The sequence below is a fragment of the Brachionichthys hirsutus genome, chromosome 8, assembly GCF_040956055.1.
Source record: "Brachionichthys hirsutus isolate HB-005 chromosome 8, CSIRO-AGI_Bhir_v1, whole genome shotgun sequence".
In the NCBI taxonomy this organism is placed as follows: Eukaryota; Metazoa; Chordata; class Actinopteri; order Lophiiformes; family Brachionichthyidae; genus Brachionichthys; species Brachionichthys hirsutus.
In genome coordinates, this window is record NC_090904.1 from 15,077,903 (window position 1) to 15,202,058 (window position 124,156).

The 124,156-nt window shown below is 45.5% G+C and overlaps 7 protein-coding genes and 1 long non-coding RNA gene across 10 annotated transcripts; 3 read left to right on the forward strand and 5 right to left on the reverse strand.

Annotated features, from left to right (window-relative positions):
• Positions 1-6,736: 6,736 nt before the first annotated feature.
• Positions 6,737-13,264, reverse strand: LOC137898169 (fidgetin-like protein 2). The gene is made up of 2 exons (XM_068742168.1): positions 13,240-13,264; positions 6,737-7,899 (listed from the first exon to the last, which is right to left on the reverse strand). Exons 1-2 carry the CDS (start codon positions 13,262-13,264, stop codon positions 6,737-6,739), a joined length of 1,188 nt encoding a protein of 395 aa, XP_068598269.1.
• Positions 13,265-28,002: 14,738 nt separating this feature from the next.
• slc4a8 (solute carrier family 4 member 8) lies at positions 28,003-47,781 on the reverse strand. The gene is made up of 27 exons (XM_068742169.1): positions 47,743-47,781; positions 43,054-43,135; positions 42,103-42,255; positions 41,410-41,545; positions 40,849-41,009; positions 40,455-40,631; positions 40,207-40,295; positions 39,773-39,930; positions 39,607-39,694; positions 39,375-39,521; positions 39,196-39,296; positions 38,891-39,065; positions 38,633-38,766; positions 38,302-38,547; positions 37,948-38,053; positions 37,517-37,678; positions 37,326-37,439; positions 37,053-37,214; positions 36,725-36,976; positions 36,573-36,641; positions 36,063-36,236; positions 35,850-35,981; positions 35,655-35,752; positions 35,364-35,469; positions 29,818-29,978; positions 29,635-29,718; positions 28,003-28,993 (listed from the first exon to the last, which is right to left on the reverse strand). The coding sequence occupies exons 1-27, from the start codon at positions 47,779-47,781 to the stop codon at positions 28,003-28,005; spliced, it is 4,497 nt and encodes a 1,498-aa protein (XP_068598270.1).
• Positions 47,782-51,158: 3,377 nt separating this feature from the next.
• ttll3 (tubulin tyrosine ligase-like family, member 3) lies at positions 51,159-55,421 on the forward strand. Its single transcript, XM_068742542.1, has 12 exons — positions 51,159-51,174; positions 51,266-51,384; positions 51,480-51,639; positions 51,800-51,855; positions 51,975-52,103; positions 52,206-52,320; positions 52,446-52,526; positions 52,644-52,824; positions 53,310-53,458; positions 53,748-53,991; positions 54,142-54,577; positions 54,696-55,421. The coding sequence occupies exons 1-12, from the start codon at positions 51,159-51,161 to the stop codon at positions 55,419-55,421; spliced, it is 2,412 nt and encodes an 803-aa protein (XP_068598643.1).
• A 1,658-nt stretch (positions 55,422-57,079) lies between these two features.
• LOC137898423 (class E basic helix-loop-helix protein 40-like) lies at positions 57,080-60,205 on the reverse strand. Its single transcript, XM_068742458.1, has 5 exons — positions 60,157-60,205; positions 60,014-60,077; positions 59,612-59,719; positions 59,187-59,310; positions 57,080-58,999 (listed from the first exon to the last, which is right to left on the reverse strand). Exons 1-5 carry the CDS (start codon positions 60,195-60,197, stop codon positions 58,101-58,103), a joined length of 1,236 nt encoding a protein of 411 aa, XP_068598559.1. The 5' UTR covers positions 60,198-60,205; the 3' UTR covers positions 57,080-58,100.
• A 425-nt stretch (positions 60,206-60,630) lies between these two features.
• On the forward strand, positions 60,631-67,827 carry LOC137898219 (uncharacterized). 3 transcript variants are annotated; one of them, XR_011105595.1, is made up of 3 exons: positions 60,631-60,834; positions 65,877-66,021; positions 67,386-67,827. It is a non-coding gene; the product is annotated as an uncharacterized lncRNA (long non-coding RNA). The 3 variants fall into 3 exon arrangements; XR_011105596.1 differs by lacking the exon at positions 67,386-67,827 and adding an exon at positions 66,142-66,623; XR_011105597.1 differs by lacking the exon at positions 60,631-60,834 and adding an exon at positions 65,641-65,687.
• On the reverse strand, positions 61,755-104,562 carry LOC137898213 (inositol 1,4,5-trisphosphate-gated calcium channel ITPR1-like). The gene is made up of 59 exons (XM_068742224.1): positions 104,471-104,562; positions 102,204-102,274; positions 97,672-97,781; positions 97,112-97,198; positions 96,006-96,164; positions 95,437-95,535; positions 94,953-95,036; positions 94,343-94,489; positions 94,109-94,204; positions 93,953-93,997; positions 93,189-93,343; positions 92,780-92,879; positions 92,351-92,511; positions 92,113-92,254; positions 91,852-92,010; positions 91,348-91,520; positions 91,056-91,175; positions 90,525-90,719; positions 90,187-90,438; positions 89,967-90,108; positions 89,737-89,890; positions 89,454-89,644; positions 89,235-89,367; positions 89,089-89,143; positions 88,841-89,006; positions 88,542-88,715; positions 88,383-88,457; positions 88,159-88,296; positions 87,937-88,062; positions 87,652-87,852; positions 87,317-87,568; positions 86,836-86,961; positions 86,622-86,750; positions 85,329-85,449; positions 84,756-84,940; positions 84,526-84,674; positions 84,332-84,443; positions 83,656-83,691; positions 80,029-80,076; positions 78,850-78,982; positions 77,414-77,601; positions 74,120-74,303; positions 73,713-73,966; positions 73,083-73,283; positions 72,894-73,004; positions 72,444-72,539; positions 72,209-72,352; positions 71,421-71,528; positions 71,149-71,341; positions 70,099-70,221; positions 68,450-68,625; positions 68,079-68,243; positions 67,554-67,743; positions 67,376-67,468; positions 66,618-66,757; positions 65,819-65,984; positions 64,889-65,049; positions 64,201-64,362; positions 61,755-63,679 (listed from the first exon to the last, which is right to left on the reverse strand). Exons 1-59 carry the CDS (start codon positions 104,560-104,562, stop codon positions 63,593-63,595), a joined length of 8,235 nt encoding a protein of 2,744 aa, XP_068598325.1. The 3' UTR covers positions 61,755-63,592.
• A 1,673-nt stretch (positions 104,563-106,235) lies between these two features.
• On the forward strand, positions 106,236-110,295 carry LOC137898217 (formylglycine-generating enzyme-like). Its single transcript, XM_068742227.1, has 9 exons — positions 106,236-106,429; positions 106,837-107,010; positions 107,112-107,186; positions 107,773-107,855; positions 108,302-108,424; positions 108,510-108,624; positions 108,789-108,902; positions 108,984-109,043; positions 109,690-110,295. Exons 1-9 carry the CDS (start codon positions 106,244-106,246, stop codon positions 109,786-109,788), a joined length of 1,029 nt encoding a protein of 342 aa, XP_068598328.1. The 5' UTR covers positions 106,236-106,243; the 3' UTR covers positions 109,789-110,295.
• A 1,094-nt stretch (positions 110,296-111,389) lies between these two features.
• Positions 111,390-112,916, reverse strand: LOC137898214 (leucine-rich repeat neuronal protein 1-like). The gene has a single exon (XM_068742225.1). It carries the CDS (start codon positions 112,914-112,916, stop codon positions 111,390-111,392), a length of 1,527 nt encoding a protein of 508 aa, XP_068598326.1.
• Between the last annotated feature and the right edge of the window lie 11,240 nt (positions 112,917-124,156).

Consider the following 124,156-nt stretch of genomic DNA (forward strand, 5'->3'; position numbering starts at 1 on the left):
TTCCTGTTGTGTTGTGATGTCACTTCCTGTTTATGAATAACTCCCTCATCCGTTCTCAACTTCTATGGTCCAGTTGCTGCATGAGATCTCCAAATCAGTGTGGGTGTTAACTTGAACCAAATAAAACTCTGAATGATGAGCATATAGGCTGCTGCCATCCATTTTCTCAAAGATCACCGTGGACACACAGAAGAGTTAGCTCAGAAGCAAATCCCTGCAAAACAGTGAGACACACAAACGTCCATCGGGAAAAGTAAATCAATCAATAAATACAGCTCGATCTATTATCCATACAGCTGCAAATACAAAGAACGGATGGAAACTATAAATATTGTAATATACAATTTTATTTTGCAGGCATATGTAGTTTTTCTGTAAATGCAGAACTACTTAAAAAAAAACTACAGCTCTTAATTGAAGGCTAAATATTAATCTTAAACACAACAGCTTCCAGCTGACCCCCCATGTCTCACTTGTCAGGCTGTGTGACACAAATGTGTTAGATGGAGAAGTGTGTGTGTGTATGTATATATATATATATATAACCACAAATCATGCTTCTGTGGATCGTTCTGAGAATATTCAACACTCTGGCCTGCCCAGCTCTTGTGCTTCCTGGGCTCTGGCGTACAATGCATGGATGGAGCCTGCACTGATGGGGGGGGGATTGCACTACCAGCATTCCCCTTGTACACACGTGAAGATGTCTTGCCCCTAGTTTCCTCTATTGTGCACACACACACACTCACAGCTGTCTTTGTGTGACACATTTTTGCCCGTCTCACGTCCAACCCTACTCCACTTCCCCTTTAACGCGGTGCTGCAGTTTGGAGTCGATCTGTAATTTCGCTGTCACCCCCTCTGTGATAGATCTAATGATTTAAGGATTTAGCTGTCTTAACTGTCTTTACGTTTGATTATGGTGCAATATCTCTTAACGGCATGTGCCTTTATTGCTTCGTATTTAGTCTGTGAATAAAATCAGCAGTGAGGAGCTCAAAGTCCACAGGAGTGAATCCAAACAGAGCACGATGTATCGCGTTCAAGGATTAAAACTGAAAACTCACCGCGTAGATTAGACTGGACTAACATCACATAGACTCACGTAGAAGTGCTCTGTGTGTGTGTGTGTGTGTGTGTGTGTGTGCTGCTTCCTGGCTCTTGGGTTGGTATGAGAGCTGCTTGCCTTCTGTTTTGCACATCCGTTTATTTCCAAATGTTGTTTTACTGAGCAGTATATGAGGCCCTTATTTTGTAGCATGACTGAGATATTTGTTTTCTTTCCTGAAAACAGGCTAACTGGAAAAAGCAACCGTTGACTGTCATTTATCTCTTTCCACTAATACAGTCAGAGAGACGGCGTGTGGCGCAAAAACACTTGGAGCAATTCACTGGGAATTGGTGAAACTATAACTTCATTTGAGCACGAACCTATTTCCAAACAATAAAGCAGCCTTCCAGTTACACTTCTGGCTGATGTCGTTTTTTGAGTATAACACTTTGTCATGCAGAACGTGTTCCACCATCACCTGGCGGTGGAGGCTGTAGCTGTTAACAGGGGAATGCAACTGCTCTGAGATTTTCTACTGTTGCACTTTGACTCTGAAGGAAGGAGGACGGGAAGGAAATAATCCCTAATCATTACTAAAATCTAATTTACAAACAAGGAAGAGGAGCCTAAAGAGTTGAGATGTTTCGGGCTGAGTGATATTATTTGTGTCGATGCGGTTGAATTTGGAACAGCATTGAAATGATCAGACGAGTATCGCGTGTGTACAGTATATGCATCTCTCTCTCTCTCGCCCTCCCGTGTGTGAGTGTTTGTATAAGGTGGCACACTAAATAAGAGAAGGAGCGTTGAGGGAGGGGGCAAGCGGAGACAGCACTGCAGTGCAGATAGATGAACGCAGTGGCCTGGGCTGAGTCAGCAGCATGTTCCCAATAGACTGTACAGGGCGCTGTACAGCACCTCCTCATCCAAGGAGCAGAGGGAGAGTGGGCTACAGCAGGAGGGAAAACTACACAAGAACAAAGAGCGGAGGCACGTACACTGCAAACATTTCTATGCCACTTGTACCTGTAGTAGTGCACGACTCAGTTATTCTGTTATTCACGACTAGTGTTCTAATTTAGACAATCATCAAATATTTGAACTGTTTATTTTATGTCATTCAAAGGACTATGTGAGTAGGAATTTTCAATATTTTTTTTTCTTCAGTTTCTTAATGTGTGAGATTCCAAAGGATGGGCAATCCCAACACACAGCAACACGGTGGCGAGGTGGGTAGTGCTGTTTCCTGACAACATTGAGGCTCACTGGTTCAAATCCAGCCTGTGCCCTTTTTGTGAGGAGTTTGCATGTTCTCCCCGTGCCTGCGTGGGTTCTCTCTGGGTTCTCTGAAAACATGCAACTTAGGTCCAGGTCATTATTGTAAACGAGAAGTAGTTCTCGATTAAATAAATAAACACACATGTATATGATACTTGTGCTACATTCATACTTTGATATGTTTCTCCCCCAGGATGCCTCCCCTCCTTGCATCTAAATGACTAGCAGTCCTTGGTTGCAGTGGGGGGGGATAAGGAATAAGTAGAACATCTATGTGTAGGAGACAAAAAGGAAATGTTGCATGAATATGTGTGGAGAGAAAAAAGACTGCATAATGATAAACTATAACACAACAGGTTGCATGCCTGAGAACAAGAGCCTGACACCATTGTCTTGAGGTCAGATGACAGCATTCTGCTTCTTATTTTTGCGTCACCTCCGATGAATAATTAAATGATTGAGTTAAATTCATTTTCAGTGGAATAGAAGATGCGACAGTGACATTTATTTGATGCCCTCTATGCAACAACTGACCTAAATATAATGACGCATAGCCCTCTGTCCTTCGGTCTGGGGGTTGTTTTTCATCAGTTTAAGTGTCTGCAGGGATGCCAGACTTTCTCTGAGAAGAAGACGCAGTGGAGCCCAAACCTCCACCAAGACCCATCAGTCCCTCTCTGTTAAATTACAGCCTAATCTAAGTTCCAAAATAGGCATGCTCCATGAAAGTGGTTGCTAAAAATAGTGTCTGCACCTCCTTGTTCATTCACGTGTAATTCATTAAAAGGATGAAAAGGCCCAGTCTCACAAAGGTAAATGAATCAAAGACATTAATTCAACTCATTCTGTATCCACGCCCAAGTTTAAGGTTTTCTACCAATCACACACATTTTAACCCAGTTTCATGGTAATCTGTCGGGTTGTTGGTTTTAATGGACAAGATAAGAAATGTACGTTAAGTGGACTCTAATAATATGACGTCTTTCTTGTCCGACTCACCATTTAAAGCTCTTCACAACAGCACAGCGCTGCAACGAAAGGCGCCACCTGCTCATCAGCAGCCTCTCATGGAAAGCCGGCGCTTCCAGGTTTTTCCCTAAAACAAACTGACATGATTGCATAAACCGGTGATGGGAGAACAGGTGGACAAGATCAACCTCTGAGCTAAAGCCACCCATGTTCTAAAGCACATGTGTCAAACCTGTCCAGTGGAGGGCCGAGACACTCCAGGATTTCTTTCCAACCATCTCTCCAGCAGCTGATCTCACTAATGAGTTCCTTCTCTCAAATCAGAGGTGTTGATAATTACAATCACCTGCTTTATTGGCCGGCTGGAAGGAAAACATGGAGTGTCTCGGCCCTCCACCGGACGGGTTCGACACCCCTGATTTACAGTCTCCCCTGTTTTCATACTCCGGGGTAATTCCCAATACGAGCCTGTAGGTGTCGCTGTTATACTTGGTAACCCACTCACATGCAGCAACGGTTGTTTGTGCGATTTTCATGGCTTTGTTCAGAGGTGTTGTTTCATTTCTTTCATAAACATCATCTGATTTTCCCTTTGTCCCGAACACACCTGAAAAAGATAAATTAACTTAACGAAGCTGTTGACTGAGATGTTAACCTGATTTGAAAAGTAGAAATAAAATGCTCAATTTTACAAAATAACAATGTGCTGAAAAAGCAAGTCATTGGATAATCCTTAAATGTACTTTTCAATTATTAATGATTTCTAAGAAAGTATTGTATGTTAAATAACTAATTAATATGATTAAAATTCATGCCTAAAAAAGTTTGTCAACATTTCTGTGTGACTTTAAAAGCAGGTGTGGCTTTTTACTGCCTAATTCATCTAATTAAGCATGTTAATTAAGTGGAAAAGAATCATTTGGATATAATTATCACTAAACAGCATGATTCCCTCTGGAAACATAACAGCCCTGCTGAAAGGAAAGTCCCTTTTACTTAAATTAATGAATTTCACAAACACAAAAAAAAGACTAGGAAGTTTGGTATGACGTCTTCATTTCAATTACACAACAGCATAGTGAGGTAGACTATAACAGGTCAACAATTAGAAACATTGCTCCATAAAACTGATGTGTGAACGACATGAAATACACATTTCCATGTACAATGTCTTGAAAATGAGGTAGAAATGGCTACACAGAATGTACAAGGTACAAAAAGAGTTCACTGAAATATAATTTCCATCAGTGAGGACCCTCAGCCCCCCTTCAATGAATCAGCGCAACACCAACAAGGGGCTGTCGTCTGCTGCAATATGTGTGTTAAAGTCAATCACATTACTGTGCACTGAAGAGCATTTAATTGTTGCAGCTAAGCGCGTAAATCTTTTCAAAAATCTGGTAAGAGTACATTGTTCATCAACACTTTTTCATTTTTTTTGTGAAAAAAGCATAGGAAGATTTTCCCCCCCACATAACCCAATTACGTGCTGTTTTGTGAACGTGCTTGTATTTCCAAAAGAGGCATTAAAATATTTTTCATCACTTTGAATTGCAGACTAAATCTGAAGCTGCACTTTGCCTTGAGTTTTATCATCATAAGAAATCCACTTGCTTTCGAGGTCAGGTTATTTAAAGCCACCGGAAGGCCTTCATTTGAAAGGTATGGCACAACATATAGAGGAGCATAAAGCAACAGCAAATGGTCAATATTTAACCCCTTCCTTCTTCGTGATGTCATAGCTCGAATCAAGCTGACTGACCAGTGACAGAGTCCCGTGATTATAGAGTACTGGTGTGAGAAATGGAAACTTAGAAACATTAAGACATTTAATAAACATATAGCGCTGTAGAAAGTGTTCCTTTGTCAGGTCAAAAGCTGTTTACCAGTGCTTAGTTTTGACAGTTTGTTAACATAACCGTTTCCCCACTAACTACACTAACACTGAACAGTCATTCATTTCTCCACAAAAAAAAAACTATAAATGAGCTATACAGGAAGAAAATATGTTTCATATATCTAAAACATCAAAGATGTACATATGGCATGTAGTGCCCTTTAAAAAAAAAAATCTGAATTACATTCAACATTTCAGGCCTCAGTATAAGAACGTCAAGTTTAATTTTCCACAAGTAAGCACACGTGTGTGTGTGTGTGTGTGTGTGTGTGTTCAGTATCGAAGGCCTTGTGATTTCTCTTCCCTGAAGTGTTCAGAGTGTGTGTGTTGCTCTTAATGAAAACCATGGCTCATTCCATAAAGCTCCCTACAAACACCCTGAGGTCACAACATACATTCGTATTTTATCCATCTGAGGTAACAATATTCTTCCTGAGTATTCAAAAACACAAATATAAATCATCCGTTTGAGACGCAAAAGTAAAGACAATGCATAAAGTAAATCCGAGCGGCCGAGCCGGCGCTCTTGATCAAAGATGTTGAGGCACTGTCTCAAACGCGAACATCGTCCACTGCGACTTTGGTGCCTCGTTCCGAGCTGTGCATCCATGCAGGAACAACAAACTGGCAAACACGGCGCTTTGCTGTGAGACAGTCTTGAAAGCAGGCAGGCCTAAACATACCTGTTTGGGATTCTTTTCTTTTTTTGGTTGTTCTCTAGATTTGTATTGTCAGTACTTCTTAAAATATTAACAAGGCATAAACTGGATTAGATTCTTCGCAGATTGCTTTGAAAATGCACCAGTCAGTTTCCGGATCTGCTGAAAACCTTGAGCAAGCGCTCTTTGAAGATGTTTTGCATACACTGTGTGTGCGCTGCTAAAATTCTAACTTTCTATAAAACGTGTATACTTCCCCTCTCCTTTTTAATAAAATGATTTACGGATCAAAGTCATGTATACAATGAAACGGACTGACAAGCAGCTCGGAGTTCTTCAGCGATCCAGAACACGCTAAGGACAAGAAGCAGGACTCCAAGAGAGGAGGAGGTAAAGAACATGACGTCATAGCGTTCGGGAAACAGAAAATAATCTTTTGGGAACAAGTGAAAGTGTGTAAAGTGTGGGTTGAGCAGAAACATTCATTTCTCAAGGCCGTGAGAGTCGGCTGTGTAAAGCAGTGATTGTGCTGAAGTAGCGTGGCAATCTCACATTTCAGTTATTGCTCTCTTTTTGGTCAGTAGAGAGGAAATAAATAGGATCCTGAGAGAAACAGACACTCGTACATTTAGAGTGTCTGAAAGCTATCTATGCAGAGAATGCCTTCACCTTAGCCCTTTGACTTGCCTTATCCTTACAGGGCAGAAAGCACCCGTGAACCTGAATAATGAAAATGTGGAAGGTGCACAAGGAAATCTCAGTCCTGTCTGTGCCCGCTTGTCTTGTCTTGTCTTGTCTTGTCTTGTGAAATAACCCTTAAATGGACAGACCCGTGTGTCATCACTCGAGTGAGAGGATCCTCTCAAATGCCGATCAGGGTGGTCAGCGCCCTCCGCTCACGTCCTCCGATCGCGTGTGCGACGGCGGGATCTTCATGGACATTCTCTGCTGCTGAGGAAAGTTGTGCTCGCCTGACACGCTCTCTCCTGCTAGCCCTGATGGTGGACTATAGTCCCTCCCACCATAAGGGGGCGACATCAGGGGCTTTAAAGGTTTGAAGGCCTGTTCTTCTGTGGTTGACGTGCTCATATTGTAGCCATTGCTGTGCCCGCTGCCGTGGCCTTTTCCGTGGCTGTTTCCATTGCTATTGCCAAACTTTCTGTAGCGGGACTCCTCCACTTCTGGTCCGTCCTGTCCTTCCTCTGTCATCTCAAAGGCCTTGCGTTTTAGTGTCACCCCAGCCTCTGAGCTCCCCCCCAGGCTGTGAGATGGGTAGCTGTAACTGGCCCCAATCATGGTGGGCCGGGGAGCCAGCAGAGTCGGGGCACTTATCCCAGAGGGCAGGTAGGAGGCACTGGGATGGCTGTATCCAGAGGACAGGCTGGTTTGGGGGTAGCACCCTGGAGGGTAATTGTAGACAGGAGTGCTGGCGCTGTAGCTGGGCACTAGAGTGGGCGCAGCCTGCAAAGAGTGCAGTGTCGCAGGGGGAAGTGCTGCGCTAGGCTGAGGGCAGTATCCTGATGACAAGTAGGCGCTGTTGTAGGCAGGAGGGTATTCCTGAGATGAGGGGGCGCCGCACGAGCCGGTGCCGCTGTAGCCTGGCTCAGAAGCTAAGTTACTACTCACTACTGTCACACTTCCTGTTGCTGGGATTCCCACAGATGCTGGGCCGACTTTGGTGCTGGCTAACGCCTCTAGTCCGGGGTAACACTCCATGCCTTGCCCCAGACCCCACGGCTCCGATTCAGATTTGAGGAAAGCTCCAGGCTCTGAGTAGGCTCCTGCATTAGGACGCTCATAAGGAAGCTCCAGACCTGAGTACTTCTCAGCGTAGCGTTTGAGCAGAGAAGAAGCAGTAAGAGCTGATATATCATCACTGGCCCACGGGTAACCCACCGGGGCAAAGCCACGGCGGGCAGACGCAGCATAGGGGTCGTGTTTGTGGGCAGACGACGGTGAGGTTGTAGAGGTGACATCAAGGTGCTGCTCAGGCCACTGAGATAAGGGGGCGGCGTGCTCCGGAGACCAGTGCATCTTCGACAGTCCTGACGGAAAACAGCAAAGCAGAATTAACCCACATTGATAAATCACATTTAAGTCCACATGCACACCACTTTTGAAGTGTTTTTACCTCTGAAAAATCACAAGCGAGGTAAGAGCGCTACCTCATTAATGGTGCGTCTGCCCTCGTGAGCGTCTTTTCTGTCCGACTCTTTTCAACAATCATGTCTATCTGCCCAGTTCTGGTCTTTCTGTGATGACGGTCACACACCAAGCCCCCAGCTTGGTCTCCACGGCGATAAGCCTCTATCAGCTTGTGCACTGCCCTATGCCTTTGCCTCTCTTACATTGGGACCATTGTTGGCTCTCTGTGACTCTCTTAGTCTGCAAAACCACCCCCACTGGGCGTATGATCTAATTTGACCCAAACTGCTGGGGGGGGGGTTCTTCTTTTCATCATACTACACAGAGATTGGAACGATACAACTATCAACACTATTGTAATTGTACCAAATGATTGAGCAGTCAAAGAAGTCAAAGTTCCGTGCGCCATGTGTGATTATATATGCACATTTACACAGAGTAATCTGCTGGCTTAGTGGTTGTGCGCGTTTCCCTGGCTTTACAGGCCTTGTCGTTTTGAACAGGTATTAGGCTGGCATTCCAGGCATTGCAGAGTATTATTAAGCTGTCTTGACCCCAGGATTGGGCCAAAGGGGCTTCCCTAGAACAGCGCTGGACAGAAGACAAAGCCATGAAGGATCAAATGTTTGTTAAAATCACCTCCAGTCTGCTTGAAGGGCACGTACTGTTTGTACTTTAATTCATGCATATACTGAACTCTTATTTTTGGATAAGATAAATATATTTTGTATTCCTAAACAACCATTTATTTTCATTCTTGGGACATCTGGCAATAATTCCTAAAATTGAAGACAACTACAATGAGAGGCAACAATTGTTCAGAAAGCAAATAATTAAATATAAAGATATTCAATATGCAGTGATGAATGAAAACAAGAAAACGAAAAACATCTAGTTGCATTTATATATTTGCAATTCATCTGTGATTAAACTATTTACCTGAATGAATTTAATGTTCTCATTAAAATTACAGCATTAGCAGGAAATAATGGCGATTTATTCATCATCACAGACGCCCCCCACACACATCTGTCTATATGTGGATTATACCATATTACATTGCATGTCCACTAAACCCACCAGACGGGCCCGAAACGGTCCACGTGTTGATCCCTAAATTAAATGATCCTCCTTACTAGTAATCCTCCTCATCCAATCCAAGGATCCCTGTGCTCTGAACCAGCGCAAGCTCAAGACAAATCCATATGCTCATGGGAATTTGGACCAGTCATAGTACATATCCTGCTCACATCCTTCAATCCCTTCCTGATCCTTGTAGTGCACAGCATGATGTTTTGGATATATGCCATGGAGAAGGGGAACATCCTTAAGGGTCGCCTTGAAATGACCCTTGCACTGAAAAGTCCATTCAGAAAAACACTAAATATTAAAAGCATCACAATCATGACCCAGATATAGGATGTATATTTTGTTAGACAACAGAAAATGTTTTTGTTTTTTTTGCAGAACAATTTAGCTGCAGCTCCTTGTAAACTACACATTTTTTAGCATCCCTCGTGTTTTATGGTAGTTTTAGTTAAAATATTCTGTTGAGTACGAGCGGCTGTAACCAGTTTTCTAATGCTGTACTATTCCCTAAATTGAAACTCTATGTGTCTTATGTTAAACAGTTTAGTAATCACAATGTGAACAAATTCAGTCATTCATTGGTATTGGGAGGAAGCCGGAGAGAACCCCTGCACACGTGGAGAAACCCCGAACAGGAAGGTGTAATTGTAACTGAGCAGTTAATATCTATATATGTTTTAGCAGTTTTACTCAAATTGTGTAAAAACCAATGAGTCAGAGGTAAGAAGGGACCAGGAAGCCAAGCCTGTGGAGTGAAATGCAGCTCATGCAGCCTACATACGTGGAAGAAACACCACAATCACCTGCCCTGTAGCCATCATGGCACGGCATTCTCTTCCACACAGCATTTTTGAGATGGGACTTGCGCTCCTTTATTCCTCCCTGACGTTCAGTGTGAAAGCAATGAGGATGCCACGCCTGGTTTTGATTGTCCTGTCTCTGTGGCAGCCGTGGAGGCAGCAACAGCACGGAATCACACGCCTATGTGACCATGAGGTGGACGGCCAGGATGGAGCTGTGAGGTTGTGGTGCGTTTTACCAGGTCATTTCAACAACTGCGTTTTGTAATATCCTTGTAATATTTTGATAGAATCAGCATCAGCTCCTGCCTTGGCATGGACTTTACTTTGTTCTCAATCATTTTGATGTGCAGGGATCTGTCTGTCGGACGTTAAATCATTTAGTTGTGTTGTGTTGTGAGTCCGTTCTTCACAAAGTGCTGCTTTCAAGCTGCCGATTTTCACTGTTGACACGTGCAACCACATTCTGGAACATTTCCTTCCCCCACCCTTTCACGTGGGCCACAACAATTCCAGAATATACGAGTCGAGGCACACTTGAACAGATGGAAGTAATGCAATACTTCTGCAATCCGACTGCCACAACACTCAACAGAGGGACAGGATGAGACAACACCACATGTAGGCCTGCATGTAAGACTGTCCCACCAAAAACAAATACTCTTCTTTGATTTGACCAGAACAGGAACTGAGGAAAAAATTGCTCTCCCTTTTGAATGCTCTACTCATTATGTACAGATCAAACAAACTTGTGTTTTACCCAGTAACCATCACTTCTTAATGATTCTATACTTAAACTCTGGAAATTTCCCAAATGAAGAAAAGAAAAGCCAATTATGTGAGTCATGAATGTTTGCTCTGTGGCAAGCTTGACTCGGGCTCCACTGCGTGACGGTCAGTGTGAGTAATTAGGGGTTGATTAGATGAAAGTGTGTGCGTGGGGGAAGGGAAGAGACTGGCTTGGGATTTTGGGGTGGAGCATCAGGAGCGGCTGGTTAGCTGCATGGAGCTGAAAGGTCCTGTTGGTGCTTTTACTCCCCTCAAAATAAACAAAGACTTACATTTCCAATCAGAAATGCACATACCAAGCTGCACACACGCATACACACGCAGCTGGCCAGCAGGCAGAGAGGAACGGGATCGTCCATTGGATGAGTCAGGCAGCTGGAATGCCAGGAATCTAACCTGAGATCTATTTACAAAGCACACATCCTCTCCATACAGCCGGCGCACACTGTCCACTCCCAGACCGGAGCAAGAGAAGGCATGTTTCCTTACAGTGCTGGCACATTAGCCAATCAGCTGTTTGTATTAGCAAAGCGTTAATTCACACCATTATTATGAGATCAATATAGAACGCACGGGAGCAGAGCAGAGGGATGTGGCTGTAGACTAGAGCATGACTGCACACACATCAGCTCTGTTTTCTCTGCTTAGTGAGTAAATGAGGGCTGGATTGTTATGTCAGCAGCAACCATAGTCGAGAATCCAGAGCGTGAAGCCAGTGAGAGGGAGGATCTGCTAGGATGAAAAAGCCCCCCCTCCGCTTTCTTTCCCCTTCCCCCTTATTCTCCAGGCCTGCACAGTCAACCAAACCAGCATACGCATATCAGCTGCAGCTCCACAGCCGAGGCAAGTTTTACATGCTTCTAACCTGCAAGTCAGTCCTTTCTTTGGAATGTCTTGAATCAGAATAATCAGACGCCTCCAGATCACATCTCCAGAATCTGCTGGAGCTTACTCAGAGGAATAATTGTGATCATCTGTCATTTTTTATTTTTGGTTAATTCTCCTCTTGGATCCTGGGCCTCCCTCCTTCTCCTCGGTGCTATAGTAAAAGCGAGACCTTGTGTCCAGGCCTGTGTGGTCAGTTCTCCCCTCCCCCGCTCCTATTGCTCATGCACACACATGGTGGAGGCTGGCCTGGCCCCTCTCGTCTTATTGTGTCCACTCATATATCAGGCTGCAGCTGACCAGTCTCTCCCGGCGTCCTCTACATCTGCCCTTCACTTTGCGTCTGTGTTCTTTAACGCCGCCGCCGCCAGCTCAGCTTTAAGCTACGCTGTTTCACAAGCTTTGGCTTGGCTAACCCCATTGCCAGGGAGAAGTCACATGTGTGTGACGTTTATTTGTCTCGCTGCACAGGCTTAATGAGGCCTAATGGCACCAGGTTCCTAACGACCCGGCTTTATTTCAGAGCTGCGTCACCGTGGTGACTGACAACTAAAATAGTGTTAATGCTCATTAGTGTGTGTCGGACTATCATCATCATCATCATCATCATCATCATGGACAGGGTCCATAATGAGGTGTCAGCGGTTATGAGAGTACAATTACCTTCTTCTTGTGAATGTGTGTTTGCAGATTAAATGGTTGTGTGTGTGTGTGAGAGAGAGAGAGATTCAAAACACTCTCGGTGGTAAAGATAAATGTTAAACCAGGGTTGTTTGTAGCAAAAGTTCCTGTGGAAAGAAATGTAACGGGAATGTGACATTTGCATGTTAGTAAAATTTAACTCTGCTTTTTTCCTGTTGTCCACAGTTTGTGTATCTGTGCAGTTCTTGAGTATAATAATAATAAAAAATAGGAATAAAACCTCTGTTGCATTATCCTAATCATGTTAGCATTGTAATCCTGTTAAAGCTTGGCCTAATCAATAGTCCAGTCAATCGATACAAGGATATACATCGGCCTGGATAGCAACCTCTAATGATTAGAACATACAAGCGAGGACTATTCTGTGATGTGTCTGAGAGATTTATTTTACTTAAACTTCACTTACTAATGGATAAAAAAAATATTATGCTAATACTAATAAACTACACCTGCACAAAGGAAATGGTGTTTCAATGCAAAACACTGCAAGGGCAATTAGATATATGCTCTTATACACTTAAACATGAGCTATTCTCCAAACATATTACAAATACAGCAACATATGAATGAAGAAAAAGCGATTGGCTCCTCCACTGTACCCCTTCATGCTCCTGCTGCTCCTTACAGAGAGGAGGTTCCCCGCTGCTGTCTACAAATGATTGTCGTGCTATATTCACACTGTCTGAACACTTTCTGTGACATTCCTCAATGAAAGCCTGGAGACTCAGCTGTTAAAGCCATTAGGATATCTGCCTACCCAAAATGACTTCTCAGACCCCCCCACCCCCCAGCCCCCCAGCCCCACGCTTCCCTCCACTGAGCCACAGGAGATGAGTTCTGGACAAAAGAGGGGCAAAACCAAGGAGGTTGTACAGGAAATAAAAAAACTGAACCCCATCTAGGCCAAACAGATGCCGGCTTGGGCCTCAGCGTAAACCACAATAACCCATGCATGTGTTAAATATAAAAGCTTACTGTATGGGATGACAGGACTGAACATTCTGCAGCCCTGGCCCCAGGTGAACGGAAGAGGACCAGGTCCACTCGGTGCTAGTAGGGGCCCAGCGGCATGCTGTGGGGCCTCCCTAGGCTGCTGCTGGCTCGGCTAGTGGCTGGCCTCTCGGACCCCTCCATGGTTCATTTCAGACATCAGCACCGCTCCGACGCGCTGCCACCTGAAGAGCCAAAAGATCTGGTGAACACGGAGACATTTTCTGATATAATTTGAAGTACTGGAACTGGAATGTTGCTGAAGCATTGCAGAAATGTTCCAGTTATTGCATATTAAATTCAATATTTGCACTGGAAAAGACCCGTGCAAAGGTGACTGTAGAGTAAACGGCATTTGTTGATGTGTTTCTCTTGCTCTTCCTTTCGCTCTCATCGAGTGTGTTATTGTGTATTCACACACATGCACACGTGTGCAAATGACTGATCAGGAAACTGTTTGAGTGCCAAATTCCCTGACAGCGACGGCACCTTTAAAATCTGACCATGAAACCACACAGCCAGAGGGGGCAGGTTTCTAATATTTTAAAGCCATCCATGTTTCAGTGCAAACAGCAGTGGCCAGAACAGCAAAGGGAACTTTGCCCTCCGTGCAGAGCCGGGAGGCGGTCCTGTGTTACATGGAGAAAATGAGTTGAGCTTTGGAAATCTGCAGCCAGTCTGGTTTGACATATAGAGGACAAAGTCACAAGAAATACCATAAAAATGTGTAATTAGAGGAAACAAAGGCATGTCTAATTGATTATGGGAATGGATGACAGTTTGAATGAAGGCTGGGAACACTGGAAATGACAGGGGTGTGCAAGAAGCCGCAGAAACACGGTCATTACTGCTGAAGGGGAATTTTATAACAAGTCAGGAAAATGCTTTACTGACCTGATCATTCCTGGGATTCACAGACGAGTCCAACTCAGAGAGTAATCCAGTACTCCCCCCCCCCCCCCCAAAAAAAAAAAAGTATCAGGGGATCCGAGGTGGATGCGTGTGTGACTGTGTGAGGCTTGTACTGTCCTCTAGGACCCTATCCCCCTGTCCTTCCTCCCTCACTCGCCCTCCAGCTCCCTTCTCCCTCCCCCTTTCTCCCTCCCTCTGCTAGTGACAGAGCAGCACATACATCCCTTCCCCCAAATACGCCACCCCTCCCCCTCGTTCTCCCTCCCTTTTGTTAAAACTATTTCAGCAGGAAGGGAGAGAGAGGCAAAAAAACTGACCAATCATGCAGCGTCAGAGGGTAAGTGTGTGTGTGTGAGTGTGTGTGTGAATTTCTGCACATGTGATTCTATGCATGATCTTATACGTGTGCGTGTGCTTTATTTATTGGAGGCCATCAGTGTGATGGATGAGATTGTGCGACACACGCTGCTGAAAAATAGTGAATTTTCTCCTTCACCGATCACGCGAGAAGTTCAGTTATTGTCAATGACTTCTATTGATCTGGTACATTGATCCCAGTTTTGTTGAGAGGGTGGAGTTGAACCAGCCATGTCAATATTACCTAATTCCTTAGGTGCCCCACCTCCCCCTACACACACACACACACACACACACACCGTAGCCTGCACATATGCATGTGCAGCAGCAAATGACTTCCACATTGGCCCTAAACATTTAACCCAAGATGTGTGTGAATATCACCTATAAGTGATCATAACATAACATAACTGGGCCTTTTTCTCCTTCCAGGAGCTCATTGCATTCTTCTTCTCCACATTTTGCTGGAACCTCTCACACAGACTCACAGCTGCGGTTCTGCATTTAGGGTTCCGGAGTAGGAGGGACGAGCTGCACTCCTCATGTTACCCTGCTGTAAACACTCACGGCCCTGCAGGACACACATCATGTGCTTTCACTGCTCCAAACACCAGGCCTTGTCCCCCCCCCCCCACACACACGCATGCACACACACACAAACACAGCTCTCTTGCAAGAAGCCGTTATTTCAGAGCTTTAAATTGTGGCTAATCGTATCTGTGCAGTTTGAGGCTTGACACAAGACCTTTGATCCGGTGACTCACTGGATTACTGACTAGTGCGGCGCTCAGATCTTCTCCTTCACCTGCTTTGCTGCCAAACCGTGTAAAAACTCGTGCTGGGGGGGGGGGGGGGGCTGGCTGTAGCTGGGGAGACAATGCATCTAAACACATTTGCTGCGAGGACTGTTCTTTTCATCATACATGAGCTTTGGTGTTTGATGCTCCCAGATGCTGTCCCTTGTAACGTTGGGCCCGCCTCCACATGTAGGTGGGCGGTCCTAATCGGGGTCACGGGGGGACTGTCAGACACACAAATGGATAAGCGTGTGCGTTTCAGTAGGCATGGCTGACAGCAGACAGAAATTCCCTTAAGCTCAACTCATAGAAGCGATGCAAATGCACACAGGAAAACTGAATGACACACACAACTGGAAGCTCGAACCGTGGGTCCCTTTGGCCCCGTGGGTCACACGATAACAGCCCACTCTAATTCTGTCTCAACGGATGAGCAGTGGTCCGCCGCTCAGTTCAACGGCCTTGGTAATGGTAATTGCTTGTGTGTGTGTGTGTGTGTGTGTGTGTGTGTGTGTGTGTGTGCGTGGGGGTGGACGGAAAGAGGAAATGGGTTAAAAAATAAGAAAATAATTCCATATGTCTAAAAACTAAAAAAAGATAGCCAAGCATGTTAGAGAGAAGATGAGTACATCCTTTAGTCAAAAAAGATTTACGACTTTGACCTTTGACCTAATATTTGACCTTTGACCCAATATGAAAATTAATAATTAATAAAAAATTAATAAAAACAATTTAATAAATTAATAATGACCTTTGGCCTCGTATAAAATATTAATTAATTACTTAATCAAATTAATTAATAATTAATTAATAATTATTACTATATGATTTTTTTTTAACTTTTTGGTCAGTAAGGAGGGTAGGGTGCAATCCCCCATGCCCCCTTCCCTTCCCCCTGACACTCCACTCCTCCTCCTCCGGATTGTTCCTTTATGAAGCAGAGTAGAGAAAAGTAGAACAGAGCATTATTTTATTAACATAATAGTAACCCGGGAGAAACCCGGGAGAAACATATTCCTCTCAGATCGTCCTTGCACTGAGTTAGAGAGAGCGAGAGCAAGCCGTTATAGTATCTTTCCACGCCTCCTCCGCGGTCCTTCCTGAGCTACGCAGCTGCGGATGGGGGAGATGAGACAAAAAAACAGACCTACCCTTCCGTGGACACAGATGTGTATTAGCAGCAGTAAAAAAAAAAAAGCCCAATATAACCACATAGAGATTATAGCAGTTGTAAAATCATCAGTCGAGCGGTTTGCTCTGTAGGCAAATTGGTGGGGATCCAGGGTGGGGGGGGGTGCATCTTTGATGTGGTTAACGATCAGCCTCTCGAAGCATTTCATGATCACAGGCGTAAGTGCAACAGGCCTGTGATCATTCAGGCTGTCGATGGCCGACTTCTTGGGGACCGGGATGACGGTGGCAGATTTCAGGCAGGGGGGAGGGGGGGGGGCGATGGACTGTGATAGGGAGCGTTTGAAGATGGTGGTGAAGACCCCGGTCAGCTGATCAGCACAGGCTCTGAGTACCTTCCCAGGTACTCCGTCCGGCCCTGCAGCCTTCCTGGGGTTTACCGTCCTCAGCACACGCCTAACTTCCTGTTCCTGAAGTATCAGCGTGCTGCGGTAGGAGGGGGGGGGGGGGGGGGGACAAAGAAATGATTTAATTCCTCTGCCAGCAAGGCGTCCCCGTTCACAGTCACCTGGTTGCTGTTCTTGTAGTTGGTGAACATAAACCGACATCAGGGAGCGTAAAGCTCCACCAAGACAGCTCAGCTTCTCAGTGACGTCGTTGCACTGAAGTCCAACAGGATCATGATCGGGGGACAGTTAGTCCAGATTAACAGTCAGGAACTTCAGATCAATCTGGATCACTACGATGGATTCATCAGATCTAGAATATGATGTAATAATATGTTATGATGATGTCACTGACTCAGTTTGTTCCACTCATTATAGACATTATCCATCAAATTATACACCAGATAAAATCCTGAATTTTGTCCACTATTCTAAAATGGGTTATTGATACCTCAAGGAGCGTGTTGACACATTACACAAACTGTGTCGACGCTGTGTTGGTTACTCAACAGCGACCTCCGCTGGAGATCTAAAATCATTGCGGGTAAACAAGACGGAAGAACTTGCATGCCGTAAACCCAACATTAGCCTGTGAAATAATATTTAATCTTTATTCCATTGCTAGTCTCTCACTTAAACTATGATCATCTTTGTGTAATATCATTTTCTCCACTTGTTTGCTGAGTGAAGTTCTTCATGTTCACATTTAGCTTGTTTGTGTAAATGCTCAAGAGCTGGCATGTAAATTATAGTAAATTTGTATGTAATAAAATTCAGAGTTAAAATGTCCATGTGGGATTTTGTTAACCAAAGTGTTCAATCATATGAAATAACACTAAAAATGGATTCATTCACACATTTCCGAGAGCGATCCATGAGTGGGAGCAAAGCGAGGATCCAAACAACGTAATCTCCATCCAACTAACCCGCAGCATGTATTTGTGACGACTGATAAAGTGCGTGTTTCATCCGTTGAACTTGAGCTGAACTCATTTGACTACGCCTGAAAGTGTGAAAATGAAAACCATGAAGAAGCTGCAGAGCAGACTTCCAGTGAAAAGCTTGCACTCTTATTGATTGGACCTCAATCCAAGCGTCAATTTCACTAATAGCAGTCAGAGAGCAAAGATACTTGAGGTATGAAACCGATCCTTCTGAAACAGAAAGCACACACATTTCAAAACGGACATCCATTAAAAACAGGGCTCATAATGACGGCGTTCATTTCAAAGCATGGTTCTGGATATTCTTACATGCGTTCGATACCGACGTCCTGTTTTTCACGCAATCAAGCTCTGGCTGATAAACATGTAACTCTGGAACGTCAGTGTTCAGTCCGGATAGCAGAAACCATCCAGTAGTTAAAAGGCATCACGTGAGAGTCAAAGTAGGTAGTGATTACAGCTGACGTACTCTCCAGGGAATTTCACCAGCAACCCATCCTGAAACTGAGCCTCGCTGGAATCCAGTCTTGACCGTTGCCATCTTCCTCCTGTTGTTCGTTGTCTGGGCCCATAACCTGCTGCGTTTCGGTTTGTAGCTTCTTCCTCTCCCGTGTTTACGGAGGAATAAAAAGGCTTTTTGTCTGTATAACTTTATTGTTGCTCACTTCGTTGCTATGGGAACATCATGCACATCCATAGAGTATGTCAAGCAAGAGAGAGAACTCCCGCCAGAACCACTCTACTTCTGCCTACAGACAGCCGTAAAAAGAAGGAAACGGAAAGTTCACCAAACAGTCGCAAAATAAAAGTCCATTGGCATACATGTAATTTCTAGTAAACAATTACACTTAATAATAAACAAAACTGAAATGAGAATGAGATCACATATTCCAACAGCGCAGATACAACATTCATTTCAATCAAGTTCTCTTTTAATATACTCTTGATACTTTGTTTTCCTTGTTTTTCCTCAATTTCACCCCCAGAATGAAAAGCTATTTGAAGCTATTGCTCCTTAGTGTAGAAATCTAATAACTCCAATGCCGGAGCTTTCATAAATTCATCAATGTGAGCCATAGTTATTTTCTCCAGCCCCAGAGAAATGTCCAACAAAACACTGCGTGCAAGCAATCAGGCAAAAGAGGCATAAAATCCCCTTATCTGGATCTGGGTCAGCCGGCCCCAGGACCCGGAGGCGTGCAGGTTGGATCACAGCCGGCCCTTCTCACCCTGAACACGGACTGTTTGACCCTCTCCTCTCAGGCAGGAGGCGAGTTTGTGAATCCTTTCAATGACGATGGCGAATAAATCAATTCTGCTTCTGAAGTGTGCTAAACAGAGGAGCACCTTCAAGGTGTTTTGTGCTGTTAGAAACCGGGAAACGGTGGTCTTCCTGAGCTGCTCCTGTGCTCCGTGTTTCTCCCCGTGACGCCAGCCTGCCCGCCCACTTTCAGGTTCTTTGTGTTCTCCAGTTGTGTGACTTTGATTTAGAATTTTTCTAACTTCAGCCTGCCGACCTTGGTCCCTTTTTTGTTTTATTACTGACGACCAGCCCGTCCCTTTTCATTGTTTTTTGTTATTTCCATATTAAATAAACTGCAGACTGATTCTCTCGCCTCCGTCTCTGCATTTTGAGTTTCACACCGTTTGAGTTCCAGTACGTCACCGGCACTTTGGGCTTGAGTATATTGTTAAGTGGCACGCGTCATGAAAAGGTTGCTGACCCCTGTGCTATTGTGTAGACAGTGTATCCAAATATTTGCAATGAATTCTGTTACTGTGCAAAAATACTAGTGATACAAATGAGGGATTATCTGATCGGAAATCGAGCCCGATCACGAGCTTGCGGACTCTGTCGGTTAAAACGGTGAGTCCCGATCAGGACTTGGATGGACATATGTGTGTATGTATGTATATAATATGGATAGTCATTTTCATTACTTTTATTACTCAGCTCTGGATTTACGCGGTAGAATAGAACAGAAACCGGCCTGACATCACTTCCTGTGACACTATTGGTTAAATGCTGTCAAAACACGGAAGCAGCTTGAAGCTTTTGTTGTTTTTGCATGTCTGCACTGCTGTAATTGTGTTGTTCTGGTTGAGGGCCCTCTTGAACACGAGATGGGGCTTTATCCTTTCAAATAAATGAATCAAAACACGTGAGCAGCTTGAAGCTAGTCGTGCGAGTGTCTGCGGTGTGGAAGTATTCTGAAGTGGATAACAAAAACCTTGCGATTGAGGTGCTGTTCATTCTCAGGATAGGCTACAATAAACATTGCTTCTGCCTATTCCTTTTTTTGGTTGTAATGTATATTTAGTTTTGTTTAAGTTGTATTATTGTTTTTGCCTTAATCTGACAACCAAAATAAAACTCATCATCACTTGGCATCAAATGAGGCTGCATGTGGCCCCTGACCTGAAATGAGTTTGACGCCCCTGCTCCAGCTCAGAGGTGTGCACGGCCTCCTCATGCCTGTCTGCATTCCCCATGTCTGGGCATGCTCTTAATGAGATGACGGATCTTCTCCCAGATCTGAATCAGAGCATCCGCCAGATCAAGGACCGTCTGTGGCGGCAGCGGTTGCTACGATACACGGTGTTGCAGAGGTACTCGACTGGATTCAGATCCGGGGAATGGGTGGGCCAGCCAATCGTATCACTGCCTTCATCATTCAGGAAATACTGACATGGTCCAGCCACATGAGGCCCCCAGTGGCTCTGAAGATGTCATCCCGGCATCTAACAGCAGTCGGCGCTCCAAGGATATGCCTCCCCAGACTGACCCACCACCAAACTGGTCAAATTTGTAGGCGGCATGATCTTCCAAATCTTTTAACCCTTCACAAATTGCTGATGGCTGTAGCAGCCAGGATTTTGGGATTGATGTGAAAAGGCTCAAGATTTAAGTTTTATTTTTTTCAAGGTATTGGACAACTGTCACCAAGTCATAGTACATCACACCTGGCAAGGACAGAACTGGACACGGCAACCAACATCGGCAGTGGTGTGTAAGATGACTCTAGTGGTGAAGACGAAGAGGAGGACGAAGGCAGAACCCAGAACTGTTTTTCTCTATTATTGGTCAGTAGATTCCAAGTATTGACGGATTGACCTTCTGAGCATCTTTTCTTACGTCTTCGTTCATACCGAGCAGATGAGGTAAGCTTGCAAGCTGATATAAGAGCTACTCCTTGTTTTAAAGATTGAGAACATGTTTCTTCATTTTCATCGTCATTTTTATTTACATTCATTACAAGCATTACCAATGGTGGCACCTGAGGTTGTATAAAATCAGACACATGTGTTGTAAAACACAGAAACACTTGCACATTGATAGAGGCATTCATGCATTCATTTTCTGAATTTGAATTATATGTTGGATTAACTATGGCCGAAGATGATGAGAAGAGGAAAGTCAGGCTCTGCTGTTATCTGCTCGGTGAGACTGGATACGTTAATGGGTGACACAGCGCAATAGGACTGGAAATTCAAGGACATTGTGAAAAAGTTTGATTGATCCTGCAGTCCGACAGTGAACGAGATGGTGGAGCGGTACGAGTCCTTCACGAGGAATCAAGTTACCAATGAATCAATTGATATGTAACTGCACTCAAGCGGCTTGCAAAAACATGCAACTTTGGGACTTTGAGAGACTCACTCATTCGTGACAGAATCGTATTTGGGATTAAGGTGCGAGAGAGACTTGTACTCAACTTCGCAGAGCTGCAGAATTGTCATGTGAAAATTGCAAAGCCATTGCAGGCCACTCGTGGCTTTTATAGGGTGAGGGGTGTCCTGGAACAGGAGGAGAGTGAGACCTGGGAGCCGAGGAACGGCGGCAGCGGCGCCGGGCAAGGGACGAGGTGGGAACAGAGGAACTGGTGACGGAGGAGGAACGGCGGCAGCAGTAGCAGTGCCGGAAGCAGGAGGGTGAGAGCTGGGGACAGAGGAGTATCTCCAGAGTACAAAGTTCAACTCGGCAGGCGGCCAGAGATACTCTGCCCTCTGTGTCAAAGTACCGTTTTAGTCCTCTGGCGTGATAATTGCAACTACCGCTGTTTGCTAGCCGACGTTTAATGAACAAATGACTGCCTGGAGTGCGCGCATCTCCGTAGCGGCTTTGCCGTTTGGAGGACAAGGTGACCTTTATATTATTTTAATTAGAGTTCCTAGCACTCTTTAAAGAGCTAGGTGACCCACGCCCGGGCGAGGGAAGCCCAGAACCAATTGTTGAACTCGTCACCCAATGGTCAACTCTCCAAAATCTCCCTCCAGCCTTCGGTAGGTTCCATCCGCCTTTCAGACTGCCTGCCTCCTCACCCAGAACGTCTGCAGGCCGGAGTTCCTGCCGTAAGCTCCAGTGTGCTATTTCTTCAAACAGAGCCTCACCGCTGGTCGTGTGAAAAGCTTGATGGGCGGGGGCTCTGCCTTACACAGCTCCGGAACAGGCTTCTGAAAGGGAAGGAAGAGAGGTGAGTCCCAGAACAGGAAGCTCCTTCCATCAGTTTAAAAGTGTTCAGCATACCTCATCGCAGCAGGCGGCTTGTTGTGTCTCCATCTTAGCAGCCTTTGTTGTTGAGCTCTCAGACGGAGAAGACACCCCCGCTTCCTCACTGACCTTCCTCTTTTTTGCTGAGGGAACAGATTCGGAAGGAAGGCGTCTCTTTGCTGCCCGTGGAATCCCGGGTGTTGTGGGTTCTCCGCTGGCAGAGGGAGCTGGCTGGCACCAGCCGTTAGCCACATCGCTCTTCTGTTCATAAAAAAGGAAACTTGTCTTTATTATTTCATTTAATCTTTTAACAATTAAAAATAAATTGCTTGCTGGTCATTTTTCTTTTTTTACATTTTACACCACTAATAATTAAGACATTTGGTTCACATGAGAAATGATTTAAATCTATTTTCTCACCGCCTCAGCTTTGCTTCTTTTGGCTGGGCTCTCAGAGGCTGCTGTTCGCTTCCTCTTGGAGGCCGGCTGACTGGAGGGGACTGCTCGACAACATGCCACTGCCTGGCTGACGCTGCGCTCGGCGAAGACTGTGAAGAGGTGGTTCTTTCCATCTTTGCCTTCCATCCAGATCCGATCTGGCCTCTTGGAAATGCATACGGCAGAGACATGCATTCCCTCTTCCAACACGCCAGTACTCTGCGCCTTGCTGTAGACTGGAACGGCACAAAATAACAGAGCGATTCATAAAGTCAGCCATGTTTGAATTGATCTAAATTGAAGGAGAGAGAAAAGGCAAACGCACCATTGTCAGTGAAGCCCTTGATGTTGTCTCTCACATTGACGGAGACCGATTTGAAGTTGCGCAGATCAAAGAGCAGCCCAATCATCCACGTTGTGCGCCGTCCACCTCTGACACAGAAGAAACAACAACACAGAACCACCAAGACAAGTTTCATGACTTTTTACTGCACAGTTAAAGATAGATCATTATTAAGCATTATTTTTAAGAGAAATTGCAGTGGAAATTCAAACACAAAAATGTAATGGTGTCCTTACTGAGCAGCGGCTTCAGTTGTGGATTTGGTGCTCACATGCGCCCGGGAAATGAACGCATGCGTCTCCAGATCCTTGACCAGCAGTCTGATCTGTGACTCCACCAGGCTAACCCTGAAAAAGGGAGCAAAACCGTTTCCAGAAAGAGGAAAACAGACGCGTGTTCCAGTTCACCTGAGACGTCTGGCTGTTCCTACTCACCAGTCAAGATGCTGCCTTTCTGTAGCCACCGATGCCGTGAGCGGAACGCACTGCCTTCACACAAAAACACAGAACAATGTTTGAGCATGTTGCTCATATCATCTCGCTGCATGAATCGCACACCCTGTTACCGATAGCCAGTTACAGGGAATTAGGATCACACATCCTCGAGAAGGAAATAAAGCACCACATCTCCAGCTCCACTTTCTTTACAGCAGTAAATCTTTGGAAAAGCTTTGACGAGGAGCAAACAATTCACAATGGCAAAGATAATGATTCCATTTTACAAATCGATACATTTTCGACTTCTTTCTGGATGTGACAATTCTAGTTGAATACATACTTGTACTTTCCAAGGAAGTCTGGCTCTTCAAACAGCTTGGACCACTCTGCCTTATTCTGATCGATCTCCTGACAGATTTCATGACCTGTGAACGAGGGACAGGAAAGCTCAAAGTCTGATTCAAGCAACTCCCAGCTTTGTTTCCAAACTAGAAACTACTAGACACACATCCACTGATCCCCAATGCAGGCAGCACTGTGAGTATATGTTGGATGTAGTGAGCGAGTGAATGAATAATGCACAATGTGAAGCGTCTTTGAGTGTCCAGAAAAGCGCTATATAAGACCAGCGCATTATTATTATTATTATTATTATTATTATTATGTCATCTGAGACACTACACACCCCGAATGATCTCCTCTGTGATGATGTGGAAGGAGGAGAGAGACACGTTGGTGCTGCTGTTCTGCTGTGGGTAGACTGGGGTGATGATGGGCATGAGGTGGAGGCTGTCAGGTCGATGAAGCTGAAAGATCACAAGAAAACATACTTGGTTTAACTGTGCTACAGAGATCCCCAATCACAGACTGAAAATGTAGATTTCATAGGAGTTAGTAGTAGTAGTAGTAGTATTAGTAGTAGTATAGTAGCCGTATAGTTGTAACTTAAATCCTGGTAAAACGCTGCTGGCTGGTTCCTTACCCTGGGTTCCCAAAATGGGAGGCCATACCCGAGGTCCTCGACTCGCTGCAGACGGACAGTGTAAGCTTGATGACAGGGACGTATGCTGTTGTGATGGCCTGAAGACACAAAGATGGTTAGTTAGATGATTGTTACTATCTTGTAGGATGTACACGTACATAAACTGTGTATATGGCTAACCCGTGCGTCGGTGACCTCCTTCTGTGCTTTAAGCGTTTCAAAGAAGGAGGTAAAAAAATCACCCCTCTCCAGAAATGAGGGTCCCACGCACACAACATCGATATCAGCGCCTGTCAAAACAGCACAGGTTCATATTAGAGGAGCGTCTCCATCACGCAAAGCTCCGGCAGTCCTGACACTCGGTCAAGAATAGTAAAACTCACCTTTTGAGTCGACGCCGAGACCAGAGGAGCCAAACGGAAGGACCTTTCCTCCAACGTTGTCCATCACTATATCTGGTACATTCTAAAATTAAAAAGTAAACAAATAAAATGTTATCTTTGTAATAACATGTTTTAAGCACCACAGCTGGTTAGCTTTGAAACAACATGGCGTATATAAAAAGATGTCCTACCATGTCAATGCATTTCTGCTTCAGCCACTCCTTAAACAGCTTCTCGAGCTTTGTGGTGATATCCTCTCTGCAAATGAAACACGGGGCATTTTCACATTTGTCTGCTCCTTAACAAGCATGCAATGGTCCCTCCACTTGTGCTTTAGCACTTTTATTAACTTCACTCATTAAGTTCTTGATTAACTGATTACAACTCAGGCCTGCAGGGGGCGCCACAAAAAGGGGGAAATACCTTAAATATAATTATATTAGAACTAGTTATTAAGTTATTCTTAAAATGGAAAAGCTCACATTGACTCAAATGTAATGTATGTTTCGGACGTGGAGGTATGGATTTTTTTGGACGAGAATACTCGTTTAGGTACTGAATTAGTTAATTAGTTAATATAGATCCAGACAGACACACACGTACACACACAATAATACAATAAATGATATACAGTATTGTCATATAAAATGTGGTTTTATTATGAGATTAACTTCCAGACAGACAGTAGCACTAATGCAAATCCATGAACCCTCCCTGCACTGTATGACCCCTTCCCACACGCCTACAAATAACTCTGTATTATAATACAGTAACAAATGTAGGAGCCAAACTGGTGAATATGTAGCACAGCACAGCACAAAGTAGACACAACGCCAACGACTCACGCCGACGCCAACTGGATGTGCGACGCTGGAATGCACGTAGGTGCAGCTCTTTGTGTTTTCTGAACGCAGATCTCATTCAATATGTACCGTACTGGTACTGTATTTTATATGTGTTGTAATATGTATTTTAATTTTGAAAAAAATACTATTTTATTTAACTTAGGCCAGAAAATGCTTATTTTATCAATACAATTATGGAAATATAAACATTTGTACACATACAGCAGAATCCCGCAATAAAATCCATGATATAGGAAAACATAGTGTATGTTTTGCAAGAAAATGCACAATAAAGTGAATCTGCCGAAAGTGAACCGCGGATATAGCGGGGGGACCGTATGTATTTTTAACGGTGTGAACAAATATCCTGAAGACTTCCCTTCTGACATTTTGATGATGATGATTTTCATTTTGGTTGTCAGATTAAGACAAAAAAATTAATAAATACAACTTAAACAAAACTAAATATACATTACAACCAAAAAAGAAATAGGCAGAAGCAATGCTTATTTTGACAACTAAACATCTGCTGGAATAATCAAGAAAAAGAACAATACATAAATATTTCAACCGGTAAATCATACCTGTGCTTCAGCACTGATTTGCTCTCAAAAACATCGAAGCCCTTCAGCGTTTCAAACAGCAAACCGGTCCGGGTCAGCTCGGCCTCCTTCGGCAGATCCTCGCTGATCGGAGGGGTGAGTCCGTAAATCTTGGGGGGCTGTTGGACAGCTGGAGCCTGAATCTTAGTTGCTCTGAAAATTAACAAGATTACCTTGATACCTGTATGTGGCAATGCTCCAATTTTGTGTTTAAAAAAAAACATCCAATCAACACCAAGAAAAGCATGAACAAAAGCAATAACACTTAATACTCACCGAAGCGAAGTCATAATCACTTTATTGAAAGCCGAAAAAAATATGCTCTCTGAAAACCTTTTTCTTTGACGAGTTATATATATACCCTGCTTTGAAGCGCTACACTTCAAAGCAAGTCATTTGAACCAAGACGATTGGCCAATACCTGCTTTGATCTATCTATCTATCTGTTATGTCAATCTGCGATTAGAGTGGGTTAATTGATTTTCAGCACCACCCCCATCTTTTTTACTTTGATTTTTTCATTCCTTGAGTTTCAATAGAAAACACATTGGTAGCTGTGAGGTGGGACTTATGTTATACGGGCTATACAGCAGGAAATTGATATGATAAATAGTATCAATCATCGGCGGTGCGGGTTTAGACCATTTTTGACTGAGAGTGTTTTTTGGGGGGACTGAAGCAGGGATGGATTAAAAATATGGATTACCCATGTTGAATGTGTTTTAAAAAACGAAATTAAAAAAATGCTTTATTTCTAGGAAAATGGACCCCCGCTGGTTTATGTAAAGTGTATGTGTCCTGCTCGGTTAAAAACTCTTCTACATCCGCTTTCTTGACACGTTGACTCGCCTCATCTCGCACACCGCGGAGCAATCTCTTCACCCCGCCAAAACTCCCGGGATGAGATGGGGAATAGTATATATTTTTCAGGAGCCGTTTCTCCATCGAAGGTAATTTTTATTAATCCACACCCCACGTCTTTACACCAGTCTCCTCCGGGTCGAATGATATAAAACGATCCTCATTTTTTATTTACTCTGAGTAGCAAGAAGAAAACAACCATACACATGAGTAAGATATCATGTTTTATTAAAAAAAACATCACACAAGAAAAGAACTATACGTTGATTACAATGACTCTAAATGCTGAGTATAGAACATTAGGGTGTTTAATAAAAAAGCCATCATGCATATATATATCTTATAAGAAAAAACAAGAAAGATCTAGAACTACACGTTGATTACATTTCATTTACAATGACTCTAAATGTTGAATATAGAACATTTGGGTCAACGTTTTCGTACAGAGCATAATGCAGTCTCTCCACTTCTTGTAAAATATCCATCGCCATTTTTTGAATTTTTACACGATGAACGATGACATTGACAAACATAGCATAAACCGTGAGCACGTGAGCCGGTGTGATTTCAGCGTCACCCCATTTCTGTATAACTTCTCGAAAGATATCAGACACTCGATGCTCGTTTAATCCCAGCAATTGCTCTTGCATCTCTTTCCAGGAAGGCTTCGTCTCCACAGAGTAGACGATTTGATCCAAAAGTTCTATCAGGCGATTCATGACAAAGACGTTATGGATAAATCCTGTCAGACGTGTCACACAGTTCCCCATGATGATGATCAGATGTTTTTCCAAAATGTAGAAACTTTCTGAAGATGGGCAGTCTTCACCTTGTTATAGGAAGTCTCGTAAATAGAGTCGATGCGTTCCGAGAGGTTGTCGGCTTCAGATATTTTGACCAGTAGAATCTTTGCCACGGTTTCTACGCATTTGTCGTCTATCTTTATTCCACACAGACGGAGGAGCAGTTGGATGGCTTGAAGAGAACGGCGTGAGTAAACGGTCTTGAGCACGGTCAGCGACTTGGCTTGGATGTAATCTCCCGGTGGATCAAGACAAGGATGATGGTTCTGGCTCGGATGGTTGATTTTGCACCCGTTGCAGCTCTCTTCTTGATAACCCTCGATAATTAGATTCAACACGTGAAGGATACCAGTTTTTATAGTGTCGAACACAACGGGGGTCAGCCATACGTCGACTTGCTCCATCTTCATCGCATACGTCTGGTAGATGGCCTTGCGTCTTCCTCTGCCCGTAAGCGGCAATTCTGCCACCACATACGGACGGTCTTCTTCAGATACAAGATCCTCCAACGCCGGTGTTCCTGTCCCGCTGAAATAGATTGGAGTGTCTTCGTAAACCAGACCGTCTGGACCATCGGTAAATAACTCGTCCGAAGGCTTATGGATATATCCCACAATCCTGGCACGCTTAGTCGTTGGTGCCGCCGGGTCAGAGTTCTTCTCAGCCTGCATGATGAAATATATATTCCGAGTGTGTTTGGGCAGATGCTCTCTTGCGTCTTCCGATAGCCGTGTGTGGAAGGCGGGTTGAATCAGAAAAATATAGAAAGTCAGAAGGTGGGCGGGGAGAAGGGGGATGTACTCGCAGAGCTGGTAGGCGTGGTTTAGAAAGTCAGAAGGGGGATGTACTCGCAGAGCTGGTAGGCGTGGTTTAGAAAGTAAGGCTCTGTTTAACTTCCAAAGTTTCTTTCCATTCACGACAACGTAGAAAGAGGTTGGAGATTTCTTGGCTTTTTTCCCTCGTTGCCTGCAACCACGAAGACAGGGGTATGGATAGCAGCTTCAGGAAGACCCCGCAATCCGAGAAGAAGGATTCGAGCGTGAAGGTCTCTCGATCTTCTTTTTTCTGAAAACTGACATGTGTAGGGTTTTACCAAACCCTCTTCCGGTTCTTGTTCTCCGTAGTGGGTGCGTATTCAATGAGGAGAATGTGGGTTAAGATTAAGACATTTATATAATTAACAGATCAGTACAAGTTAGTTCAGATATCAGCGCTGAGATTCCAACACAGCTCTCGTGCACGCGCTTCATTGGAATGAAGATGCTTCCTTCTTCGTCCTCACGTCATTCTGTCCCCTGAAGGCGGGACTTTGCCCCAGCCAATCTAAGCCCATGTTCATCTGTGTTGTGTGATGTCACTGTTGTGATGCGTTCAATTGAAATCAGTCATTACAATAACGAACTAAACGTGGTGCGTCCCTGTTGTTCTGTCGGCATGTAAACACGTTGTGGAATCCCATCTAATATGGAAATTCCCTACACACGCATGAACCATTGACCGCTAGCCGTGTGCTTAGATATCCAAATAGCATTGTACAGGGTAGCTACTGTGTTGGAGGACAGCTTTGCACGCTTGGAGCTGGAAGCCATACGCGATGATCCACCTACGTCGACTCCTTCTCCGTCTTCTTCCCCTTCTCCTTCTCTTTCTCCTTCTCTTTCTCCTTCTTCACCCGCTCGCCGATCCAGATACTCTTGGGTCAAAACCAAGTCAGCGAGCTCAAACCGCTGAGACCGATGTTATCCGTTGAATCATCCGTCTGGTAGAGCATCAGTTCTCCGGTCTCGTACCGAAAGATGTACCCCCATCCTCCAGTGACGCCGTGAGGGCCCAGAGACCATTCTCCTTTTAAATCATGAGGCGGCTCTCTCTGGGTTCGACGCAGAAATCTCGTGGTCTTCCGCGGGGCTTCCAACGCGTTGCTCGGCTGCTGACATACGGTCACTGGGGTCTCGCGAATAGGCACAACCGGAAACGACATCCTCAAAATCTTGTTGCCTTCTGAGTCAGGATCCGCTCGGCTTTATACTTTTTTAGCCACGCTTACTCCTCCCCTTAAAATTGCTTACTCCTCCCATCCATTAAAAAAATAAAAAATAAAATAATTAGAGTACTATTATTTTATACGATGTTAATTAATTATTTATTAATTAATTAATAATTAATTAAAATTTTATACGAGGCCAAAGGTCATTATTGATTTATTAATTTTTTATTGTTTTTTTTATTAATTATTAATTTTCATATAATTAATTTGTTATTAATTATTAATTTTCATATTGGGTCAAAGGTCAAATATTAGGTTAAAGGTCAAAGTCGTAAATCTTTTTTGACTAAAGGATGTACTCATCTTCTCTCTCATGTTCACACGCACAGAGAATATGACGAGGGGTGAAACAAAACAGGAACAGGAAATGTGTGTGTTGTCTTCCAGCGGCCAGGCGGCGTCAGTACCGGTACTAGATGTGTATTTATCGGACTGTGGTGAAGTTCTCATCGTCGAACCGATGCTTAATATTTTGTGTGCATCCAGAGCATGAGCAGACGACACCCACCAACCCGCTGAGAACCATCAGCAGCCATGTGGGTCATCAGGTGCTACTAAAGAGAACGGTTCTGCGTGACGGCTTGAACTGAGGATTACAGATGCAGACTCTGTTTTTAGATGAACGGAAGGACGGACAAACAAGAATGACACTTGAACGTATTTCCGGTTGGCACTTTTTCACTAGCACTAGTCTTCACTAGAGAACATAGGATTTCTTTGTCTCATATTGGAGACATTAGGGCCCTTGTAAAGCCACTGATTGGTTCTATGGTGGGAATGATGACTCAGTAATGCAGTAATACACAAATAGACAGGCTGAAAGTACCTTGAGAATAAATATAACCAGCTGGTTACAGCCCTGATTCACTCAATTCCATTCCATTTTCTAACCGCTTATTCCGTTATCGGGTCGCGGGCCAAGCTGGAGCCAATCCTCAGCAGTCAATGGGCGAGAGGCAGGGGACACCCTGGACAAGCCGCCAGTTCATCGCAGGGCAACACAGAGACAGACAATCAGCCACACACACACTCACACCTACGGGCAATTTAGCGTCACCAATCGGCCTAGGCTGCATGTCTTTGGAGGCGGGAGGAAGCCGGAGAACCCGGAGAGAACCCACGCAGACACGGGGAGAACATGCAAACTCCTCACAGGATGGCCACAAGCCGGAGACGAACCCACGACCATCTCGCTGTGAGGCAACAGTGCTTACCACTGCGCCACCGAGCCGCCCTGATTCACTCAATGAGGTAAAAACAGCCCAAAAATGTTTTGTCTACTTTCCTTTCTCTACCTGATGTCCCAGCCAAAGGTTCATCCTATTGGCTGAGGCCAGAGCCCGCCAGCTGTTTCTGGTTAGGGACCGTTCGGGAGTCGGGATCACATAACAGCCTGAAGGCACACATAGATATACACATCCAGAATGCAGTGCATCGCTCATAGGCCTTCCCAGCAGCTTCTCCTCTGCAGCCGGATCACATCCAGATGTGACCACTGTGTTCTCACCTCAACAACGGGGGGCGTGGCATAAGGAGGTTGGGAGGACATTTAGACACCTCATGTGGGAATGGTGTTTATCTTTCTCCCAGTGATGTAACATCCTGAAATTTGAATATTTTGGGGACCACGTCCTCGTATGGCGTTATGTATTCCAAGTAAACTGTGACTATGCTGCCCCCTGGTGGTTGACGGCACTAAGTCTATTAAATCACACTAAAGTCAAACCAACGCGCAGTCAAATCAAAACGACACTATAATGCAATAACAAAACAAAAATTTTTTTTTTTCAAATGTAGGTTTTTATTTTAAAGTTTACATAGTCAAAAATTAAAATACAGCTACATATACACTACCGTTCCAAAGTTTGGGGTCACCCAGACAACGGAAGTTCAGTTTCTAAACACCGATGTAGATGTTGCACCAACGACCAGACATCTGCAGCTAGAACAGTCATTTCCTACATTAGCAATGAATAGAGGGTATTTCTGATTAGTTTAAAGGAATCATTGGAAAAAAACTCTGTTTTAATTTCAAAAATAAGGACATTTCTACATGACCCCAAACCTTTGAACGGTAGTGTAAATCGTACAGAATCATAAAGGAGACAAGGCGTTGTCTTTCTATGGCTCGACACTTAAGTTTACTGCAGTACTATAAGTATTCTTCCTGCTTTCTAACACAATGCTCTTCATCTTTCACCCTCTCCTCGAAGACCGACCTTTAAACAGAAACGTTTAGGCTTCTTATTTATCAGAAAGATGGAGCACAATTGCACATTTTTCACTTTTATCTGCATGCACATAAAAATAAAGCAAGGATTCAGGTGGGAGAGAAACTGAAATATGGCCTTCTTGTCTTGCTGTATTTTTATGCAACAATTAAATTATACAGTTGCATGAACTTTGCCTCATTCACGGATTTTAAAAGATATTTTTGTGTAAGTAGACTAAAGTAAAAAATGACAGTACAACAGCAAGTGGTTGTGTATTACATGACACACACACACACACACACACACACACAAAACACATATATATTCACATCCATTGAAATACAGCCATTCGTGCTCACATGTGTATGCAGTAACCTTACATTATACATTGGTATTGTTACATGTTGATGGACGCAACGGAAACAAGACCGCAAGGGCTTTTTTGAAATGCTCCTCTTAGACAGGATGTTTGATTTTATTTGTACTGTAATACATGCTACTGCTTGACTGTACTTGTACTCTAACATTCTATCTAATAAATATATTCAACATCATCATCAGAAGGCGTTTAACTGTATGTTTACCTTACATATTACATTAATGAGGTGAAAGTCTAGGGTAAGACACGTGACGCTCATCAAAATGCCTGCAGCAAATGCTAAGTTATGATTCTCTTAAATTATATTATGAAAAACTCACTTTTACCATCTTTCTACGCTACTATTTTGGTGGTTTTTGGTCACTATCAACCCAAACACAGCTGAATTTACCCGTCCAGTCAACCTGCTTAGTTTCTGTGGTTCTGTTATCAAGTATTGATTTCTGGCAGAAATCTTGTAGCTATTGACGTCACAAGTGAAACAAACACACGCGTGCGTGCGTCCCTGTGTCTGACTCAGGAGGAATACTGTATATTAAATATATTAGAATTAGGATGGCTGGTATCTCTCAATTAATAGACAAAGTACTATAAATTGATTAAATTGAAATAGAGTAAATCTGTTAAGTAACTTAAAAGTAAAGATTGATTTTCAAATAAAAAGTAAAATATATAAATAACTTCTTGAAGAACACAATACTGTCCCTCATAAAAATGTAAATAAAAATCACTTGACTTTATACGTGATCAAATCTATTCAGCCCGTTTCGGCCGGTGTGTTGCTACAGCCCACCTGGTCCGGTATCAAGAGAGTTTGGCTTTAAATCTGTTTCTCTGTGTAACTGCCTTCACTGATGAAAACTCCCAACCTGCACTAGTTACACAACATTTTAATATTCACGATCATAAGATTCAGCTGTGGCCGATGAGAAATGCTTAGTCTCAGATTAAGACTGAATATATTCATATTTCTAGTATTCACATCTGCAACATGGGTCTTTTTTATAAATCATCAAGTATGTATTGATCAGTTATTGATTCATGAACACTTAGAGGCTCTCTAATTTGTCCACCAAAAACAGATAGTCATGTCATAGCTTGCAGCTGCTTGCAAACTTTTACCGGGCCACGATAGAGAGCATCCTGTGTCTCAGTGCGACCGTGTGGTACGGCAGCTGCACGGCGCAGGACAGGAAGGACCTATCCCGGGTGGTGAGGACAGCTCAGGGGATTGTGGGTCACCGTTTGCCTGATTTGGACTCTGTTTACACCTCCAGAGTCCAGAGGAGGGCCAGACGCATCGCCACAGACCCCACCCACCCGGGCCACAGACTGTTTGTCCCACCCACAGACCCCACCCACCCGGGCCACAGACTGTTTGTCCCGCCCCCATCAGGGAGGCGGTTCAGGACAATAAGAAGCAGCACAGCGAGGCTCAGGAACAGCTTCTTCCCCCGGGCTGTGAAAGCAGTCGTTCCCTTGTAGTGATCTGGGACGCTTTATGTTGCTGCTGTTGCTATTTTGCACTACTGCCTGTGATTCTCACTCTCTCTGTGTGTATATATATTGTTTCTTAAGAGAGAGAATTTAGTTTAGTTTATGTTATGATGTGTGCCTTAAGCCGTGGGCCTTCTCACGATTTTATTATGCTCGCATAATGATAATAAAGTATCTTGAATCTTGAATCTTGAATAGTTTGACAACTTCCTTTTGTCTCCCATCAGAACTCTTTGCCCCTTGTCTGGAATGGTTATAAATATTTCACCAGTAGAACAGGACCCTGATAAATTAAGAGGTGTAATAAGTTAAATGTGTGTTGAATTATTGCTTGACAGAAAACGCCATCCACCGCCTACCTGGATTAGTCAAAGAGAATCTCCCTCCTCATCTCCCTGACAGCAGCCCCTGATCTCCTCACACAAAGTGCTGTGCAGGACTCCTCACCAGCTCATCTGAGGTAAAGGAATAAGACACTGAAACTAAACCACGGCAAAGATTCTGTAAGAAAAAGCCCCGTCCTACACAATCATTAGCGCACAAATAAACATCGATAAAGAAAAAGATCCGATGCCTCTTCAACTGTCTTCTAACATTTATAGTTTTCAGTTTCATCATCATAAAATCCCTCGCCCTAAAAAAAGACTGTTTGTGTTTCTAAACCTGCGTTGTTTAAATCTAAAATCAGATTAAGAGTTTCTGTGCTGAGGCTGAGTTTATGACTTTATGGCTAATTCTTTTAATGGCTTTCACGCAAACCTTTTGGTTTTGGAGACAGATTCGTGACACCACATCCCCGATTGAAAGACTAAATGTAATAATATATATATATATGTATACACAAACACACACATACAGTATATGTCTGTGTTTTGTGGAAGAACTAAGTGTCCGAAACTTTTAGGAATAACAGATCCTTTCTCTAAGTACTGTAGAAGATGGAGGTCCAAATAAAGTTCAGCATCCAGTGGTCCAGATGTGCGTGGATGTGGAGTTGCCGGGCGTCCTTTACTCATCTATGAAGGGAATCTCTTCAATCCTGCAGATTAAAAACACACATGCACAAAATGTCACAGAGCACAGTTTAACGGCTGTACATTTGCAGTTACACCTTGGAGCAAGGATTTTTGAGCGAGCACGGTGTGAAGCAGTAATATTCCCAGATGACACGGGTAAGGAAAAAACAGGGTGTGGCCTTGCCTTCTTAACAGCCACAGGACGAGTGTCCTTTTGATTGGAGTAGAGGGATTTCCACACAGTAGTTTTAGACATTTCATCAGATATATTGATATCTGAGGGGTCACACCTGAGGAGCACGCACAGGAAGAGGAGGATGACAGCAGGAAGCAGACAAGGGAAAAGGTGGAGGGTAATCTGTGTCACAGGGTGTCAGCGCGTCAGTCACCACATCCAAACAAACAAACAAGAAGGATGATGAAACATTTCTCTCACAATCTTGCCTTTCATCATCCGATGTACACCTGAACTCACCTGGGATCATGCGCCTTTGGAGTTTGAACATGTCTGCTGCTCTCCATGGGAGTCTCAACGGTATCTTCCCTCTTTTCACTGAGCATAATCTGTGATTCCTAAAAGGGACGCGACCCCACCCCAGATTCATTCAGTCAATACATTCTCAGGTTTATTCCTATCAATCTTTATATTTCAAGAATCCATCTGAGCTACCTCTTCTAACTTTTTGGAGGCATCATCAAGATTTTTTTTCTTCCACTCAGGTATTATGTCGTCCAGGTAATTTAGCTCACGCTTAGAGAAGCCCAGGTCCAGCAGCTTGCGGATAAAAACCAGAGCCAGAACCTGCCGGCAACAGAAAAATAAAAGTCTGTAAACAGAAGCCCAATGAGGGGGGGGGGGGGACGCCGGCTGTGGTCAACTCACCATCATGGGAAAGACGATGGCGGCGGGTGACGCCTTAATGACCCAGAGCAGCACTAGACAGGTGAGCTGTGTGACGGTGAACAGGTGCACCTTCCTCAGGGGCACGTGGCGCAAATAGATGAAATCTGGCTGGTGCTTTGCTGGCATGCCAAACAGCTTCACACGATCAAAGAACTGGGAACACGACAAAGATGAAAGCAGGTGGCGCCGAAGATAGCGGCAGATGGTAACGAGAGAGATCCACTAATGAGAGCAGAGCAGAGGATGAATGCGCCGACACAAAGGGAGCTAATGGGAAGGAGACTTTTAGTTCGATTGGTTGAACAATTAACCGTCAGGCGTCATTGATTTGCAACATAATGAATAAAATCAGGAAGCAGCCAAAAACAAAATGGCTGATTGGAATAAGTTTCATTTGGATGATTCCCAGCACAAGTAAGTAACATGAATGGAATCATATCATCTTGACAGGGGGGGGGGGTCTGTGTTATATGTCAGATTACACATTACCTGGATGCCTTTCAATGAAGAGACTCCCATATATAGGAAAACGCCATACAGCACCGGCATCGGAATGAACTGGAGAAGACAACACACACCAGCGAGCATTGGGTATGATTTCCCCAGCTGGGGGGGGGGGGGCAGCAGTTCTTCTAACTAACCTGCAGGGCTCCAGTCATGAATACAGAGCAGCCCATGAGGAGGAAGATGACCAGCCCAGTGAGCCTCTGCTCTCTGATTCCCAGGAAGCGCGGCTGCTCTCCTGGAGCCGAGCTCTCCGACTCCAGCTTCAGGCTGTTGACGTGAGAGATCGACAGGACGGTGGCCGCCACGAACCACGGCAAGCCCATGACGGAGCACACCGCCAGCATGATCCCGACCATCAGCAGGTCCAGGTGGTACCCGCAGCCCTTCTGCATAGCAGAGCCGCATCAGGAAGCAGCAGCGCAGAAACGCAGGATCGCACAGTGACCGTTTGATTTTCCTTACGAGGAGTTTATGCTCTTTGCGGTTGACGATGACAGCAGTTATCTGTTGGTCCATGAAGATAAGGATTGTGCAAAGAAGAGCAGGAATAGATGCAGCCAGGATGGTCCACCACGGGTTGCGTCCTATTGGATTGATCATCCAGCCTCGGTCGTCTCTGGTCGGCTGCAGGATCCCGTTGAAGAGGAGCGAGATCGTGATTCAACCATAACATTGTTGAATTTTTAATCATCATCCATGCTATTATTGATTATATTATTGTTATCATGTCTTTACCTTAAATTTGCTCGGAACCATCAATTTCTGGGAGGGGACACCAATGGCGTAGTCGAGCAGGACCATTACGGCGATGGTGAGGAACACCGCGAAGTCGCTGATGGTGGAGCGCACCTGGGTCACAGTCATTTTAATCAGTGGTTAATGTGGCATGCTGTACAGCTGAACGAACATTCACAGTGATCGATTACCTTGGTGGGGAAATAACGGCTCGTTTTGAACTGTTTGAGGAAGGTAGACAGAAAGAAAGTCGAAAAGAACAAGATGATGGACCAGAAGAGAACATCCGGGGTGTAGGGGCCATGGTGGCCACATGCCGGCCCAACAAAGTGGCCATGCAGACTGACACACTCCTGGAGAGATTGGCAGTGGAATCAAGAAGAAAACTTTATTGTCTTCATCATGTGGCTGAGCAAACACAGAGCGAACACACCGGATGAGACGACACAGCGATGAAAACGAATGCCCTCGTCAGTGTTTGCAAAGGTCCTTCAGAGACGTAAGGGGGTTGTTAAATATTAACAAAAGCAAACATGCTGGACGAAAATGGATCCATGATGGGGTTCTATCATGGGAAACGTTATTACAGCCACCAGAGAGTGTTTCCACGTAGTTTCATTACCTTTACAGTAAGGTTGCTCCACGGTAGAGCGGAGGACGTGATGTTTCTCTCACTCCACAGCTCCAAGGTTGTATTATTAGGCTTATCAGGCATTGCACACCGACAGCTACACACACATGCACAGCGAGAGAGAGAGCGAGAGAGAGAGAAGGATGGGATCACATTCTTTTATCAATCAAATTAGAACGGCTATAAAGGGAACTGCATGCAAAGGTGTGATCGGCCAGCTTTGAGATGAAAGCAGGACTGAGGAGGCAACAAAGAGTTAGAGATGCTGACAGAGAGAAAGAATGGCGTCTGTGTATTAATAGAAAAACCAAGCTCAGAAAACAGAAGCAAAGGTGTGCTGCTCACTACGCCAGCGTGAGTCTGTCCAGGTCGCTGTGGCCGTTGAAAGGGTAGACCTCTCCCAGGTGAACGAGCTTCTCCAGGGCTTCGTAGATGAAGATGAGGCAGATCAGGGCGGCAAAGGCCTCCTCTGTGAAACGAGTGATGTAGCACACCAGAGCGCTAGCATCTGTTGCGACCAGCAGCAAACACAGCAGGGCTGTCCACAGGCCGATGCACGCCCTCAGCGACAAATAGGACAGGTCGTAGTCCCTGTGGAGTGAGGTCGGGGGGGGGGGGGGGGTTAACAGCAGGGTGGCTCCGCTAAGAGTGCCAGAGACACTGTTCTGATACGTACTTGCAGAACTTATAGAGGATTTTCTCAAACACCAGCACGGGCCCCGTGCTGCCCAGAATGGTGAGCGGCTGGCCAGCGAACACGGAGTACACGACGCCAGTCATAGACGCACCGAGCAACGACTCGATGGCGCTCTGGAGCGCAGGGCGGAGGGAAACACAGGCAGGCGTGTCACGTGATCAGTGTCTCAGCTGCAGCCAGAATGTTCTCATCACACAGCGGCGTGCGCAGAGTGTGTGAGTGTGGTTATGCTCTTACGATGCGTCCCTCTGTTGCCTCCCCTAGCAACCCCCCAAAGGTGATGACAGGAGACATGCAGGCGCAATAGAGGAACAGGAAGGAGGCCACGCACTGGAGGTTGATGCCGTCCTTATAGTCACTCAGATAGAACGGAGCTTTCCTCTTGATGTCAAGGATCAGACCACCAAACAGCCTGAACGCAGCGACAACGAATGAACCGTTAAAGGATCATTGGAGCTGGGGGGGGGGGGGGGGTGGAACAGCTTGCTTGTTCCCATATCCATTGTGGATATTTCTGTCGCTCTGGCCATAAGTCAGCTTACCTTCCAGTTCTCTGCAGCTCTGGCCCGTGGCGCTCGGCATGTAGCTCCTCCTCCACCTGGCAGGCTGTGCCATTAGGGACTCCAGGCATTTTCCTCTTCTCCTGCAGGCACCCAGGAACAGTCCAGGATCAGTGGCAAATGAAAGGAAGTGAAACCTCTACGTCACTGTGGCTCTGTACCTGAGAGGGGACACTTTTGGGGGGCTCAATGCGGATGGATGGGTCCCACTCCCCGGGTGGCAGGACTGTCACCTGGTCCAGGAACTCGTCAATCCCAGCCAGCAGGTCACTTCTGTCCTTTGCTTTGTAGGCTACACCATGGAAGATCTGTTGAAGGGAGAGAACAGAGAGAGGAAGCTCAACAGCCGACCGTTTCAGATGTATTCAGCGACAGTGAACCTTTAGTTCTTACTTCATCCGTCATGATTGTTGCCATCGAGCGTCCGATCTCGTGGTATTGCTGAGCCTTTCCGCCAGGACCCAGGAGAATGAAGAGGAACCTGATATTTGTCAGGAGAATGGAACAATTTGATTTCACAGCCACGGTGGAGGTATTTTCCGAGAGCGGCGCCGTCTACCTGGTGGGTATGGGGACCTCGGTGAGTCCGCTGAGGAGCACAGCAGGGGAGAGGCGCACGAAAGCCACGATGGGCCGCTCCACGAAGTCGAGCTCCCCGACCAACACGTTGGAGGCCTCGGCACCCTCCGGGATCTTCTTCATGAAGTGCATGTCCACCTGGAGAGAAAACATAATGTCTGAATATGAAATGCTGCACAGCGAGAGGGATTGTTCTCATTCGGAATGTTGTCCTCACAGAATCCCCTCAACCCAAAAAACCCAAATGTACTGAGAAATTGCTCACAGTTACTCTGCAGCAAATCCACCTTCTCCACTTCGCCCTGCCCTTTGCATCGCCCTCCCCAACACCAGCCACTCTAATCCTCTACATCAATTCCTTGTAACTGTAAATTGCTCACAGTTATGAGGGGGAAAGAACTTCTTCTCATTTACCTTGCTGAGGTCCACCTGAGAGCTATTCTGACCGCCGCCATTTCTCGGTGGTTCTGCAGCTGGAGGAGGCTGAGGAGAAATGGCTGACCCTGCCAGACAGTAAGGGCGTGGGGGTGTGAGTGCATGAGAGACGGCACTGGAGTCAGCGCACGTACTTATCGGCCGTGTTTCTTCTGTGACGGCTTCATTCACGGTGCGTTCTTATATTCTACTGCACATTTCTAAATGTGTGCAGAATGCGTGCCCACCTGCCAGATGAGGCTCGGACTGTTTGCGTGTTCCCTCGGCGATGGAGCGCACGATGGGGATCAGGTTCTTCTTCTTCTCGTTCTGGTGGTGGTGTCTCTTCAGCAGAGCCTCGCGCACCTTCACCCTCACGCTGTCGTCCAGCTCGTGGGAAGCCTCCTGGTGGTCCAGCACCATGTCTGAAGCACATTCACGCAGTTTCATTAAACTATAGAGCATTCCTTTAAATATAAATGACTTCATTTTTCCTTTATTTGCAGTTGCTAAAATGTAAAGTCTCCTCAAATACCTGTTTATATGCAGGATAAAGACACTGCAGCCCCTTCATGCCTTGTTTTTCTCAGGATGATGCTTTAACCGCCGAGATTATTTAGATACGTTGTGGAAAATTCTCACCTGCTATCTCTTCAATGCTGTCAGCGCGCATGTCAAGCAACACGCTTCCATTGATGATGCAACTCCGGAGCTCAAACAGGCTGTGGAGGGAAAGAGTAGCAACGTAGGGTTTGCTCCACCTCTCCCCTCCATCCTCGACATCCTCTTCAAACTTCAGCCATCTGTGAGACGAAGGCAGGAAACAGATCAAACATTTCAAGAGGACTTTTGTGCTTGAAACGGAAACAGACGACTCCCCTCCCTTCCCTCGCCATCTCCGAATGCTGCTGCTAAAAATACAAATGGATCACTTTCTGTTTCCATCAGCCACAACTACTGAGCAGCCCGGGCAGGGCTGGACATTTAGTCATTCACCTGTGTCATAGAATTGTCAGGCTGCCTTTTTTCTTTTACATCCAGTTTCGTGCTATCAGGAGTGAGATATTTTCTTGATCACTCCTCCCATTGTAGCGAAGAACGAATAAACCGAAACCTGTCCGCCGGGTTTCCGGTTCATCCCTCCTGGTAGCAGTGGATCAGTTAAACCTAGCCTAGCCTTGCTGCCAAAGAGAAGATCCTGACCTGGCTGTTTCCTTCCACTCAGCATCTTTGCCCTCCTTCACACAGATCTCATCAAGCTCAGTGAACAGCTCATGGGCCACGTGCTCAGCATCCTCCTCTGTGCCCAGAATGAACTGGACCCGCTGGGAGGGTGTGTCTGGTGAAGTGAAAGGAGAGGTTAAACATAGTTTACGACAAACTTAGACACGTAATTTGTAGAAACAGACAATCATTCACACACACTCAGACTTATGGGCAATTTAGTGTAACCAATTCACCCAATTTGCATGTTTTTGGTGGTGGGAGGAAGCCGGAGAACCCGGAGAGAACCCACGCAGAACACACGGGGAGAACGTGCAAACTCCTCACAGGAAGTTGGATTTGAACCTGCGACCTTCCTGCTGTGAGGTAATAGCGCTACCCACTGTGCCACCTTGCCGCTCACACACAAATCTAGTTCTGCACATGCACAAACACATGCAGGATGCTGCCTCGTTCCTGTTCTTTGCTAGCTAATTAGCGGGCTGGTCAATATAAGCCTGGAGTGATGTCTCTGTTTGAAAGCATTGATCTCTTCCGCTGTGTAAGTATGCAAACACGTTCTGCGCTGACCGATGACCCACGTCTATCATTTACTCTCCAACAGATCAATGACTTGATGAGCTGGAAAATATTCCATCTTTAGCACACATACTTGTAATCTGTGAGTCTTACCGTGGCTGGAAGCCGCCGTTTCGCTTTCCTCGCTTTGTTGTGTTGCAAGACTTCCTGCCCTTTTGTCTCTCTTGCGATGCCGGGAGCCGTGAGGCTTGTGGTGACGGTGGCTTTGCCTCGGCATCCGAACCCCGACAAACAGAGTTCTATGGCCTGAAAGGGAGGCCAGAGAATGTATGGAAAATTCTAGAGAGTAACTGCAGCGCATAGGTACCACATCATTGGAATGTAATCCTATATTCATTTATTTAATTAGGTTGAGTGTTCTTCAGATTATCTCCGGACCTTTGTGAATGATGGAATTTTAATCATTCATGCAACTTAATCAGTTCTTCAGTTCTGGGCTGTACTTTTGCCTGCACACAGAGTTGTAGTTGAAAGATGCAGCACAACAGCCCCAGTATTTTTGAAATGTAGTCAACATTTTTAAAGGAAATTTTCAAATTTCAACATTTTGCATTTGTGTAATTTTCAATCCCATGTGGATTATCAATAATTTATAAATCATTGCAGACAGTTTTCATTTATAGTTGCCAGCGTGCCCCAGATGTTTTGGAAATGAGTTTATAAGATTTTGATGTGCGCTTCTATTTTGGTAAAATGAAAGTAAATAAATTCAAGCGTGTAACAATGTTAAATGTTTGAAGAAAACAATTCCAGTAAAAACTGTCTGGGTAATTTCTGCGTAAAGTCAAAAGAAGATATCGTATTGGAGGGAAAAGAAAGTTCCCTTGAATAACTGTCAGCCTTTAATTCTTGGAATAACACATTATTTGAATAAATAATAAGAAAAAAAATTCATTTGTCTCTCCAGTGTCTTACAATATTCTTAAGTCAATTAAATGCTGTTTAATTATCACAGCAAAGGACAAATGTGTGTAACAGGATTTTATTCCATAACGATACAGCACTAATATGAAAGGAGAATGTGGACTTTGGTGCGTCACTCACCTTCTAGCTCCTCCTTCTCATAATGAATGTTAAGCACCGAGCTGGTCCCTCCCTGGTCTACGACCACCTCCTCCTCTGGCCTCTGCCGGTCACACAGGACAACAAACACACAATGGGGATGTCACCATAGTTTGTGGCATTAAATGCAGGTTATACATTTCATTACAATGCCCTCTGTCTCCAGCAGCCATATTCATCTTTGCAGAACACCTTTCAGCCTTTCAAGATCAGTGTGTGAAAGGAAGTCCGAAATGTCAGCATGCTCAGAATCATCCCGCTAAACACAATCCACTGACAGCATAACAACCAGCATAACAACCAGCATCACATTTCAGACGGTCTATTCTCAGACCGTCTGAGCACGGACGAACGGAGGGAGAGGCAGGCACTCGCACACTTCCTCTTGAACACACACGTACACACAAACACACACATATGCCAGAGGTGAATGGAATATAAATCAGATGGAGAATGTGCTAAATTCTGTTTAATCCGGCACTCTGAATTTGTCCAAATTCTATGATTAAACTACATTGTATTATAATTAAACCTCATTCATTTGACCTTTTCCCTGTAATGCTTCCTGTAAAAGGTTTCTACATGTCGTTGACGTTAGTTCACACAAACACTCCATCCATCTGTTCCTGGCCCGGCTCCTCTGTCAAAGTTCAGAACCCATTGTGGCCCGCGGTGAAAAGGTTTCCCCCCCCCAACGAAAGATGACACTTTACCGATGAATTGTCAGGTTTAATGTCAGTAAACCATCGATTACACCGTAAAAGCTGGGGACATACACAAAGGCAACGTGTAAGCAACATTCCAACAAAAATTAACCTTCAGCTTGGTGACAACTTTTAAATAAATGTACATCAAAGTAACACAAACACCATCAAATGTGCTTTCCTTACACAACAAACACACCCTGTGCCTTTATCAAGGTGGCAGCTAAACACAAATGCATCTTAGCTCCGTGAACCGTGCCAACATTTTCTTTACCGTCTTTTTTCGATTTTCCGTCAAGCTAGTTGCTCGCGCGCACAAAATGTAACAGGAAGTAGTTGTTTTCGAAATAAAAGCATCAATATATGCAACCGGAAGTAGTTCTTTTTCTAAATAAAAGCATCAATATATGCAACAGGAAGTCACTCATCTGCGTAGGACTAAAGGCAATAACAGCCGAATAAGCTTCTCTTTCTTTGTGTCCAGCACTGCTATAAATACTCAGAGGATGACAAATCTGGAAATCGATTCTAAAACATGCAGTAACCCTATCATCTTTTTAGGAAATTATTCAGCGCTGACTGACTGATTTTGGGTATTTGTAACCTTTACTGCAGCATTTATAATTATGAGTACACGTGTGTCATTAAAATTGTGGTTGCATTCAGTAGGAAACACACAAGCTTAGAAAGTGTCTGAGGAAATTTCTCTGGAGTCATTCAGCCTCAAATAAAAGATCTATGTACTAGTATAAAACACTATCCTGTGCACGCACGCACATACACACTGACACGCACAGAGTTACCAGTGGTGCAGCTGTAGCTGATGAATCAGCTCCTTTATGCATGTGGAGGCCAGAGGCAGTCAGCTCCATTAGATATGGAGCTTTACCAAACAGTCAAACATAAAACATGAGAAAATGGACGAGAGGGAGGGAGACCAGTCTAAACGCTCTCTGTCCCAGAGAGGACACCAGTCCATCAAATCATCAATTAGTTTGAATCCATTCAGTGTGTACAAACAGGAATCATTCCCTGGCCCATTCAATAACTGACTACAGAATGGGGGACTTAGTGCTTCAGAGAATGCCACAAAAGACAGAAAATCTGGGTGAGACGACATTACGCGATTGTAGGACAAATCCAACGTGGTGATTTTCCTTCTCCTGAGTCCACGCTGCCCACAGCCGGTAGTCCTCCTGCATGCATGGTCACAGTTCACTAAGAGCAGCTTCTTAATGGCGAAGTCATGCTGGTATGTATTTTCTCAACAGGTTAATGGTTCCCTGTCATTCACAACTCACCTCCCTTGTGCCACATTCAATGATTTCACTAATTAAAAGCTCACACAGCCTCTAAAGTTTTGTTTGCTCTGTCGGTGAGCACCCTCCATGCACAAAGCATGATTTACCACCAAAGAAGAAGAAGAAGAGGAACCCTCAACTCTGACAATGGCCCTTGATTAACCTTCACTTCTCCAGCCTGCCAGATGCAGTTTATTAAAAAATAAGATGATTCAGATCAACTGGGCATCTTCCAGATTTAGTCCTAAAGCTCGGCATCTGAAATCAAAGAAGAAATATTGTGTGACTTCACTGGAAGATTCATATTAATGCTTCTCTTCAGCACATTTATGTATTTGTTGACCTACTTTCTATTTTGGCATGCCAGCATGCAAAAAACAAAAATAGAGGGACGCTATCACTCGTCTATGTCTGAGAACGGGACAAAGTGAAGACGGATTGTTGGACTGAGCAGAACAGAGCAGAACAGAGCAGAGCACTCTCTCCGTGTCCTACTTTTGATGCTGATAAACCTCTCATTGATGCCGACGATGACTGAAGGCAGATACAAAGGTTCTCAGAATCCTTTTTATTTGGGAGTCATAGGTTGTTGTTTTTTTTTTGCCCGAGTACGCATAATAAGAAGAGAATTAATCCTGCATTCTTAGAACCCAGACAGCGTTATCAGTCATGCTGAAAGCCGAACATCTTATGTAACAACAACCTTTGTGATAATCAGAAGGTGTTGTCAAAGTTCATTATAGTGAAAAACAATGAACTTGTTGTAACCCTGAACAAATAGAGCAGCAATGATTCACATCCCAGCCTCCTGAGTTAGAGCGGCGATCAATGTGCTGCACCAAAATGCCTTTTCACTCCATCAGGACAGAGAGCTGAGCCGACTGGAATGGCGTCTGCTGGTTGTCATGGGGAGGCTTGAAATCCAGTGGGATAACTGGATTAAGAAATCGTGTAGACTTCTTAAAAGACAGCAGATGAAATGATATTCGTGTGATCATATTAGAGCAAAGTGGATCCATCATTCATCAGCACACTGTGGGCTTTAAATATTTGAAGATGTCTGTCGCTCCGGAACCAAAATGACCTTTCTCTCTTATTGAACATTTCCCTTAAATCATTTTTCCATTAATCCTCCAGCATCTACTTTTGTCTGTCCACACAAACAACACCTCCGCTCCTCTGTCTAAGTGGACGCCCCCCCCCTCCTCGGGGCACCTTGAACTGACAGCAGGGACACAGATCATGACTCAGACAACTCGCCTGTCACTTTCAGATTGGGCTCCATCTCGCAGAGCTGGGATGCAACAGCTGCTGGCTACAGCAAAAGCTAACGAATGAAGTAACAATAACAATCAATAATATTGGGGTTTCCAACATTAAAATGTTTGTATTTTTTCCTGACCTCATTCTGGATCAGCCAGATGAAATTCGGTGTTAAGATAGAGGTCCACACCGTACATGACTGTGTCAAATTCCATAAACATCGGTCAATAATCAACCGAGATATTGAGGAACAAATTTGGAAGCTCTATTAACAACGATGTTGCCGAAAATGTCAAACTGATCCATAATGCAGGATCTCGTATGGATCGTCACCAAAATGGAATAATCTGTTCCAACATTCCCGACACAATGAGGATCTAGATTTGGAGTGGAACGAAGTTCTTGCTATTTTAATTACTGCACTTATTGCAGGTTATTTTCCTGAGATGTTTTCCAGCTTGATTCTTCTGCTGTAAACCTTTACATTAAATAAGACAGGAATTTAATTGTTATAGTTTTTATTCAATGTTCAAATAAAAGTTAGCAAAGACGGGGCTTTTCCAGCAATTTTATATTTTATTACTTGACGGATTTTCATGAATTAATATTAATATTAATCGGAATTGATGAACGTGTAATTTAACTCATTATTGTTGTGTATGTATAGCTAATACTAAAACATGAGCTATTTCTAGTGCTGTTTACAAATCAGCTCATAAATGAATTAGGCATGCGTATTGTGTTTCTGCAATGCAGAGACAAATATAATTCTCAGATAACTGTCTAAACATCAGAGACGTCTCAGCTCTCCTCTGGTCCTCCTCCAGCCCTCTCCTCTGCCCTCAGACCGGATATCATGATAAACCGCATGAGTCCATGACCTGTATGGAGGACCTGACCCTGGAACTGAAATCAAACTAAATCCAAACAGCATCGCAACAACAGCTTTATGTTGTTCAATGGTCCACTCTGTCCCAAATGTCCCCTCCTTCAGCTCTGTCTCATCAGCTGGCCATCACCCTGGTGATGGACACATCAGCGGGACAACAAGCATCAGCGCCGTGCGTAAGGATGGCGTCAAGGTCATTTCAGACTGGAAATGAGACGACGCCAACGCGAGGGCTGCCTGAGAGCCGTCCCGTCGCTGCGGGTTCAGAACAAGCATTTCACGGTTTAATTACGTTTACCATAATAATCTGCTGCAGCTACGTGTTGTGGCCGCGCTCGCGCGCGCGCGTGGGTGTTCGGGGATCAAACATAATACTTCTTCGGTGTATTATAACACATCATTGTGTAGAGAAACGGACCGAACAGAACTTCTTGAGGGTTTAAACGGTGTAAAAGCCGCAGCGCGCACGGATCAAAGTGCGCGCCGTGCAGAACACATCCAACGCGCACTCTACCTGGTAGCTCAGCATGCTCTCCGGGTCGGTGACGGGCATCCTGCGCGCCTTTTGACGGGGTGTGAAGGTGACGCGCCTCCCGGCGGTCTCCCGGCGGTGCGTCAGGTCGTTCGGGTGAAGCAGTCACGGCAGGACGGCAGCAGCCGCCTCGGTCTCTGCAGACATGCTGAGTTTGAACCGAACATCGTCCCCGAGGTAATAAGAATACATTTGACCCCCCCTCCCGCCCCGTGTTGTGATGATTCCCCGGCTTGGCTTCTAACTCCCCCCACCCTCCCTCCTACCCTCCTGCCCCCCTCCCTGGCTGTGGGAGCAGGATGCAGCGCGCATCGCTGCAGCCTCAGCCAATCAGGGCGAAGAGGATGGCGACGGCGCTGAGACGCAGTGCTGCTGCCAGAGACGGCTTCACGCAACACACGCAAGGGTTTCAGGGGCACCCGAGCGACGTCCCGACGTCACACACTGCGACCCGCAAGTTGTTCGCTCCTGGCTTTCTGTTAGTGTATTTATTTTAATGAGATCGAAAATTGATGACATGGAGACGCAGACTTGAGCCGCGTCACATGGAGCAGTGAGCAGAGGATGGAGAGAACAAGGATGGAGAGAACAAGGATGGAGAGAGCAAGGATGGAGAGAGCAAGGATGGAGAGAGCAAGGATGGAGAGAACAAGGATGGAGAGAACAAGGATGGAGAGAACAAGGATGGAGAGAGCAAGGATGGAGAGAGCAAGGATGGAGAGAACAAGGATGGAGAGAACAAGGATGGAGAGAGCAAGGATGGAGAGAGCAAGGATGGAGAGAGCAAGGGTGGAGAGAACAAGGATGGAGAGAGCAAGGATGGAGAGAGCAAGGATGGAGAGAACAAGGATGGAGAGAACAAGAATGGAGAGAACAAGGATGGAGAGAGCAAGGATGGAGAGAGCAAGGATGGAGATTGGAGACTGATCCCGTAACGTGCGGTTAGAACATCTCCAAGACTTGGGTGTCTCCGCGTGGGCAGTCAGTGCACTACACGTGCGTGCGTCATAATGCATGCATGCGGTATAAATAACCCACACACACACACACACACGCACACACACACACGCACACACACACACACTGATGGACATTGTCTGGATTTAGATCGGTAAGTAAATCCATTAACTCAGGGTTCATCCTGTAATGAGATACAGTACGCCCAAACGCGTAACACTTCTCGTGCATGTGCCACACACACACACACACACACACACACACACACACACACGTGTCAGATTACTGAGCCACTTTCTTGTGCGCGTGACTAAAGGTGCAAACAGTAGATTTGTTTTCCACGGCGTCCTGTTTCTCCAAGGTGAGGCTGTCATGGCAACTATAAACAGCCAAAGGGAGGGGAGGTGAGTGCTGCAGGTTTGTGTATAAAATCCACAAGTTTCTGTCTGAGATCTATTTTAGGAACCGTTTATGTAACAGTGTAACCGCTTTCTATAGAAATAGATCCACGCTCGTTTCTTGTGGGTACAGCCTGTACTGGACATCTATCTATCTATCTATCTATCTATCTATCTATCTATCTATCTATCTATCTATCTAGCTAGCTATCTATCTATCTATTGTCTATCTATCTATCTATTTATCTATCTATCTATCTATCTATCTATCTATCTATCTATCTGTACTATCTATCTATCTATCTATCTATCTATCTATCTATCTATCTATCTATTGTCTATCTATCTATCTATCTAGCTAGCTATCTATCTATCTATTGTCTATCTATCTATCTATCTAGCTATCTATCTATCTATCTATTGTCTATCTATCTATCTATTTATCTATCTATTGTCTATCTATCTATCTATTTATCTATCTATTGTCTATCTATCTATCTATCTATCTATCTATCTATCTATCTATCTATCTATCTATTGTCTATCTATCTATCTATCTATCTATCTATCTATCTATCTATCTATCTATCTATCTATCTATCTATCTATCTATCTATCTATTGTCTATCTATCTATCTATCTATCTATCTATCTATCTATCTATCTATCTATCTATCTATCTATCTATCTATCTATTGTCTATCTATCTATCTATCTATCTATCTATCTATCTATTGTCCATCTATCTATTGTCTATCTATCTATCTATTGTCTATCTATCTATCTATCTATCTATCTATCTATCTATCTATCTATCTATCTGTCTATCTATCTATCTATTGTCTATCTATCTATCTATCTATCTATCTATCTATCTATCTGTCTATCTATCTATCTATCTATTGTCTATCTATCTATCTATCTATCTATCTATCTATCTATCTATCTATCTATCTATTGTCTATCGATCTATCTATCTATCTATCTATTGTCCATCTATCTATCTATTGTCTATCTATCTGTCTATCTATCTATCTATCTATTGTCTATCTATCTATCTATCTGACAGTTTTTATTTTTTATTTTTGAACATTCCACACTGCAGCAGTCTTACCCTGAATAGCACACATCATGAGACGACACCTACCAGAATGTCTGGAGGAGGAGGAATGGAGCACATGCTGAGAAGAACACTCGACCTGCAGTGACGGCGTTGACTCTGTGATGCTCTGGGGCTGCTTTGCTTCCTCGGGCGCTGGAAACTCGCAGTGAGTGAACCTTTGGGGAAGAATGATCTAATCAGAACCGGTGAATCCATAACCCATATGTGAGGGAACTGAAGCTCGGGTGTCAATCAATATTCCAAAAAGTCAATAATCCCAAGTTTTTCTACTAAGACTTGCTGTTAGAAGAAGTCCTGGAACAAACTATAGTCAGATTTTGTTCCCCAGAGCATCCTTGGTGTGATTGAAGAGGGTGAGTTGCAGCAATTGCACCGTACAGAATATTAGAATACAGAATATAGCAAACCTTCCCATGAAGAATGAAACTCCTAAAGAACACTGCCAGTCTATAGGTTGGTGTCTGGCTCTATAAAGTACTAGAAACTCTTTTTAAGCAGGGGTGGAAATATTTTTAGTGTGCAGTTTGTGTTATACTCTGGAAATACACTGTAAAATCTGTTGTTTTATTTGGTTATTGCAAAGAGGTGATAAATAGTGTACAGTATTTCACCAATAACAGTCGTACGACAGCAGTGAAGTGTGCAGTAGGAGTAACCGGGGAGTTTAGTGTAGAGGTGGGATTGGTTTGCTGTGGTGACCCCTCCCGGGACAGAGCAAAAGAAGAAGAACCATTTGACCAATAAACCCAGTAAACAATTGGGGTGTAATAATTTTGCTTCCCTCTCGACCTAGAGTTAACCTGTATAATTATGAAAAACAATGGAATGATGAACACTAAAGCTTTATAACACATTTATGCTCCCAGGGAACTAACCATTGTACGCAGATCAGCTGAGGAGCAAGCTACTTCTAAAAAAGCATGCAACAAATATCATGTAAGTCAACATATATGTGCACATAATCTTACAAAGACACCTGGCTGTCCAGATTTTAATATGCTATCATTATTTGAGCCCTTTGTCTCAGTGTTGCAATCCACAGTGCCTCCAGTGGAGGGGAGGTTACATCGCAGCGTGTCAATCCTGCCAGTGATCAAACCAGACAGAATAAAAGCAGCTAAAACGCTGGTGGAGAGAGCAGTGAAGGTGATTAATACAAGCTTCACCTCTTCATATGACCCCACTATCCCAATAAGGTATGTGCTGTTTGATTGTGCCATCTCTCCTCTTCTTGTTATCAGTTGAGGAAAGTGTTTTCAGTTCATGGACCCTACCCTGTGATCCGCGCTGCCTTATGGGCCAGGGGGTGGGTGGAACGTCCTTTGCCTCAACCTGCCCAGAGAATACTTCATTGCCATTGTGATGAGGAGGAAGATGGTGACGATCGTGATGTCACATTTGGTAATTAGTCATATTATTTGTAATTTGTTGTTTATGGTTAAGCAGAATGGGTTTGTATCAAAGTAACTGGAGCATTAGTTTAATGGAGAAATAATACATTGTGTACAGAACACACACACACACACACACACACACACTTGCTGTGCTTGTCTCAATACAGAGAGAGCGGACGAAGGCCGGAAAGCGAAGAACCTTGATGACATGTATGACCTCACGGTGAGATAAAGAGGACCAACATGACACTGAGTGAATGGACTGTTATCCTTATCGTCTTTAATGCCATGTATTCCAGCTCGGCCAGTTCAATAACTGAGCTTTTCCCAAACTCTCCCTAGTCCCGCCTGGTTCGAAATGAAATGACACATTTCTACTGGACGACACGTCGGGATGAAGTCGACTGCCGCTCCTTACGGCACGATCAAATGGCCAATCACTATGCGAAGGCTGGAACATTCACCACTAAGGTCTCATCCCTACAGAGTTTATAATGACTGATCACCTAAATGCAAGTTGCTCAGCTCTGCCTGGGCATCGGCCGTATAGCCTCTGTGCGTATTTCATTTCAGGTGGGGCTCTGTGTCAATATGCGCAACCTCCAGTGGTTTGATGCAGCAGATCCGGACACTTTCTTTCCGAGATGCTACAGGCTTGGGGTGGAGGATGAAAAACAAGCATTCATAGGTCTGCCACGTGGCTCTACATGCTGTAGCTATATCAAAAATATTCTGACGTGTTCACATTTATTTAAGTGATCTCAAACACGTGCCCTTTCTCTCCTTATGTTTATTTCCCAAACAACAATGAAGAGGATTTCAGGAGGACGGCGTGCACCAGCCTGCTGCAGCATGTGGTCGAGATAAATGGATGGAGGAGAAATGGAGCAGAGGGTGAACACAAAAAAGCCCCAAAAAACCCACATCTCTGACAATCATCCTCCAGGCCATGATTTAAAGCGACTGACGGGATGCAGCAGACCCCATGCTGTTAATCTTGTTTCTCTCTAGGGCTGGAGAACGTGGAGCTTCCATTCGTTGGCCCAGGAATAATCGACATGGCTTTACAAGTGTGTCAGCAGTTCCTCAGTGCTTCGGAGCACAGTGACATTGACGCCGTTGCAGAAACACCCCCCTCAGTGAAGGAACAGCAGTGGGCAGGTTTCCTGCAAGACTACTACAAGGTTGTGCAGTGAGTATGCTTTCTAGGACCTTTCTGGGTTCCCAACAGTAGTCCTCCTTAGATCATACTGAATACCCAGGTTACCTTTCAAATCCACATACAGTATTTGCTCAAAAACTCACCATCATGACTGTGTTAAAAATAAATAAATGCCTTGATGTCAAAGTTGGAGAAATTATAACCTAGTTCAATTTGCATTTGCAAACACTACATGCTCCATTTAGCAAACCACCAGCGTTGCTTATGTCTTGAACTATAATCTTGGAATAGGTCCCAATGCTATCTGATTCTTGAAACTCAATATTAATATGAAAGAAATATGCTAAAATGTAAAGGATCGGTGTAAATCCAGAAGAAGGATCCACAATTGTATTTTTTCTCACTTAACTTTATTTTTTACGTCCATTATTGAAAATAGGGTTCTATTATATTGCCTGGTTTACGTTTCAGGAGCAATAGCTATGATGAATGATAATCTGTGTGACTTTGTACAGTGAAGCTGCATGGATCAGGGGCAGCGGTGTGTTTGTGGAGCGCTGCCAGGCCATGTTAGTGAGATTGCAGGTGGTTTGCCCTCAGCTGGATACAGACGGACTGAATAACATCTGGATCATCAAACCAGGGGCCAAGTCCAGAGGAAGAGGTGACCCTTTTATCTGTAATGATGATGAAACAGTTGTTCCATAAATCAGAATCTTTAACTTCATCCCCATCCTCATCCCCTAAATGTTCAACAAAACATTGTTTTAAAATGTGTTCCTTAGTTACTTTGTTGTGTGTTGTTTTCTTTTGATTTGAACAATAGAATAATGCACCTTCTGAAGGAACGTTAGTCTGGTATTTACTGTGAGAGGCATCATCTCCTCTCATTGAAGGGGCTGCGATCAATAATGCCGTTGTGATTTGTTGTGGGACTTTGTTTACCGGCTCAGGGATCGTGTGCATGGATCGCCTGGATGAGATCGTGGCACTGGTGGATACTGACAGGTCTCTGACCAAGGAGGGTAAGTGGGTGATTCAAAAGTACCTGGAACGTCCTCTGTTGCTCCACGGGACCAAGTTTGACCTCCGTCAGTGGTTCCTCGTCACGGACTGGAACCCCCTGACCATCTGGTTCTACGGAGAGTGCTACCTGCGGTTCTCCACCAAGCCCTACTCAACAAAAACTCTGGACAGGTCAGAGAGGGGGGTCAGTCATAAGAGAAAAAGAGAGATGCATTTCCCACTAACTTATATTGCATCTTGTTTGTTGTACTCACAAGTTTGATTCCAAACATTCTACCTCTACCCCTTCTACCACCTTACCTCCTCCGTCCTGTTCTTTAGCTCAATCCACCTGTGCAACAACTCCATCCAAAAGCACTTTCAGCCGGCTCGCGATCGGCATCCAGGAATTCCAGCTGACAATATGTGGTCCTGCTCTCAGTTCCGGACCTTTTTGAGGCAGCAGGGCCGTGGGGCAGAGTGGGACTCGGTAGTGGTCCCGGGCATGCAGCAGGCATTGATCCGGGCTCTGCTGACAGCGCAGGACCTGGTCGAGCCCCGCAAGGCAAGTTTTGAGCTTTACGGAGCTGACTTTATGTTGGGCAGAGAGCTGAGGCCTTGGCTCCTGGAGATCAATGCCAGTCCGACGATGAGCTGCTCCACCGCTGTGACTGCTCGCCTCTGCCCCGCTGTGCAGCTGGACACCCTGAGGGTGGTTCTCGACCGCCGGACTGATCCCAGTGCTCACACAGGAGGCTTCCATCTCATCTATAAGCAGGTTGGAACATCCTCACATATCATGCAGAAAGACAGTAGCTGCTCATTGGGAGATTAAAGGGAACCATGGATACATACCAAATGCATTCACCTGTGTTTCTACTTGATTGTCCTCCCAGGCTGCAGTTGAAGTTCCTCAGTACATGGGACTGAGCCTGCTAGTGGAGGGAGCCTCCCTAAGACGATCCAGACCTCCACATAGACAAGCTGTTTTTGCCAACCTACCTGTCACCATCCCTGCAGACCAGCCATCATCAGGCGAGCCTGAAACAACACAGAAACCATCAGGCCAGATGGCCTCAGTCTCTGCTTTGCATTGTCCAGGCAAGGAGAAGAGGCAGCTGCCATCAATGCCAACGTCTCCTAAGAGAGGAACAACAGAAATTCACAATTCATCTCGTGTTTACAAGTCTCGCTACAGTCTGGCACCGGACCAGCCTTTGGTCGTACAGACTGACCCTCAGAGGAAGGCTCAATGCTTGGGTGTTGGCTCCAACGGGGCATCTGTAGTCCCATGGAGCCTTTCCTTTTCCCTCAGCTCTCCTCACACCATGTCTGGTTGTAAAAGTCAAACGAGGCCAGATCACGGGCTACGCATTTCCAGAACCTTCCTGTCCCGTACAGCTGTTGATCCTCGGCAAAGGGCTTCGACCCAGATAGTTCCGTCACTCAGAGTTCCCCTTCCTGCTTTGGACGGCTTCAGCTTGCGACCAAATATCGTGGCTGGATCTGCTGCAAACATGTCGCCTCAAACCTGCAGCCCCAGGCGACAGTCGCTCCTCTGCACGAGAAGACAAAACCGACTCAGAGTCAGAGGAGTGTGCAAAGAGGAACATACGCTTTAATGGTATCCAAGGACAATGGTAGAACAGAGAGTGTCAATCAAGTTCTGCTGGCTTTGTTGCATAATTTTGTATTTTAATCAGGTAAAGGTTGATGAGCAACATGCTGCCTTTTCATTAAAGTGTCAAATAGATATGAGTTGTTGTCTCTGTCCAATCATCAGGAGTTAATTGTTGCACATTTCTTTGATAAATTATTTTATGATTGTCACAAATACAATCGCAGTGAAACAAACATAATTCAAATATATGATATGTTGTGGTACAATGATCACAGGTTATACAGTATATTAACGTCAGCATCAGGATGCAGGTATTTTAAATTCCCAGCAGGGGGCACTAAAAGCAAAATGATCTTGCTCTGTAAATTTACACAGGCCATTTATCACTTCTGTCATCCTAAAAAATAATTTCTGGTAAGTATTTGAGAACAATGGAAGAGTACTAATTTGTTGTCCAAGCTTATGAAAAGGTCCATCACATCCTGAAAAATAGACATTTCCTGAATGATAGAGGCAATAATACCCTTTTAAAGTTTAAGAAGCGTACCCTTTATTTTTTAAGGAACAATTTTAATCTGGGCTGCAAAACTTAAAACAATATCTGAATTTGCTTTGCTTCAAATGGTCAGATGGATAAAACTGACATGCCATGCATGCAGTAAAAGTATAAACAGTTTAGTCAATTGGCCTGCAGCTTCCAACTATTGATATCATTTCATTATAGAAAATAGATCAACTCCACGACATGATGGTTAATTCTCTCTAAAATCAGCTTGCAAATGGAATCTCATAACAGCAATACGATTTGGAAACAAATGAAAATCAATTTAAACTTAATCAGGTTAGGAGGAACTGATTACATCTAAGTCACACTGACTTTGGACGGGCTGGGCCAGCATACCAATGTAAAAATGCTGATACCTGCAGAATTGGACTAGATGTGAAAAATACCCCCCCCCCCCCCCCCCAGCAGAATTAAATGTTGTAGATCATCAGAATAACTTTGATTTGTGAAAGAAACAACATTGTGAGTGACCACATTTGTAGAAAAATGAATTAAATAAAGGTTAAAAAGATAATTGTGGAAAAGGTCATAATCTACCGAAACCGAATGGTTGTGCAGCACTTGGCAGTAACTACTGCAGTGATAACTGGTCATGAGTCTTTAACGTCGTTGTGGAGGAATTCTGTTCCACTTTTGTTTGCAATTGTTTTACTTCGTCCACATTGGAGGGATTTTGAGCAGGAACTGCTTGTTAAAGATCACGTTAAAACATCTCAATAAGATTTAATATTTCCTTTAAAGTCTCAGAGATCATCAAGATAATTTTTGGCGAAGGCGTGACGAGCCTTTGTGCTCGTTTTGCTGACCAGTGGTTCCACCTTGGAACTCTCCCGTGGAGAGTTTGTGCCATTTGTTCAGTTCTTTAGATGTTGTTCTAGGTTCCATGTGGCCACATGGATGAATAGTCCATGTCATTTCGGTAGGCTTTCCTGGTAGGTATTCATGAACCCAGACGGTTCAGCAGCAGGAGAGCCACCAGTGTTCTTGGTGGGAGTGCTGTGTGCTAGAGGAGAGCTAAAACTGCACAGAATGAATTTCATAGGAAGACCTTTTTGCACACATTCTTCTCAATCACAGACAAAAGTGATTTTCCATGGGAAACAATATTTTATTTATACACTTATATCATGTATATCGACATGTATAGACAAAAATATGTACATCAAACATCTTTCATGTAGGTCCCAAAATATAACATCTTAAGTACCTCTTTCTATAGAAAACTAGTCTTGTGGTAAAACGTATACATTCACTTCTCCTCCACACCTTTGACTCCAGTATGCAAACGGTAGAGAATAAACATCTGAGATTTAGAGCTTTTCACAAGGCAACAGCAAGAACAAACGCCAGGTTTGACTCAAGCACAAACGGACGTTGAGTATGCAGACCAGGTCCAGCACAGTGCTACAGTATGTACACAGTCTCTGAGTACACGACAGACAAGTGCCCACATTTGCACGCCATCGATCTCTTTGGATGGACAGAGTGCAAGAACAGGTATCAAAAATAGAAATGTACACAAAGTCTATGAGCAATAATTACAGGAAAAGCCATCTAAAGCAAGACTTCCCGTTCGGCGTGGGCGTGTGGCGGCCCATCCCGTCATCCATGCACCGCGTACCTTTACCCGGGTCAGTACATGCACGAGGAAACCCTGTTCTGGTGTCAGTCATCCTCGTGTCCGATTCAAAGGGTGCTTTCAGTGATAATAGCGGCGGTGATGTAAAGGGCGTAGGCGACAAATGCTTAAATATTACCACCAACATTTGAATCAAGACTTTGTAAAGTACAAAGACGGCATATGTCTCCATGACAACGACTACAGGTGAGATGCTTCAGTGTCACCGGGGTCTACATGTTTAACAGCAGCATCTAAAAAAACAAAAAAACATTTTTCTTTACATTCAACCAAGTGTGTGTAGGACTTTAAATGATACATGCAGTAGAAATCACTGAGCATTGAACATTCATCCAGAGCTGAGCGGCTGCCAGATGAGATGGATATTTCTCCTGCCACCATCTCCTCTGGATCAGATGAGAGTGAACAGTATTCAGGATGGACGGTGGAAAAGCGCAGTCATGTTCTCACTACTGTCCAGGAGCAGGATCATCGCTTCAGTCTTTGGTTTCCACGTTGAGGGGCGGTACCTGCTTTAATGCCTGAAGTAGGGCAGGAGAGTCCATGGGGGTCGGAGAGATGACTGGAGCCGGAGAGCCTCGCCTGGGAGACAGCATGAGCTGAGGTTGGCTGGGCGAGGAGCCTCCCATGCCTGGGTAGAGCATGGGCATCGCTCCGGGGTACCAGCACTTCTCCAGCATCGGCAGGTAGGCCGCAGCAGAAGGCGGGATGACGTAGAACGGCATACAGAAGGGATGAGGAGGAGCTGGGCGGTTGGGGGATACGCTCATGTAACTACCGTAACCACTAGAGGGCGATGATGATGACTCTCCACCCGAGAGCAGCTCATCCTCAGACGATTCCACCCGGGATCGTTTGTGGCGCAACTCTTCTTCCTCCTGTTTAATGCTGGAGCTCTGCCTCTCGCCCAGCAGTCGCTTCAGGCGGGTCTCTTGACCGCAGTAGTCTGGACGTCCCTGAGAGGCCCCAGACTCCGCCTTCTCCAGCTCTCCTCCGTAGCCACTGTCTGTATCTGTATCGCTGCCACTCTGCTCACTGCTGGTCGGCGCGTACGCCCTCTGGATGACGGGCACGCAGTTCCTTCCGTAGCCTTTGCTGCCGGGTTTAGGGGGTAAACTGGTGGGGGTCTCCTTGTGAGGTTGGTGTTGGCGGTAGGCCGCGATCTCCTCGGGGTGAGAGCTGAGCGGGGTGCGAGGTCGCACCGGGCTTTGCAGCACCTCTGAAGCCAATTTATGAAGGTGATTGATCACGTGGGAAGGTGTGAAGTCTTCATCGGCCTCATGATTGGCTAGATACTGAAGAATCTCCCTGGTGCACACATGGAACCCAGAACGGAACATCTCCTCAGACTTCTCCTGGCTGACGGGAGGCGGATCTGTAAACGCAACGAGAAACAGAATATCAGAAATTCTGCAATACGATAGGCTGTCCAAGGCAGGCGTGGATTTCCTTACAGTTCCGCACTCAGCTTAGTCATTTGCTTTCTTTTTAGCAAACCTGTCATATACATATATATATATATATATGTATCTGCGTATCTGCATCAGTGCTCTGCCTCTTACCGATCTGCACGCCATTCTGCAGCGCGAGGATCTTCTGCTGCTGCTGCTCCAGAAGGCAGGTGAGCGTTTTCACATGCTTGAGAGTCAGCTCTAAAACCACAGCCTTCTCCAGATGGCCCAGAGTCTGTGGGGAACACACAGCGTCAGCACGCCCTCGCACGCTGCATAACACGCCACCGGTATGCATGCATGCGACATCACCAGAAGCAACCACGAAAAAGAACCAATGAGAAAGGGCGTGGAGAATTAGAACCTGTAAACCCGATCGACTCAGTGGAGTTTTTTTGGGGTGCGTTTCTTGAACTGACTACGGAAAGGATAAATTTCCAATGGACGCAAAGCAGGTGACGCAATACCCCCGAGCAGCCACCGGACGGCGCAAGGCTGCAGAACGCAGCCGAGCTCATCAACCGGCGCGCACTTACCGTGAGTTTCAGGTGCTCGGGCAATAAATCTTTCAGCTGCGCGATGCACTCGTTGATCCGGTCGCGCCTTTTCTTTTCGATGAGCCTGTGCGGCAGCTTGTAGGTTTCCTGCGCGGACAGACAGACAGACAGACAGTCAGACGCGGCTGCGGCTCCTCACAGACAGACAGACAGACAGACGCGGCTGCGGCTCCTCACAGACAGACAGACAGTCAGACGCGGCTGCGGCTCCTCACAGACAGACAGACAGACAGACGCGGCTGCGGCTCCTCACAGACAGACAGACAGACAGACGCGGCTGCGGCTCCTCACAGACAGACAGACAGACAGGAGCTGCGTCATCGATCAAAGATTCTTTATGAAAGCTTATAGAAGTTGGCAGGAAGCAGAATCAGCACCGACCTTGCTCTCTTCTCCTCTCTTCAACCCGCGCCGGGGCTTATAAACGTACATCGGGAAATCCATCCTATAATAATAATAATAATAAATACAACAACCAGATAATAAGAGATCAGAATGATCAATAACGACTGTTATAAACTCACCCCTGCACGTCCGGCGGGTGCGCGCTCGGGATTCGCTCCATTCTTTTAACTCCCGTTAACGTCGAGGTGCTTTTTTATTTTCTGTTTTTCCGCTGCAGTCACAAATAAAAACGCTTTTACTGACGCGTGATTTAAAATGTCTGTCGAACAGAAGTCTTTCGCTCCTGCGGTCTGACCGTGGGTCTGAGATCCACGCCGCTGCCCTGTCGGTGGCGCGTCGGGAACGTGGGGGAGGACCGGGAGACGACTTAAATAAACCCAGTGACTCCCCCCCGCTCGGCCGGACCCAGCGCCGTCACATGAGGCTCACGTGTTCCACGGCGCTGTCTCCTCGGCGGGAGGGACGGCCCACCTTTCACCGATACGCAGCCTGAGTGGACGACGGAGGCCGACGTCACGGCGAGGGGCGGGGCCCGCCGGATCCCGTGGACCACCACGCTGAAGCGTGTGGAAACAACCACCGCTGGTGAAACGTGCTGACGGGGAACCGGCGCGGCGGCTCCCCGGGACGGACGCACAAGGGGATTAAAACATAGCAGCCGTGGAAATACCCTGAAGAGGGGGGGGGGGGGGATAATACACAGCTATAATATCAAGCTGGTATAATCTCCATGTCTGCACCAAACAGGTGAAGTTGGGTCAGGACTCAGGACGGGATGAACACACGCGCGCCTGCAGGTGCGTGTTGTCAGGAGGCCGTGCCAGCCGTCACGTTGATCGGCTCATGGCCTCGGGAGCCCGCTGAGCGCTCAGGGCATGTTATCCGGCAGCCGGCTGCAGGCTGAATGCTGCGTGCTGCATGCTGCATGCTGAATGCTGCATGCTGCGTGCTGCGTGCTGCATGCTGAATGCTGCAGGCTGCATGCTGAATGCTGCAGGCTGCGTGCTGCATGCTGCATGCTGAATGCTGCAGGCTGCATGCTGAATGCTGCAGGCTGCGTGCTGCATGCTGCATGCTGAATGCTGCAGGCTGCAAACGCATGTTGCACCGTTCTGCACTGCAGCGCTTATTGCTATCAAACGTTTCCCTTGATGTAGAATATTATTTATTCACCTTCAGAAAAGATGAAAACGAGTTCACGTAGAGCTTAAAAATCACACTAGCATAATTACATTTTTTTTTATTGTCACATATAAAATAAAAGTAGCTTGTGTCCCAACAATAGTTGGTCACAATCACTATAAGAACTATTACAGCTCTATGACAACTCCATAGAGATGGAAACACGTACAGCTCTAATATGCTTTAGAGCTGTACGTGATGTTGATCATTTTTGTTGTTTGTTTGCATTTGTTCCCCCCCCCCATTTAAAGCCCGTGCATTGAGGATTTTCTTATGATAGATGAATAAATGTGCCTCTTGGGAGATTTCTTTTATGAGCTATTTGGGCTGACTGACTAATTTCAAGTTCATTTTATTCATTTTTATAGTCTCGCAAAGATATGTGAGGCTACACAGATTATTCAATAAAGCTGTAAATCTTCATACACTTCCATAATACATTTTGAAGATACACTGAAAGTCAGAGCTTAATTTTCAGTTTGATTTCAATAACTTAAATAACAGAAAAATGATTTAGGTGATGTAGTTAGGGGGAGATTGTGATTTGATTATTCATCATGAAAGTAGCAGCAGCTCCAGGACATTCCTCGATAAATGGATTTTCAATGCGTTGAGAAAAGTAGACTCTGTAGAAACAATCGAAGGTCTTGAAAGCTATGAAGGACCAAATCCAACAAGTTGAGCTGAAGTCGTGTCACGAGTTTAGAGGAGAAGGTATGTGATGATTAGACACTGAAGACAACACACGGCACTACGATCCAGCTGTACGTGAATAACAAAATACCCCTCGAAGACAATCTAAGGAAATACAAGACAGTTCCGAGGTGGGCATTTTTAAAATTCTGACAAGGATGCTTTTATTTTTGTCTACTTTTGAACAATATTGTGGAAAAACAACTTTTATCCATTCATATTTCGATACAACCAAATTCTTCTGTGGTTGCTAAGACCCAAAAAGAACAAATAAAATCTAAATATGTGTTGCCCCGGCATGCGGTCAAAGTACTAATGCATTTATCATGCAATGTGTTTGTAAGATAAGGACGCTTCCTTCCGGGTGAAGATTAATAAATAATCTGAAGTCAAATGCACACGGTTAGTTGTCTGTGAGGCCATTCGGTGATGGGACAGCAGGATTGCAGACAAACCCGTCACCATTCGCCCAGATATACTTCAAGAGAAAAGCCAACATCTTCACAAGTTCTGTTCACACATATTTAAAAACCCACCACACTTGTTTATTCCCAGAATGGGACACAAACCACATATTTATTAGAAACGTTCAGTTTGGTCAGACAGCACTACAAAATGTCATGTATTTACCCCCCCCCCCAAATCATACACACATTCATTCACTTGTGGATGTTTTACAGTGACAAACCGAAATGTAACAATAATTTAAGTGTTACACAAAATATCAGTGCTTTAGGACTAAATAAATGAAAGGTTACATATTTAAGCGCAGACAAAAATATTAAATCTAATTTAAAAATTCTCCCAGAATCCCACAAGTTTGTTTCTACAACACGATTCACTCCTTCTGCCGTGCAGTTTCTATGTGGTTCATTTTTGAGACTGATATGAAGGAAAATGGGTCAGTATTTCTCTTGAGATCTAGTTTCAATGTACCCTTTAATCATTTTATCTCAAGTGCCCTAGAACAACGAGAACCTTTTCTTGGGTTGCAAAATATTAATTAAAGTGATAACGAATGCTTTGCCCTGAAGATTAAAAACAGCAGAAAAAAACACACAGGTTTTATAACGGCATTGAGAAACTTCGCAAACGTGAATTCCACGACCTTTTCAGGATGTTTGGAGTTGATGTTTGTTTCAAACATAAAAAAGCAAATACCAGTACCCAAAAATAGTTTTTCTTTTTTAAACTGCATATAATTAATTCTTCCTTTAGCAAAAATATTAGCAAAAATATTTACTAATGTGTCAAACCGTTTGAACAAATCAAAGCGTGACCCGAGTTTACTGGGGTCACAGCGAGGATTAAAACTTCAATACAAGGTCGTTCTAGAGGAATACTACCTCAGGAGAAAGGACGAACCTTTGGCATGGTGATAGAAAAGAGGTACGAAGCAGAAGGCATTCTGGGTAGTAAAGCTGAAGTCAAAAGACATTCTATCTCCTGAACTCACAGGGCCGGCGTCCCGGGGACCCGAGGCACTCGGTGAACACGCCACCCACACATCCACACTATCAACCACGAGTAACATACTCAGATAACTTCTACTTCACAGGCGCTCAACAGCGCAGGAGCATCCGGTGAAGCGCAGCGACATCGACCTACGTCCATGCTTTGGCAGTCTCCTATCACAGTCAGGAGTGCTCAGGCACTAGAGTTGGTGGCCGTGAAAGGCCCTCAGGCAGGCTGCTGGGGATTAACGTTCATGTGAGGAGGATGACCGAGAAGGCCGATGCGTTGCTTCTGTTTCCTCTGCTCCGTCATCTGCACAGAGAAACGCCATTAGCGTTTCCATTAGCGCTCGCCTCTGTAATCTCACCTGGCTTCAAGTAAAAGTGCACAACTGCAGATTAAAGGTAGTCTGGACTCTGGACTGGTGCGAGCAGCAATAAGAAGCGATGCTTTGTGCACGAGTCGGAGAATGTGAGCCAGCAAACAATGCAGTATTTAGAAGTATTTATGGAAGCATTGTAAAAGTTCTGTGTTGTGGTTTTGAAGTTTTGGGGGGAATTTATCATCCAAAACCAATAAAATCTTTAGTTTGTTTGATTCCATATAAACTAATCAATTTGTATTACTTGTGCAAAAGTAAGGTTATTTTATAGTATAGCTTCACACAGCATTTATACAGACATGAGTGTGATTATCTTGTTTAATGTGGTGGAGATTGTGAGTGTGCTGTAAATAACACCCTGATGGAAGAACACATCTGCAGCATCCCGTTGGATGAGGCCAAATGGGGTTGGGGGGGGGGGGGGGGCATGAGGGGAGACGCTGTCACACACCTGCTCCTTGAGCTCAGTCAGCTGTCCGGACAGGTTGGACACCAGCCTCATGGTGGACTCCAGCTTCTCCTGCAGGTTCCTGATTTCGTTCTGCTCCCCTTCTCCGTCGCTGCTCACCAGCGACATGGCTCGCATCCGGGGGAACCAGTCCAGGTTGTGTTCCTGCGATTGACATATCGACCATCGATTCGCTTTCAACCAGCTGCATTGGTGATTCTTTTACAAGGCGCCAATAAAGTTAGAATGGGAGGCTGCGAGCATTTGGGAATCGAGACATGAAGACTGAACTCTGAGTGACACCGGGACAAGAACCATCGATTTCACAGAAACCTGCTTACAAGGCATGATTGCTGCAAGAGTGACCATGAAGCTGAGTAATCTGACACTTCAGTAGCAACTCCCGTCATCGTGCCGGGATCAGCTTTATTGTTAGATTGCTGCTAATTTACCGTCTTGCTTCCCTTTTTTTTTTTTTTTTTTTTACCAAACTCTGTTAGTGTCATTAAATCGTATCAGTTGAGATAAGAGAAGACAAGCAGATTTACTTTATATTTACATTTGGCATCACTGTAAGGCTGCATGGTCTGATACTAAAGCTGACAGCTGAAGCCCCCCCCCCCCACCACCACCACCACCATCGCCCGCTATCAACTCAAGAAATGGAAACGTGTCAGTGCTTTTTATTTACCTTGATCATTTCGGCCACATAGCTCTCAGGGCCTGTGTACTCCGTAGAATCTTTGACTTTTACCAGCACAATAAAGAACAGGTAGTGCCACATGTTGTGCTCCTCTTTAATGTGCTCCTCAAACGTCACCGTCTTATTGTCGAACTTGTCCCGCTCCAGGCCTGTCGAGGGGCAAGAACAAACACCATTTACCGAGAGTTTACAGAGTTTGGAGGAGGTGAGAAAGTAGACCAGTAGCTTAGTTACATCTTTGCATTGGCGTCTCCCTCAGAATGAATCAAACAATGTGCATTACACTCAGAGGAATCAGAATCTGGGACTTGATTTTGTGTCCATTAAAGAGATATTTTTGCACCACTTTGCAGACAGTAATGGATTCCAGATGGAAGTTTAGATAAGACCAAAGTTGCATGAGCATGTTGCAGGTGATCAGCTGTCCTCATTCGTGTGCTCATTATTTAACACAATGCACAGCACGTTTAGCACGTAGGGCTCCTGCGAACCGGCTGCACGGCAACACGTACTTATTTAAAGTCCAATATATCATGCACATACACGGAAACGTGGCTGAGGCTACACAGGGACAGAGCAAAGGCAAGTCAAATGAAACATATGGTATGAAAATGAAACTTGTGTATATGAGACAGTGGGAGAATGTGTGTGTGTGTGTGAGAGAGAGAGAGAGAGAGAGAGAGAGAGAGAGAGAGAATAAGCATAAATTAAGGAGGCGAGCAGCGGCTGGAAGCTGTCATGACTCAGCCTTCTTTGGAACAGCAGCCGTGAAAAAACAGGAAGGAGGGTAACCAGCTACGTGCGCTGTTAGAGACGTACACGATAAAAATATACAGTCCTTAATCAAATAATGCCAAGAACAAGTTGACTTTTACAAGAAATCGTGTTGCGACTGACAAACGAGCTGAAAAGCCTCACCGCAGATGAAGCACGTGGTCTTCAGGACTTCTTCTTTCTTCTGCTTCTCACTCCTCAGGTCGGCAAAGGTGTCGATGATGACGCCAAAAATGAGGTTGAGGACGATGATGATGACCATGAAGAAGAAGAGCAAGTCATATATCACTCTGGCTGCGAAGAGGGGCTCCTGGGGAAGGAGGAATGAAATGTCAAGAAATGCCAAGGTACCTCTTAAAAACTTGTTCACCTCCATATCTTACGACCGCGCCATTCCACCACCCTCCCTCTCACGCCCCCTCACACCTGTCCAGGCTCTTCTCAACCTGCTCCCCCCCCTGCTACAGGTCACAGTCCTGGTGAAACCCGCTGGAGATCAACAATCACTCTAACCTGGTGATCACAGTCAGAACTAACCAAACCAATTTACTGGAAAATAACCATCTCTATAATGAATAATAATGAATAACCACAACATAAACATGCTTGCTTTTAATAATACACCCTTTAGCAGTCCTTCTATGACTGCGCGGTGAGTATGCAAAGACGATGTCCACATCCTCTTTTGAAATCATCGGCTAACCGAGCCAGAATTCAGTGGAAAGCTATTTTGAGTTTTAGTGCCCGAAGGGGGAGGCACTGCAGCTGCATGGAGACGTTGTGAAACCTCCATGAAACTCACACACACACATAAACCCCCCCCCCCCCCCCCCCCAAGTCCTGAGCACAGTGGGCTCGCAGCCAGCTCACATGAGCTGCGCAGCTGCTGCGTGGATCAGCGGCTCAACCTCGCACACGTTCACACAGTCAGCGCCGCACGTACCTCCTTGGAAGGCTTGCGCAGAACATCCCCGACACCGCCTCCACTCCTCAAGCCGTGACTCAGGACAGTGACGATGCACATGAGCAGAGAGTCGCACGCCCTCTCCATGTCTCCGTCCCCCTCGACGCTGTCCCCCAAATCTGAGCCAGAAACAGGAAGGAATACTTCAGTCCGATAATTTACCAGGCTGCAAAAAAGAAGCACATTTCCTTTCCGTGCAGTTTTGCGCCTTTTATTCAACACAAAAGTGAATCATGTAAATAAAATTCAGAAATAAACAAAAATGAAGCGGGTTTTTCTATTTTAGCCTCACATCCTGACTTGGAGCCAGACATTTAAACCTTTGTTGGGACTTCAGATTCACATGAGGCCCATGTACATTTTTGTGGCTAAACGTGACAGCCGAGGAAGCCACACAAACTAAAGTCAGAATTATCAAACCACAGCCCTCAAGGAAAACGAAAAAGAAAAGTACGACCGCCGCAAAATCCTTTCACTTGTTGTGGTCTGACAAGGTATGTCTGAGATACTTTGGATATTTCAAGTGAACTCTGAAGTTGACTGCCAGTTCGCCACGTCTCAAGAGCAAACCTTCCCATGTGTACTACAACACTTTTTTGGCTTTTCTTTTTGAATTTTCTCCTAATTTTCATATTTTGTAGCTTGTCTAGAAATGTGATAAATTCACATACTTAAATAATGTTTCTATACTGATTTAGTACCGACGTATTTATTCCACATAAAGCCCGTTGTCTCACCTTCCTGCAGGTCTCCCATGGTGCAGTTCTCACCCGTTCCTCCCTGGCACGTCCCCACAGACAGAAATTCACTGCCTAAACTGGCTCCATTTTCTAGAACACAGGAAGATTTTGTTATTCATAAATAACAGCCATGACCTGTGATCTTTTAGACTGTGTGGCAGCAGTCCGTCTTTACTCAGAGTCGTGTTGGGGACACGGTCCACCTCCAGGATGAAGTCGTCCTTGAAGAATATGTAGCCGACAATGGAGAACAGGTAGACCAGGATGAGAGCCAGCACGGCTGTGAGCACAATGGAGCGTCCATTACGAGTCACGCTCTTGATTACATTCAGCAGAGTTTCTTCTCTGTAGACGAGGTCGAACAGCTACAGAGGCAGAGCAACGGTTTAACAAACAGCGTGAACAATTAATGTAATGAATGATCAGATCAGAGTATATATAAACATGTAGTGGATTAACTCGGGGAGCATATTGTTCTTGTGCTTGTGGCAGGGTGAACCGAAGGCACCAAAACGTTCCATGATTTAAAACTGCATTCAGAGCGATTCAACGTTTCACATTTACCCAAAACCTGCCGATTTAAATCTCATCACTTTCTCAACTGCCCGCCTTAAGCCATTTCAAGTTGGTTTTTGCATGTTTCTGCAATGGTGTCACTTTCAGCACGTGTGTTTGCGCGGCGTATGTGCGCCTCCCTCACCAAAAGGCTGTAGAAAAAGACGTGGACAAACACCCCCAGGCTGCAGATGATGAGGTAGAGGAGGTGGTAGAGGAACTCAAAGTCCAGCACCATGGCTTTGTAGCCTCGTGTGAAGGTTCCTCGGTTCCCCACAAAACTGATCAGGAAGATGATTTTATTACACACCTAAAAGACAAAGCCAATATATATATGTAATAATTTATTAACCATCATTAATCATTTGAATATTGAAAAATTATTTTTTTCTTTGTCCGAGTCTGGCACAGAAAGTGATTCATGCAAAAGCATCAAAAACACAAAACTAAGAACTGGGGGCATAGCAAGACGCCTCCAGCGATTCCTTTGGGTTCATTTTAAGCCTAAAAACTCACATTGAAGGCACCCAAAAGGAAGAGGGTGGGCTCTAGGCCGACGGAGAAGATGAGACGGAGAATGGTGATGATGACGAGCACACGGATGCCCAGCGGCTGAGGCATGATGACGACTATGACCAGCATCGCCAAGACTCCCATCCACAGCAGCGCAGACAGGTGGGGATCCAGCATAACTGCAGAGGATGCGTACACACGCCACACAACCGTGTTAACACACATGCAAACTATAAAGAACACCTATTTAAAATTGTTTCACATATTCTTCCTCACATGCTGCGAATTTTAAAGGATGTGCAGAGAATGACGGTGCAGTTTGCAGGTGAAACTGAGACAGATGTGTCTGAATCAACAGGTTTTTAAATGGTTCTTACTGAAGTGTGCCTGTCAGGCAAGCCTCAGGGCTTTCATGAGTGAGACTTTGGTTATATAACACATACTTTTTTGTGCATGTGGTTCTAAGCTTGGCAGCAGCCGACCCGATGCTTCTCTGGATCCTGGGAAGAATCCAGGATTATTGTCCCAATTAGGGGTTTCAGGCTGAATCCACCACTTCTTAAAACACGGAAAAAATGAGTGTGTGTTTGGAAGCACGCTATAAGTAGTGGTGACAGACAAACCCGAGAGAGGAAAGAAGAAAGAGAAGAGATGAATCTGTTGAAATAAGACAAGGAAAAAAATCAAGGAAACGGGCAGAAGTGACGACTTTACAAAAACAGGGAGTTGTGGTGGATGAGAAAGCAGGAGGAGGACTTTTCCCCCTTTCCTCCTTTCCTCCTTTCCTCCCGTACTCCCTATTCTACCACCTTGCCTGTCTGCGTCCCCGTCGCTTCCTCTAGATTCGGCTCCCTCCCAATCCCGGCGGAGATCACATGACAGGTGCCACTTACATAACAGCCATCTCTAAAAATACCTCAGCTGAAAGATTCATGAGGAGCGAGTAGGGAGCAAAATGCAGCTCCAGTAATGTGGCTGAGATGAGGAGGCGCTTACGCCGTGGCCACGGGACACTTTATGACCGCACACAAACATCTGCTCAGCTAACAGTTGGGGAGGCAACATGTGAGCTGCTAATCACTGGGCCGTCAATTCATGTGTGAAGGCAGAGCTCACCAACTCAGACTTAGATATAGTCCTCATTCTAAAGCGCCAAGCAACGGCAGAGCTACCAGTGTGTGTGTGCGTGTGTGTGTGTGTCTGTGTGTGTGTGTGAGGCAGGATACCAAGCAGCCCAGAGCCATAAAGTGCCTGTTGAAGGAGGCCAAAGTTACGCATGCTCCAGTCTCACGAGGTGATGACTTGCACACAGTTCAGACATTATTCCCGTTGTGTACTCGTGCGTTACGCAGCAAAAGACGCACCTTGAGCCTTGTTGTGTAGTTAAACACACACACACACGCACACTGTTCATTGTTCTACTCTGGTAGGTCTCTGTTTGATTGAAGCTTGAAAATAAAATACTGCATGTTTGTAACCTCAGATGATTAAATACTTCACTGGATCATTTAAAATGATGCAGCAGGACTGTGACCAGATGTAAAATAGGCATTTTGACAAGAAAGAGCATTTGATAAAGAGACTCGAGTAACATGACGTAAGCAGGGTTGGGTCCCGGTTCTACAACCGAAACGCCGTGTGGTGCGTCTGACCTCCATGCACCCCCTCCAGTGGGTAGAAGAAGCAGACGAGCAGGTTCATGAGCACAGCGAGGTTGAAGGAAACGTTACTCCACACCGACATGTTCCTGGAGCACCAGTACAGCACCGGCTGGGCTGAGGGGCAGAGAGGGGCCGAGAGGGGCGTTGGACATCAGCAACAGGCTTTAGCCCAAATGTGTCTGTGAAACGTGAGGAAGACGTCAATTATAATATCCCAGACCCAAAGAGGCTCGATTCAAATCACTCTCGTGTGCACGACGCGACTGAGCTGTCTTTTAGATGGAGAACTCATCATAGCTCAATTATTTCATGTCATAAAGAAATACGTTTTATATAAACCACAACGGGGACAGTGATGAATTTGGTAAAGGACACGACACCACAGAAAGAATCTTCTGTCAACGTCAGTGGCAATTTAAATCACAGTGAAGCTTCTCTCACAAAATATAGAAAAGGTGCGTCCTCGGCTGTTGGAGGAAAACAGAAAGCAACGCAGGGACTTTCTCCCTTTACCTCTCTAACCTAACGTGGAAAGAAAACATCTTGTGCACAATAGCAGCAAATACGCAGGACAAGATAGTCGGTCTCCGGTCCAGATGGACGTCCGGCTTGCAGGACGTGCATCCAGCCTCCATACATGCAGGCAGCAGCCGACTGAGGTGTGAGCTAATCACTGCTAATCACTTATCTGCTCCAACGCACGTCATCGGCAGGGAAATGAGCTCACGAGATCATGATGTCCCTTGATAGCATTTGCCCGTACTTGCTCCACACTTCCTCACCACCATCTGATTACTCCCATCATCCCCGTCACCTCGTTCGTTCTTATCAACATAATTGCCAACGGCATCACTTGTGATCAATTAGTTGACGGGAAAGACAATAAATATAAAGATGAACACAGCCGATTTCCTCGTACGCTATCCCAGATATCGGGGGAAGCATTGTCAGACGTCTCTCAGCGGAGGAGTGACGCGTTTAACTCAAAGTAATGATTCCTAGTAGCCCCCCCGCCCTCTACGTGCCACAGCCACAGCACACCTCGGAGCTTCTTCTGCCAGTTCATCTCGTTGAAGAGGTCCTCGGCTCGCAGGAAGAAGTCGTTGATCTTGCTGCCTTGCTCGTCTCTCTCGGTGCTGTTGTAGATCCGCAGCTTCGACTCCGAGGTCAGGAACTCACAGATGTTGGGCACAGGGAACACTATCTCCTCCATGGTGCGGTCCTGTCGCACAATCTGAACAGAGACAACACCATGGGGCAAATACCCAGCCTCCTGCAGGTCGGCGTCTGTGACAGGGGTCGTGTGCCGTTACCTCTATCTGAGCAGTGTGTTTCTCATAGCACTCCAAGGCCTCATTTCCCTCCCCGCTGGTGCCGCCCGGTCTGAGCATCACACACAACTCCTTATTGTGACGAGCCAACTGGAAAGATGAAAAGACACAAGTGCAAAATGTCTTATAATTTAAGACGAGAAACGCACATAGAGAGCGCAGACCTCAGCCAAGCAGCTCGTTCCCCTCCTAATCAGATTTACACCGTCCACATGGTGATCTGGATCATCATGAAAAGGTTCTAGATTGTTCTTGGTATCTTTACGCACCAACCATGAAAAGTAAAAATCAGAGTTGATGTGTATTTTTAACTGATTTTTGAATCTGTAAATGGCTTTCAATGTGAATAAAATACTTTTTTACTGACTCCACTCTGGATCAGATCCACATCGGTGGGGAGAAAGAGGTCCCCCCCCCCGCCCTACATGATTGTGTCAAATTCCATAAACATCGGTCAATCATCAACCGGGGTACTGAGGAACACATTTTGACGACGCTCCATTGACTGCGATGTTAAGGAAAATGTTAAAGTGATCCATAATCCAGGATCTCTTCTGGGTCATCACCAACACTTAATCATCGGTTCCTGCTAACATTCCCAACATTTCCTCAAAATCGCGTCTAACGTTTGGAGTTATCTTGCTAACAGACAAGCAGACAAACCAACGCCGGCGATGAGATACCCCCACCTCGCTGGAGGTCATAAATAGTGGGCGTAATGCTGCAAGGCAATTAGGGAACCAACACTCTACAAAAGACAAACAGCAGACCTGGTGAGCTAAAATGTAAATGTTGTGTCCAACATTTCGGGGGGAAGCAGCATCGTGTTCGTCCTCTTCTCCGTTGTCTTCCTCTTCCTTTGTGTCCTCAAACTCCTCCTCTCCCTGCAGGTAGGCCTTCTTTATCACCTCCACCTGGACAAACACGCAAACCTTTATGCTTTGTGCATTGATGACAGGCCATATTGGACAGGTGATCGTTGCACTCGTAGCAGAATGTCTTCACCAGCTCTTTAGGCCTCATGTTGTATAGGATCCTTTCTGCGTTCTCGCTGTCATGACGGCTTTCCATGATGGCGAGCAGAAGCTTGGATGCATTGTTCTGAGAGGGAAAAAAAGAGAAGAAGAAAAAATGGAACGAGAACTCCGTGAACTCCTGAAGCTCCGTCAGCTTCTCCTCCCAAGAAAAACAGGCACGAACCGTCGCGCTCGAGGAAAATCCTCTCTGGAGCTATTTGTCTTGGCACAGAATGCCAAGCTCTTGCACTCATGGTATTTTAGGGATATTCTATCCTGCGAGAAAGGAAACTACTGTCGTTGTTGTAATACTTATTTTTGGCAATAACATAACGCCAGAATTAACAAATCAACCAATTTCAAAACTGCTGATCTCCCCGCGATTTTAGTTTCATCCTACTTACTTACATATAAATAAAACTGAATTGAATTGAATTACCTTGAGCTCCAACACCAGGTCCATCTGCTTTTTGCCCAATGGGTTGATGTCATTAAGGATCAGGGCAATAATTATGTCAATTCCATTGGACTCATGAGTGGCAATGCAGTTCTGGAAGACGCAAATACGAATGGATGAATGAGGGCATCAGAGCAGAGTCGTGAGTCTCATGTGGGACACTTCTGTCACCTGGTTCTCATGGCAGGGACCTTGGCAGTACTCCGTCAGACTCTCCAGGGTTTGGTTGATGAGGGCGACGTTCTTCTCGTTGATGTACAGGCCCAGGAGGCCGAGGCCTCCCGTGGTGCTGCCACAGATACAGTCCAAGAATTGCAGCGTCTCACACACCAGGTTGTAGTTGTTCTTGGTGTTCTGACAGCGAAGGAAGTTCTGGCAGCACAAGGAGGATTGGGTTTGGCGGGTCAGAGCCGAGCCGAGCCGAGATGTGGTTGTGATTCAAACTGATTATAAAGCAGTAACAAACGAGGAGAACCAATACAAGAACAAGACAGGGAAGAAATAGAGTCGCCACAGGGTCGACCAAATAATGAACGAACCTGCAGGATGGTGTTCGGCAAACCTTTGGGTTTTGCACGAGGCAGCAATGGGAACACAACTTTGTTTCTCTCTAAACAAACCCCACCGGCCAATGCATGAGAGACAAACGGCTTAAATAATCAAATAAATACGTGCAACAAACTTTTCGCCTCACGCTAATGAGGGTGGAGAGTCAAACGTTGATGATAAAAGATGCAGCGAAGAAGTAAGAGCATGAATAAAAGATCTGCTGTATCAGGTCAGAGGCCTGAGACGCATCACCTGGAGGTCACGGTTGTGATTCTCACAAAGCAGCTGGAGGAAGCGAAGGATGGGCTGCATGATAATGATCACGAAACTGATTTCTCCCTCGTCCTGGTTCTTGTCGCCAGCGCTGGGCTGGCCATCGGCCGAGTTGAAGTGGTCCTCTGGGTCCGCTTCACGCCGGTAGGAGTTGAAGGCCTTCTTGGTGGCAGACGAGGCCTCTAATAGTTGCTCTTTTGCATCCTCTGTTATGACCACTGCCGAGTCTCTGGCTAAAAAAAGAAAGAGTCAAAATGCAATGCAGATGAACTCGACCATCTTCTGTGGGTTAACTATCCAGGTTCTAAATTGTTTTAGCATATTTTGTTGGCAACAACTCTACTTTAATGCATTGGATCATGTTGCCGTGAGTAACAACCTCTGACCTTTTTTGCGAACAGGGACATCTCTGTCCTGACTTTCATCGTCGCGCTTCTTGCTTCCGAGATCGCTGGTATTCACCGTCACCGTGGCTTTGATCTCCAGCTGCGCCAGTTTCATACGGTCGTAAAAGACCCGAAAGAACTTCTCGGATTTCTTGTCTTCTGTCAAACGGCAAAAGAATGACCGCTGCGCACGGGGAGAGGAGGACATGAAGATCACGGATATGGATCTGGGTTTCTGCTTGATTGATCGTGCCAGTCATTCAAGCAAAATGTTCCAGTCAAAGCTGTGAGACTTGCTGCTTGTTCTAAATGTAATCTATTTCAAAAGATTCATATCTGTGTCGATAATTTAATTAGCCAAAAAATTGAAACATTCTTCACCCTGTTCTTAATGAGATTTACATCATTGATCAGTCAGTTTATTGAGATGACATAACACTGTGTAGAATCTGATTTTCAGGTTTATCAGTCACCATGAGCAAATCGGGCTTTGTGAAATCCAAGCGTTTAAATGCTGTGGTGATTGCTATGGAATGGGGTCATACGGAACAGGAACGCTTCCCAGCCTGCGAGAACACCCCGTCCCGATCTACAGGGATGTTGCTTTGATTTTGTAAGAGCTGCTATCTGCAGCAGCCTATGGAAAGGCTTCAGCCAGCAGAGGCGGCCTCGCGATAATAACAGTGTGAAAATGACATGAACGGGAGAAGCACGTCCTCACAGATAGAAAAGCTGAGACGGTGCTAAGTGGGGTCGAGAACGAGCTCGATGCGAGAGACTGACACCGAGGAGGAAAGAAGGGAGTCCATGATTGAGAAGGGGGGGGATAAGAGAAATAGGGAGGGAAGAACGGCGCGTTATAACACTGTATCTAGGCCAGCTGTTACATAACCATCCGTCTTTCCAGGTTAGATGTAAAACTGGGCGACTGGAGGAAACAAGTGGTAGCCACAAGGAAACCGTTAGGCTAAAAACACTTTGTCTCTCCGACTCCGGTGTGAAGCCGTTTATAGCCACTGGAATAATAACCTCACAGTGTAATCTGATCGATCAAGAAAGCAAACGATCGCGTATATGCAGCTTATACTCCACTGAGCAGAACCGGAGCCCAACTGCAGCAGAGGCGAATTCAGAACTAGCCGTGTGCTCGCGCCCCAAGGGGGATTCCAGGTCGTCTCCATGCCCCACCCCAGCCCTCCACGCACACACTCCGCCAACACGCCTAGGGATGAGGTGACACTGGCGTGGGGCCGAGTGGAGGGGGGGTCCTGCAGCGCAAGGTCATCTTGCAATAAACAACTTGATGACAGAAAGGAGAGTCGGGGAGAGGATTAGCGACAGCGAGTGCAAACAGAGGGGATGGCACTCGCTGCCCACCCGACGCCATTACAGACACATACACACCTATACACCAGGCATACACTTACACGCCCACTGACATTTTCTAGGCCAACTTTTCTGGCATAAGGCACATAAGCCAGTGGACACACCCATGGAAAATATTCCTCTGAAACTCTGCAACGTCCAAAGCCACACTGCCAGTTATTTTATTAGTGCAGCGCTCCTCTCAAGGAGATCCCAGATTGCATATTTACTTCAGTGCCGAGTTGAGATGATCTGCATCATGCTAACAAGGCATATTACATTTTAAAGATCGTGGGTAGATGACTTGATATATTTCACAGCGCATGAGCGATAAATGCAAGAGGGTCGCTGGCAGTGAGAACTTGAGCCTATAGCAGCAGGATGTTGCAATAACATGACATGAGAGACGGGAGATTGCTATGGTGACAGGGAGGAGAGGAGAGGAGAGGAGAGCGGTTCAGGGGCCCCTGTAGACGAGTGTTGGGTAAACACACAGCCAGTCTGTATCCATGGAGACACAACCAGAGGAGTGAAACAGAGAGGAGCAGGGCGAGGCGGGGGTGGCCGACAATAGAAAAAAACAAGGTCAGGGCGCTTTTCCTTCTCTCCTTCCGTTCAACCGCTTGGCATCAACAAAGGGATGTTATGTAAGAGCTATTTATACTCTCGCCCTCCCTCTCATGTCAGGCTGCCCAAAGCAAATGGAGCTGCCAAACTGGCATCCCCGAGCCCCCCCCCCCTTTCTTCTTTCTACAAATCAGCCTCCCCTTCTTTTTTTAACTTTCCTATCAGAATGAGAGTTTGCCTGTGTGTTGTTGTTTGTTTGGAATACTGGTAAGATGCGCCTGTAGTACATTCTTGGAGGCCGTCACATCAGCATCCATGCTACACCGCCCAGACAGTTATACATGACTGCAGCCCATCTGCGCATTCACTTTGCACGGCGTTACACAGAGAGAGAGAGAACGTGCGAGCAACTTTACATGTCGTCCTGAAATATTCCATGTGGTATGTGGGTCAAGAGTAAATAGTTAACGGTTACGTGAGAAGACATCCGAGGTCCAACAGGTGCTCTGTGAGGCATGTCAGAGAAACGTGCTACAAATGCCGACTGGCATCCCCGTGGCGTGCTTCCTCCAGAGGGGACAGAGCAGCCGGCTTTCTCTCCCGTGACCAAAGCGGTTTGTTCAGAAGCCATTTTTAGATTTACAAACTCAAACCTCATGCTGCCGACGCAAAACACATCCCACCATTTTATTCTGGATGCCAACTATAAAAGAAATGTCTGTTACACTTTAAACCTTTGAGGAAACTATCCAGAAAACAAATATTCTGGACAAAGGTGAAAATGTGTATGTTGCGTCAGAAGCCTCCCTTTTCAGGACACACTTGAGTAAGAGGAGCAACGTCTTCTCTGCAATCCCTCCGTGCTGCCCATCCCTCCACACACGCTTCCTACTGATCCAGTTCCGGAGGCCCAGCATGACCCAGTTTGGGCCGTCAAGAGAGCCGGAGAGAGACTGGAATGTTTTGAAGGCTGAGACATTCCCCATTGTTCATTCACACAGGCCTTATGTAACGCAGACGGATCATGTGACGTAGCGCTGCAGCAGCCGTGGGAAGCCAGAGCATTATCTCCACCGCAGTCGCTCAAACCTGATTATGCAAGCCCTGTGCTTATATAACACTCAGACGGACAGAGGGACGGAGGGACGGAAAGGCAGAGGGATCCACAGACATGGCAGCAGAGAGGGAGAGAGACAGATGGAGACGGAGGGGTGAGAGCGGCTCAGGAGAACAGCCATTTATATTTCTTAATCAGCTACAAGTTAGGAAAGTAGGTGAGTTACATTTTTTGGCAGTTAAATTGTCAAATTGGATGATGGAGAGTTGCTGCAGTCAGTTTTCAGACACGTGGGCTTCACTGACCTGGATGGTGGTGTTCCCACCTTCCAGCAAAGCAATAGCCAGGAGAATGCTCTCTTGGAAGACTCGATCACTGGTGGTGTTCATGATCAGGTCGATGACCAGGTCAGAGGCTCCTTCTTTATCCAGGTGGCACTGCACCTCCGCCAGGCTCATCTCCCCACGACTCAGGCCTCCGGGAACCCCCAAAGCTGCAACACACGGGCCGCATCAACACTGCATGGACGAGGCGTTGGGCCTGTGAGATCACTGTGTTCTAAAGCGCATTCACTAGTGATACAGTAATACTATAACAATAACCTACTACAATAGTGAAAATAATAATGCTACTACAATAATAATAAAACATACAACACTGACAATAAATCATGAGTTAGTTGTTAGCACCACAAATAATAAATTATTCAGTGATCAAAACTCTAAATGATTTTATTGACACAAAATGTGTATCTCCGTATTTGAAGCTGTACATTTTGTACACATTGTACACTTCACTAAGCTAAATCCAAAGTGACCTTAAACTGGGAGTTGTGTTTTGGCGACTTGAAAAGAAGCGGATTTTTCTGCAGATCAGGGAACACAAGCTTCCATGTCCTGAGCTAGTCCAGACCAAGCCAGACAAGACTGGACAAAAGCAAACACCGCCTGTGCCCCGGCTCAGGGAGCGCTTCCTCAACAGGACCCGGATCGACAGACGTCTCGTTTGCTGGCACACACTGTTCCAAATCAAGGTTTAAGAATTTGATTCTCCTGCAGTCTTAGTTATTCGTTTCTGCTCTGCCAACTTTATTGATTTGTGATTTATATTGTTGTTTCTTGTTTTTAAAATAAATTTTTTCTACTAATAAGTGCACATGGGCGGGACGGGGAACTGGTACTTCAGGGAAACTTTCTCTGTGTCGTGAATTAAGGTCTCAATTGAGTCGTCTTTAAGAAAATGACTGTTCACAGCACACACAAGTGGCACCTGAACGCCACCCAAGTACACCGTTACACCATGAGCGTTACACATCTAAACCCAGACCTCATATAGAAGGCCAAACGCTGGTCAGGGATGTATTCCGTTCATATTTTGACTGCAGATAGTAGCACAAGGATCACGTTATCAAGGAGTGATGTGACTGATGTGCTCTCCGCGCTCAAAGGGCAAAGCTCCAGAGCCGATAAACAGCTCAGGGGCAGATAGAGAAAACCCAACCTTATAGCGTCATTCAGAGAAAGAAGAGCCTTCAAAACGCACAAAACTACTCGGCAGACCGACAGGAAACGGTTTATCCCAATTATGGCCCCCTGATAGCAGTTGTAGTCTTACAGCCAGTAAAAGTCACGCTTCTCTTTGCACGGAGGCCTTTGGTTAACGCTTCACAGCAACAGCTCAGTCAGAGATGTTGAATCAGTGTTTTATTGCTTGTTAACACTCAGTGGAAATAGCATCCTACCTGATTGGTGTTTGCTCGGCCCTACCGGACTGAGGGGGCCATTGCTAAATGATGCAAGGCTGTCCCTACGCCCACCACTTCGATGGAAGTTGCCATAGTAACGATTTACCAGGATCTGTCTCAGTGCCTCGCCCTATGAGAGGAAAACAAGGGGAAGGACCTAATGACATGATGTCAGGGGAAATGTTGTGTAACATGCCTTTTAGACGCACACCAAGACAGCCAAACCCGGCAGGACCGTCACATCGCGGACTCCAAAGTTATGGAAGAACTTCAAATCCATTTTTCCTCAAATCTAAAATCCACATCTAAAAAATGTAATCCCAATTTTTATTTGCACAACAAAACTGTGCGTGCAGAAAAGGAAGCTTATGATTTAGCCAGTCACATGATCGGCGTCCTTATGGTTATCATGAGCGGAAGTCACCCAGGGGGGGGGGGGACAGTGTGAGGTCCTGGTTTTCACTTCGGCAGCCCGAGGGCCAGTCCTCCCACACTGTGACTCATCCACTGTTGAGCAGTCAGCAGCACGATTTTGCAGTTGTTATGGCAACTGCAGCAGATCCGCTACCTGACAAAGCTCCCACGGGATAGAATAAAGGGGATTTGCGTGTTTGTGTGTGATTATGTGCAAATCATCTTTGACCGTGGGTGGTCCTTGACAGACAACAGGGCTTTACGTAAGCTCCGCTGTCATAGTTATTCTCTTGGGGGTCAACATTTATTCATACAGGCGGTGTGACGAGCACTAGTCTCATCTTTTACTGGCAGAAAGTTAATGATCTGTAAGTAAGTAAGATGAGCTGTAGTTTGAAGATGTTTCTCTGGTCTCGAGAGGGAATAAAGTCTCAAAGTAAAATCTCAATCATATCCTGTCTGAATGTCATCTGAAAGTTTGACACCAATATGCTGGGACTATTACTTCAAATCAAAATGCAGATAGATTTTTATCATGCTCTGTAATGTCATCGCATTGCCATAAACAGAATTACTGAAAGAAGAGGAAGGGAAATATATTGTGCAAGTCCTTCCTTCTCTTTGCACGTGTGAAAGGGAGCAGTCGGAAATGCTAAAAAAAAAAGAAAACTGTCAAAGCAAAGGTTAGACAAAGGTTATCTCTCATCCATGATACACACAGCCATGAGCATCCAACAGGATGACAGCTAAACTGCTACCTACCCTCTCCTGGTCCTCCAACAGCTTCTCAGGCTGGTTCTGATCCAGCTGCTGGGTGCATTGAGGAGGGCGACCACCGCGGGTCAACAGATACATACACAGGATTAGTGTTTGTGCAGCAGGTTAATAACCACAACATTCAGCTGTTTTTGGGGACCATGCAAAGAACTGCCGGGTGGGAACTGCATGCATTCAGTGACGTTTCAGAGAAAGGTGAAGCACTCCGGTTGTGAAGGGACAGACAGGGGAGACAGGAGAGGACCGTTAACTCAACGTTCAAAGACGTGTCCGGTGTGACTTGATCTGCGTCATTTATCTGCACCTCTTTAATATCCCTTCCATTGCTTTTCTCATGTTGTTAATCAGCATCTTGTTCGTATCCTCTTTAACCAGAAAGTGAATCATACTGGAACAGTCTGGTAAAATGAAGACGAGGGGTTTTCACCGCAGTGCATGCAGGACGAAACACAGTAATCCAATTCAGACCATTGAGATCTGTCGGGGGGGGGGGGGGGTCCCCCCATCCTCAGTTTCTAATTTCCTTCTTGGCTCACACAAATAATAAGGACCAAGGTTAACCGCTTTGTAGCACGGCGATTCACAGGCTGCATGTGCAGTACGTAGGAAACCGGCAAAAGGAAAGGCCAAGCAGAAATTGTTATGTAAAAAGCCAGATGAGGAGGGGCAGGCGAGGGGCGATGGGGTTAGGGTTACGTAATTACTCCAAAAGGAAGCAGGCCACTAAACTAGTGACGCAGAGCTGCTTACAGTAGCCATCGGTGTCTGTGGAATGAACGAGTGGAGACAGAGAGAATAACAGGACCTACCAAGTTTAGGCTCTCTCTGTCAGTCAAGGGCATGTTGAACAGGGTGCAGCAAACACGCAGGGTAAATATGGGCCTCCAGAACAGCCTCCCTTTCTATATGTTTGTGAAATCATTTGCTGGAATGCAGGACAACACTTCCAAAAGACGGTGATTTGATGCTGCTGGTGGAGAGAACTGTCAGATAACCGAGTTCTCTCCATTCACCTCCAGCTTAGCTTTCTGTTCCCACTAAATGGTATGCAAGTTCCTGCACTTGTCTCATAGCAAAGTGAAAGAACGGGACTACTGCAGCACATTAGTAAGAGGAAAACTAAATCTGGAATTGCCACATAACGGTTCCTTAAACACAAGCAGCACTTTGTGTTTCGTTTATGTGGCAAGGCTGTCTATAAAAACCAGCACCACAAGAGATACATCAAAGAGGATGATGAGGTTTTAAGAGGTATGAGGGAATGAGATGCAGCTTGTGTACATGTGAGTAGGAGCGTGAAGCGGACATGCAGACACGACCGGACGGACGGAAGAAAGGTCAAACAGAATATACGGATTTAAATGCTTTGGGATGTACTAAATGTAAACTTTTCAGCATGCTATTTGAAGGTTCCGTGGTTTGGTTGGCTATGGGTCTTTGTGCTAGAAGCGTTGCAGGACCGTTACTATTAGTTGTGCTCCTTACTGTTTCATGGTGGAGCCAAGTTCAGCGGATAATGAATGAAGGAGCATCGTCTTCCACACATCTGTGGAAGACGATGCAACCCGAGAAGAGATTAAACGTGCACAATGACTTCCCCAGTCATAGACACCATACAGTAACCTCTCAGCCACAACGCAGAGTGCAAACCACCGGTTACACCAGCACATCTGCAGCAGCCAGCATATTCCACCGGACCGGAAACTCCCCAGGGCAAAACCTCTGATCGGTTTCATACTGCTCAGCTCAGGCAATAAGTGAGAGCACACACGCACACAAACAAACAATGTGCTTTCTATCTCGTGTTTTTGAGGGGGGGGGGGGGGGGGGGGCATGCATGAACAAACATGTCTTTGCACGCTGAAATGATTAATGTCTAAACCAGGGATGAAGGATGTGCGCTGGAGTTTACCGCTTGGCTGCTTGTTTTGTGCAGGCAGTAAACTAGACTAAGTTAAGGGAGTGTGGATTATCATTCTCACCGCAACTGACCTACTTCTACACCAGCACGGTAATACGCACGTCAACCTCTTGGTCAAAGCAACGCAGGTCAAAGATATTTTCCTTTTTAATACACCCATAGTTGTCAAAGGAAGCAACAGGAAGGTACAGGAGATAACACACACACACACACACACACACAGGTGAAGAAGGGGAGATTGAAAGTGTCCTGAACTCGTTTAGCTCTTACATACGTCTGGCATCCAAAGAGCAATGGATTTAGCTGATAATCGCCTCCCTGACATTTAGCTATCGTTTGGTATGAGCACACTGGGCAGGTCAAAATTACGTCCCAATTAAAACAAAAATGCCTAAAATGATGAAAATATAAGATACTCCCGTGTAAACTGCTGCCTGTGACCCATTTAAGCCACGTTTCCTGTTCGGCGAGCTCACGGCAGTTTCTCCGGAAACGCGCACGGTGCTGTGCTGCCTTAATCAAAAGGGCAGCAGAGGAGCCAAAACGCACGCCTGAATATCACACCTCCGCAAATACTCACAGCCAACCTCCTCTTGTTTACACAAAGTCGGCTTGTGTTTGCTGCCATGTGAATGGAGTTGAGTAAATGTGAAGGGGGGGTGCTTCTAGTACGTGGATCGAGAGAGATGCAACATTTAACCGTTGAGTAAAGCCATCAGGCCTTCACCGCCCAAGCTCGTGTGGGTAAACAACTCCACCATTTTATTGGCAATTACTGCTGAAGGTCACGCGTCGGCAAAGGGGTAGAGTTCCAGCAAGAAAAAAAACACCCTGGTTCTTATGTAACCCCAACCTAGGATGGGCAGGGAGCCAGGAACCGTGCAGCTCTAAGGCCAGGAAATGTAGGACACCCCCTCAATGCCTGCCACACACATTCATTAATACCCGAACACACACAGGGCAATACAGCGTGCACAGTCACACTGCCTCCTTCTGGTGGCTAAAGGACACGTATTCCTTTACCCTCCTGCATTAACATCCAGATATTTGTTCATTTTATTAATGTTTTATGTCTAATTAGTGTTGGTGGAGATTCTCTCTCCTCCAGGTCAACAGTAATCCCCGAAGGTCAAGCGTTCGCTTGAACAATGCATGAAACAAATTTAAACCTGAAACCGCTGCTTCAGGGATTTCCAATGAGTATAAGGCCATGGCTTCATTACACGCGGGTTTTATATCAATTGCTTGAAGGATAAATAAATGTGACAGCAGTATAAGGGTGGATTTAAAGTTTAAAAATGTCCCAAAATGACTTTCACAAATATAATGATGCCTGCAGTGGCAAGAGTTGTTACGCATAATTGCCCATGTATGGAGGGGTGGGGGGTGAACACAAGTTCAACCAGGGCAGTTTGCTCGGCACATTACTGTGGAACTTGGAATAACACAAGTCTGTAGTGCATTAGAAATCTCCCTGAACTACATCTCTCTTTCACTGTTTTCATTTCAGTTCATGGCAGTCACAGTAGGACAGAACCAGCTAACAGCTACTTGCTAACAGCATTGCCTAGACCCCCCCCACAGGTACAGCACACAGCATCTGCCACAGTGCAGTTACAAAACTACCAGTGTTACACATAAATGACAGACAACAACTACGGAATGTAAGGCATGAAGAAAAGAGAAACAACCTTAGGCATATCCATCTCATCATCAAAGGCCCTGAGCTGAAAGAGAACAGAGTTTAAAGATGGTTAGATAACAACACAGAACGACAGCACATGTCAGTGATCAATAACAAGTTGGCCTGCTGTGTCGAGACAATCGCTCAATAACTTCAGCAGCACGGATGAGATCGTATTTGTGGATATCACAGTCAGGACTTAGGACAGGTTCAGCACTGCTGGCTGCCAGGCGAACGTGACAGAGGGAAGCTAAGGCCCCTGAGGCGTCGACATTCTCTCAGCAGGTCAGTGTGATGCAGCAGACATGAAAATGCTCATTTTAGTGCTTTTGCGGAGCTTCATAGAAGTTATTTAAGTTCTTCTTAAATGGAATCCTTGAGATCTGAGTGTAATTTGAAAAGAAAGAAAACAAAAACCCACGCCCAATTTTGATCGCTCCTCACCGGCCATCCATGCCGGTTGAAAGTCAGCGGCTCCTTTGTGGTCACCAGTGACCAAATTTTAGATGGGTGGAGCCAGACATTCTCCCCGCCCCCACCTAAAGCAGCTGACCCTAACTGAATGCATTTTCTTTAACTGTATTTATGCATTTTAAACAGTAAAATATGCACATATGCACAGTTGTTGAGGTGAAGCTGAAGTTTATAACCCCGGCATTCCTCTGCTTGGAAGCTCCGCGTACCTTCTCTCCATAGCCGCGGTCTTTTGTCATCATCTCTCGCAGCGTTTGCAGAACTTTTATGCACAGCCTCTCCTCATTTTCCTCAAGTAGTTGCTTGGTATGTTTGATCAGCCTGCAAGCATTATAGTAATAATTAACACACTCACTCATGCATTCATAAAAGAAGAACTGAAGAGGGTGTTTTCAGAGCTCACTTGCAAATGAATCCTCCGCTTTCACACTTCTTGCGTGAGTCTGTGTTTTCCGGGAACAGCAGTTCGGGCCGGTGCAGCACATCAACCAGGACCGACAGCTCAGCCTGGACCAGGGGACGCAGACGGTCCTCGAGAGCCGACACGATGTCCTGCAGTCCAAACAAAAGAAGCGTCCTTAGGGCTTAGAGCATTCAAACATAGCTCAGTCCAAACGTGTGGGAATACAGTACCTGTAGCCTCTCGATGATGTTCCTATAGTCCCGTGAAGCGGCCACCCCAGAGTCTCGGCGTGCAGCATTGCGAGCTGAAAGCCTCCAACTCATGGCTGTTTTCTGGACAATGTTGTTGGATTTCACAAAGAGGTTGTTCACCTGGTTGTCCAGGTCGACGGGGATGGCTATGGCTCTGCTTCTGGCTGTCATGTGAGAACCCAAAAAAAGAGCATCAAGAAGTGCCACATGGGATATCTCAACACAGTTAGCACAGTCAAAGAAATACACAACATAACGTGTGACATCTGTGGAAATCGAAAAGAAAATAGTCAAATTCAGCTCAACTGTGTTGATTGTACGTTTAACTTCAAACTTTAACTTTAAAAAGCATTAAAACAAGAAAAAGGAAATTGTTTATCATGAAGACAGACAGAGGAGCTGACAGGGTTAAACATGGCTGCTGGATGATTGTCTCATTATCACACCTGTATGAGTAGCATAGCAGCATTTAACTGTTTAATACCACAGTTATAATCATTACCAGACTGTTTTTCAGAAGTCAGTCGAGGCACTGAAGAATCTTGACCTTACCAACATCAGACAGCACCTTGATGCAGTTCTCCACGGAGCCCTTCTGGAGCGGGATCAGCCAATTACAGTGGTAGATTCTGAACACAGCCTGCAACAGCTGGACAAACACTGGCTGCCTGGTCTGAGAACGGGACACAAACGAAAGGAGAGACGCTGTAGATGTTCCTGTTTATCTCGCAGGAAATAAAGTTTGGAAACTGGAAAAAAAAAATAAAAAAAATAAAAGAGGTGGTTTATTTCTTCCATGAGACCCATCAGTCCCTTAGCAGATATGTTCCCACTCCAAACTCAGTTAAAAGCAGTTCCATCTCAAGTAACACCCAAATGTGTGTTTCCCTAACTTTAACAAATCACAACAAAATACCTGAAATACTTTCCCCAATGGAGAGGCCTGCAGTAAAAAATCAACATGGAAGATAACAAGGTAAATGACACACATACTTTCATACACAAGAAATGTCACAGATAGCTGCTATTCCTGTTCCATACATTTGTAAACAATGACCCCCCCCCCCCCACCCAATGGGACACCATCACCATCAGCACTGCAAGGTCCAAACAGGCCGACTCCTGACCCCTCCCTCACCCCTCTCCAAGAGCTTCCAGGAAATTATTTTGGTGGGTTTTGCAGAAATTGCAAAAAAGATCAAAAAGACAATTAATTTTTTTTTATTCTTGCAAGGTTCAATAAAAATTTAAAAGGAAGTCATACATTTATTTATGACTTCCTTCCTGGGTCATTCAATCATTCGTTTCTGACACACAAACCAACAAAAATTGGATAAGGGTCAAATCAACCTGTTTGCAGCAATACACTAACCGGGTCTTAACTTTGTAATGTCCAATTAGCTTCAGAAGCATCCCGAAGCTCAGTATAATAAACACGATAAGTGGAAGGATAAGGGTGACAGTCATTCTCCTCCACCCATCCCAATTAGGAGACAAATTCAGGAAGCACTTAATGTGAAGAACACTGCAGTGAATGGTTTGATTCTGGGTCAGATGTGGCGTTTCCAATAAGGGACTTCTCTGGAGAGTCATGCCACTAGGCCACAATACCATGGAATACATAAGCGTGTACTGTATAACATGTCTCACCAGAGGCTGTGAGTGAGCTGGGATTTACACACGAGCATTAGCACATAGGAACTACTGAAACTCAAGCATCTATGGCGGCTCCATCCACCCAATTTTGTTCCATGTCACGTTCAAAACTGTCCTTTTGGATCAATCTTAACATTCATTCAGAGCATGGAAGATTCTCTGTGAGTTAGTTGATGGCTCCATAAATACCTGCAGGCTGGTGCTCTGGTCAGAGAAAGGTGAGCTGAAGAACGTGGTTACGATGCTCATAACGGTCTCAGTCACGTAGCGCTCCAGAACGGCGTCCACGTGCTTGCGGTCACTTGTATTATTGCACACCTGTAAACACAAAAGGCAAAGTGGGCTTGTTTCTTTTGTTGAGCTAAAAGTCCAAGTCGTCACAGAACTGGCCGGCGATCCTCACTCTGCAGATGTCAACCAGGAAGTTCTCAAAGAGTTTCCACATGTGGTTGGAGGTGTAGATCTCCTTCATTTCCACCTCTGTGTCCACGTAGCAGTGGTTCAAGAAGTTGATATAGGCAATCTTCACCTGAAAAAAAAGGTGTTGTAGTCTACGTCCAAAGTCAACAAAGAAATACCAGAGGTAGGAAACTATTCATTAATTAGAAGTAAAGGTGGGAGACACCATCAAATCAATAAGAAACAGATAGAGAAGAACTGAAAGGGCACTCGGTAGAGCTTACACCTCGGCTAGACCCAACTGCCCACGTTAAAGTCATTAAAACCTCATCCAAATTGCAATGTTGGAAGAAAAAAGAAAGGGGGATCAGCCCATGATCCATTGCTCAGTTACCCGCCCCCATCTTCCTAACATGTAAAAAAAAAAAGACCACATTGCCAACAGTCTGCCCTCCAGCTCAGCACGAGTCGGAGGCGTGTCCCACCTCAGGGATGCAGTCCTCGTGGGTGACCACGCGCACTATGTCGTCCAGCGGCAGCAGAGAATTACACTTGATCTCTGTGTAGACGTTCTTGCCCTCGGTGCAAACAGCCAGTAGCTCCACCAGGTGGATGTGGTACATCAGAGGGCTGTTCTCATCCATGCGGTCCCGCTCCGATCGCATCATGTGCACCAGCGTCTGGAAAGAGGCGCGGTCGTTGTAGAAGACCAAAACATCTTCCCCGGCATTCACCAGCTGTAAGAAGTCACAAATATGCGCCGTTATATCGGGGCCAAAGGCGACTGCAGCCTTTAGAGTTAGAAAGGTGGGGGCGTGACCTCCGCCATGACGATGTCCTGACACTTTTTGATGAACTTATTTTCTGCTTTGACGATCGTCTGAAGAAACTTGAGGTACTGGACGTTGCGGCCGTGCGTCTCGACGCAGTGGACAAAGTGCTGAACCACGCGCTCGTTAATTTCACTGCACAGCTGGAAGTTGTTCATGAATATATGCTGCATGGTGACGGCTTCTAGAATCTGAGCAGAAGGAGGGGAACGCCAGAAGCAAACATCAGCCTGCGGGCCAAGGTTAGCGGAGCGCTATCTGGCAGGGCTGCTCACCCCGGGGTTGAGGAAGAGGTTGATGTGCTTGTGCAGAAGGGCTTGGTTCTGCTGGTTGCCTGCACAGAAATTCTGTAGAAACTCGTGGGCGAGCTTCATGATATCCTGCATACGCAAATCTGCTCCCTGGGGGGCAAAACGGAGGCTCTGAAGGTTCGTGCATTTTTTCTTTTTACATAAGAATCCATCATGGAGCCTGGCTTCACTGGCAGCTCTCGATACCTTCTCGTAGGGGATCTGAAGGAGCTCGAGCACAACGGCGTGAGCCCCCATGTTCCTCAGTAACCTCTGCTGCTGCTTCCTGCTCTTCCTACCCGACAGGCCTTCTTGGACACACAGCTTGCTGAGTCGCAGCAGGATCTGGTGAAGAGAGCGAGAGAAACGTGAAGGGGCGGGGTCCCAGGATAAAAAGCGTCATGGCAGATCCGTCATACACGGATGGTCACCTCCTTCACCACCCTGTAGTTGTAACTACTGGTACTTTCTGCTTTCTTTGGCTTGTCCGTGTTTCCTGAATTGCTCTAAAAATAAAAATGAAGAAGAAAAGAAAGGCCTTAATGTAATGAAGACTCTTACTGATGGATGCATTGTCTTCTGTACTGCACCTGTTTAAGCTCCGCCTCAGTGGACAGGCCCTCCCCTGCATCCATGCCCTCGTCCGACCCCTGCCTCTTGTACACCCAGAGCTCAGACTTCTCTACAATAGAGCGCTGTTGGTCAAGATCTGACTTTATTTGCTTGTAATTCTCCACGTCTTGGCTGGTGACCAGTAGCTGCACCTGTGAAGATGCATGTTAGATTGTAACATGCAGAGCAGAGCAGAGCAGAGCAGAGCAGCCATTGACATGTTTGCATCGGTCCAATGTGCAGCAGGTGTGCTTGAATCCGTCATGTCATTGGCTACCTGCTTAAAGGCCTGCAAGACCTCCTGCCTCTGGCTGAAGTGCCTGAACAGCAGGTTGAGGGCTCTGGATACCAGAGGAGGATAGTCGTGCATGGTTAGGTGGAGCAAGACCCTCAGGAAGGTGCGGCCCCCGTGATCATCCAGATCCAGGGGGGTGTTCTCTTCACTGCACACACACACACACACGCAAATGAAAACTCCCTGTCTTTAATGCCTTTTGCTGTTCTTTCTTGTGAACGTAGGGTTACCTTCCACCAAATATCGCCTCTGCCTGCTCTTCTATGTGCTCAAAATCCAAAGCTCCTGGATTTTTAAAAAAACTGTTGTTAATAACCAAAAACACCCAAATCATTGGCCTCATAATTAAATAAATGAAGTCATAGGTTAACCTGACCTGGCATATTGTTGGGACCTTCCACTGCTCCCGTTATAGATAACTCACTCTGGGAATTGCTTTCATCAAACTCCCTCTTAAATATAGATAGGAGACAGGAGATCCTGTAATCCAGGCGCACATTCAGGATGAACTGCAGGGCAGGGCAGGAAATATGAGAGGCTGGACGTGACTACATGGTAGATGAAGGGACTGTGTCTGAAACGCTATGTTCCTCACCTGGAGGATCTCGATTATCTTGAGCTTGGTGTCCATGACCAGGATGTCCTGCTTCTCAGGCTCAGTCTGGGTCTTGACTGCGTCTCCATTGGCGCTGTTGTTTAACGTTGAGGGAAGGAAGCCTCCTCCTCTAAGGACTACTTGGGACATCAGCTCTCCTACACCATGAATGGACCGGATCACATTACTGCCTGGAAAGGAGGCCACACATGCACAATCATGACATCCGCTGCGACCTTTTGTGGATGTGCATTCATCCACTGAGGGAGGAGAGCGTTTATACCTTTACTCTCATCTACTTTGTCCGGCTTGTTGAAAGGGAACATGGTGCTGACATGGACACAGTCGAGAATAGCCAGTAGGATCTTGGTTAGTCTCAGCAGGTCACTGAAGTTATAGAAGCCAAAATAAATGGAGTTCCTGGCCAGATTCACCACCTGAACATGAAGATGGGTTATTTCATATGGTTGCTGCCAATTGTGCCAACACAATCATGACTGATACGAGACTGGCCTCAAAGGTGAGCTTGTTCTTCTCTTTATCAGAGAAAGGGAAGCTCTGGCACACCACGTCTCTCAGATAGTTTTCAACAAACTCCATGGTCTGAGAGAAACGCTCCTTTATTTCATCTTTAGATGTGCCATCGTTGTCATAGCTACGACGACACAACAAAAAGCTGTTCAGAAGAGAAATATCGGTAATAATAACTTTCACTCTTCTTGTATTTACGCACTCATCAATGGCGATCTCTGAAGGGATCTCAGACCAGAGTCGAGCGTATTTGACAGGCGTAACCTGCTCCTGAGGGTCGCGGTCCACGTGCATGTGCAGCATCATGCGGCAGAAAGAGGCTCGCAGATCATACGGGAGGTCCTCGTCAGACATGCAGCGCAGGATCAAGTCCACATCCAGCTGGCCAGATATCTTGTTGATTGCCAGGTACTGTCGGTCCAAGCACATCCTGGCAAACAGGTTCAGCTGGTACCTGCAATGAGGAACACGCAGCGGCAGTCGGGTGGTTTATGGACCATCAGCACCTGTAAAGAATATTCTTTGCCTGCTGACAACTACCTGTAATAACTGATGACCTCCTCGTCCACCTTCTGGCCCTCCTTGGCATCCTGGGCCAGTTCTCTGACGCTTTTACTTCGGATCTCTTGATTGTTGTCTTTCCAGAACAACCACACCTCCTCCTCGTCCTCCTCCGACTCCTCAGAGCTCTCGCCGAGCAGCGCTCCCTCGACCTCGAATCTGGAGAGCACGAGTCTGCAGAAGGAAGGATTTAATGGAAATGAAGGCGAAAACGTCTGAGATCAGGATACAGCTACCCCACAACATTTCATCATTAACAAAGAAAGACAAAGGTTCCTTCCCAGGTTACATTTATGTCAAATTATTCTACACCCAAGTCTTCGGTATTGATTGGTTGCAAGTCACAGCCTATCAAATATTGATATAAGATAAATCCCAAGAGGCAGAAACAAAAGCATCACATTTCAAATGTCTAAACATTTATTTTAACCATCCATCTGAAAATGATGCCGATAATCTGGGCCAATAACCAGTTAACGCGGCATCGATTGATAAGGTGCAACCACTCACTTCGTCTCTATCAGGATGTCGGCATTGGCCGGATCCAGCACCGCATTACAGATGAGCTCCTGCGTCACAGGAATGGACTTGTTCATCGACACACACAAGTCTGACAAGTAGTCCAGGAACCTGGACACACACAGATCCTTCACTTAAAGGCACCTCAGGCATCCGTGATATGTCAGCTTGCATAAAGCAGAACATCCCTCACATTGATCTATTCATGTCATTTTGCACTGATGCAGCGTTAGAGCAAAGGGGAATTGAACCTGAAACTAAAGACGCGTGTGCGTAAACAAACCTGGGCTCGCGGTTCTTTCGGACCAGGCTAACAAATGTGTCAATCTCTGCGGCGGTGATGTGCTTCTCCAGCAGCTTGCGGTTGTTATGGAGCAGAGCCGTGATCGTGTCCTCAGCCAGGACATCGTAGCCGATCTGTTTCTGCATGAAGCGAAACTGCTTGGCAATATACTCCTGCAAGGAAGACAAAAAACAAAACCTGCATTCAACATTCAGGAGAAGCATATTTATCTCTAATAAATGCACTTTAACGTGATCAACAGCAATAAACAAAAAGGTAATGCTGTGTTCGACATTATGAGACAAGTTCATATCAGTCTGTGTATTCAAAGCAGAAAATGTAGCAAGGGGACATTCCATTATGTGTTTTGGATTGAAAGATAAAAGGCTCCTTCCTTTGACAGTCAGATTTAATCGAGGCGATTTTAAATGTGCCCGTACCGCGAGCTCCAGCAGCACACATGTTCACACTGACGTTACAAAGACCAGAGGGCACACGCTGCACCTGATTCTTGCGGTAATCTTGCTGAGAGTGACGCAACACCCGGTAGCACAGTCGGCAGATGTGCCTGAAGGGGGCATGGCGCTGGTCGGCGAGCTCCTCCAGTCGCAGCATGGGCCCGTCCCCGCTGTCCATGAAAGGAGCCTGCAGCAGCTTGAAGATCTGAATGCACAGATAACACTGTGACGTGGAACCGTGATGCTTTGTGGCGGAGAGAGGAGCGCTTCTTCAAAAGAGGTTACTTTCACTGCATCAAGGCGGTACCTGCTTGAGAATATTCTGCTCTCGCATGAGTTTCTGTCGCTCCCTGTTGGGTTTGTTGACCATGATCTCAAGAACGTCCTGTCCGTTGTTGGGAATGTCCACCACAAAGAACACCAGGTCCTCCAGAAGCTTGGTGACTGCCCTGATTGTAAATGCAGAAAAAAGGCAAAGCAAGGACTAGTGGCGACCATGCGTCATGAGAGAAGCTCCTCGTGTGGATCTCCCGTGCAGTGCCTACCTCCTCTCATTCTGCGTGATGGTGCCTTTCTCCAGCTTTCCAGCGATGGAGGCCAGAACTTTACTGGCGTCATTAGCAAAGTCAAGGTCCCTGACTTCCGCCGGGGAGACGGGCACAATGGCAAAAGCCTCTTTGTCCTCTTTCAGGGCAGATGTGCCAATCTTTGATCATAAAAAAATATATATATATATATATATTGATAAAGCAATATGAGATATTAGGAGTATTCTGGATTTTTTGGGGCCGACCCGTTTCAATCCTCAGGATAAATACAAATGAAATGAAAGCTCGGCGTAGAAACTGACAACATCCGTCCTCTTTCTCATGAACTCAGAAAGAATTTCAACGCGGTACCGCAGGGTGATAAAAGCCGTCGCAGTTTCTTGGTGACACATTAACAAGCATTAGTGGAATTAAAGCGACACTCACACGAAGCATGACCGGCTTTTCCTCTTCTTTGTCAATGGGTTGATTGGTGCTGTGAACCCACGTGTTCGTGCACAGGTGTCTGAGGCGCACGTACGAGTTCCTGCAAAAAAAAAACACATTAAGATATTTGTGTTTTTTTATGATTCCATTGTAGTTTCAGAGCATAAAAAACTGCTAGCAGATACTGACAAAGAAGTAATTACTTGTGAAAAAAAATATTATAGCAGGTTGGGTGCCCTTGCGGTAAAACTGCAGTTTTTCACCTTTGCCACTCATACTGGGGCGAATGGGTAACTGGTGTAAATCAATTGAACCAGATGTAGACAAGGGCTGATGAGAGGATGGGAAACGCTCATCTCTCCACCAGGCCTGACTAAACGTCCCCATATTAACACTGTGGCCTTCCCACCTGGGTACCAGAGAGTCTCCCCCTCTTAGTGTGGTGGGATCCAGCTCAAATATGGAAGAGATGTCGTTTCCATCAGGCACAGAGACGAGGGTGTACATGACTTTGTCTGGGATATTTCTCAAACGTGCACGCAAGGCCTCCTGCTCCAACTCCAACTGCAGGAAAAGTTAAAACAGGACACGATTAACATGAAACTATTGACCATTTTTTGCATTAAAAATTCTGCCATATCTGTTCCAAGACCAATAGGAGCCTGGTATTTTGAGTGAAACTGTTGCTAGAGATTTTAGATTCAAGAGTGTGAATGTAAAATGAATCCCATAACCTTATCATTGTTTCCTTGAAGACAAATATGTTTTCAGTTAAAAGATGACTTTCCAAAGAAAACAAAGTTTTCATTCATTCAAATGCATTAAGGAGAAATTCTATTCAAATCATTCTGATCATTCTAATTACTGTCCAAGCATTTTAGGCGAGTAATTGTTCTTATAGTACAGAATCCTTAAATAAAATCTACTGGCTTATTCCTGGAATAGAATAATATTATACAAGAAATGTATAAAATAAAATAAAATAAAGAAATCATCAAGATACAAGCATATGTTTTTTGGGTCTATAGACAGACAAATAATGACAGCAAACATATTACATTTAATTCAAAACACAGAAAGATGTATTCTAAATGAAAGTCTGCCACCTGCTGGTGAATTAACTGTAATACAATCCTTTAACTTTAACAACATTGAAGTTGGTGCGGATCGTACTGAGGAGCGGGACTCCAGGCACTCTTCCTCATACTCTGGATTCACCTGCAGGAGCACAGATTGGTAGTAAATGATGTAGTTAGTAAATAAAAGAAAAGACGTTGCATTGTTCTCATCAATGCAACCGAGTGCCTGCCGTGTGTGTAGTTCCCTGACCTCTGCAGCCAGGTAGTGTCCAGTGGCCAGGTGCTTGAACCTGAACAAGCTGTTCCAGTAGCCGGCTCCACCGCGACAAGGATCGTGCTGCACAACCTGAAACCACAGACGACACACATCAGTCGCTTCGGGCATCAGCACAGGAGATTTATCCAACAGGTCCGGAGGCAAATTAAAAGCTTCTTCAAAAAGGCAAACAGTCCTGCAGGAAGAACCAGCTCTATTCGTCCTCACCTCTATCTCCCATAGGGCCTTGCTGCTGGTGGCAGAGGTAGCCGACTGGCGTCCAGTGGTGCGTAGAAAAACGTACTGTTTTTTTCTGTGATCATCACAAGTGAGGAACTTCTCCTGTTCCGCATGGAACAACCGCACCACATCGCCCTGGAGGGAGGAGGGCTCTGTCAAAGTATTCATCTTAAACTTAAAATGAGCAACATTTTGTTTTATGCTTCAGTTTCCACACAATGTATTTCTTGACAGTAGTTACGCTAATCTTTCTTTGATTAATAGAACTCACAAATAATCCATAATTTTATATATTATGTATATTTAAAGCATTCTGACTTTTTTAACATGGTCCCACTATTTCATACGTTTAGACCGCTGCTCTCGCTGGACATCACGAATATCTTTAAGTATATTTAGTGTTAAATCCGCTTATGTTTAGCCATTTAGCTAACAGTGATGGACAAACCAGAACCTTATATTCTGTGGTAGAGCATTCCAATGGGAACCTTTCCGTTCTATTCTAGAACGTTGCATTTTGAAACGAGAACCACCCGTTCTGTTATGCAACACTTCACTGAAGCGTTCGTGCTTTTCTGATAGCAGCTGGGACACAAACCCCTTTAAGGATGATCTCTTGGTTGTCGCCCCATTTCATGAACAAGACGATCTTCCAGCTGGTGTTGCAGTTGACCGAGTTCACCTGAAGAACAAAGAATCAGCATGATGGAGCTGTAAAGCACCGGCAGGAGCAGCAACGGAGGAAAGGGGTAGTTAGGATCTCATAAAGCAACTTATCTAAACTACTCCATTCATTACCGGTAATTAAGGAATTCATCAGTTTGCCTCATTATCCGAACTTGTCCAAGCCAGTTTGCTTCATTAAAATAACTGTAAGGCACTTCAAGCAGTCTATTGCTACAAGAGCGAAACAATCCAGACGCATTTTTAGACTTATGAATGTGCAAACTGAAAACTTCAGGATTGCCAGGATGATAATCCTGAGTTGTTTCACATCAAAGAGCTAAAAACAGGAAAAACACACAATTAGATTACACAAAAGCATCAGAGGAGTGAAGATGAGATCAGTGACTCCTTCAAACCTCATTGCATCCTGGATTATCCACGAGCTGGTGCGTGCTGGCGTGGAGCGGCTGACCCGCGTTCACTGGATTCAGCACCACTTTGTCTCCGATCACTACCTGCAGATCACGCACAGAACGGACTAAATAAAATACTCAAACGGCGAAATGAAGTCACTCAAAAGCACAATCCAAAAAGAGACTGGGATGTACTCGACATTGCACACACGCATATTCAGCATCGACTGATGTGGAAGGCCTCCAATTGACTTCTTCTGTCTGAGGCTCCCGCTCGGCCTGGTGCCACACATTCCTCAAAGCCCTTATTTTGTCACCAGCCACTACTTCCTGCCGCGGGGAGTGACGAGCCAGGTGACCAGGTTGGCACAGACGCGGTCACGTGGATGCCCCACATTGAGGATTAGAATGACGCACCTCTGACCCTCCTGCCGTTTGGCCTCATGCTACTTATTTTCTGCTGCACGCGCGTGTTTGAACATGCAAACAGGGTAACATGCTGACGTGAGTGGCGTTATTTGCTTTCCTGCAGTGCACCGCATGCCCCGAGGAGAACACGCACAGTGACTCACGCTGTCGCCGATGGAGCGCAGCTTGTAGAAGGGTTGGATGTAGAACCAGGACCCCTCATTTCCGGCGGTGTCCAGCATCACCCTCATGGCATTCTTTTCCAGCAGAGCCGGCAAGCGTTTGTTCACCGTCAGGTATTTGTTGCTCTTCAGGTGAAGGAGCTGCGTAGAAACGGGATAAAGAAAAAGAGCCGCCGCTTAGCCATAAAATGAGTACGGTTCTAGAATCTAGATCATTTGTGGCTTATTCTAAGATTTTGCCTCTGCGTCATGAAATTAATTGCTGAGTCTGCCCCGCCGGTATTCTGCTTTGGATAGATAGACGCTTATTCATATCATATAAACATGAGGAGTCTCCATGGCCGCAGGAAGTTTCAGTCCGACTCATTTCTGTTCGCTCTGTGCCAAACCTTATAGCTACAACTTTGAAACACTAGAATATGCTATTTATGCAATTACTTTTTGTCTGAGGGTAGATTTAAGCGCACGTTCAGCACGCACTCAAGTTGAGGCTCATTTCAATAGATGTTGATTAAAGCGGCTCCACTGAATTAAACTGAGACCTCATGGAAAGTCGAGTCCGACTCAATACCGAGCAGATGGCAGCGAGCTTGGAGTTACCATCCAAGCCATCCGACTCTACTTGAGTTTCTCATGTCTCACACACATCCAAGAAAAAAAAAGTTCAGTAAAATAGATATACAGAATAGAAATAGACACATAGTTAACGACAGGGGGCAACGAACAGAGAACCTTTATGCGCGTACAGGAGAAAACAAAACAACATTTACTCAAGTGATTCTGTGAATTGTGAAAAAAGAAGATGTTAACTTTTCGTTATCCCGGAGACTGTATATTCTAGATTTTCAGATTTTCATGAGCTGTCAGCCATAATTATCTCAATGAAAAAAGAGAGAGAAAGTGTCATTGTTTGATTAGAATTCAAGATGGGGAAAAAAAACTTTAAATATAAAATACTCCATCAGCAAGAAGCGCGTGTTCTGGTGTAATTCACTCAAACAGTTTGGACTAATGCAATTACAGAAAGGCGTTGTTCTGGTGTCTGGTTGCTGTGCTGTAGACAGCTCTGCGGCGCTGCAGCAACAAACCTGAATGACATTCCCGTACTGAATCACGGTTCCAAGCAGCTTTTTGTTCTCAGAGTCATTCTGCTTCTTTTCCAAGTCAGCTGCGTGCTGCGAGAAAAGAATGGCACAGAAAGATAAGACATTAAACCGCTTGCTTTGCTCAGCTTCACCCACTTCTCTGCTAAGAGGTAATCGGATATGTTAGCCGACAAACGTTTCAGCCAACATAAATGCTTCAAGAGAGAGGCTTTCATTTTAAAACTCTGGCTCAAGTCTCCATGGAAATGCAGGAGAGATTGCAATCTCCCAGTACACAGACAGCAAATTGCTTTAAATGGTATTGTAACGCAGGAAAGAGAGCGTGGAGGGCAGAAAGTTAGGAGCGAATCTCCTCTGAAAATATGCACACGCCTGAATGAAACTTTCCTTTCATATTTATTGACTTGAATCTCACCCATCTCTACCGCGAGCCTCATGCAACCCTACGTTCCCCGAAGCCTCTGAGGCCGAGGACAGCTCTACATGACGTCTGCAGGTCTGCAGTGACAGCAGGGAGGCGAGCTTGTCGTCAGCTTGCTTACATGGAGCTTGTTGAGGAGCACCGCGTCCGTGTTCCCTCCAGGCTTCGCTGCTTTCCAGAATTGCTTCTGGGCCGAGTAGCGGTTCATGGGACACAGTCTGAACAGACAGTCTGAGCAGAAAGACGCAGACGGAATTAAATGCAGACAGAGAAACCGAGTGCCGACCGACCACAGAGTTTATAGCCAGCAGGGGAACATGGGCTCACATGAAAAGAGGAGAAAACAAGAACAATACCGACAGACAGACAGACAACGAGCAGATACAGCCTAAAAGACATTCATAAAAGAGAGAACTGGCTTCTCATTAGTGAGAAAAGAAACGAGCCAAACTCCATGGAGATCAAAGGGCTTCACTCCAGGGAGGGATGGGATGCGTGGTGTGTTTGTACACATGATTAAACAAGTTACACAATGTGCTTCAATCTGAGACAAGTGACACCACACACTACCGCACGCCTGTGTACATTCTGCAGCAGCACCACTGCCTCACTATGTCTGCTGTCTGTGACAGCCGTCATCAGATCGAGTCTGGCGGTCATTTTCACCGGTCCTGGAGGACCCAGCTGGACGTCCCTTCACTTGCATGCGAGTACAGTTTTTAGTGAACCAGTTCCTCCGGGTTACCAAGCGGCATGGAGACTGTAACCGAACGGACCGTTTAACTCGCGAGTTAAAACTTTTGGCCATCAGGAACTAGTTGGTCCGAGCCCCGCCTTTCCTCTCACATCATCGCTCATCAGCTCGAAGCTCTCCATTCTGAGACGGCAAAAAGAGGGGCAGAAAGAACAATCTGCACATCCTTTCCCCCATTCTCTCTCTCTCCTGTTTCAGCAGCAGCAACATGACCAAATAAGGCCAGCCAAGAGAAGGGGAGAGGGATGACAGGGAGAGAGGCGAGGGTGGGGACTCCCCACACCCGCCATACGCCTCCCCCCCGGTTGATTTTCTACCATCCCTCCTTCTCCTGTCTAAATTCCTCTAACCATTTCACACACAACTCTATCCCTCAGAGTTAATGCTCTCTATGTCACAAATCTTCCTCCTCCTCAGAGCCCTCATCAGATATGGTTTACTTTAGTTTGTCCTAAAATTACACTTAAAAACAACAAAGAAAGGAAGTGAAAGAGAAACAAGGAAGGCAGGAAGAGAGTGAGAATGTGACACAGAGAGAGCACAGAGAGGAAAAGGAGATCCTTGGTGCTGCATATGAAATAAACGCCCACTCACTGGCACCCCGGGGGCCACACAGAGACAGACAACCATTCACACTTAGGGTACCACTTAGGTGTTTTTGGAGGTGGGAGGAAACGTACAAAACTCCAATCAGGCTGTAAATGAAAGATATACACATAGTTGTCAGCAGCTGCAACTTCCTGCATGAAGTAGGCGGGGCTTAGGTTGTTCAGATGCAGCTCGGACTAAAGCTGCTGCTCCTTTATGTCGAAAGCAGCCAGGCGGGCCGCTTCTGGAATCCATTTAGGATGCCTCATGGGCCCCTCCCTTTCGATGCATTCCAGGCATATCCAACTTGGAGGAAGACTCTGGACTGACCCAGAACTCGCTGTAGGGATTACGCATGGCTGGAACTGCTTTGTGCCATATGTATGCAATCCCTACAGCGACAAGCCACCCAACTAGTCTGCAGCCCGTCTTCACGCTGCAGAAGCCACTGGAGTTCACAACAAATATTGAGGGAAAGGAGGTTAATGAGGTTTAAATCTTTCATGCCAAACATGACAGTAGGGAAACTAAAGATGCAAATGAGATGACAAGAGCAGTAAAAGAATGACAACCCCAGATTTGTAAACTTGTAAAAGACACTATTATGATCTCAGCAATAAAAATATCAAGCTGATGGAAAAACAAACATAAAACACAAAATGATCTTATTTCTGCAGAAACAGGTAACGTTTTCATCATTTCTTAGCCTTTGCCAGCCTAGATTCTTTAGAAATACCTCATTCACCTCATGCACAAAGACAGACATCTCATCACCCCCTGAGAAACGCTGTCCCAGCTGTTTGTCAGTGCACTCCGTTCGACTCCGTCAACCATCTGAATGTGTGCAGGTAAATCGTTTGGTTGATGGTGTACTTTACATCAGGAGGAAATGATAAAACATGATGGTACCACTAAGGAGGATTATCTCTTGTCAGTTGTGTCTCTCAAAAAAGCTTGAATACCGTTTACTCTGCCAGAAAAAAACCCAAATGAGTCAATGAAGAAGAAATAAACATGCGAGTCCACACGCCATAGCGTGCTTGTGGACGTTAGAGCAAAGAAAAACCTGTTTCTTTGTATGGTTTTAATCATGTTTGCAGTACGTGAGGGCCATTGTTGCAAACTTCAAAGTCATCTGGTTTCAGGATTGTTAATGTTAATCCTGGCCCATTATATAAATGGCTGCTTCTTACCATTATTGGTATTCAATTATTAAAATATATTATATTGTATACCGGTATATTAAATATAGCTTATTAAATATTTAGTAATCTATCCTATATATAAATGTTCCTTCATTGTTTTGTTTGTTTTTCATTGTTTTTTCCCATTATTAGTATTCCAAAAGATATGCAATTTTAGTTGTATTATGGGGGTGGGATTTGATATGTTTTCTTCTTCCCACTCCTTTTCAAGCACTATATAATGTATTATTTGCTATTTTTGTGTACATGACCTTTGGTGTTTGTTTTGGACATATTTATTGGGTTTTTGTTTCTTTGGTCAAAATATGGTTTCTTGTACACGAAAAGGTATAATTTATTTTAATTTTTTTTCTGCTTGAAACAAACAAATAAACTAAACTAAACTAAGGATTGACTCAGAAAACTCGCCTGACTTTTCACAAAACTTACTGTTTTACTTAAAAAACACAGACAACGAGACGAAGAGATGAAAAAACAAATAAGCCACAAACAGATAATTGCAGAATTTGTTTAAGAGAAGAATATTCAAAGAAGATTATTTTGTCAAAACTGATGAAGGTCCTTCAGACACAAACTTCACACAACAAATTTCCACATGCTGAATGGCTAGAAACTGATTTTTCTGCGTAAAATCAATAAATAACTGTAAGGCTGGCTTTTCTGTTCGTTCTCCTGCCAGTCCTCAGTCGCCATCATCATCTTTTTCTCCTTTCTGCTAGGCACTCAAAGTAACACAAGGGCCTCTTCTGGTCATGACCAGCTGATGCGGTGAAGGAGTCAAGAAACCCCACTTTACCTGCCCTCGTAGTTTGTGTGCAAGTTGCAAAGCCACAGACACGACAGCAAAAAAGAAAAAGATCTTTGAATGTCCAGCTTTAGCCACCACTTCATTTAGCCCATGTGTGTTTTTAATCCCACAGAGATTCTGGATAAAAGGCAGGCCAAAGATTCGAACACGCATCCGAAATATTGTGCAACACGCCCCCACCCAGTGTCCTGCAGGGTTCAAATGTAGAACAGGCCTTTTTCATTATGTGCTTTGAGCTCCTCATGATGACTTTCAGAAGTTAATTGAGGGGAAAGCTAAGTGTGGGAGGGGTTTAGATTATTTTAGTCAAAGTGATTAGTGGAAGCCTTCCTGTTAGTGAGCCAACAGGCAGCTCCGTCACAACAACCATGTTTACTACCGAAAACGGTTGTACAAAAGATTAGACTTTAACTCTCTTGTCCCGTTGCTCATAAACGCACATTTCAACAGAGTCCCACTCAGTTACGGCGGGATGCTACACACAGCGCCGAAACAACAAGGGTTCCTATTCCTCCTGGAGTCGACGATTATCTCTAGGAGCAGACAGCCTTGTCCTGGGACACCAAAGACCAGAGATGAGCCATCTCACGCTTCACATTCAAGTTTTCTACTTGCTAAATACAGCATACTCTGTTGAACTGGCAGAAAGCCTCCAGCCGCTCGGTGGAGAGTGCAAAAAAAAAAAAGAGACTGCTCATAAAAGCTGCCCTGGTTGATCAATCAGATTTTACCTGCCAATGTTCAAAATGTTACATCCAGTAGTGACCCCCCCCCCCCCCCCCCCCCATAAAAAGGAGTTTAAAAAAAATGTTTTACAAGAGACACAACTCAAGCCTTAAATACATCCATGTTTTCACCAACATCAGAACTCGCCTCTCCCCGGAGATGCAAACACACAAGCTGAGAACCAAAGGTCATGAATTCAACTTCCTGTACAGAAGCTAATATTAGCAGCAGAAAAAAACCCATCAAGCCTTTTGGTTGAAAAACAGCATTTCTAGCGAGTCGTTTTCCGACATCAGAGCCGATTCAGTCCAGCTGCCTCTACCTCCACGGATGAGGCGTGCGTCAGCCCTCACAGCTATGCTAACACATGCACGGATTCAAACACGCTCACACACAGCCCTGTGGGCAGAGACACTGTGGCTGTTACCAACGAAACACAGCATAACACATTCAGCGGCGTCCCTCGAGCAAAGCCCGAAGTATAAACCAACAGCGTTCAGCTGGATGATGTCAGGCCGGAGGAGGAAGAGGGGCCGGAGGAGGAAGAGGGGCCTCCACTCAGGGCCACCTACCTCGGAACTTCTTCGGAGGATTGCTGAGGTCTCCGGCATCGGGCTGCACGACGCAGCGGTCGTCCACCAAGCTGTGGACGGAGACACATAACACTTAATTAGATATCTTTGCATTTTGTTTTGCACTTTTTGGCTTTTTGCTTGAAGTTAAATCATTTTAGAATCTTTGATGGGGTTTCTTAAACTTCCATGATTGTAAACTAAACAGATTTGATTAGTAGTTTGGTTGGAAATATATAAGTATTTCGCTGTTTTTGTGTCATCTATAGAACTAATGTTTAAAGGCAAGGAAACTCCACTAAAAAGATTTATGGTTAAAAAAATAACGAGTATTATAACTTCAAAGATTAATTAACAATACCGCAAAAATAATTTATAAACACAAAAAACAAAATGCAAATTACTAAGTGTTATTTGCATTTGAAAAGCTGGATGTAGGGAACATTTAATACTTTATATCTGCACTTGATGCAAAATTGGTATCGAGTGATTTTGAAATCAACAACACAGAAAGCATCAAAAGAATGCCAGATGTGTGAGACTCTGCCGGTCTGTTCGTAACACAAAAAAATGAAACACACAAAGTGTGGACGCAGGCCAAGTCGCACGTCCATGTCGGTGCCTTTCCTGGAGAACGTCTGCAGTCTGATTACCCCGTTGCTCGGTTCACCTCAAGGAAGGAGGGGGCAGACTTTGATAAAAATTGAGAATGTTACAAACTAATTATACCGGGACCCATGCAGGGGGTAATCTCCATTGGGGCGATGGTGCAGGTGGTCGAGAGGGTCGTCCTATGATCGAGAGGTTGGTGGTTCGATTCCCGGCTCATGCACATGTGTAAACTGTCGTGTCCTCAGGCAAGACACTTCACCCACGTTGCCTGGGCGCATGCGCAGACCACGGTTAGAAAGTGAAACTGCCGTAAACCAAATTGCCCTCCGAGGGACAAATTAATAAAAAGTACTTAGTTAGTCGTTGACGCACTTTAAAGATTTATTACCCTCGCCGAAGCGGAAGCGAGGGTATTGCAATTGGGCGCGTTTGTCTGTCTGTTTGTCTGTCCGAGCGCATAACTCAAAAACTAGTAACCCAATCGACTTGAAATTTTTACACAAGCAAGGTTCTGTCCGTGGCTCGGTCCCCCCCGAGAATGGCCTTGATCCGGATCCGGATCCAGATTCTAGAATTATTTTTACATCAGGAATTGTGCCTGTGCTGTAAACTGTCACTTTAAGAGGGAGGGACACGAATGGCATGATGGGAAAAAGAGTCCAGAAGGAGTCTTGTAGTACGTTCCGGAGCAGCAAGCTAGAGCAGGTTTGGCCCCTCTGATCCGGAAGCCCTGTTTACTGTCTCACAAGATCCAATAGTCTTTTGGAGGCGGGGTCTGCAGTCTCTGATTGTCCTTCTAGTTTTTAACATGCTTTATCTCCAGTTAGAAAATGGGAAGTGGGAATAACTGCTCTGGTGAGGATGAGCTCTCCCTGCAGGGGGTATAGATGATCTGCTGAATCGTATGGATCCCAGCCCAAACTGTCATGACAGATTTGTAAAATATGTGCCCTTGTATAAGCGCGCGTGTGTGTGTGTGTGTGTGTGTGTGTGTGTGTGTGTGTGGGAGGCAGTGGAACTCGAGAAATGCCACAAAGTCTTCAGGGTGACTCAGTCTTTGTTGTAGTTTTGCCATTTTGCGGGGGGGGGGGTTGTGGACACTGGTCACACTATGACAGCATTATCGATGCACATGAGAGCTTCATGTGATTATGTTGTGGTCTCCACCGTCCAATCACGGATGCACACTTTCTCTCGCTGTGGCTCGTGGGCGGAGCACCGCCTCCTCATACGCTGGCCTCCAAGCCCACTCCTGAGACATTCTGAACACGCGCACACACACACACACACACACACACACACACACACACACACTTCTTCCAGCACCGTGATGGTGCGATCAGTAATGCTCAAAGCACCGCTTCAAAGAACGACTTTGTTCCGCAGGAAAACAAAAAAAGGAAAATTGCACCCGATCGTTTCCCCCTTCATGTTAATCTGTCGCTAATAGATGGGAAGTGATGCAAGCAAACACACAACTGATACACACAAACACAGAATCAGAAGCAAACGGCTCCAGAAGTCCAGACTCTTTAAAATAAATAAAGCTGAAGCGTTGTCTCTGCTGGTGCGACTCCCTTCTCTGTGAATCGTGGCCAGCTTGCAGCAGCACACAAACAATGATGATGATGACGATGATGATGATGACGACGTACCCCAGGGTGCTGATGAAGCCATTGGTGGATCCCTCGGCGTAGAGGGAGCAGATATCCCCAATGTGCAGGAAGCTGGACATCTTATCCGACATGCTCGTCACGCGGTGAAGAGCTGCAGCGGAGGAGAGATAAACGCACTAATTATGATCTGGGGCAGACATGGGCAAACTAAGGCCCGGGGGCCATATACGGCCCGTTAGGCTTTATAATACGGCCCGCCAAATTTGTCCAAATAATATCACTAAATAAAATGTTATTATAAACCTCATTCATTTTACCTTTTTCCCTGTAATGCTGCCTGGAAAAGGCCAAATCCTTTCATGTGATGGCTTTGACATGTCATTTATATTAGTTCACACACACACTCCATCCATCTGTTCCTGGCCCGGCCCCTCTGTCAAATTTTAGGACCCATTGTGGCCCGCGAGTAAAAAAGTTTGCCCACCATTGATCTGGGGTGTCACGTTGGCTTCCATTTAGAGACCAACAAACAAACATCAAACAAACAAACAACAAACAAACAACAAACAAACAAACAAACATCAAACAAACAACAAACAACAAACATACAAACATCAAACAAACAACAAACAAACAACAAACAAACATCAAACAAACATCAAACACCCAGCGGGCAGCCTCTGAAAAAGCAGCACTAAAACCTGAACAATTGGATAATAGTATAAACTAAACGGTGCAACAAGATGACCTTTGATTGGACCACAGCGCACGGAGTCGTTGTTGTTTTTTCAGGCGTTTGACTAAATCTGGACGCATTTTTTTAGACGTCTTGTGGAGAAACTAACGCACGAATCAAGGCTCGTGCAGAAGCCGCGGCGGCGCTGCGTCGCTGGACGCGGATCGTTCATGATTGGGAGCTGCGGGTTTCGCACCTGCAGCAGCTCGTCGTCTGCAGGTCCACCGGGAGCTTCCGGCGTCGACTCGATCCAACGGGACGTGAACCGCGGCTCCGCTCGACCGGCCGTTCGCTGCTCCTGTTCAGCCGGCAATTAAAGCCCAATAAAGGAACGCGCGTTGTTTGTTTGCGTGTTTGTTTCTGTCATCGTGAACGCATCACAGCCGCCGGTCGTGACGTGTGAACTCCTTTTAAGGAGAGGAGCTGTGAAAGTTGTGCGCGTAACTTTACCCCCGTTAGGCGTAAAGGCTCGTGCGCGACGCGTCCTCGGGGTCGGCTAAGACATGACTGTCCCTCCTCTCCGGTCCACCGCGGCTCTGATCCGGTCCCTTTGACAGCTGCGTGGGTTCTGCGGGTCCGGCGGCACGGAGCACCCCGACTCCTCTTCTCCTCTTCTCCTCCGCTCCTCCGCCTCCTCTTCTCCTCCTCCCCCCCTCCTCCTCCTCCTCCTCCTCCTCCTCCTCCTCCTCCTCCTCCTCCTCCTCCTCCTCCTCCTCCTCCTCCTCCTCCTCCTCCTCCAAGGACAACCCTTCATGTCTCACCGCCTTCAGCGGGAAGCCTTGATTTGCGATGGAAAATGTTTTTTCCGCTTTGCTGGTTGGTTTGTTTGAATAATTGCGTCATCATCTACGTCACTGGCTCATGTTGAATTTAAACAACAAGATGTTTACAGCCCAAAAGAATGTCCCGGTTCTAAACAAAAACAAGCGTGGAGGGAAAGGGTTAACCGACCAGCTGACCGCCCACGTGACTTTGCGGAAGTGAGCGCGTCGACAACATGACGTTCTGAGACGTGTCCTGCAGCAATGCTGCGCGGATGTGCTTCGTTCGTTTTCTTTTGTTGTGTAACTAACGCGATGTGCGTTCGGGATTCGTGCGGGGCTGAGGCGGGACCCGACGGCCCGCAGGGAGCGGCGAGCTGCGGCTGCGGGAGCCCGAAGCGAGCCGCTGCTCTGGAGCCCCCGGAGGGCTGGACGGCCGCAGCGCAGCCGGCCGAGAGGCCCCCGGGGGCCCCGGGACACGAGAGGGAAGCGCTGCGCCAGGTAGGAAGACGGGATCCGGTCCTGAGACCGGATCCAGTTCAGAGGCTGCTGACTGTTATCGATCACATGAGCCTGATTTAGAATAACCTTTTATAGGTGTAACTCAAAAAGCAATCTGAAAGCGCAATAAATAAATAACCCGGTCGTGTATTTAAAAGTTCCTGGATCCAGATGTTGATCCGGATCATCGTCAAAAGGTTCTAAATTGTTCTTGGTATCTTAACACACCAACCATGAAAAGTAAAACTGAATCGGATTATTTTTTTTACTCATTTTTGAATCCATAAATGGAGTTTTCAATGTTAAAATTCAAAAAAATACATTCCTGACCTCATTCTGGATCAGAACCAGAAGACATCGTGCGTGATAGTTCACATCCTGCTAACAGAACCTCATTGTCCATGCAGATGGTGCTGATCTCTGGAGGAGAGTTCCTCATGGGAACAGATAGCCCAGGTATCCCAGCAGACGGCGAGGGCCCCCAGAGGCTGGTGCAAGTGGACTCATTCTACATGGACATCAAGGAAGTCACCAACCAGCAGTTCCAGAGCTTCGCTAACGTCTCAGGGTACATTACCGAGGTGTGGCTCCGTGCCGGAGGTTATCTGAACGTCGTGTTCGTTGCGTATCTTCTTTGCTCACAGGTTGTTGTTGTTGTTGTTTTCTCCCCTCCTGGTCTTAGGCGGAGAAATTTGGGGATTCGTTTGTATTTGAAGAACTATTGAGCCAGAGTGTCAAAGCCCAAATCACCCAAGCAGTAAGTCAGACATTTCAGAAGTTGCTCTACCTTTGCAGCTCGTTGTTTGGTGCCACACCTGTGTGAGGCATGGTCGGTGCCACGATCAGTCTCTGCCTTTTGGAGTCCTCTAGAAAGATTTCAGACGCATGGAGACCACGGAGACGGCATGGGAATTTAAAAAATGCATTTTTTTATAGTGTTGTCCTTTTGCCTTATGATAAAGTAGACATTAAAATAAAACGTCTTCAGGGTACGTGTGCACCAAGCCTTTTTCCAGAAATCTTCAAAGTACCAGTCGCACATATTTTTCGCTTCCACTGTTCACAGATTGCTTCTTAGAGCTCTGATCGCAGCAGGCCTCTCACAGACGAAAGCCAGACAGCCGGGAATTTACTGTTTCATCTCAGCTGTCATGTGCAGCCCAATCACGGCCGAGAAGGCGGCGTGCAGTCACCGTGGAAACGGCAATACTGGAAACATCCTTAACGTCTTTACATTGTTTTCACTGTAGGGGAACCAGAAGTGTGCATGTGATGACGATTGTAAAAGCACAGTATCAATTAGTGACCCCCCCCCCCCCTCCCACTGTCACTGTTTATGTCAGGTTGCTGCTGCCCCCTGGTGGCTGCCAGTCAAAGGAGCAAATTGGAGGCAGCCGTACGGTCCAGACTCCGACATCACAGAGAGGTATAAAAACTCTTCTTACTCCAAAATATGGCTTACTATTAAAGGGAAGTATATAAAGGATTTAGCACATCTTAAACTCGTGCTTTCCCTGTTAACCCAGAAGCTTTTATTTTGCATCTGAAATGAATCATCTACACAAGATTGTCTTGAAGTAATGTCCTCTCCACACTGGCCATGAAAGGGATTCCACGTCCGCTGGAGGAGAAGGGGCTCTAGATTCTAAAGTCACAGTCTGTAAAATCACATTCTCTGTGCAGAAGGCAAACAGAGCTGCAACCTCATGTTGTCGTTAACTTAGCTTAGAGAAGGGGCCAAACAAAAACCCCGGACTGTCTTCCAAACGATCAAAACCTAATTTTCTGGTTACGTCCTACAGCGAAAGCAACACGATCGGCCGAGTGCAGGCTCGGTAGTTAATTAAAGCCTTGTTGGGGGGTCTTTCGCAGGCTGGACCATCCAGTTGTTCATGTGTCCTGGGCAGATGCTGTCGCTTACTGCTCCTATTTCCATAAGAGACTTCCCACAGAGGCTGAGTGGGAGTATGCCTGCAGAGGCGGCCTTAAAGACAGGTCTGGTATTTCCTCTTTATGCGTCAGAGACCCTCATCTGGCGTATGCCGTGTTTGTTTCCTGACATACTTGCCCCTGCTTTTAGGCTTTACCCCTGGGGAAACAAGCTGAACCCTAACGGGCAACACTATGCCAACCTTTGGCAAGGGGATTTCCCCAAACATAACTCTGCAGAAGATGGCTACGTCACAACCTCGCCGGTAAGGCTCGGAGGGAAAGCTGGAGAGCTTATGCTGATACCAATGAGAGAAAGGCTTATTAAGCCAGTAAACACACACTGGTGCATCCAGCCAACGCGCTGCCACGCCCTCCACGCTGTCCAGCAGGGCATCCTAGTGGTCCTAATCCTACTCGCTCCTTACAGGCCAAGGCCTTTCCTGCCAACGGTTTCGGTCTGTTTGACATGGCGGGGAACGTGTGGGAGTGGACCTCAGATTGGTGGACTGTGCATCACACCACAGACGAGCAACAGAACCCAGTAAAATATTTATATTAGTCAGCGTTGAAGTTCCACAGGTTTGTTCCTTGCTTTGTCACCTGATCATTTTGTCTCGTTCAGATTGGCCCTCCATCAGGAACAGACAAGGTGAAGAAGGGCGGGTCATACATGTGCCACAAGGTAAAGGAGGCGATCGCCTCACTTCTGTGCTAATCAATGCTTTATTGATCCCTGCTGATCGTTGAGCATTCGAGTTAAATCTGACGCTTGACATTCTGTAGGCAGTGAGCAACAGCGAAAAGAAAACGTATTGCTAGCGGCGCAAATCTGTTTTATGGCAACTATTGAATCCAGACAATAGCTCTGACATCAGCATTCTACAATGAGCAGGGGGGGGGCAACTTATTACTCTTCAAGTGATTATTAGAAAGGGAAAATGCAGCCTTGAGTGAAGTTAAAGCTCTGCTGTGGCGAGTCTCTCACATTCTTGTTCGCTGGATGTTTTTGTTCTGGATTTAACAAACTTAAAGACGACAAGCGAACTTGTGCCAACCCATATGGTGCATTCACGCTTTCTGCAATGCCACTGGTGACCTTCTATTTTGCTTGACACCCACATTGGTTGCCATGGAAATGTAACTAATTGCATGCAAAAAAAAAAAGGTTTTGTTTTCATGTGAATAAACCATGTGAGGCGGGGCAGGACATCAATCAGGCGTGCACAAATCGACCGGGTGCAGGATGGGTGAACGCGTGGCCCAGCCGGGGTGTGGTCGCTCTGCAGGAGAGCGGAAAGGAGTTTCTAATGCTGAATATATTTCTCCAGTCCTATTGTTACAGATACAGATGTGCAGCCCGGAGCCAGAACACTCCAGACAGCTCTGCCTCTAATCTTGGTTTCCGCTGTGTGTCTCAGGATCAGTGATGCGATCTGCTTATCTTGAACACTCTTCTTCCAGATGCTTGTTAATCTCCGTGCAACTGATGAGCAATTTGAACAAGAGATATTGGAGATGTCTTGTTTTCCAGATTTATACATTTTTAAACTTCCACATTAATAATAATAATAAATAAATAAATAAATAAACAGCTGTAGAGGGTCAGGGTTCATTTTTCAAGTCATCGTGTCTGTTTGTTTGCCCTGAAATGGCTATTTTTAGTGTACTCATTTTAAATGTCACAGAAATCTTTGTAAACAGATATTTTTTGTGGAGCTGAGATCCAGATGAAGAGTTCAAATGCTTGCTTTAAAAATATTGTAAAATGGTTGTTGGGATAGGCTCCAGCTGGGCCCGGTAACGGAAGAGGCGGTCCGGAGGATGAATGAATGCATTTGAGAACACTGACAAATCTGACATTTGGGAATACAAAATATTGCTGTTGTTTTTTCTCTCTTATTTTTCTAAGCAGCTGTAATAAAATAAAATGCACAAGTGGCTTTTATCTCTCTTCATGTGATTCAAAGGGATAAACTGAAGTCTTTAGTTGATGCTAAACATTAGCGACTAACTACCTTTGCTATTAGTAAGTTTAATTAGTGACCTCAATGAGCAAAAAGAAACATGTTTTAGTTGCAGTGTGCACTAGGGGGCAGCACATGTCAAAGTATTTGTGTGTCTCTTTCCTGTGTGTATGTATGTGCTTGCATATTAAGCTGACACAGCTCTGTATGATTGGTTCTGGGTGTTGTGATGGAGTAACGCTGACTCGGTACATTTTGGACGGAGATGGACTTAAGACATGCAATTTAAAATCCATATGAAACCACGTGTTCCCAGGAAGTGAGCGTGCCTGTCGAGATGCCACGATAGCTCTAGGATTACAATAGGGTAAAGAAAATGTCTGCAAAAGAACCCAAAAACTTTATTTCACCTACATCAGCATACATATTTCATGTGGAAATAAGCTAAACAAATAACAAAATAAAGGATTGAACACACAAAGGATCAATATGTTTCCAGTCCAACTTGGTAAAAAATAAATCTAGTGTTTTAACAAGCATTTGTATTCCTAGTGTTAATTTCATATCAAGTGGCAAACAAATTCTATGTCATACAAATTAAATAATAAAGTTCAAAGGTATAGTTGATACAACGTTACTGCACAATTGCTAATATTCAGTAGACGGTTGAATAATTCTACACTCGGCTGTCAGTTTAAACCTGGAGTTTATACTCCGTTTTCTAACGGTGCACAACAGTTGACCTGTTTTACAAAAGAGAGGAGAAACACTGATTTCGAATGCAAGAAGATCGTCGGCCGCTGCTGCTGCTTTTACCAACCCAAAGGATAATGAGCCAAAAATATGCCACAATGAGGAGAGCAGAGTAACTAAGACGACAAGAAGGCAAAACGCAGCTGCTATCCTGGAGAGTTCAAATCAATTACAAGAGAGAAGAAAACGAAGGCGATGCGCGATACTAATAGAAATCCTGCCTCTGGTTAGCGACGCTCAGAATACAAAACACATTTGAATTCTGCGCTAAAATGGCAAAACATCCTGCTTTTGTTCTGCCGGAGCGGTGCTCACCACACGTAATAACTACGCGTGGTGTCGACGGGAGAGGGTTTTCCCTCTGTGCTGCCATCTTTGTCCTTCTCGCCCTCCGCCTCCCACAAGTTGATGAGCGGAGGGTACAGCTCGTTCAGGGGGATGGAGGAAGTCTTCAGCATATAGTTCTTCAGCGAGTGATGGTAGTTCTTTCTCTTCCATCTGCGAGCCAAGCAGACACCCACAGTGGCGAGACTGAGGAAGGCCAACATGGTCGCCATGACAGCCAGCACAGCCACACTCGGATGCTGGTCGGACAGGTCCAGGGCAAAGGTGGCGCCACGCGTTGTCACGTTAACACAAGACTTATGCGTCTGCAGGTGGACGTTGGAGACCGTGAGGCATATCTCGTATTCGGTGGCCGGTTGAAGGTGCGTGAGGTTGTACTCGTGGACGTCTACAGGGACGCGAGCCGTGTAGGTGATGTGCGGATTATCGATCTTCATGGTGGCCGAGGCCCACTTCAGGTTGGAAGACATGACGTTCGAATTGATCTTCCAGGAGACGAGGATCGAGCGTGACTCCGTCTGCTTGACAGAGATTTTCATCACCTGGGTGCTGTCGAGGAGGGTTCCATTTACGCGGACGGTGGCAACCCACGTGTCGGCGCCTTCGGTGTTCTGGGCCACACAAGTGTAATGGCCAGAATCCCTCACCTGAACACGAGACAGGCGCAGGGTTCCTTCTCTGCTCAGGTGGTACCGCTCAGACACCGTGTCGAGGGTGATTTTGGTCCCTAGAGGAGTCACCCAGTAGATCTCAGGCTCCGGCTCGGCCATGGCCCTGCAGTCAAGACTGACACTCGTGTCCAGCTCCAGGTCCAAGTGATTGGGAAAGGTGTTGTGGCATATGAGGGGGAGGCATTGCTCTGGAGCCTCCAGCAGCCCCAGCCCTCGAACACGCTGGCCTTTGAGTTCTGATGGTGACATGCACAGCATGGCCAGGGGCTCCATGAAGCGCACCGTGGTCCTGTTGGAACTCATCCACTGAATGACACAGTCGCAGCGCAGTGGGTTGCTGTGCAGACTGATCTCCCGCAGATTAGGCAGCACGTCCACAGTGTGCTGGTGAAGGGCAGTGAGGGCATTGTTGTTGAGCATCAAGCTCTCCAAGGAAGGCATGTCCCGAAAAGCCAACCTGTGGACGTAAGACAATTTCGGATTGTTGGTGACTTCCAGCTTCGTCAATTCTGGTAGGTTGTCCAGAGCATAGCGGTCAATCGACACCAACTCCATCATGCTGTTGACGCCCAGCTCCTTCAGGTGTAACATGTTCCGAAAATCCCCTTCCTGGATTTTGTGAACTGGATTTTTGTTTAAATCCAAAAATTTCAGATTGTGAACTTTTTGAAGGGACAGTTGAGGGATTTTCACCAATTTGTTATCATAGAAAGAAATGCTTTCAAGGTTATCCAAACCGACAAACGCATTTGCTGGAACATCAGTGAGATCCATGCCAGCCAAAACCAGACTTCTTAGTTTTCCAAGAGGCTTAAAGCTCATGTCTAGCAGGCCAAATACTGGGTTCTCGCCAATCATGAGGATCTCGAGGTTAGGTGTTTCTTCAAACCAGCGACTGTCTATGACACGGAGCCTGTTGGAGTTAAGGTGAAGGCGCAGCAAGCTGTGCAATCCTGCAAATGCACGAGGGGAGATGGAGCTTATCTGGTTGTGGTTGATGTAGAGTTCTTGGAGGTTTGACAGCTTTCCAAGGCAGTGGTCTGGCAGCTGGCTGATCTGGTTCTCCTCTAGATGCAGGGTGGTCAGCTGGTTCATGCCTGCGAGGCCAACGGCCTCCACGGTGCTGAAGTTGTTCTGGGATAGGTCCAACTCAGTCAGGTTGAATAGTGCCTCCAGTTCTCCACGGGTGTGAGCGATAGCATTGCTTTGGAGCAGTAACACCTGTGTGTCTGTGGAAAGGTTGGTCGGGATGTGTGCAAGCCTCAAGTCATTGCAGTCCACTGTGCTCGCCTCCCTGTAGGTGGACCGAGGTGTGAACCATGGGCGGATCTCACACACACACAAACGTGGACAATCTTTGCCACGTATGGGTGACAGACAGGTAAGAAGCAAAGCTACTCGCAGCCAGAACAGAAGAGACCAAGGTGAGCTGAGCGTCATGCTGTCTGCTCTCCCTGCTCACACGAGGCTTAAATTAGAGGCAGTGTTCCGGGGAAAGATCGGAGGGAAGATTCCCGAGCATCCTTCTGCTTTGCTCTTAGGTAGACGCTGTAGGCAGCTCCCCGAGAGGAGATCCCAGGCCTCAGAGGATCATCTGGTCACTTTGTCTTCAGAGTGTAGCTTTAAAAAGAAGTAAAAGCAGAAGAGGAGAAATGTTAAATTAAATTAAATGCATGTCCTTCCTCCCTTTTAACAAGCTCCTCCGCAGCCAGACACAATTTGGAAAGAACTCGAACATTCAGAAAAAGTCACTTCTGTATTTTTAAATAAAAGAGTAGCAGTTATTTTTGTGTGGGTATATAAAATAGCCATGATGACGGCGATATCGGCACTGCTTGCATGTTGTGTTGTGTTTGCCTTCTCAAAGATTACGACACGCCTTGATGATCTTCATCCCAGCTTGGCGTCAGTGATCCTCTTGAAGTGTGTGTGGTCGGTACCGCCGGCGGCTCCGGCTGTGAGCCCGTTACACAACGAGCTTAATGAAAAGTGAGCGTGGGCTCTCGACGGTTAATCACTCGCTGCTTATGATCAAAGCCGCCGGGAGGAAGTCATACATGTGTGACGCGGAATTTAAAGCTGGTGACTGATGTTTGGGCAACGTACTCAATTAAGTTTGCTCAGACTAAGATGAGAAGTATAAAATATGGTGGATTTTATCACTTAAAATTCACAAATTATCTAAGTCTAAGGAGTGTAACAAACAGCACAACACTGAAATCAACATATTGATGAAACGCATTAATATTCATCCCTACTCAATCACTTCCGCATCTGGCAAATGAATGAACAAGGCCATACGGCAGGTGACGAGGACCAATAAGGCAACATCACGAGATAATCATCTCAATCCATCAACCAATAATTGATTAGCCGCTGCGAGACAGCCAATTGAGTAAAGGGATATGAACCACTGAAACGGAGGGTGATTTAGGATTCAGGAATCCTTTGTAGGAATGTCAGACACAGACCTAATAAAGCCAAATGACATCAGCAGCTACAAATATGATAGAAGATGTATCCTATAATACATCTACGCATAATGTTGTGTTATCACTTTGATTTAGCAATCACTCGGAAACATGCTGATATTGGTACAGGAGGACTTGGTTCATAATCACTGCAGTAAACAAATATATTGTATATTTACAAGCCACCCAGTACACAAACAAATATTTATTACTGGCCACAGACCAGCTCAACTGAAAAGGTTTGCCGTTGCCACTCTCCCTATGCCAGTGCGAGTCGTAGGATGTTGTGTGTTGGTTTCTCTCAAAAGTTGCTGACAGGTTTTGATGACATTTTGTGTGTGGGTGGATCTTTGGGCCTGAGAAAAAGTTGTCTCTCTCTCAACGTTTTCTACTTCAACCTACTTCTACCAGCAGATCTCACCGTTTGAAACAACAGTGCATGAATTCATTCGGTTGTGTTTGCATGCATGTTTGTCGTTCGCTAGATGGAATCAAACAAAAGCTGAATGTCAGCTTTGAGACGTCAAAGCAAACCAGGATGGATGCCTGCATCCTGATAATCTAATCTGATCTGAAGTGACCAATTACACAAGAGGGATCATTTGAAAATGCATGCATACATATGGGTCTAGATAGAACGCACCTCACAGCACCACAGAATATAAATCCTGTTCACCATTCGTATTCAGCTCTCATATACAGATGGCTGGAAGGAGGCGCAAAAGTCCCTGAACATCTTGGCATAATCCATCTGACTGTCGGAACTGAAGCCTGCAGCAGGAGGGGTTTATTCTCTCTGCACACCCAATCCTCATGAGGTTTTAAATCTACTCACACGTTGAGGAATATACGTCGACAGTAGCTGCTATTTCCAGTGGGCTTTCCATAAACCTTTAAAACGAGGATCACTGTCGCTGAGGTTCAAAGCGAGACAGGAAGATGTGATTGTGGGACATGATTAGCTTTGTCTGCTTCATTAATGCTTTTATGAGACACGACAGCATCTGGACACGCCTGGGAGCAACGAAGATAATCAGAGTAACTGCAGGAACGCAGATGCAGGGGGACCGTATGAAATGTTTGTTCGGGTGTACCCCGCCTCCAGCGACACCCATGACCCGCAAGATGCATAAAGTGTCTGTAGACGAGACAACTGAGATCGTCTCGTCTACAAGAAAATGGATTCATTTATATTCATATTTGAGGTTTGACTAAATAGAACTATTTGTTTTTTACACTTTCCAATAGTGATATTACACTTCCTGTCTCACCGACATCATCCTTTTTTAATAGCAGGTTATTAAGCTTTGCCTTCAACTCCTGTGGCACGTTTCGCTGGGTGCAAAATGTAAGCCGTGTGTCTAAATCAGTTGCTGCACAACAGGCTCAGACATGCCGTCACCTTAGCAACGGCTATGCCAGCGGCGCGTCTGTTTAGCAACCAGACGAGGACACGTGAGAAAACAGCTACTAGTTTCAACACTTCTTTGAAAGAATATGCAGAAAGCGTCACCACCGGTACGGAAAGGTGGCAGAACCACGTGGCAAAAAGCTCACACTCATATCACGTGCACGTGATCAGATTCACCAGAGTTCAATAAACCACTTTCTCATATATCCAAATCTGTGCCGCAGTTTTTCAAGACCAATCCAGAATCTGAGTCCTGCTGCCTGATGTTTCCTCCGTGGCCTGAGAGACATCCTGTTCCTGCTCCATTAGTATGCAGGCGCCTCGCTTCACACCACACAGGGCTTGGGAGCAGCTGCTGATTGCAGCGGTGAAGAACTGAGGAGAAGAAGGATGCCTGTCCACTCAGGGAGAAGAGCGCAAGTAAAGGAGGCGAGGATTGAGAGCTCTGCTTCAATTAGAAGGTCCCGGGAGGAAGCTGCTGAACGGAAAACACAACAGGGCTGAAGAGAAAGTGAGGAAATCAAAAGACTTCGATGAAAGCATGCTGCAGACGTATGCACCGTTTACTCCAGATGCTGTTAAAATGTGCATGCCGTTATATTTAACTGGGTATGGTTGAAGGGTCGTCCAGGAAACTGGAGATGGAAGCAGAAGAAGGGAATTGATTTACTTGAAGTCGGTTAAACACATCCAGAACTTTGAGGAGAACCAAGTCGAGGAGACGAACGAGACTCCTTGTCAAACGGTTCAGAGAGCAGCTCGAACTGATCAAGCAGCAGGATCATTTTTATTGTCCTGTGGAACTGAGATAGATCTTCACATAGTTTATAGTTTCCTTTCCCATTCCTGCCCCATCGCTCCCCATGTTGTCACCGGAGCATCAATCACTCATCGCTGACAAAGCCAAAGTCTCCAATCAGGTCAACAAAGAGGAACCTGCATGAGTAAAACTGACTTTTCTTATTAAATTAATTACGGTGAATGGACCCCTACGTTATTTTTTATTTTAACAATACATTTACATTTACACAACTCCGAATACACTAAGTGCAACGCAGAGTCTAAGATGGAGGATTATTTCCTCTTGCATTGTGAGGCAGTGCACAAAGGAATAAGACAAAATTATTTTTCACTTGCAATGAGGAAAAAACAGGTGAGTCAGCAATAACATCACGCGACAAAACCTCTCAGTGACCGGCGTGTTTCCGTGTTAGCCTTCTCACAAGGTCAGAAGGTCAAGCTGCAGCACCTGTTGCAGAGTTAGGCCCTATGGTTCACAATAGACAGCCCAGGAGGAGTCTTTGTTCCGGGAGGTTCTCACGCTCCCCATTACCAGCTGAGGACACGCATCACTATGCATCGTCAAGATTGGGGGGGGTACCGTGGGCTCCTAAACTCTCCTGCATTGGCTCATCGGGTGACAATTGTCTAACTCCCAAGACAAAATCAATTACATTGAGAAGACCTGCAACAAATGGAAAATAAAATATGATCATCTTGTCCTGACGTGTGTATCGACCTGAACACCTTGATAATAATGATTCCTTTGTTGTGTTGGCCGCCCAGCAGCAGCGCTCACTAAAGATGCTTCCTCACCCGGCAGGCCGGCTCGGTGAAACAACAGGAAGCCTGCAGCTTGCACGGGCAAGTGATGCTGCAGTTTGTGGACGCCGCTATCACAGCGATCAAAGTGCAGCGAAATACAACAATATCGATCCCTCTGACAGCAATCTCTGGCTTTAATGGCATGAAACCGTGCATGAGGATAAATGCTGACATTTGCAGAGCGTATTATTCCTGTTTCATGGCTTCTAAACTCTTATCGCCTATCAGCTCACGTTGATCAATTATTGAGATGCGATAAGTGATCATAATAATCACACAGCGTGCACACGTATAGACTGCAGCGCACGATGCCCTTGAAAAGCCGACACAACTCTGAGCCAAAGCGCACATGGATTAACGCTGATCAATAGTCATCGATAAGTATAGACGCGTTTTCCGTTTTCTTTTTGTTAACGCTACGGAGGAACAATGCCTTTTGTTTCATCCTTGGAAGACATGAATAAACACGCACCCAGATAAACACACATCACTCTCACCCACGACGCGCTGCGTCCTCCGTGCGTCAGACTGCTGCAGGCTCCATGCACGGTCTGAGGACGCTCCAGGGGGGATGCGAGACGGGACGCGGTGCTGAAGAGAACCGCGTTCGGGAGAGGATCCGTTCAAAGCGCTGATATCTGCTCCGGACCTCGCAGGGTAAACCGCGAGCGCGCCGCGCACAGCCTCCACCGACGAGCAGCCGCGCCTGGCGCAGGGCAGCTGGACCGGAGCGCGTCAGCCAGTGGTGATCAGCCAGCCTCACCCCGCGGGGACGTCAGTCCCAACCCCGCAGGAGGAGCACGTGGTCTGTCGGCGCTTCACGGTGTCTGAATGTCCCTCTATTGCTGTTTCATTGTCACTATATTCTCTCAGCATTAAGTTCATTCACAGCCAATCAGGACAAGAGACAGAGGAGCACATAAAAAGAAAGCCCGCGCGATAGGAAAGTAATTACTTCATAATTAAAGCTCATAATAATCAGGAAACTCCTTTCACTGGAACGTCAAATCTCTGCGTCACACTCGAAAGCACACACTTCTCTCCTTTCAAACCTGCACTTGTTTGTATGCTCTCTCCTCCTCCTCCTCTTCCTCCTCCTCCTCCTCCTCTTCCTCCTCCTCCTCCTCCTCCTCCTCCTCCTTCTCCTCCTCCTCTCCAAGGGGAGCAGCGAATATGACAACGTTTCTTCACTTTGTGTCTGAGCTGCTGCTTTGGGAGCTGCTTCACTGCTTCTCATCTAAACTGCAGCTACAGAGAAGGGACGCGATCTCACCTTTGTTGAGACAAGAAAGCCCGGCTGTCATCTGCAGGGTTTGGCTGTTTATTCTGGAATCAAGCAATGCCAATCAAGTTGGCATTTATATTTTTATAATTTATATATTCCTGATTGAAAATCAACACGAGGTTGTCGTTCCATTTAGGATCAAAATTCTTGGTCGAATCATTTGTCTGTCTGTTGGCAGGATTATTTAAAAAAATAAAATACTTTGACAAAAGTAAAAGACACATAAGATCGACCACGCATCAAAGATCTGAATCCAAGTAACCAGAATATTTAAAGTTCTGAGGCTTACTTTAAATTCACTGCTGGGAGATAGCATGCTACTGAATTGATCTGCTTTCCCAGTTTGGTGTCAGATGTGACGTACCCTGAAAAATGAACTGAGAGGGATTGTGGAGTCTTGAATCTCACACTAATAATGAACCCAATGCGACTGTAGATTCTAGGTCAGGGCATCGTATAATGAGGAGCAATGACGGTGGAGAACAGTTTTTCTTTATATTTCAAGTTCAAAACCTTTTGAAATAGATCTTAAATTGGCTGCTTTCACATAAAATGGGCCTTTCAAAAGATGAAACAAAGAGACTGTAAATATTCCCTTTATGAAGAATCCCTTTTTCCTCTGAGCCTCTGGGTATGAATGGCTTCTCCCTCATCATCCTCAGAGTGAACGTCTGAGCTCCTCCTGTTTCTTTCTGCCTCTGAGATTAACATTAATGATTCAACTCTTTTACTGCCCAGTTGAAGCACAGGGGAAGCGCATGCCCAGCTCTGTCGAGAAAACAGAGGCCAACCATCAGCACCTCTGCAGCTCACAAACTATATCTCATTTGTTTGCTGTTTAATCTGAAGAAAAACATGTTAAAAAATGAATTAAATAAGCTGTAATGTGGAACCATTGACATTGTTCTCCCACCATTAAAGCCTTTAAGGCAAGTCAGCCATCACTTTGTGCGAGTTAGCCACCAGCAAATTGTAATTTCCCACCATTAACCTGCAGCGCTTGTGGTGTGGTTGCTATGGCAACATCTCCCTCCCAGGAAAGCGATGCCGCATATCCACCGGTTTATTAGATCTCTGATCACACAGCTCCCTCCACATGGCCATCTGGGAAAACCAGTCACACAGAATGCCTGCCCCCCGTTTTACCGTTCTCAAAACGCTTCCCATCATTTTGCTGCATTACACTCTGCTGAGGAGCGAAGTTTCCATTCCTCGTGCTAGAGTGCGCTTTCGATCAAAGACGTGTCAGATACTACGTACATAAAAAGGGAACGATGGGACGCAGGTTGGAAGAAAAGAAAGTGGATGCTGAGAAGTCACATAAATGGATTTCCATGAAATGTTAATGCCTCTGTTTTCTTCCTCTAAGCCAGAATAAATGTCACACTTTTAATTTGATTTTCTTAATTAAATCCAATTTTAACTTTAATGAATGCAGACACGTTGACTGTGTTCTGCTGCTGATGCAGTGTTTTTGTGCACGCAATGTCGTGATCAAAAAAGTTACCCTCTGCTATAGGAGGCACTGCAGATGCCCCCCCCCCCCCCCCCCCCACACACACACACACTGTGGAGATAACAATTCTATTTAAATGTGCTCCTTACTATCCCCCCACCATGTTTGCTACGGTTGAATTTGGGTTTAAGATGATCAATGGAACCAATAAGTCATCTGCTACAGACGGAAGCAAAATGACAATATAATAGAGAACAACGCAATCTAGAGCGAGTCTCAGAAAATGCCCTCTGTGATGAATCAGCACCTTCCAGCCTCAACTCAGTGAACATGATGAGCCCCGTGAGGTTCAAGTTATTGCATGGTGGTGCTATTTGATTGCAACAGAGTTTACAGGTGGTACTTTGTGTTGTTTCCCGTGTAGCCTTCACCTGGCTTTAGGAGATAGATCCATTTCACAGCCCCTTATTTGATCAAGTCTTGATCATGAATCATGAATAATGCATGCGGGGAAATTGCTAAATGGGGGCTGAGCATGAGTCCTTGGCATGTGTGAATTTCGCTGACTTTTTCACATCAGTGTGTCAGGTTTGTGTTTTTATGAAACACATTAACTCTGTAAATATAAAGTTCTGTTTACATCCAGCTGTGCTGCAAAGGGTCAAGGTGAGCATCGTGTGAAAAAGCTCTTCTAAATTGGTCTTAATAGGCACAGAGGCGATGAGGTCCGGAGTCCTGTTGCACATGTCCCTTTGCATTAGTGTCCACATTAGAGCCTGCCACTCCGCAGCCCATCGCTGAGCACAGCAATTTAGCCGAGGCTCTTCGGGACCGGCTTTCATTTGGGTCTCGCTCGGTTTGTTAAGGCTCAATCACAAATTAAAAGGCAACTAACAAATGTGTGCGAGTGACTTTGGGAGGTGGTTCTTCGCACTAATTTGCTTATTCAGAAAAAATTGACAAAGGTAGCTGATCTTAGCTTCCCAGTGTTCGGAAAAGTACAAATAGCAACTTGATAAGTTTAATTGATCAACTTTTCCCCCTTCCTTTCAGCTCATACAGACAAAATAACCAAAATCTTAACATGTGTGACATCAGCAGCTTTTACATCATTGATGTCTAATAAAGGATGAGGAGAACTGCAAATGTTTTCACTTTTCCTCGCGTCGCATTTCAGACGCAGCTGGAATGAACTCATAATTAAATCAGACTGTTTTTGAATGTATTAAATTATGCACCCGTGCAGTGCAGAGCTCAGAGTTAGAGAAGACGGAGCACGGTGAAGACGTGGCGTTGTCGTGTGACTAATGTTGCTGCTAATGCTAGCCGCTTTCAAACAAGCGTTGCCAAGCAACAACTTCCCGTCTCTGTGGCTCCTTTGGTTTGTTCACACCGCCACCTCTACGTGTGCACAGTGCACTAGTGACATGCGTAAGGCAACAGCCAGCATGAATATCTTCCCAGTTGAGTGGACATGTCCCGCGTTTTGTCCTCAGATAATGGACTAGCTGTCGGTTCTACATGTTTAAATCACCCGTAGGTTCCACATCTGCAGCTCGTTGGCATTCGTGCTCCACAGTGACAACGTACATAACGTCAGTCACTGTTAGCGTTCTATGCTATTTTTATTCTTATGGTGACGAATCGAGAAGTAATTGAAATGACGACCAAATGGTGAAATGGTTTCTGATTATATGCTCATAATATTTAGGAGTCGTCTAGTGATGTCTTTGACTAAAATATGGCACATTTGTGTCTCCCAGCTGGAGCTTCTGGGTAGTCGCTATTCGTGCATTTCAGAGGAGCGACTTTGGAGGGAGACCTGAAGGGAATGGGTGGCCTTTCTTTCGTTGGGTACTTTAAAATCTCATTATAATTAATAATTAGAAAAGCACCCAGAGAGCACAGACCTCCGCTGAGAAGCTCATTCCTGTCCTAATTGGATTTACACCATCGGGCAGACAGACAGACAGACAGACAGACAGATTACATTACTTCTGCCTCTCATTAGGCCAGTCTTCGTGGGCAGGGTAGCGTTTCACCACATGCAGCTCCTAACTGTGTGATTGCATGTGATTTATGGGGTCAATTTTGCCCTTCTGCTCTTTTTCTGCGCTCAAACTAAAAAGTGAGGAGTCTGTGATTCTTCCCATCCTCCATCCTCATCCCTGCTTGTTCAGCCCTCCCTCTCCTGGGCCATCTGAACAAAGACAGCTGCTCTTTGTTCAGCATGTTCTGTCTGAGACTTGGACTGGGAACGAGTCTTTCCTGCGATGCTGGCGACAGATTTACGGCAGTATTGCATCTAAAGAAGGAAATAATGCTGAAGATCACGACAGGCCCGCTGGGGTTCTGTTTCGACTCATCGGGGCTTTTCTTCACCATTTTGCATCCACGCAGAGAAAATGTGGCGCTGAAGCAGATGCTTTCCCTGGCGGGTTTTATTTTACAAACGACTTCAAGCCTTTGTTTCGCTTCACAGATCTTCAACTTAAAAAAATACCTCTGATTTGAAAAAGGAGCGCTGCTCTTTTCCTGTTTGCTGGATGTTTGCATAAATGCATTGTGCTACGCTGTACTCAAACGGCAGGCTGGTTGCCCCACTTGTGAACGAGCAAGGTGGAAAAAAAGAAAATCCATCGGACGGATTCTGACCGGGGAATCAGGGTTTTCTTTAGGGGGAGACATGAAGAGACCCTTCTACTCCACCCAGTTGCTGCTGCAGCTGATGAAGTGCTTCTCCATCCTCTGTGAGAGTATTATTTTGTCGAGCGGCTAGAAGGGGGTGGGTTGGCCTCCTTTACAGGATCCTCCCCTAACAAATTCTTCTTTGTCTGCCTTCTTCTTGTCTTAAGGGCGCTGATGGTCTTTTTGTGTTCCATTTTATTGCTGTAGCAGAGAAGGTCTATACTGATTAATTATTTCTATGGCATAATGATAAAGCATTCATAATTAAAGGCACTGTGCAAAAGCAGTCAACAACATTTACAACATATGAGATTCTTAGAGGGTAAATCCTCTGGACTGTGAATGGGATAATTTAGCTCCATTTGGCTAATATCAATGGACAAAAAGCTAAAGAGCGTGGAGAGAGAGCGAAGCTATTAGCACTTACAAATCACTCCGATTCCAGAGAGACGGAGCTGAGGATAGAGAGAAGGTGGTGGGCGGAAGAGGAGGGCATCAAGGGCAAGAAAGCCCCAGAGAGCTGAAGAGTGGAACCGTGACAGCTACAGAGTCTTTAATGCACAAGAAACAGGTTGTTTGATGAATATTAGTTACCCTTGGCTGCTATCACCCGTCACATATACAACTACAGAGGGTGAAACAACAACAATAGAAGGAAACAGGTTGCTGTGATGCGCAGAGGCAAAAAGAAATGCAAAGCCTGGCTCCTCCCCCAGAGGAAACCACAGGTAAACAATGTAGGCAAATGTCCGTACACCTGTACACCTGCAAGGGTCGACCCACAGCCTGCTCACTGGAGATCTGCACGGGGGGGGGGGGGGGGGGGGGATTGGTGCTGCCTTCAAAGGGCAGCCTTTCAGATGGGGAATAGGAAATCACACAGAATCTTATTCCACACGTTTGCATTCAAAATGACTGTTTCACTGCACATCCATTGGGCTTGCATTTAGAGATTATCAGCACTTGGGAGTTTGGTGGACTGAGGCTGCAAATAAGATGCGTTGAAAACCCAAAAAGGTGAGCAGCAATGAGACGAGGATCCGCCCTTCAGGCATCCACTCAGATGAAGATGATTTAATGATGACTCAGAGGCTAAAGGTGGATGCTGTGGGTCACGAAGAAGCTAAATGAGACAGGCTGACGTGA

Bases quoted from the DNA above. Each gene is read 5' to 3' on its own strand.
- LOC137898169 (XM_068742168.1), bottom strand. From the start codon at position 13,264: ATGTTCAGTCCTGTCATCCCATACA. The intron at 7,900-13,239 runs GTAAGCTTTTAT...GTTTTCCGTCAG, and splicing joins CAGTCCTGTCATCCCATACA to GACTGTCGAAGATGCACTGG.
- slc4a8 (XM_068742169.1), bottom strand. From the start codon at position 47,781: ATGCCCGTCACCGACCCGGAGAGCATGCTGAGCTACCAG. The intron at 37,679-37,947 runs GTAATGAAACTA...CAATCTCTCCAG, and splicing joins GGAGCAACCTTACTGTAAAG to GAGTGTGTCAGTCTGCATGG. The intron at 36,977-37,052 runs GTAAGGAAAATC...TCTGCTATGCAG, and splicing joins GCAAAGAGCATAAACTCCTC to AAGGGCTGCGGGTACCACCT.
- ttll3 (XM_068742542.1), top strand. The intron at 51,640-51,799 runs GTAATTAGTCAT...GTCTCAATACAG, and splicing joins CGATCGTGATGTCACATTTG to AGAGAGCGGACGAAGGCCGG. The intron at 52,825-53,309 runs GTGAGTATGCTT...GACTTTGTACAG, and splicing joins GACTACTACAAGGTTGTGCA to TGAAGCTGCATGGATCAGGG.
- LOC137898423 (XM_068742458.1), bottom strand. From the start codon at position 60,197: ATGGAGCGAATCCCGAGCGCGCACCCGCCGGACGTGCAGGG. The intron at 60,078-60,156 runs GTGAGTTTATAA...TTATTATTATAG, and splicing joins CACCCGCCGGACGTGCAGGG to GATGGATTTCCCGATGTACG. The intron at 59,000-59,186 runs GTAAGAGGCAGA...TTGCGTTTACAG, and splicing joins GCAGAATGGCGTGCAGATCG to ATCCGCCTCCCGTCAGCCAG.
- LOC137898213 (XM_068742224.1), bottom strand. From the start codon at position 104,562: ATGTCGGATAAGATGTCCAGCTTCCTGCACATTGGGGATATCTGCTCC. The intron at 85,450-86,621 runs GTATTTATGGAG...TCCCGTTCTCAG, and splicing joins ACCAGAGCACCAGCCTGCAG to ACCAGGCAGCCAGTGTTTGT. The intron at 65,985-66,617 runs GTACGTGCGGCG...CTCCTTCCCCAG, and splicing joins TGCGCAAGCCTTCCAAGGAG to GAGCCCCTCTTCGCAGCCAG.
- LOC137898217 (XM_068742227.1), top strand. From the start codon at position 106,244: ATGTGCGTTCGGGATTCGTGCGGGGCTGAGGCGGGACCCGACGGCCCG. The intron at 106,430-106,836 runs GTAGGAAGACGG...TTGTCCATGCAG, and splicing joins AGAGGGAAGCGCTGCGCCAG to ATGGTGCTGATCTCTGGAGG. The intron at 107,856-108,301 runs GTATAAAAACTC...GGTCTTTCGCAG, and splicing joins GACTCCGACATCACAGAGAG to GCTGGACCATCCAGTTGTTC.
- LOC137898214 (XM_068742225.1), bottom strand. From the start codon at position 112,916: ATGAGCTTTAAGCCTCTTGGAAAACTAAGAAGTCTGGTTTTGGCTGGC.